General features: G+C 39.2%; 1 protein-coding gene across 1 annotated transcript; it reads left to right on the forward strand.

Annotated features, from left to right (window-relative positions):
* The first annotated feature begins 24,605 nt into the window (after positions 1-24,605).
* SEPTIN7 (septin 7) lies at positions 24,606-96,716 on the forward strand. Its single transcript, XM_049893284.1, has 13 exons — positions 24,606-24,728; positions 26,246-26,348; positions 42,040-42,146; positions 56,552-56,652; positions 57,797-57,931; positions 67,349-67,466; positions 71,354-71,446; positions 72,474-72,570; positions 74,305-74,356; positions 81,107-81,232; positions 90,812-90,947; positions 94,414-94,553; positions 95,803-96,716. The coding sequence occupies exons 1-13, from the start codon at positions 24,621-24,623 to the stop codon at positions 95,840-95,842; spliced, it is 1,356 nt and encodes a 451-aa protein (XP_049749241.1). The 5' UTR covers positions 24,606-24,620; the 3' UTR covers positions 95,843-96,716.
* The last annotated feature ends 47,463 nt before the right edge of the window (positions 96,717-144,179 follow it).

Below are 144,179 nucleotides of genomic sequence, written 5' to 3' on the forward strand. Positions count from 1 at the left end.
TTCCCGCATCATCAGAGATCTTGAGAGCTAAGTTTTGGGTGTGGACCTGAGGAAAAGAGGCCAACAGGGCAGCTTGGCTTGCTGTTAGTGTGGAAGGCCTTATTCATACCTGGTGCAGTCAAGTACTCTAAAAGTAGGGATTACACACAGGGGTTTGATTCAAAGAGTTAATGATAAGAGAACCATATGGTATAAAGATTAAGCATATGGGCTTTGGTTTCAAATAGACATGGGTTCAAATTCTAGCTTTGCGGTTTAGTAGGTGCATCAGTCAGGATAGGGTAGGTAAGTGCTTCTCAAGCTGGCGGAGGACCTTTTCTTCTTTTTTTATTTAATTCCGATCTGCAATGGACTGATACTATTATAAAATACAATAAAAATATGAAAGTCCTGCAAAAATAAATGAAGATGAAATAAAAAAGATTTATTAAAATACAAGCCCCAATTTTTATCAAGAGAAGATGGAATACATGGAGTCACTGTACCAAAAATAATTGGTCGATGTTTAGCCATTTCAGAAGGTAGCATATGATCAAGAACCAGTGGTATTGAAGGAAGAAGTCCAAGGTGTACTGAAGGCATTGGTGAAAAACAAGTCTCCAGGAATTGATGGAATACCAATTGAGATGTTTCAACAAATGGATGCAGCATTGGAGGTGATCACTTGTCTAAGCCAAGAAATTTGGAAGACAGCTACCTGGCCAACTGACTGGAAGACATCCGTATTTGTGTCCATTCCAAAGAAAGGTGATCCAACAGAATGTGGAAATTATTGAACAATATCATTACTACCATAACCATACACAAGTAAAATTTTGCTGAAGATCATTCAGCAGCAGTTGCAGCAGTACATTGACAGGAATCTGCCAGAAATTCAGGCTGGATTCAGAAGAAGATGTGGAACAAGGGACATCGTTGCTGATGGATCGTGTCAGGTGGGTCTTGGCTGAAAGCAGAGAATGCCAGAAAAGTATTTACCTGTGTTCTGTTGACTGTACAAACCCATTCAACTGTGTGGATCATAACAAATTATGGATAACATTGTGAAGAATGGGAATTCCAGAACACTTAATTGTGCTCGTGAGGAACCTGTACATAGACCAAGAGACAATCTTTAGAATAGAACAAGGGAATACTGTGTGGTTTAAAGACAGGAAACGTGTGTGTCACGGTTGTATCCTTTCATCATACTTACTTAATCTTTATGCTGAGCACATCATCTGAGAAACTGGACAATATGAAGAACATGGCATCAGGATTGAAGGAACTCTTAACAACCTGCAATAAGCAGATGACCAAACCTTGATAGCTGAAAGTGAAGAAGGCTTGAAGCACTTATTCATGAAGATCAAAGAATGATTGCACCTCAGTGTAAAGAAAGCAAAAGTCCTCACAACTGGACCAATAAGCAACATGATGATAAACGGAGAAAAGACTGATGATGTTGTGAAGGATTTCATTTTACTTCCATCCACAATCAACATTCCTGGAAGCAACAGTCAAGAAATCTAATGACATATTGCGTTGGACAAATCTGCTGTAAAAGACCTTTTCAAACTATTGAAAAAGCAGAATGTCACTTTGAAGACTAAGGTGCGCCTGGCCCAAGCCGTGGTATTTTCCATCACCTCATATGCATGTGGAAGCTGGGCAGTTAATAGGGCAGACCGAAGAAGAATTGACTCCTTTGAATTATGGTGTTGGCAAAGAATATCGAATATGCCATGCACTGCCAGAGGAATGAACAAATCTGTCTTGGAAGAAGTACAACCAGAATGCTCCTTGGAAGTGAGGATGGCGAGACTTCATCTTCCATACTTTGGACATGTAATCAGGAGGAATCAGTACCTGGAGGAGGACTTGGTAAAGTAGAGGGTCACCCAAAGAAAGGAAGACCCTGAATGAGATGGATTGACACAGTAGCTGCAACAATGGGCTCAAGCTAAGGATTGGGAGGGTGGTGCAAGGCCCGGCAGTGTTTCATTCTGTGGTACATAAGGTCAATGTGAGTCAGAATCGACTCGATGTTACCAAATAACAACAATTTTTTGTTATTGTGTGTAGTATACATAAAATTACTCTGTGTCTTTGTTTCTGCTCTAACAGAAGTACCACAAGTGAGTTGCTTTAGCAAACAGAAATTTATTTTCTCACAGTTTAGGAGGCTAGAAGTCCCAAATTTAGGGCACCAGCTCTAGAGAAAGGTTTTCTCTGTCAGCCCTGGGGAAAGGTGTTTGTCTCTTCATCTTGTTTCCTGCCTCAGTGGAGATCTCCGTGTGGCTTGGCATCAGTCTTCCCCCATCTCTGCTTCTCCAGTTTGCTTAATCTTTTTTACATCTCAGAAAAAATTAACTCAAGGTGCACCTTACAGTAATCCTGTCTCATTAACATAACAAAGACAACCCATTCCCAAGTGGAATTATAACCACAGGCATAGAAGCTAGAATTTACAACACATTTTGGAGGGACCCGATTGAATCCATAACATTCCGCCCTGTGGGCACATGCAAAATGCATTTACCCCATCACATTATCTCAAAAGTCGTAAATCAACTCCAAGTCCAAAATCTCATCTTCTAAGTAATATAAATCAAATATGGGTAAGACTTCAGATGTATTCCCTGCTGGGGCATAATTCCTCTTTCTCTGTGGACCTGTGGAATCTAGATTACAAGTTACCTGTTTCCAAAGTACGATGGTGGAACAGGAACAAGGTAGACATTTCCATTACAAAGGGGAGAAAGTGGAGGGAAAGAAGGGATAACAGATACCAAACAAGTCCAAAACCCAGCAGAACAGTTATATTAGCTCTCATGGCTTGAAAATAATCCTCTCTTCTCTGAGACCACCTGAGCAATGGCCTTGTCCTCCAAACTCTGGGTCTTGGCTACATCCTCCGAGTTATGGGTAGAAGCTCCTTGGCCCTGGGCTTCAACTCCAACTTCCAGGCCCACAGGGATGGCAGCTCTGCTCCCTCAGCTTTAGGCTGCCTGGTTCTCCTAGTCCATATGAATGGTGACCCCACCCCATCAGCCCCATTCTTCTGTCCCTTGGACATGACAGCCATATCCCCTTTGCTTTGTGTGGCAACCCCATCCCCCTGACACCTTAATGGCAGCCCCACACTCCTAACAGAGTTGGTGAAGATCCAGCTCTTTGAAACCTAGGAGGCAGTGGCCCCACCCTTTGATAGCTAGGAGACTGTGGTCCCAGCCTTTGAAACCCCAGAGGCCATGGCTGCAGGCAGCTCTGCTTCCCATGCATCTTCCAGCAGTTCTGATCTCTGAGCTGCTCTAGGGATGGTCCTTTTCTTTTCTTGGAGGAGAACAGATATAGCTCCTTTGGCCTGTATTCCAAGAGGCAGACAACATTCTTTCCATTCCTTCTTTCTTTGACTCCTTCAGTCTGTCTAAGCTGATGGGTTTTCTGGTGTGGTGGTTGCTAGATCCATCAGTTACAGACTTAATTTCTTTAACAAAAGATTGTGTCACCACATCCTTGGTGAACATTCTAGGACACAGTGGAATTTTTCCACATATTTTAAGTTCTGTTTTCATTTTGCACAGTTCTTTTTTAAGTCTACCACTTTCCTCTCACATTTTACTGTAAGTGGCAAGAAGAAAAAATGTGGCCCCTTTAAGATCTTGCTTAGAAATCTCATCAGCTAAATATCCAAGTTTATCACTTACATGTTCTGCCTTCCACCAAACATTTGAACATAATTCAGACAAGTTCTTTGCCACTGAGTAAAGACATGCCCCTTCCTTCCTCCGTTGTCCAGTCACGTTTATCATTTTCTTTTAAAGCCTCACCAGAAGCACGTTTAATGTCCACGTTTCTAGCAACATTCAGTTGTGGTGCCATGTGTATTCCCTATGACCTTAGAGGCTTTCTGTATAGCTGTTGTCACTTCCTTCTGAGCCCTCACCAGAACTGCCTGTCATGTCCATAATTTTACAGTCTCTTCAAGGCAATATAAGATTTTACTATTAGGCAGCTTAAAATTCTTCCAGCCCCTACCCATTCATTACCCAATTCCAAAACCACTTCTACATTTTAGATAATCTGTTAGAGCAGCACCCTACTCTTCCAGCACCAAATTCTGTCCATAACACTCTGCTATAAACATTTCCATTTTTGTGCTCTGAGTTTCTATCCTTCTCACATAAACTGATAAGCAATTCACAAAGTGGCTCACTAGTCCACGATCACACTTTGAATAGTAACTAACAGTAACTGAGAGCCCTAAAGATTTTGTTGAGGATGGCTAAAGATGAGATATTGTCATGCTACAGTTAATGGATTTTATACTTTAAGTAAGTGTGCTTATTAAACTTTGCTTTCAAGGTACTTCAAAGGCAGAGAATTATTAAGCATCCCCTGGGGTTGGAGGTGTATAGCCTGAAGCTTCTCCTTCTTACATTGTTTTGATTTTTTTTTCTTTTAAATCTTAGGCATCAATGCAACATTTACATTTTATTCTATATTTGTTTGCTATAATCTCTTCCCTACCAATCTGTAAGTAAGAAGTGACCCCCCTGAAAAGGTAGCATGTTAATTCTGTTAATTTTGTTTACCTCTGGGACCACAACTGAATACTTTTTGTTAACTTCACTTGAGAAATGTGGTTCTAGGTCAGGATTTCTCAACCTTAGCACTCTTGGCATTTGGGGTTTTATTCTTCTTTATTGTAGGGAGCTGTCCTGTGCATTGTAGGATGTCTAGCAACACCTGTAGCCTCTGACCACCAGATGCTGGAGCCCTCCTCCTCCATTCTGACAATCAAAAATGTCTGCAGACACTGCTTAATACCCCTGGAGGGTAAAACTACCACCGACTGAGAACCACTGCACTAGATGATGGAGCACCATTGAAGGATTGTAGGAGATGGGAAAAAAAAAGCCGTCCCTAACCATCTTATTAGCCCATACATAGTTCTCCCTTCTGGGACTCTTATACCACTTAGTACTTCCCAAACTTAGAATCAGAATTACCTAAGTAACTTTATTTATTTTGGTGAGTTACCATTAATTCATGTACTTCTGCAAAACATTGGTAATTACTGGACATGCAACATTATGCTAAGCAAGTATTTTTCAAAATACAATTGTTGGCTCATATGCATCAGGATCAACTAGGGCCTCTTGTTAAAAATGCAGATTACCGTTTTCCACCACAGATTCATAATCAATAGGAGAGGAACCCAGGAATCTGCATTTCCAAATGTTGCCCAAATTGTTAGTTAAATTTATTGACATACAGCTTTCATACAATAAAATGTACAGATATTAAGTATTTCAATGAATATGAACACCCATGTGACGTTTATTCTAGTCAAGATACATAACATTTCCATCACCCCAGAAAGTTTCTTTTGTCCTTTTGCAGTCAGCCCCTACTGCTCATGGTACCCACTGATCTAATTTTAATAGTCATAGATTAGTTTTATTTTTTGAATAGCTTTATTGAGATAAAATTCTTACACCATACAAATTGTCAACTTGTTTATTGATTTAGCATCCAACAAGTGTCATACACTGAGAAGTAGTAGCAATCAAGAAAACGATCACCTATGCCTTCATAGATCTTAACGTATCGTGTGTTTTCATTTCTGAAAGTACTTTTTAGTTTATATATTTTCGAATAGGTAATATCATCACTTGGTTGAAAATTCAAAAGGTTAAAAAGAGATACATAGTAAAATCTCCCTTTCTATTCCTGTCTCCCATGTCACTCAGTTTCCTTCTGCATGGGCAGGTTAACAGTTTCTTGTGTACTCTTCCAAAGTGTTTTTGTACATACATGCAAAATCATATAGCACCTACACCCGCATCATAGCTTAAGACACATTCCTCCTCACCTTGTTTTTTTCTACTCATCGGTGTATCTTAAATTGTTCCATATCAGTACATAAGGAATATGCTTCTTCTTTTGTGCAGCTGCATAATTCTAGTGTAGGAATAGATTATGATTTGTTTAACTTGTCCCTTTTTGATAGATATTTATTTTCAGTATTTTGTTTTTACAAACCATAACATGATGAGTAACTTGGACATTGATCATTTCACATGTGTTAGTTTCTCAGTGCTTATGAGCTCCTTGAAGGAAGATAGCATATCAGTTACGGTGGTAGTATTGATGGTAAGTTATTACCAGTTTAGAGCTTAAACACTCAAGTTCATGCATTTAACAAATAATGGCTTGTGCCTGCTATATTCTGGACACTGGGAAAAAAATGGGTTAAATACTATGACAGTAGAAATAGGCATGGTGATTCAGAGCTTAGGTTCTGGAGTCACCTGGATTCCAGCCCCAACTCTAAAACCTAACTGAACCTTGGGCATTGGAGTATTAAATGAGGTAATACATGGCAGGTACTTAGTATGACGCCTAGCACATAATAAGCACTTAGATGTTAGCTTAAAAAAACAAAACAGACTATACTGCAGTTGTCTGCTTCTCTGCCTCCACTGTAAGTTTCTTAAGGTGAAGGACTGTGTTTTGTTCACTTTTGTATCTTCAGACCTAGCATGTATTTGGTAAATACATTTTGTGATATGATTTAAAGATATATAGAGTATATGTTGGGAGCACAGAGTGGGCTACCTTTCCAAGCTAAAGAAAGCAAATTTTGAAATGTGAGTGGGATAATTAGGCAGAGAAAAAAGAGGAAGGGTTTTATTATAGGCTGAGTAATCAAGTTAGTGTAAGGTTATGAGGGTAAGTAGAGACCTTGTATTTTGTACTGAAGAGTTTTGTTTTTTATCGTGCTAGTTCTGGGGAAATGTAAAGATTTCAAAGAGGAGAAGAGTGGTAATTGTGAGAATCATGATGATAATTCTGACTGCTGTCTGGAGGGATGATAGAGCACCAAGGTGGAGTCAGAGAATTGAGGAAGCTTAATGCAGCAGTCCTTGGACTAAAAGACAAGGACAGACTGGGGCAGTGGCAGAGGATATGAAGTGAAGGAAATGGTTATGAGATATTAGGGAAGATGTGAGTGGTGAGTAGAGATTCCAGAATATCTGAGCCTTTTGGCTTGAGTACTCTTTCTTGAATAGAAAATTTTGAAGACATGAACTTGAGAGGCCTAGAGGGTATCTAAATGGGCATGTCTAGTAGAGTTTCGATACTAGGAGAGATGTCTTATTTTTAGGTGCCGTTGAGCCGGTTCCGATTCATAGAGATCCTGGGTCCCACAGAACGAAACACTGCATGGTCCTGGGCCATGCTCACAGTCGTCCTTATGCTTGAGCCCATTGTTGCAGCCACTGTATCAGTCCATCTCGTTGAGCATCTTCGTCTTTTCTGCTGACCCTGTACTTTACCAAGGATGATGTCCTTCTTCAGGGACTGATCCCTCTTGACAACATCTAGGATGGAAAATTTAGACATATTTAAGATTATTGTAAATTTATTCATTCGTGCTTTGAAAATTTACTTTAGCAAATGAATCTGCCATATTGAGCAAAAGCTCTAGTATAGTTTGGTCAGTAAACTTGTTTGTATTGTTTTTTTAAGACCAAGTATTTGTGGGTTTTGGTGAGCAGAGTTGAAGGAAATGGAGTGAAGTGATTTGAGTGTTCAGCACCTTCACCTTGTGAGACTTACTTGTCCTTCAAAGCTAGATAGACTGAGGTCACCAGTTTCTTGAGTAGTACTAAAATATTTACTTACTTAAAGCTTCTACGGGTACATTTTAAAGCACTAGCTGTTTCAAAGGCAGGGTGATGCTAGTGTTTCTTTGCGTAAATGACATTTTGTATCCTTATATATTCAAATTGTTCATTCATGTAGTAGTTGGAGTTCCTTCTTTTTGAGGGAGACTTGGTATATATTGTCAATCAGTTTTAAAGAATATTATAAATACTTTCAGTAAGATCATCGTTTATGTAAGAGGGGCAAAATCCTCGTAATAATTTTAGTGCTTTCTGTTTATACTGTTATATAAGCAAAACAAAACAGATTACCACCTCATTTGTTAACAGCATTCTGGGGCATTAGGTGATGTATACAAGGAAAAAGTTTTCACCAACTAACACATCTTCAAACATCAACATTTTAAATCATTTTTTAATAAAAAAAATTTCATAGATAACCAGGAGGGAAAGAAACTACTTCAGTCACTCTAGGTTAATTTGTGTTCTTTCTTAATTACATATATTTTTTCATGGTTGTAATTAGTGGTACATTAGTGGTTAATGGTTCTTAAATCTGGTCAGGCATGGAAACACTTGCCACCCTTAACACTTATGACACATAGGCTTGTTAATTAACCAGATTCAAGGTGGGGCCCAGAATGTGCAGCCAGGATTGATAACCTCTGATATGTATTTTATATTTTGAGGTAATATATCTGAAAGTACTTTGTAAACTCTAATTTTTTTTACAAAACCAAATCAAACCAGTTGCCATTGGGTTGATTCTGACTTGTGTCAGTCCTGTATGTGTCAGAGTGAAATTGCACTTCATAGGGTTTTTAATGGTTGTGATCTTTCAGGGGTGGATTGCCAGGCCTTTCTTCTGAGGTGCCTCTTGGTGTATTAGAACAGCCAACCTTTTTTGTATCTTTTATTTGAATCTGTGTTGAAAGTTTTGGGGTAGGACTTGGAGGTTTCATTGCTTTTTAATTGAAGGATAGGTATTCTAAGCATAGTTGATGTCTAGTGGACTCCGTTTGAACAAATTAGAATCCTAGCCGGGATGTACAAAGGGGACCTTCTTTCCAATCATGGCATTTCTTGGTCATATTATTGCTTCCAGTCTCTTCCTATTTCTTCTAATAAAAATTTGTAAGGTTATTGTACCTTAATTTAAGACCACTTTTATAGACTGACCTGTTGCAGAAATTTAAATATCTTTCCATTATTTGCAGTATGAGTTCCTAGTGTTATTGTTAAAAAATACTGTTTTCTGGGCCCTACCAACAAGACTCTATGGTTCAGTGGTTGAGAGATCGGCTGGTAACCAAAAGGTCGGCCATTGGAATCCACCAGCCACTCCTTGAAACCTTATGGGGAAGTTCTGCTCTGTCTAGAGGGTCACTGTGAGTCAAAATTGAACTCGACGGCAGTGGGTTTATCTGTAAGGTATAAGTCCAGAGGCCTTAATAATAGCTGTCATCCATTGTACAATCACTATAATTACTGGTATTTTTCGTACTTATTATGTGGGAGGTGCCAGACCCTTTATATTATTTCATTTAAACTGTACAATGATCTCATAAGGAAAAATGTTATCCCCATCTAAGGACTCAAGATAAAGTGACTTACCTCTCTGGTTGCCAAAGATTTCATTCTTCTTGCATAAACAGTGCCCATGGAAGTAACCGTCAAGAAATCAAACGATGTATTGGGCAAATCTGCTTCAAAAGACCTCTTTAAAATTTTAAAAAGCAAAGATATCACTTTGGTGGCTAGTTGTACCTGACCTAAGTCATGACATTTCCAATTGGTTAAGCTCTTGGCTGCTAACCCAAAGGTTGGTGGTTTGAACCCACCTAGTCGCTCCGCAGGTGAAAGACCTAGCAATCTGCTTCTGTAAAGATTACAGCCAAGAAATCCCTATGGGGCAGTTCTATTCTGGAGTTTGCTGTGAGTCGAAAATCGACTTGACGACGGCACCTACAACAAGAACATACATGTACAAAAACTGGACAATGAAAAAGGAAGACCAGAGAAAAATTGATGAACTCGAGTTGTGGTATTGGTGAAGAATATATCTTTGACTGCCAGAAGAATGAAAAAATCTGTCTTGGAGAAAGTACAGCCAGAATACTCCTTAGAAGTGAGGATGGTGAGAACTTTGTCTTGCGTACTTTGGACATGTCATTAGGAGGGACCAGTTGCTGGAGAAGGACATCATGCTTGATGAAGTGGAAGGTCAGCAAAGAAGAGGAAGACCCTAAATGAAATGGATTGACTCAATGACTGCAGCACTGGACTCAAACGTGGCAACTATTGTGAGGAGTGCATAGGACTGGGCAGCGTTTTGTTCTGTTGTGCATAAGGAGATGACTCAATGACACATAACAATAACAACAACTTAACTAGAAAATAGGTCAAAGTGACGGCAGGTATTGAAGTTGAGATCTGTAGCTATACTTACAACCAAAAACCAAACTCGTTGCTGTTGAGTCGATTCCGACTCAATGGCGACCCTACAGGACACTGTAGAGCTTCCCCATAGGGTTTCCAAGGAGCGGCTCGTGGATTCGAACTGCCATCCTTTTGGTTAGCAGCCATAGCTCTTAACCACTGTGCCACCAGGGCTACAGTAGTAACTCATTAAAATGGAATATAGTTAATCCTTTTTAAATTTTGAGTAGGTTCTTGATACTTTTTATTCAGGTATTTTCCTAAGATCTCAGGATTGAAAGATGTATTAAGTCATTTGGTATAACCATGCAAATACTGCTCTAATGGCCCCTGCAGAATGCATACTTGGCAGCTGGCTATCTAGTCTTGCACTGTCCAGCACAAGGTTATGTGGCTAACTTAACACTTGAAATATGGCTAGTCTGAATTGAAATGTGGTATAAGGGTAAAATACATGGAGGGTTTAAAAGACTTAGTCTGAAAAAAAAAAAAAGGAATTTAATAATATTTTAGCTATATTGGTTTAAATAAAAGATATATTACAACTCATTTTACCTTTTTTAAAAAATGATGCTACTAGAAAATTTAAAATTATGTATGTGGCTTGCATTATATTTCTAATGGACAGAACTGGTTTTGCCTGTGTTGAAAACTCACTACCTTGTGAGGAGCAGATTTCATCTTTGAATAGCTCTCACTTTTATTTTTTTCTATTTTTGTATTAATTGGCCTATCTTTGATGTTTATATTCAGAGGTTTTTGTTTTACCCTTTGAGACCAAAAAGGATCACTGTCGAATGAATTAGAATTGACTCGATGGCACGCAACAGTAGTCCCTCTTATCTACTAATTATTATTTAAAAGTTAGACTCTGATATTGCCCTGAGTCTTTTATCATTAATCATTTCCATTCCCTTTAAATGATGTTTATGTGCAGGGGGTTGTGTCTGGCCAACCATATTTGTTGCTCTCCTCTGAACTTTCTTTGTTTTGCACTTAACCTGCCGATACCAGGAACTGAATATCTTGCCCTCTTAAAATTACAGATCAGAACAGGTTTATCTCCTGCCTTGTTCTACATGGTATAAACCAGTTGCCATTGAGTCAGTTCCAATCCCATGTGTGTCACAATAGAACTAATGGCTAATTTTTTGGAAGTCGATTGCCATGCCTTTCTTTTGAGGCACCTTTGGGTGGACTTGAACCTCAAGCCTTTTGATTAGCAGCTGAGCCATTAACCATTTGCATCACCATTTATATTAATCTGTTGTAGCCTAAAGTTAAATGGTCTTTTTGGGCAATTTTATTTTCTTAATTGACTGATAGATTATACTGTCAACAACAATGTCTAAGCCTTTTTCTCATGTGCTGTTAATTCCTTTCTTTGTCTTACTCAATACTTTTTTAATTAGAGGAACTACTCGATTGAGTAGATAATATGTGTTCATTCTTGATTCTGCAATCCCATTTTTTTATAGTGTGACTTTAACAGAAACTTTGTCTTTCAAATTCCAGTTTGAGGGTGAGGGATAAGGACTTGTTTTGGATTCACATATCCATGTATCCTACATATTTCCATATTAAATTTCATTTGAATTCTGAGTGTGCCATATAAAATACGTGTTACCTTTCTGAGGTTTTGCCATCTGCAGGTTTGACAAGTATACATTCTGTGTCTTCATCAAATTGTTATCTGGGCTTAATTGAGGATGGATCCCGGTGGTGTATAATTCTGCTGCTATACATACTATTTTTTTTTTATACATACTGCTTACCAGTTATTAATCCATCTTTTCTTATTAGTATTCCAGCCAGTATTTCTTGATTTGTTCATACTCTCATCATGACTGAGATCTTATTTCATTTTTTTTTTTTTTCCTGTTGCTCAGCCTAGATAGTATCAACTGACCTATTCTTCAGATTCACTGATTCTTCTACCAACTCAAATCTGCAGTTGAGCTTGTCAAGTCAGTTTTTTCATTTTAGTTATTATACTTTTCAGCTCCAGATTTCTATTTTATTCTTTTTTGTGTATATAATATCTGTCTATTGATATTCTCCATTTGGTTTACATTGTTCTCATACTTTAGTTCCTGGACAAAGCAGATTTAAAGTGCTATTCTAATGCCTGGGCTTTCTCAAGGATAATTTCTATAGATCTTCCTTGTAGCCTCCCCCCTCTAAAAAAACAATCTGAGCCATAATTTCTTGTTTGTTTGCATACCCCCTAATTTTTTGTTGAAAACTGGACATTTTGAATAGTATAATATGGCAGCTCAGGAAATCAAATTATACCCTTTCCCCAAGGCTTACAGTTGTTTCTGTTCGTTTTTTGTTCAATGACTTTTTTGAACTAATTCTATAAAGTCTGAATTCTTTAACGTGGCTACTGATGACTCTGTGTACTATCTTACTGTTCAGTTAATGATTAGGTATAAATTTAATTGACTGCCTGGAACCAATCAATCTCCCATTGTTTGCCAGGCTCTGCATGCCTGGTGGGGAAAGCCTTTAACACTCAGCCAGGCAGTTGACAACTCCACCTTAGCCTTCAGTTTTCCTGTTTGTGCAGAGCCTCAGGGTCTACCGGAAGTGAGAGCTTAGGGCTTTCTCATGTCTTTCCTGAGCTTGCACACAGCTCTGAGCATGCTCACAACTCTATGCAAGTATGTGACCTTCTGTTTTCCCCAGGAATATGTTGGAGCTTATTAAAGCCCCTGTGGACATAGGGTCACTATGAATCAGAATCGACTTGATGGCAGTGGATTTGGTTTTGGTATAGACATCTCATTCCCCAGAGTTTCCTTTTAAGCTCTTTGGTTAATCTGTTGTTTACCCCAACCATTTTCCACCACTTCAGGTGGCTGTAATGTTAAACAGTTGCTTCTATTATTTTTATTTATTTTTTTAATGTGGCCGTGGCATGAATGTGGTTTATACTGTATAACACAAAACTTACCATTAGGGAAATACATATACAAGACAATACAAAATTTACCATTATTGACATTTAGTACGTTCACAATGTTTTTCAGCCATTGCCACTATCTAGTTCTCTAATTGTTTTGACATAGTCCTCTGAAGAAAAATGATTTTGCACTGGATGAGCTCCAAATCAGGTCAGATAAAGCTAGCTTTGTAAATGAGGTCTTCCAGGGATAGATCAAATAATGGTAGTTCTTTGGAAATGGACTTTGAAGGAGCTCCAAGCCTGTTCTGCCCTCACTAGTTGCTGCCAGGCTGCTGCTTTTCACCATGATTGTATGCAGTTGGTTTTAAGGCTCAAAGGCTCCTGTGGAGTTGGGTTGTGAGGGTTGAGAATAGGACACATTAAAATGCAACAAAGGTCACTCTTTTTCACCAAGATTCAGCTGATTTTCTTGAATAAGAGCTCCCTAATTTCCTCAAGCCTTTGGTTAATTCCAGAGTTGTGAAAAAGTTGATTTTGACAATCTTTTGTCAGTTTTCTTATTGGATTTAGTAGAAGAAAGGATTTTCTGAGGTCCTTACTCTACCAGTTTCTCTGAAGTCACTCCAGTGTATATTCTTTTAATTATTTTCTAGTGCGTATATTAGAAAACAAAGATACATAATTTAGAGGTGCATAATACTGTATCAACTGTTTAATAATACTTTTCCCATTTAGGATATCATTATTACTTGTCCGTATCTATTTTTCTAAAACTTTTTGGGGAGCTGTTTTTGTCCAGTTGTTTTTTTTACTGTTAGTTACAGTGCTTTGTTGAGTATTCTTATATATAAATCTTATGGATTTCTGTGATTATAATTTTGTGAAAGTGGAATTTGCTATGTATAAGAGAATGAAAACTTAAGCTTTTGGTGCATATGGTCAAATTGGCCTTTAGGGCTGTGGTTTAAGTTTAGATTTCACCAGTAATGTAGTGCCTATATTCCTGTATTGTTACACAGTACTGGTTGGTACCTACTATTCATTTCAATTAACACTCTCCAATAGAACTTTTGACAGTGATAAAAAATATTCTGTATTTGTGTGGTCTAGTATAATAGCTACTGACCACACGTGGCTGCTAAGCACTTGAAATATGACTAGTCCTAATTGAGGTGTCCTGTAATTGTAAAATATGTATTGGATTTCAAAGATTAAGTACCAGAAAACCCCAGAACATCCAGAATGTAAAATACTCATTGATGTGAAATTGAGTCATAATAATTTTTTACACTGAATGAATGTTGAGGTGAGTTACATTGTGGGTAAAACTCATTTGCCTCTGACTCACGGTGACCTCATGAGTGTCAGAATAGAACTGTGTTCCATAGGGTTTTCAGTGGCTGATTTTTTGGCAGTAGATTGCCAGGCCATTCTTCCAAAGCACCTCTGGGTAGACTCGAACCTCCAACCTTTTGATTAGCAACCGAACACATTAATTGTTTATATTACCCTGGAACTCTGTATTGTGGATCCACCACCCAGTTGCTGTTGAGTTGAGTCCAGCTCATGGCAACTCCCTTTGGGTCAGAGTAGAACTGTGCTTCATAGGGTTTTCAGTGCCTGATTTTTTGGAAGTAGATCACCAGGTTTTTCTTCTCAGGTACCTCTGGGTGTACTCAAACCTCCAACATTTTGGTTAGCAGCTGAGTATGTTATAATTACATGGTAAAATGTGTGCATTTTGCACTTAACAGCACATCTCAATTTGGACTATATATATTTCAAGTGCTCAATAGCTACATGTACGCCTTGGCTACCTTGTTGTTGTATGCCCTTGATTCTGTTCCAACACATAGCAACCATGTAGCAACCTTCATGATCTGGCCTTTGCTTAAGTTCCCTTCTAGAAGCCACAGCTTCTAGAACCTGAACATGAGTCATATTGAACTGTTTGCACTTGCCATAAGAAATCATAGTCTCCTCTTGCTTTTGGGCCTTGGTACTTACCACTGCCTCTGAGATCCATATTCCCCAACACCTAACCTCATCTGTCATTAGACTAAGGCCTACTGTCCCTTCGGGACTTAGTTTATATTTCACTGAATGCTTTACGCCATCAGGATAGGATGAAGCACCCTTCCTTTTCTGTTCTTATAGGTATTCTTCTGTGCTTGCTCATATCATGATATTTATCACTGTTGTTGTTTATCACTGTTGTTGTTAGGTGACTTGGAGTGGGTTCTGACACGTAGCAACACTATGTACAACAGAATGAAACACTGCCCAGTCCTGCACTGTCCTCACAATTGTTATTTATCACTGTGTTATTGTAATTACCTTCTAATTTATCTTACAGTTAGATTCTTATCTTCATAAGTAGGGGCCTTGTTTTTATTAGCTTTTACATCCCTAATAGTTAACACACACATAGCTGCCTGGCATATTGTAAAGTTTCAGTGACTGTATGTTGAATGAAATGAATGAATGAAAAATGAAGATCTGAATCCCATGTTCAGAGCAAAGAAAAACAACCTTTAAATTTTAAGTTATCTCGTTCCTATACTTGCTAATGCTATTGTTGTTAGGTACTGTTGAGCCAGTTCCGACTCATAGCAACCCTATGTACAGCAGAACGAAACACTGCCTGGTCCTGCACCGTCTTCACAATCATTGCAATGCTTGAACCCATTGTTGCAGCCACTGTGTCAATCCATCTTGTTGAAGGTCTTCCTCTTTTTTTGCTGACCCTCTGCTTCATTAAGCATGATGTCCTTCTCCAGGGACTGGTATCTCCTGATAACATGTCTAAAGTATGTGAGATGAAGTTGCCCTCCTTGCTTCTGAGGAGCATTCTGGCTGTACGTCTTCCTAGACAGATTTGTTTGTTATTCTGGCAGTCCATGGTATATTCGGTATCCTTCGCCAACATCATAATGTGCTCATAGAGTTAAATATTAGAATCTGTTAAACAGATTAAGCAATAATGGATTAAGGAGACAAAAGTTGGTTCCATCAGTACACAATTGCTCAGTTCAGTAAAAAGGGAGGAGCTGGGAGCATGCAAACTAAGGCATGAGACTTAAAAGGCGGGGGGGAGGGGTCAAAGCAAATATTTGGGATATACCTATGTAATCTTTTAACACTTTACTGTTCTTGTTACATTAAATCTAGAATCTAGATATTTTTATACCAGTTATATTTAAAATTTGTTAAACATTTAAATCATGAAGTTCTTTAATTTTTCCCTTGGGCTATGTAAGAGATAGTAGGAATTTGACTAAGAAGTACCAGACAGCTGTATCTATATGTATGAAATAGGCTCTCGTTAGGACTACTAAGGTGTGGACAAGTGAATTTATGCATCAGTAATATTTTCCTTTGTGGTCTGTAGTTGTTTTCCATATTTAGAATTGCCTAAACTTTAAGAGAAACAAAAATTTTTTTTTTTTGTCAATATACAAAACAATGTATATATTAAATCCAAAGAGGACAACTTGAACTTAGCTATTTAGGAAACATCAAATAAATGTTTATCTTTGAAATTTAAAGTTTTTGAAGGTAAACTTCGGATCTTTATGGCCTTTTTTTTTTTGGTTATAAACACAGAAATAGAATTCTGATCATATTAAGTTAGTTTGGAGTGTACGTGATTATGCCTAACCATTTTAGTTTTCTATTGAAAGTCTAATTTTGTACAGATAGAGGAAATTTGAAGTTTTATAGTACATAGATGCCTTCCAGCATCACCTTTTAATTTTACTCAGATTTTTGTTGTTGTTCCTGAAAATATATTTAGCAGTTTTCCAAATAAGTTGCTGCTTTTCTGTATTGGAAGATTTGTTACAGGAAGTATTAATATCTGAACCTTTAAAAATTACAGTGCGATTTCAGATCCCAAAGTTTTGCTAAGGAATTCTTAAGTGTTCCAGTCACCTATTGAAACCTGTTTGAAACATGTTATGCTTTGATTTTAATTGGTTCCTAGAAATAGCTTAAGTAAGTGCAACACTGAAGTTACTGGATATTGTGCTTACGTTGATTATTCCACAGGAGTGAGACATCAAGCAAGAGTCATAGTTTAATTTTCTTAAAAATGAATTTTGACATAGTAATTAAAAAGAATTTTGTAAATATGTGCTTTCAGAAAAATTATTTGATAACCTGTTTCTTGTTTATGTTACTGATATTTGCCGCCAAGCACTGCTTTCAAGCCCTAAGGGTATTTTGGTAGAAGCCTGGGTGAATACACTTATCTCTCTTCACATGCATGTAAATGTCATAGTCTTATCACCCACATCTAGAAATAATGTTTCCTTATCCAGAGATTATATTTCACACTCATACTGTGAACATTTTGTTAGTCTGGAGAAAAATCAGTGAATGGGTTTTCTTTAGTTGATTTTAGAATATTAGCAAATTCTCTAAATAGTAGTTTGGGGCCAAATACTATTTAGATACATATTTGTGTATAGCGGGATACTTTGATATTAATTCTGGGATAATTTGGTTTTTTTACAATAGCCAAATCATTTTTTGAACAAAGATTCTTCCTCAGAAGAAATTTTCCTGAAAGTGTAATTTAGTCATTCAGCTTTTTGAGTATCTACCGTATATCAGAAAACTCTGGTGGTATAGTGCTTAAGAGCTACAGCTGCTAACCAAAAGGTCAGCAGTTGGAATCCACTAGGTGCTCCTTGGAAACTCCATGGGGCAGTTCTTACTCTGTCCCATAGAGTCGCTATGAGTTGGAATTGACTTGATGGCGCTGGGTTTGGTTTTTTGGTTTTACTATGTATCAGCACTTTCCTGGGAATATAGAGATGGAAAAGACAAGATTTCTTTCCTCTGAGAAGTCAGTTGCATGAGGGGAGACTGGCAAATAAACCATATTTAAAATATTGTAATAGGTACAAAGAATTGTCTATTTTCAACCCAGTCATAGTTCTTCCTTACTGTGTTAACTGAAGCTGTTCTTGTCAAAAGTTAACAGTAACTTTCTCATTTCCAAATTTTGTGGTCATGTCGTGGTGGTTAAGTGCTACAGGTGTTAACTAAGAGGTTGGCAGTTCAGATCCACTGGGTGCTCCTTGGAAACTCTATGGGGGCAGTTCTACTCTGTCCTGCAGGGTCGCTATGAGTCAAAATCGACTCAGCGACAGTGGGTTTGGTTTTTTGGTGTGGTCTCTGTTATTTCATTTGACCTGTCAGTAGCATTCAACACAATTGAATAACTGCTCTGTCCTTAAGATGGCCCGGATTTTCCTCCCATCTTACAAGCTGACCTTTCTCTGTTGTCTTTGTTATCTCTTTCTCTTCTCAGCTTCTTTTTTTTGGAGTGCTCTGGGGCTATCTTGACCCCCTCTTCCTGGGAATCCAGTCCTCTCCCAGTACCATCTATATGCTGATAATTCCTGAATCTGTATCTCCAGCACCAGCTAACCCTGAAACTTCTGGACTCTACTGAGCAATTCTTGAATAGGCACCTCAAATTTAAGTGTTCAAAGCTGTTTTGATTTGGAGATTTCATCTCTTGCTGCCCAATCTTTTTCTGCCCCATTGTTCCCTATATTCCTAAGAAATATCACTAGCCACTCAGTTGTTTAAGCCAAAAGGAGTTATCTTTAGTTCCTGTTTCCCTTACCCATCACATTCAATCCTTTAGCAATGTTGCTGTCAATTCTATCTTCAAAACGTATTCTGAATTCTTCCTATCTCTCATTGCTTCTATACCATCTTGGTTCAGTGTACCCATTCTTTCCGGGACTATTACAGTAGCCTCTTTACTAGTTCCCTTATTCTTTTCCTTCTTCACTTAGCAATGAGAGCTATCTTTAAAATGCAAATCAGGTCAAGTCACTCTCCTGTGTAAAACCCTCCACTGACTCCCCATCATGCCGAAAATAACATCCAAATGTCTTACTTTGAGTCCCACATGATCTGGCCCCTGCCTGCCTCCCTGACCTCGTTTCCTACCACTCATTCTCTTGTCCACTACTTCATTTCATTGTAGTTCACTTACCTTCCGTTTGTTCCTGAAAAGTGCCAGGTTCATCCCCACTTAAGGGTCTGCTTCTTTGCCTGCAATGCCTTACCCCATTCTTAATTCAGTCCTAAAATCCTGCCATGTGTCAGAAACTGTTCCAGGAGCTAAGGATAAAGCAATGACTAAGACACGAATTTTTTTTTTTTTTTTAAGACACGGGTAGACTCTAAGGTGTTTTGTTATGCCTTCTGTCTAGTGGGTTCCTTGAAGATGGAAAAGTTTCTCTGAAACTTTTAAACTCCCTGAGATGACTTCCTCTTTTTTTTTTTTTTTTAGTTTTATATGAAAGTTTACAGTGCAAATTAGTTTCTATTTAAAAATTTATTCACAATTGTTTTGTGACATTGGTTGCAATTCCCACAATGTATCAAAACTCTCCCCCTTTCCCTTTACACCTCAGGTTCCCATATCCATTCGTCCAGATTTCCTGCCCCTTCCTGCCTTCTTGTCTTTGCTTTTATGCAAGTGTTGCCTATTTAGTCTCATACACTTGATTGAACTAAGAGGCAAGTTCTTCACGTGTGTTATTGTTGGTTTCATAGGCCTGTCTAACCTTTGGCTGAAAGGTGGACTTACAGAGTGGCTTCAGTTCTGAGTTAGCAGGGTGTCCCATGGCCACAGTCTTGAGGGTTCCTCCAGTCTGTCAGACCAGTAAGTCTGGTCTTTTTTTTTTTTTTTTTTGTGAATTTGAATATTGTTCTACATTTTTCTCCCACTCTGTGCAGGACTCTTCTGTGTTATGATCCCTGTCAGAGTGGTCAATGGTGGTAGCTGAGCACCATCTATTTCTTCTGGGTTCAGGCTGATGAAGGCTATGGTTCATGTGGTCCATTAGTCCTTAGGACAGAGTGGAACTGCCCTGTAGGGTATCCAAGGAGTGCCTGGTGGATTCGAACTGCTGACCTTTTGGTTAGCAGCTGTAGTTTCTTAACCACTATGCTACCAGGGTTTCCATTAGTCCTTTGGATGGTTGTTTTCCTTGTATCTTTGGTTTTCTTCATTCTCCTTTGCTCCAAAGGTGATGGAACCAATAGATGTATCTTAGATGGCCACTCAAGCTTTGAAGACCCCAGACATTACTCATCAAAGCAGGATGTAGAACGTTTTCTTTTTGAACTACATTGTGCCAGTTGAACTAGCTATCCCCCGAGACTGTGGTCCTCAGCCATTGATCCCAATAACTCGTTGCCTCAAGGTGTTTAGATGTATCTAGGAAGTTTCTGTGCCTTTGTCTTTGTCAAGTTGTGCTGACTTTCCACATATTGTGTGTTGTCTTTCCTTTCACCAAAGCTAACATTTGGCTGTTATCTAATTAGTGATTTCCCCTCCCTGCCCTCCCCTCCCTTGTAAGCATCAGAGATTTTTTTGTATGTGTAAGCCTCTTCTTGGGTTTTTATAATGGTTGTCTCATACACTATTTGTCCTTTTTTTGACTGACTTATTTCACTCAGCATAATGCCCTCCAGATTCATCCATGTTGTGAGACGTTTTGCAGATTCTTCATTGTTCTTTATCATTGCATAGTATTCCATTGTGTGTATGTACCATAATTCGTTTACCCATTCATCTGTTGATGGGCACTTAGGTTCTTTCCATCTTTTTGCTATTGTGAATAATGGTACAATGAACGTGAGTGTGCATATGACTATTTGTGTGGTGGCTCTTATTTTTCTAGTGTATATTCCTAGGAATGGGATTGCTGGATCATATGGTATTTCTATTTCTAGCTTTTTAAGGAGGTACTGTATTGTTTTCCATAGTGGCTGTGCCATTTTACATTCTCATCAGCAGTGCATAAGAGTTCCAGTCTTGCCACAACCTCTCCAACATTTGTTATTTTCTGTTTTTTTTTTTTGATTCATGCCAGTAAAGTTGGAGTGAGATGGTATCTCACTGTAGTTTTGATTTGCATTTCTCTACTGGCTAATGATCGCAAGCATTTCTTCATGTGTCTGTAAGCTGCCTAAAGTCTTCTGTGATGAAATGTCTGTTATATCCTTTGCCCATTTTTTAATTGGATTATTTATTGTCTTTTAATTGAAATGTTGAAGTATTCTATAGATTTTAGAGGTTAGACCCTTATCAGATATGTTGTAGACAAAATTTTTTTCCCAGTCTGTAGATCCTCTTTTTAACCTTTTGATGAAGTCTTTCCATGAGCATGTTTAATTTTTAGGAGCTCCCAGTTATCTAGTTTATCTTCTGGTGTTTGTGCATTGTTAGTTATGGTTTGTATTGAATTTTATGCTGTGTATTAGGGCCCCTAGCATTGTCCCTATTTTTTCTTCCATGATCTTTATCATTTTAGGTTTTACATTTAGGTCTTTGATCCATTTTGAGTGAGCTTTTGTGTATGGTGTGAGGTATGGGTCCTGTTCCGTTTTTTTTTTTTTAGATAGACATCCAGTTTTGCCAGCACCATTTGTTAAAGAGATTGCCTTTTCCCAATTTAATGGACTTTGGCCCTTTGTCAAAGATCAGCTGACCGTAGATGGATGGATTTATATCTGGGTTCTTGATTTCATTCCATTGGTCTGTGTGTCTGTCATTGTACCAGTACCAGGCAGCTTTGACTACTGTGGCTATGTGGTAGGTTCTGAGATCAGGTAGTAAGAGGCCTCCTACTTTCCTCTTTTTCTTCAGTAATGCTTTGCTTATTTGGGGCCTCTTCCCTTTGTGTATAAAGTTGGTGGTTAGTTTTTCCATCTCATTAAAGAATGCCGTTGGTGTTTGGATCAGTATTTCATTATATCTTGCTTTGGATAGAATTGACATTTTCACAATGTTGAGTCTTCCTATCCATGAGCATGGTATGTTTTTCCATTTGTGTAGGTCTCTTTTGGTTTCTTGCGTTAATGTTTTATAGTTTGTATAGGTCTTTTACATCCCTGGTTAGAATTTATTCCTAAGTATTTTATCTTTTTAGGGGCTATTATAATAAATGGTATTATTTTCCTGATTCCCTTTTCGAAGCTCTCTTTGTTGCTGTATGAGAATCCAGCTGATTTTTGTGTGTTGATCTTGTATCCTGCTACTCTGCTGAATCCTTCTATTAGTTCCAGTAGTTTTCTTATGGAATCTTTGAGATTCTCTATGTATAGGATCATGTCATCGGTGAATAGGAATAGTTTTACTCCTTTTTTTCCAATTTGGATTTACTTTCTTTTTCTTGCCTTACTGCTGTAGCTAGGTCTTCCAACACAATGTTAAATAGGAGTATTGATAAAGGACATCTTTGTCTTGTTCCTGTGCCCAAGGGGAATGCATTCAGTCTTTCTCCATTGAGAATGATGTTAGCTGTTGGTTTGGTATAGATGTTTTTTTATTATGTTGAGGAATTTCCCTTCAATTCCTATTTTATTGAGAGTTTTTATCAGGAATGGGCGTTGGACTTTATCAAATGCCTTTTGTGCATTGATTGAGATGATCATATGAATCTCTTCTTTTGTTCTACTTATGTGGTGGGTTATATTGATTGATTTTCTAATGTTGAACCATCCTTGCATAACTGGTATGAATCTCATTTGGTTATGTATGGTGTGTTATTTTTTTGATATGATGCTGAATTCTGTCAGCTAGAATTTTGTTGAGAATTTTTGCATGTATATTCATGAGAGACATTGGTCTGTAATTTTCTTTTTTGTTGTGTATTTGCCTGGCTTTGTTGGCAGGGTTATGCTGGCTTCATAGAATGAATTTGGGAGTATGCCTTCATTTTCTATGCTCTGAAATAGTTTGAGTAGTACTGGTGTGAGCTCTTCTCTGAGTGGTAGAATTCTCCAATGATGCTGTTCGGGCCAGGGCCTTTTTTTTGTTGGGAGTTTTTTTATTATTATTATTATTACCTCTTAAATCTCTTCTCTTGTTATTTGCCCAGATTTTCTATTTCAGTTTGTGTCAGTTTAGGTAGGTAGTACATTTCTAGAAAATTTTCCATTTTCTCTTGGTTCTCAAATTTGTTGGGCTTCCTCTTTTTTTGATGCCACAATTTATGTAATTTATTTATTTCTTAATCTTGATGAAGCCCAACAAATTTGAGAACATTTGTTATAGGTGTGTACATTTTGGTTATAGGTGTGGTGGGAAAAAATGGAGATCGCAAGAAACAAGATGAGTAAAATACATATTAATGGCTTGAAAACAAAATATATGATTCTAAAAGAAAACAGCAAAGTGCTGAGCTGAGAGGTGAGATTGTACTTTTAAATAAATCTCTGGTGTTTGTTTCAGGCAGAGAAAGAAGGAAGTGTAAAACTTGTGAGGTAAAAGCAAGCCTGGTATGGTTGAGGAGTAGCTAGGGAGGTTAGTACAGCTGGAAAAGGAGTGAGCAAAGGGGAAGGAATAGTAGAAGATCAGGCCAGAAGTGACAGGGAAGCCAGATGTTGCAGGACCTTGTAGGCCAGTGATTCTCAGCTTTAGCAGAGCATTGGAATTGCCTGAAGAGCTTTAACAAATACTGATGGACTAGGCCCCATTCCCAGAGATTGATTTAATTAGTGTGGAGTGTAACCAGGACATTGGAATAAAAGCTTCCCAGTGGTTATAAGGTGCAAGTAAGGTTGAGGACCACTGCAGTCCATTGTAAGGACTTTGGCTTTTATCTTTGAGGGATATGGGGAATCATTGTTGTGGGAAAAAATAATTTTAATCATTAAAACACCTTTTTTAAAAAACGATTTTTATTATATTCTAATAACTAACTATAATAACTTTAACTGTAAAACCTTAGCTACCTCAAATTGTTTGAAGTAGGTTGTGATGTAACTTACAGATTTTTGTCGATATAGGATAAACACATACTTTTCAGGCAGTTTGTCCAAGGGTAGTCTACTTTCTTCTGTATGCATTATATAGTTGCCCTTCAGTTTTCATAACCCACATCAACTCTATCTTTCCATCTGTTACTCCTTTCCCTTTCCCCTCTTCATAAGTATGCATTTCTTTGAATTCAGGACTTCGGTTTAATTAACAGAACTTGAAATGCAACATTATGTGAAGATTTTAACTAAAACCTTTGCATGCTGATCTTGTATTTGCACTGTGCCTTTTTAATCCAGTAACTGACAAAGCAGAATTGTATGAAGTTTACATCTTTTCCACCATTTCCTGCAAGACATCAGGTGCAGGGAATAGTAGTTGGCCATTATAAAAAGATAGGTCTTTCGTTCTTTATTTCAGCAGAAGAGCTGCTGAAAAGAAAAATGGATTAAAACTCACTGAGCCTTATATCCTTCAAAAAAGCATTACCTTGACATGTATGGAGCCCTGGTAGTGCAGTGTTTAAGAGCTTGGCTGCCTACCAAAAGGTTGGCAGTTCAAATCCACCAGCCACTCCTTGGAAACCCTATGGGACAGTTCTACTCTGTCTATAGGGTTGCTGTGAGTCGGAAACGACTCAACAGCAGTGGGTTTTTAACATGTATAGAAAAGATTCTGCTCTCAACTTATATGTTTATATAGGGTGTTGTTCCTCAATTTATTTCTAACCTACTTCTAATTTACTGAGTTACATGTAAGTAACATTTATTTTTCCCTTTTTTGCTATGTTCCAATGGATTTGCATCTGAACATGTCATCTACAATTCTTGGAATTTCTCATTTACTGCTCCTCTGTGGATCTATTCTGTTGGAATTTGAAACACTGGAATGGCGACAATGTGTTCTCTACAAAGTAGCTGTGAGTATACTACATAATTTATACAAACTCTTCAGTCTAAATTCTGTTGGATGAAACATGAGCCAAGGAAACCTTAAATTTAATACATACTTTTAGTTCTACATATAGTAGGCTTTCAAATATTTGACTTTAAAATACTATATCCTGATCAGTCTTCTAATTAGCATATTTAAAATTAGCTTTTTCATTTTAATCAATTCACTAACTTATAGCTTCTCAACTTTGGCTTTAAAATTGGTTTATATGAATAAAATAGGGTAAAAGCTTGTGGATGGAATATTTGATACTAGTAAGGAATGCACACTTCTTTTTTTTGTTAAATCCAAATGTATTTTGAATTGATACTTTGATCTCATGTGAGTTTTTCTAAATGAGAATTTAAACATGGCAAAACTTTTAAGAGAAATATATACCTCTTAGGAGTATTTTGCCTTGATATTTGCATGATGGGTTACTTATTACAAGTCGTCCCTGACTTATGATGGGGTTCTCTTCTGACAGCTCTGTTATAAGGCAGTTCTGACACAAGTCGAACAGCTCTTTTTTTTTTTAAGTTTTCATCGTTATTGCCTTTTATTATCAGTGTCATTATACATCCGATCTTTATTTATTTGTCTTGGGGGTTGGCAGGTGAACGATAACATCAGCAAATTACACGCTGCAATGTTGTGTGTGGTACATACTACTAATGATAGTATGTTCACAAAAAAAAAAAAGAGGATCATAAGTGCAGTTCGTCATAACTCGGATACATTGTAAGTCAGGGACTATTTGTATGCCAATTTAGAAGTAGCTTTCCTTGAATTGCTCATGAAATTATTGTTGAGGTCATCAAAAAAGCAAAAACCATACCGAAGACTGAAACATGATTTACTTTAAAACCTGGATAAATCTGATCTCCCTGAAGATGCAAGCGACAAGATCATCTGAAACATTCAAGCAACATAATTGGGACTGCTAAAAACGTTTGGAAGATATTGTTTGCTGATTGATGCTAATTATGAAAGCCTTCAAGAATTTATGTAAAAGAAATTACTTAAACTCAAAATTTTGGTTTCTTCTCATGAATAAAAAGACAGATTTCAAGAAACACCTGTGATAATTAGTGTGAGCAAAAGGGTGATTAAAAAGGGATCTTAATGTAATTTTAAGAGGATTTGAAATTTTTTATGGTGAAAAATCCTTTGTTGTTTTATTTCTCAGTTGGTCAGAATCTTATTGTTACTAATTTCTGTCAGTTGATATTTTTGCTCCGAGGCAGGTTTCTTCACTTTTTATTTTATTCCTTTGAGTTTTTATATTTAAATATTATATTATCAGTCATCTCATGCTCAGCTCATTTTGTCCATTGCTGCAATTAAGTAATACTTTATTGGTAACAGTATAAAAGCAGTTCAATTTGCCATGAATGAAAGTTTACATAATTTTCTAAAATAGATCAATGAAGGGAATTTGAGATGTATGACAGAAGAGTATTGTTGGTGCATGAATAACTTGGCTCTTTTTACTTTTCTCAGCAACAGAAGAACCTTGAAGGCTATGTGGGATTTGCAAATCTTCCAAATCAAGTATACCGAAAATCAGTGAAGAGAGGGTTTGAATTCACACTTATGGTAGTAGGTAAGTTATGGTTTCTCACTGTAATTGAATTTGGTTTTAAGTTTTAAGCTGTTAATCGACTCTGAATAAATTTAAGAAAACAATAGCACAAATAACTCCAGGGACCATGTGTTATATTTTCTCTTACTATGTGAATACAGGAAACCCTGGTGGCGTAGTGGTTAAGTACTACGGCTACTAACCAAGAGGTAGGCAGTTCAAATCTACCAGGTGTTCTTTTGAAACTCTGTGGGGCATCCCACTCTGTCCTGTAGGGTCTCTATGAGTCGGAATTAACTCATTGGCAATTGGTTTGGTTTTGTTCTTTTTTATGTGACTACATTTTAAAATTTAACCTGGCGGCATAATGGGTTTTGTATTTTCTTTTTGCCTATTTTTTATGGCAACACAATTTTGGAAACTAAGTGAAAGTTGAGAAGTAGGAGGGAGAAATAGAACACTGGAGAAGTATAAAAGGCTGTGGTTCATTTCTTAGTTCTTTTTACTTGATAATGTTGCAAAAGGAAAGAACATCTGAAGGCTACTTATACCCAAGGATAACTTTTTTTTTCTTCTAGCTTATACACTAATGGAATCATATGAGCATTTAAAATTGAACATGAACGTATTCAGTGCTATGCTTTGAATTTTAAAAGGAGAGGAGGATAGAGGATCATAATAATGCAAATGATTACCCTGGGAATTCCGTTCATTGAGTATGAGACCTGGAGTGAGTGAAACATGACTCTCCTTGTTCTCTAAGTCAGTCTCCTTTTTTCTTGTGTGTTTTATGCATATTGTTAGATTGCAATATAGACTCTAGGTTGAATCTAAGAATCATTTGCAAATCATAGAAAGCTAAAATCAGCCTTACTTTAGTACTCTTGTCTTAAAGACCACATGCTGTTTCTTATGAGCTAAGTCCTCGTTTTCGAGATCCAAAACTGTAGTAATTTTGGCCCTTAACACAATTCATGGTTTAAGACATATATTGATACAAATTGAGAATCTATATTTTACAGCAGATTTCTTTATGAAACTTTTTCCTGTGTTTGAAAACCTTTATCCAATAACCTTGGCTCGTAAGCAATAGTCATTGAGTGCTTGAGTGACTTTTTGTATTAAAGAGAGAAGATATGTATTCTCATACTTTCTGTCTTATAAGAGCTTATAATTTATATGACAAGGTAGACTGTACACATAAAAAAGATTAGGAAGTATTTACAAGTCACTAGAATGGTATACAATTTAAAAGCCTTAGAAGTTTAAGGGCATTGGAGCATTTGCCCTTGTTTGGAGGTTACTATTATATTATTTTGAGGAGGTGGTGTTAAGTCAGATTTTGAAGAATACATAGAATTGGGATAGATATTGAGGGCAATCCAGTTGGGAAAATAATAGCCAACACCCACATAACTTATGTGTCAGCAGTGTTCTAAGTACTTTGGCTCCTAATCCTTATAATAACCCTATGAGGTTAAGTATTATTGTTACTTCCATTGTAGAGGTAAAAAAACTGAGGCATGGAGAGATTATGTTACTTGCCCATTGTTACTGTATTGTTAGTAGATGGCAGACCCAACCCACATCTACCTCCTGTTAATCTGGTGCTCTTAACCACCATGCAGAAGCTTATCTGGGGGGTACGTGACATAGTGCCAACTTCAGTAGAGTACATTTAATATGCATTAAACTTATATGAATTTAACTAGATGTTCTTGGTTTCCCAGTGAGGGAAAGAGAGCGAAAGGGAAGCAGAACAGGGAGAGGGACAAGCGGAGAGAGAATGAATGAGAGCTAGAGAACTTACAATAGTGCAAGCAGGTTTTTTATGGCATTCCTTTGGAATGAGCATTTGGCCAAGAGTGGGCGTGAAGTGCGAGAGGTGAGTCCGCTGTTCCATCATTCATTTTCAGTTTCCACATATCTTTCATAGTGTGAGCTTCTCACCTTGCTGAATGTTAGTCTACTGACAGTATGGCCTCTAAATATAAGCCAGTTGCTTTTTATGTGCTCAAAGAAAGAGGGATCTGTTTTAGTGCAGCAGGAGAAATCCATAACTGTTTTATGGATGATATAAGGAATTTTCAAGGTTAATTTCCACTGCATGTTGACTTTAGGATCTAAGTTATATCCTTAAGATGTGACTTTGCAGTGGTTAGAAATAGAATGGAAAGATAGGCTAGCATTGATTTTGGAGACCTTGACTGACTGCTACCATGATGAGGAGATTGAAATTCCTGTTTTTAAATTGTATTTTTAAAAATTAATTTAAAAACCAATGTCAGACATGTCAAATAATGAAGACATTCAGTTCTTTATTTTGCAAAGTTCACAACCCATTGGAACTTAACTGTCTTATTAGGTTGAGAGACAGAGAGATAGATTAATTTTAAGGAATTGGCTCACTGATGATGGGAACTGGCAAGTTTGAAATCCAGCAGGCTAGATTTGATGCTGCGGCCTTGAGGCAGAATTTCTTCTTCCCTGGAAACCTCAGTTTTTGCTCTTAAGGACTTCACCTGATTTGATGTGACCCACTCACATTATCGAGGGTGATCGCCTTTACTTAAAGTCAACTGATTGTAGATGTTAACCACATCTACAAAATATTTTCACAGCAAGACCTAGATTAGTGTTTGGTTGAATAAGTGAGTACTATAGCGTAACCGGAAACCCTGGTGGCACAGTGGTTAAGTGCTATGGCTGCTAACCAAAGGGTCGGCAGTTCGAATCCTCCAGGCGCTCCTTGGAAACTCTGTGGGGCAGTTCTACTCTGTCCTATAGGGTCGCTGTGAGTCAGAATCGAGTCGATGGCACTGGGTTTGGTTTTTTTTTTGTTATAGTGTAACCAAGCTGACACACAATACTAACCGTGGCAACTGTCTTTTGTTTGCTGCTTTTTTAGATTAGAGTGTGTTCTGAGAATAAAATGTTAATTCCTTTAATTTTACTCATGATGTTACTAGAATCCTTCAAGGAGGTAGAACTCAGAAGATCATAGTTTTATCTGACCAGAAAAATAGCTTGAAAAACAGGTGGTATTAAAACCTGTTATTTTGAATTTGATCATTTCTGTAATTTTGAGCTTTGCAAAATCTTTGTGGTAGAAGTCTTTTTTTTTAAGCAATACATCAAAATGTATTTGATCAACACTGAATATCTTTAGTAGCAGATTGATATTTCTATTTTTTCTTTAGGAGGGAGTTCAGAGTGTACAGTTTAGCCACTTTTGGGATTCAGAATTTGTCAGGAGGTTTTTTTTGTCTTTTTAAAATTTAATATTATTTTTTGAAGCAATTTAAATAAAATGAGCAGACGGTATAGAGTTCCCATATATCCTCTCTCAGCCCTATTCACAGTTTCCCCTGTTATTAACATCTGGCTTTGTGTGGTACATTTGTTACAATTGATGAATCAATATGGACACATTATTACTAACTGAAGCCCACAGTTCATATTAGGGTTTGCTCTTTGTATTGTACAGTAAGCACTATGGGCTAGGACAGATGCATAAAGGCATTTTCTTTGGGCGGCGGGTGGTATATGATTTATTAGAAACATTATTTATCAACATTGTTGTTAGTTGCCATTGAGCTGGCCCCAACTCATGACAGCCTGTGTATAATAGAGCAAAATTTTGCCCAATCTAGGGTCATCTTCAGGATCATTGGTATGCATGAGTCCATTGTTGCAACTATTGTGTAAGTGACTTTCTAACCAAGGGGGTTCATCTTCCAGCACTATTCTGTTGTGATCCATATTGGATAATATTCTATTGTGATCCATAATGTTTTCATTGACTAATTTTCAGAAGTAGATTACCCAGCCTTTTTTCTTAGTCTTAGTTTGGAAGCGCTGCTAAAATCTGTCCACCGTGGGTGACCCTGCCGGTATTTGAAATACTAGTAGCATAGCTTCCAGCATCATAGTAACACACAAGCTACCACAGCATGACAGACTCACAGATGGGTGGTGGATCTCTCCTTTACTTACCCTCTAGTGTGCCCAGAGCCTCAGGTTGCCTTTCACTGCTTAGAGCCTTCCTTTTTGATACTTAAACAAAACTTTTACTTTCTCTTAATCCCCATAGTCCAAAGTTAGCTCCATGTCCCTCCAAGTTAAAACTCTTATTTTCTTAGCGATTGCCGGGCACAGTTAAGAGATAAATGGAAAGTATCATTTTCTAAGATACGAAAGACTAATAGTATTCATAAGAATACTTGATTTTTAAAAGGAAATATTTATTGAGTGCCAATCAGAATTTCAGGCAATAATGGGAAGACTTTCATGGGAGGAGGGGGAACATGGGGGAGACTCTGAGAGCTCATAAACAGTATCCAACTGCTGATCTCATGTCTTTTTTAATTTAGCAAAAGAACCTGCAGAAACATGATGTACAACTTATATAAGGTTGCCAATCCCTAACCTAAGTCAAGATCATTTCCCATGCACACACATGAAAAAAAACTTTAAGATTTTCCTATGTAGGTTTCTAGTCCTTTTTTTTTTTTGCAGATGCACATTTTCATAAAAATTAAATAATATGCCATGTACAAATTGTAATATTCTATTGAATATCGCAAACATCTTTCCATGTCACTGCATATTCAAACTATGTTTTTTTAAAATAGCCACATAGCATTCTTTTGTATGTGTGTTTATATAACCAATCCTTTATTGAATGTTTAATTTCTACTGGCTACAAAACTTTAAATGTATCCGTAATTCTTTCTCTAATTCTGTGCTAGTGAAATTACAGGTACCCAGTACAGGGTTTTGCCTATATAGATACATGAAATTTCATTCGTAGTATAATATCCATCATATCAGGAAAACTCTAATATAATATTAAAATACTAGAAGTGAATTTGAAATGTTATTGTTATGATATGCTTATTTTTTCTACATATTAGAATAAGTTCTTTAAGGGGGAGGATTTTTTTTCTTAAGCATATGTGTATTGAGAGAGGTGCTTGATAAATACCCACTGGTGTTGAGTCGATACTTCCCTCTTAATGAGAAGGTATATTCCCTGCTACATTATCTGCTGTTTAGGTCTTTTATTGGTGATACATTTTACTAACAAAATTGTAGTAATCAGTTTTTGGAATCATTGATCATGAGAAATTTTTCCAAATAGGCAGTTAGATTTCTCTGGTAACATAAGGATGAAAAAACATAATTATCTACTTGAATTGGTCTATATAAAACAGTACTTTGTTCATTGAGTATAGCAAGAAAGATTATAACATCTTCCTGAAGGTCTCCTAGCATAAGGTTATATGCATAGCAAGTGAAAGCTGCTTGATTTGGGGAATGAGGTAATTAATGAGTGGCTGGTTGGAATGTTTGCTACTACTGACTATACAACAGAATTATTAAGTTACTTCTTAGTGCTGTTGGTCAATTACTGTAATTAGAATAAAGTAAGCCTAGTTTTAAGATAATTGCTGAGCCAGGTCATGGAGAACCTGTTTAACTGGAATTTTAGGATTAGCTAGTACATCAGTATGTATGTTAAAGATACCCTAGTAGATTTAGAGATGAAATATTCTTGTAGCAAATCCAAGATCAGATATATATGGAATGTCTTGGAAATAATTAGAGTCTAATTTAATATAGTCTAGATTATTCTTGATAGATTACATCCTCAGCAGATAACCATATTAAGAAGCAAAACCAAGAATAGTACTCCCTCAGCAACACATCTTTACTTACCTCATGGGTGGTATCTTTTCTTCATTTTACAGCCAGATACAAAGAAGGAGTAAATTTCTACTTGTTTTTTTTCCCCGCACCCATTACTTAATTTATCACCGTTTGGCTCTCCGCTTATTACAGAACTACTAAAAGGCTCCTTGGTTGTTCTTTGGTCACTTTCTCATTAACCTCTTATTTGATGTTGTTGACCACTTTTTCCTTGAAATTCTTCCTCATTTTTTGTGATCCTGCATCCTGCTTTACCTGTGTGTTTTGAAGTCTCTTTTACTAGGATCCTTTTCTACAGGCTATCTTTAAATGTCATAATTCAACATTTTCCCCTACATTGTCTTCTGCTTATTAAAAAAAAAAAAAAAAAACCCATTGCCATCGAGTCAATTCCATAGAACTGCCCCGTAGGATTTCCCGTCTACTTGTAAGAGCTTTTTAATTTGATCTGCCTTTCAGCATTATTTTTGGGAAGCTTGGGAACACTTGGCAAGACATTTTGGGCTTTAGGTCTTGCGTAGGGTATATTCATCTATCTTGAAATAGCTTGCTAGATGACACTGATATGCAGTCTAAGTAAGAACTGGAGTTTGACACTGTCTCATTGCTACCTCAACTAAAATTAACACCTGTACTTTAATAATAGGTAACATTTGAGGCACCTTTTTATGTCAGGTACTATGCTACTAACCACTGTTTAATCTGCCCGTAAGTCCATTTTACAGATGAAGGAACTGAGGCTTAGAGATGTTAAGTATCTTGATCAAGGTCACATAGTTGGATTGTAGTTGAATTAGGATTTGAATTTTGAAAAAACTGATTTCAAAATGTAAGAAAAATGAGAGAAGGAAGGCAAAGAAAAAAGAAAAGCTCCACAATGTGGTCACTGCCTCATTTCAAGCACCAGGCTTTCCTCTTGCCTAAACTACAACCTGGTCAGACATCCTGAAAAAACTTAGGGATCCTGTTTTCAAAATGGGTGTTCTTTCTTTCTCTCACTATTGCTGCAAAATGGTAAAGGTGACCTCTTTGCCTATAAATGTTACAGAAAGTTAAAGTGCTTACTGATATTCTAGTCCATCTTTCAAGGACTTGTTGAAATGTGATCTCCTTTCCAGGCTGGTATGATTTCTCAGTTCTCTGAAATCCTATAGCTCTTGGAAATCTCACTCATGGTCTTGAACAAATTATGTCTTGTATTATGATTATTTGTTTGCATATCTTACCTCTCCTGCCATACTTAAGTCTTTTGAGGGCAAGGACTACATTTTATCTCTGCATTCTTCATTGATTTATTCAGTAGAAATGTAATGATCCCCTACAAAAACCAGATCCTATGCTAGTCTCTGAGAGTCTAGAGATGAAAAGGACGTAACCCATGCAACAGAGCTCCTAGTGACAGAGAAAATTAGGTCTGCCTAAGTTTAATACAGTCTAAGGCAACATTATAAAGCATTCCTGTGTGACAGCAGTCGTGGTTGCTCAGTTAATGAGAACTGACCAGAGCAGGGAATTAAAAAATAATACCAAAACCATTTGTCATGGATTGAATTGTGTCCCCCAAACATATGTATCGACTTGGGTAGGCCATGATTCCCAGTATTGTGTGGTGGTCCTACATTTTGTAATCGTAATTTTATGTTAAAGAGGATTAGGGTGGGATTGTAACACCACCCTTACCCAGGTCACATCCCTGATCCAGTGTAAAGGGAGTTTCCCTGGGGTGTGGCCTGCACCACCTTTTATCTCTCAAGAGATGCAAGGAAAGCTAGCAGAGAGGGGGGACCTCATAAAACGAAGAAAGCAGCGCCTGGAGCAAAGTCTGTGCTTTGGACCCAGATTCCCTGCATGGAGAAGCTCCTAGTCCAGAAGAAGATTGATGATGAGAAGGCCGACAGAGAGAAAGCCTTCCCCTGGAGCTGACGCCCTGAATTTGTACTTTTAGCCTACTTTACTATAAAGAAATAAATTTCTTTTTGTTAAAGCCATCCACTTGTATTTCTGTTATAGCAGCACTAGATGACTAAGACACCATTTTAATGTTAAACATTAGCCAGTCCCTTAATGTGAGAGAATGTAAGTCTTTTCTTTGTAATGGGTGTGTTCAGTGGCATTCCATGTCCTCATTCTTTTATAGAACTATACCTATAATTCATTGCTTGTGATTTCCAATCTCAGGCTCTCTAAAGAAAAGTGGAAGACTTGCTACTTGTGAAATAGTATAGAATTCTTGTTTTTTCTTACAGTTTTCATTCTAATTAAAACTATATTCACCTGTCTGTTAGACTGCTATTACAGGATATCTTTATAATCCCTCAAAAACTAATTATTTCATCCTAAACTTTTTTATCCTCTTGTGTTTTCTGTACTGTTCATCCAGATGCTAGAATAAAGATGATAGATTCTACTTTTTTCTTTTTCAACCATTTTACATCTGAGCCTTACTTCTGCCCTCACTGGTTTGTCTAGTTAGCACCTATTCATGTCTCGATGAAAAGTCATTTCCTCAATAAAGCCTCCCTTGATTCTTCAAGCTAAACTTAGGTGTGTCTTATATATTCTTACTGAATTTTGATAAACGGTATTTTTGTTTCTGAGCAAAATTAAGCTTTTTGAGCGTATAAACATCCTCACTTGTAGCATTTAACATCTACTCAGTAAATAATCAGAATGCTTCTTAGAAATGAGGATGACAAGACTGTGGCTCACTTTGAACATATTGTCAGGAGCAACCAATTGCTGAAAATGGGCGTTATGTTTGGTAAAGTAGATGGTCAGCAAAAACAAGGGAAACCCTCAGTGAGATGGATTGACCAGTAGCCACAGCAGCGGACTCAAACATACCAAGGATCAGGAAGATGGCACGGGACTAGGCAACATTTTGTTCTAGTATGCATAAAGTTGCTATAAGTTGGAGCTAACTTGATGATAACTAACAGTAACAGTAAATAATCATAGAATGAAATTATTTTTCTTTTCCATCAGTGGAAATAGGTCCATCAGAGGATAGCTTTTGGGATAAAGAAGCTCTAAGATGTGGGAAGGAGATTATTCAGCAGAATGAAACCTTGATGTTTCTTGGCAGGCTTTATTCAAATTGGATTATTAAATCAAGTTAATAAATCATTTTAAAAAAATGAAAAAGAAAAAGGTTAAGAAACAATGCATTTTACCTAGCATGAGTATTGCTTTAAGAAACTTTCAAATTTCTACTATACACCTACACATTTATGCAATACTTGCATACAGATAAATAAACCTGTCAGGCTGCTTTATTCTGTCTTCTGTCTTCTAAGTGTAGGATATCTGGCAGTTTGGTATGGAGGTATATCTCCAAAAACCCATTGCCGTCGAGTCAATTCCAACTCATGGCGACCCTATAGGACAGAGTAGAACTGCCCCATAGAGTTTCCAAGGAGCGCCTGCTGGATTCAAACTGCCGACCTTTAGGTTAGCAGCTGTAGAACTTAACCACTACGCCACCGGGGTTTCCATGGAGGTACATATTGCAGTATTAAATATAAGTAGAAATTAACAGTTTAATGTCCATATTCTGGTATAGCCTCACTGCATTCAACATTCATATTATTTATTTTTGAGGCCAATACTCTTTAATGTTATGCTGCCATCCCTCATCCTTTTGCCTCATCCCCCTGTCTCAATTGCTTTTTACCTTTAGTGTTTTTTTTTCTGGAAGAAAACATGAATGGTAAATCCATTTATCCATTATTAATTCATCTAATGTTGAAGTGTTCACTGTGTCAAGGCATAGTTCTAATAAGATCATTTATTTCTCACAAGCCCTGAGATACAGTTTTTACTGTTATCATTTTATAGACAAGAACACTGAGGCATAGAAGTTGTGTTTTGCCCAAGATCACAAAATTAGTTTATTGGTAGAACGAAGATAAGAGATTTCAAAGAAATTTCGAGCTCTAATGGACTGCTCTCAGTTCTGCCCCTAGACTTTCCTAGAGTTACAGAACTACTTTCTTTACAATTAGTAGTATTTTTGGGAAAAAAGGTTTGCAGTGACTTGGATTAAGGTTAGTTACATTGTACTTAACCAAAAGGACGGCAGTTTGAATCCACCAGCCACTCCTTGCAAACTCTATGGAGTAGTTCTTGCCTGTCCTGTCGGGTCGCTGTGAGTTGGTATCGACTCAGTGACAACAGGTTTGGTTTTTCGGAAACATGAAGAGCGTTGGGATATATTTAATTAACCTTTTGGGGCTGCTTCTTAGGAAAAATTTCTACAGAATAAGAATTTCCTCAGACCTTTTCCACACTGTTTCTCAGGTGCTATACTTTGTAAAACGACTAGCCATTCATAATAAAGCAGTCTGTACTTTCAGAGCTCTCCTATCAATGTCATACTCGTCACAATGATTTGAGTTAAGGTGGCTTTGCTTATAGGAATTAAATTAGATTTTATCAGTCATACATCACATGGCACTTTAGTAACTTCTGTAACGTAATAATTGAATCATCAAATCACTGAGCCGTTAAAACACCTCTCGACTGGAATCTCCAACCTTTGGTTAGCAGTCTAGTGTGTGAACCATTTGTACCACCTAGGTGCCTAGTATAATAGGTAATTAATAAATATTTGCTGAATTCATGGATTTCATTTTTTAAATGAGATGTTATAAAATCTAGAGATCATAAAATACTTTGATATTTATTTCATACAAAGCAGTATATGATGTTTCACATTGCTCTCTCAGAGTATTTTATCTTCAAAATTTGGAAGTATTTTCATCCTCCGGATCTCCCATTCTATGCTCAACACATTATACTGAATCCTAAATTGCTTCATGGTATATTCCATCCCTCTCCTTGCCCTGAATGAAACTTGATCCTTTGAGGATACTTTGTCCTACAGCTTATAACTCTTTCAAGGGGGAGCTTTGTTCTCAAGGCAGGGAGATGGTATTGGTTGCCTTCCTTGTTTCTGCTTCAGGTTTTTTGTTAAAACCTCCTGTTCCTTTAAAACCAGACCAAACCTGTTGGCATCAAGTGGATTCTGACTCATAGCGACCCTGTAGGACAGAGCAGAACTGTCCCATAGAGTTTCCAAGGAGTGCCTGGTGGATTTGAACTGCCGACCTTTTAGCTAGCAGCTGTAGCACTTAATCACCATGCCGCCAGGGTTTCCCCTGTTCCTTTGGGGCTCTGCAAATAAGAAAGAAATAGAAATCATGTTAGTTCAGAATAACTTGTTCTGAAAATAAATTGGCAAGGTTCTAAACTACAGGAAAAAATAAGTAAGATCCCTTTTCTTTAATTTGGGTCTTCATTTCATTGAGTTTGAGCCTGAAGGAAGAAGTCTTTTGATCTTCATGTTTCCTTGATTCTAAGAGATGATCTACTATGCAACCTGTAATCAAATTGATTTGGAGGAGGTAAGAGATAGTACAATAAATGAATGTTTTGATTATAACAGACGTTTATTTTCAGAATGTTGATGAGGGCGAAATGTGCATCTCAAAATCGAGAAAACTGAGCAGTAAATTCTAGTATGAAGAATTTTACCTTGCTTAGAGTCAGATTAGAAATAACTACAAATAACTTAGAAATAGCTACAAGCCTTAGACGAGAACACCTGTTATACTTGTGCAGTGTTGAATTGGACTCTGAAGTTATAACTCTAAAGCTGTCTTTTCCTTGGCCAAATGACACACCATGTTATTTGTAGCATTTACTTTGAAAGAAATCCACTGATTAGTATAGCCATGGTTCACATTATAGTCTAAAAAATATAAAATACAGAAATAAGCTGGTGAAGCATGACAATTATTTCCCTTTAAATTGCAGGTTAGCTACTTCTTTCCACATGCTCTGACATTTTTCATCCCCCATAACTGTTGATAAAGTTTCGTGAAATAATAAGCACAGCTTGGTTTTCAGTAAGATAATTTACCTCTTGTTACTACCTTTAGGGATACCAAATGAAAATTAAATCTGAAAGCCTTGGCCCATAATTTCAGTGTGAGTTGTCTAGGAATGGTTAGAAGTTAGTTTATTTAGATGTTTTCTGACACGTCAAAAATTGCCGAAAGCTACATTTTAGTTCAGAGTATACAGGCTGCTATTGCTCACGTAGTCAAGGTCAAGAGTTAAAAAGATATAGAAAATAGTGGGTAAAAAAAAATCTTAAGTGAAAGTATAGTTAAGTATTTTCTGATTTTAATGAGTATATAAAAAAGCAGGAAGCCTTTGTTGTTGTTGGGTGCCATTGAGTAGGTCCCAACTCATAGCGACGCTGTGTACAGTAGAATGAAACACTTCCCTGTCCTGCACCATCCTCACAATCGTTATTATGCTTGAGCTCATCATTGCAGCCACTGTGTCAGTCCAACTTGTTGAGGGTCTTCCTCTTCTTTGGTGACTCTCTACTTCACCAAGCCATCTCGCTTTTAAGGAACACTCTGGCTGTACTTTTTCCAAGATAGATTTGTTCATTCTTCTGACAGCCCATGGTACTTTCACTATTCTTCACCAGCACCATAATTCAAAGCCTTTAGAACTTCAATAACAAAATGAGATACATGCAGTTTAGAGTTATGGGAGCAACCTTGACCTTTTTTTCCTGAAAAGGAAAATTGATGAAAGCAAAGCAAAAGCACAAATCAAATAGTTCGGTCATTAAATAGAAAACTAATAAGCCTGAGTTCTCCAGAATCAGATATATACTATACTTAATATGCGGTCACTATGAGTCAGAATCAACTTGGTAGCAGTGGGTTTGGATTTTTTGGTTTTATAGTTATATCTGTCGATTGTAAAATAACTTTTTTGAATTTCTCTGAATTGAATTAAAGGGAGGAAAGCAAGTCTATAAAATAGAGATATACAAATAATGTTGTATTTTTATTTTCTTATAATAGAGAATGAAAGAAATTAGAAGTTATTAAAATCAGCTATGACAGTATAATTCCTACATACGATATTTACACCCACCTCATTTTTAAACTTAGCTGAGGAAACTGACCAAATTCCTTTCCAAGATAATCATGGTAGTAAAGATGAAAGTAGGAGGTTTGTGTTAAGTGCTACTGAGTTGGCTCCAACTCATAGCGACCCCATGAACAACAGTAGGAAACACTGCCCAGTTCTGCACCACCCTCAAAATTTTTGCTATGTTTAAGCCCATTGTTGCACCCATTATGTTGGTCCATCTCATTGAGGGTCTTCCTCTTTTTCACTGACTCTCTACCAAGCATGATATCCTTCTCCAGGTATTGATCTCTCCTGATAACGTGTCCAGAGTAAGTGGGATGAAGCCTCGCCATCCTCGCTTCTAAGGAGCATTCTGACTGTACCTCTTCCAAGACAGATTTGTTCATTGTTTTGGAAGTCCATGGTATATTACTCGGTATTCTTCACCAACACCATGATTCAGAGGCATCAGTTCTTCTTTGGTCTTTCTCGTTCATTGTCCAGCTTTCTCACGCGTATAAAGCGACTGAAAATACCGTGGCTTCAGTCAGGTACACCTCAGTCCTCAAAGTGACATCTTTAAAGAGGTCTTTTGCAGCACCTTTGCCCAGTGCAATACACTGTTTGATTTCCTGACTGCCGCCTACATGGACAGTGATTGAGGATCCAAGTTAAATGAAATCCTTGACAACTTCTGTATTTTCTCTGTTTACCATGGTGTTGCTTATTGGTTCAGTCGTGAGAATTTTTATTTTCTTTATACTGAGGTGTAATCTGTACTGAAGGCTGTAGTCTTTCATCTTCATCAGTAAGTGCTTCAAGTAGGAAGTAAGTAACCTAAAATATAAATTCTAATAATTCCGAGAGTTTAAAGTTGGTATTTATGAAACAGTTTTAAAATTTTGAGGGTATGTGTGTTCATGTAAAAAGTAGCAATTTGTGAGAATTTGTTTTACCAGCATCGTATTTTGGCTAAGTAGGAAGGGGGTAAATAAAACCGGCTTGATTTGGACTGATTGGCAGAAGCATAGGGAGGGTAACGAATGCCCAGGGCAATCTCTTTAAAGTTGGTGTCCCGCCACCACCACCACCGCTTCTGTTAAATCAATGGAAATTTTTTCTGAATTAAAAAGACCTAAGTACCTACTCTGTGAAAGACTGTACTGGATGCTATTTTTCATTTCTTTCAGTCCTCACAATTCAGGAACTACAGCTAGTGTTCTCTCCATTTTGCAGATAAGGGAACTGAAGCAAAGAGGTCACATAATGTGCTAAAGGTTGCACATCCATTAAGTGCCAAAGCTAGGATTTTTGAATCTAAGTTATGACCACCTGTCTCTTCTGAGGCAAAAGGCTGCCTTGAAGAAAGATGTAAACTGAATAAGGGGAAGTTTGGCTGCTTATGCATTTACTATACACTAAAAATAAAAGCACATCCCTTTATTCTCTGGGAGAGGGAAATATGGAGCATATTATTCTTACACTTTTCCTTTCACGTTTTTATTCCCAGCTACTAGACCAGATATATGCTATACTTTTTTGTCAGAATCCTCAGAGTATATATGCTATATTGTATACTGTGGAGCTGTGGTGGCACAGTAGTTAAGTGTTCGGCTGCTAACCAAAAGGTCAGCAGTTCAAATCCAGTGGCTGTTCGTTGGAAACTCAGTGGGGTAGTTCTGCCCTGTCCTGTAGGTTTGCTATAAGTTGGAATCGACTCAGTGGCAATGGGTTTTGGGTTTGGTATGTATACTGTGGAAACCCTGGTGATGTAGTGGTTAAGTGCTACGGCTGCTAACCAGAAGGTCAGCAGTTCAAATCCACGAGGCCCTCCTTGGAAACTCTATGGGGGCAGTTCTACTCTGTCCCATAGAGTCGCTATGAGCCGGAATCGACTCGAAGGCAGCGGGTTGGGTTTGGTTTTTTTGTATGTATACTATAGTATATGTATTACACTGTACTGTCACAATCCTCAGCGGTCAGCATTTGGGAATCCTGTTTCTTCTTCATTGTTAGCCTGTATTCTTTCACTGAGTTTTTCTGTCTCTTTTCTTTCTGAAGCAAATCCCACATCCCACTCATCACTAAAATATAATTTTCTTTTTCCTTTCCAGCCGTCCGTATAATTTTTTTTATTCCCTTCATAATTGAAATTTAGTCTATGAAAAGGATCTCATACATAATCATACAATTCTGCATTCTTATACATGTATCTTACACTTTTTTCAGAATAACTTGATACAGGCTTTTGGGGAGTAATCTGGTAGTGTTTATCAAAATTGAAAATGTGTATATTTTTTGAACCCAAAGTACCATTCCTGGGATTTATGTGACATGTAGAAGTAACAATATACAAAGCTAAATACAAGGTAACAGTACACAAATATCAATCTACATATAGTGTTTATTGTAGGATTGTTTATAGGAGCAAAAAAATTCAGAGCAACCTGCATGTGTATTAATATTAATTATGTCTGTAATGTGGAGTATTAACCCTTTCAAGTAAGCATTATTAGCATATTATTAGCATGCTGGAAAGTATTTCATGTGGTTCAGAGTTTTATAGTGGGTGCAGTGTGATTTATTTTTCTCCTTTGTACCAGCAGATTTCTGCTTTTCATACTTGCATGATTTCTTGCTTTGGTTATTCATTATTGTCTAATTAAGATACACATTTTTTTTTAACCTTTGATTTTGCTGAAGCAGCAATATACAACACAACTAAGATGTTTTCTTAATAACTAGCTTTGAACTGTAGAAAAACATTATAGTTAAAATTGGAGATTATTGTATTAGATATATTACTTTTAAACGCCACAGATTATAGAATTATAAAACTGAAAGGAATCCTCAGAAACACGATTCCACCCCTCTTATTTGATAGATAAAATGAGAGCAAAGAACTTATTCTAGTAGAGGGTCTTTATTTTTTCTAATGCAACATCCTTTTCGCACCAAGAAGTACTTAAATAAAGCAAGTTTGAGTATAGCATTGGTTGAGTGTTTAAAATGAGTAAAGAAGCTGGGTTTAACAGCTGTTTTCCCCTCTTTCTTACAGGTGAATCTGGATTGGGAAAGTCAACGTTAATCAACTCGTTATTCCTCACAGATTTGTATTCTCCAGAGTACCCTGGTCCTTCCCATAGGATAAAAAAGACTGTACAGGTATGTATATTAGTATTGTTAATTGATGATGAAGGTAGAGTAATGTTAACACACATGAAACACATAACATTTATAATGGTTGCCTACAGGTGAGTTTCAAATTTGGCTTTAGCTGCTGTAAAGGGGTAAACATGACTATTCAAGAAGTAAAAGCAGACTTTTCTTAGGAGAAGGGCAGCTAATAAGAAAAATGTGTATTGATCAGAACCATCTAGATTTGTCCTCAGAACTCTCCTAGAAACAACACTGATTTAGTAAGTAATACCTCTACAGTCGCACCGTCCAATATGGTAGCCGTTAGGCATATGTGACTATTTAAGTTTGTCAATTAAAATTAAATAAAGTTAAAAAGTCAGGTTCTCAGTTGCACCAGACACATTTCAAGTGCTCAGTAGCTACAAGTGACTAATGACTACCATTTTGGGTAGCACAGCTATAGAGGATTGCAGAAAGAGTTGGAGGAAACATAATTCACATTAAAGCTATTCTTATTTAAATACAGTGTCCTGTATTAATCAGTGAAATAACACCACGTGATAGAATCGGCTCTCAAGCTGTTTTCGGTCGTGCTTCTTAATTTTTAATGTGCAGTTGTTTCAGAGTGAGGGCAAATTTACATTACATTAAAGGGCAAGTACAAGTTGTCTGTAAGTTAGACATTCGTAACTCAGGGACTGCCTGTACGCTTTTGTGTCTAGCTTGTTTCATTGAAGATTCCGTCTGTGATATTCATACTGGATATTGTTGTTCTTTTTCGTTGCTATAAAATATTTCATTTTATGAATGTATCACAGTTTATCCTTTCTATAGATGAGCACTTGGATTTTCAATTTTTGACTAATGTGAATGTTCTTGTACATGTCTTTGGTGGACATAGGCACTCATTTCTGTTGGATATATGTAAAATCAGGAGTAGGTTTACTGAGGTGTAGGGTATACGTAATTTTAGTAGATATTGCTAACTACTTTTCTCAAGTGGTTGTACCATTGTATACTTCTACCAGCAACTAAGAGAGTTCTAGTTGCTGTCCATTCTCGCCAACTCTTGGTGTTATTTTTTAATTTTAACCATTCTTATTGATGTGTAGTCATTTTGATTTTGTGGTTTGATTTGCATTTCCCAGATAAGGAATTCTTAAATTTAATGAGCACTTATCAAGATAGCACAGTGGTTAAGACTCAGCTGCTAACCAAAAGGTCTGCAGTTCAAATCAACAGCTGCTCTTGGAAGCCCTGCGGGGCAGTTCTGCTCTGTCCTGTAGGGTCACTATGAGTCAGAATCAGCTTGATGGCATCGGGTTTGGTTTTGGCAACGGGTCATCAAGATAACCTTGTTTCTGACCCTGATCTTGAATAGACATGTCACTCTGAATTTTCCTTTCCAAGGTTTTCAGTTTACCTAGCGAGGTTGGCAAAACCCTATGGTATTTTTCATTAAATAACCTGTGTTTTGTATTTATCTAGCAGGTATTCAACTTTTCAGTCACTTACAGATCCCAGATGTCTTTTCTTTATATGAGGAAAGATAAGACTTTGTCCTGCAAGGGCTTTAGCAAAAATGAAAAGATCTTATCTCTACCATGTCCTGTAAACAATGAGAATCTCCCCACAGCCTTTCACTAATGAGAGGAAATAATTCACCTTCTTTCAAGAAGGCTTAAATGTCTTCCTTTGCCTTTGACTGCTAAGTGTTGATTAATCACAATTAACTACCTAACTTTGGTTTTTAGTAATTAACTTGTCTGACTTTCAACTGACTTGTAAACCTGCTTCTTAATATATGAGAGACCATTGCTTTTCTCCGTAAGATATATTTTGATACTTATTCAGAATACTATAATGTGTAAAAAAAAAAAAACCCCACATATAAACAGGTTTTCTAACAGTGTATTTCTGAAACATTTCTACTTTCACTTACTTTACTCTTGTGGATTAAACCTCCATGCATGTATGTAAAAACTTGATTTTAAAATATCCAGTCAATATTGCCCCAAGGATAGTAGATTCTTCAAATGTACTAACTACTGTATAAGATTTAGGAGCCCTGGTGGCACAGTGGTTAAGCACTCCGCTGCCAACCGAAAGATTGAAGGTTCAAGCCCACCAGCTGCTTCTGTAAAGATTTACAGCCTTGGAAACTGTATGGGGCAGTTCTATTCTGTCCTATAGGGTCACTATGAGTCCTATAGGGTTACTTGATGGCAATGGGTTAAATGGGTATAAGATTTATGCTTTTTATCTCTCCTAAAGCAACTTTTTTTCGTCTTAAGGAATCTCTCATATAAACTTTAATCATGTATTGATTCTATGAATTATTCTTTGAACTGACAAATTCTCACTATTTGTGATTATACTGCAACTTTGTCATTCCTTTGAATTTTAGACCTTCATCTTTGTTAAATCCTTATCTTTGCTGTATCATTCTTTTCTTTGTTTTTTAAATCAACATAAAGGAACCAAACCCATCGCCATCGAGTCCATTCTGACTCATAGCGACCCTGTAGTACGGAGTCGAATTGCCCTATAGGGTTTCCAAGGAGCAGCTGGTGGATTTGAACTGTCAGACTTTTGGTTAGCAGACGAGCTCTTAACTGCTGCGCCACCAGGGCTCCTTAATCAGCATAAAACCGAAAAAAACCAAACCTGTTCCTGTGGGTTGATTCCGACTCATAGAATTTATCAGCATAAGCAACACGGATTTATTATCTTACAATTCTGTAGGTCAGAAGTCAAACATGTCCAGGCTAAAATCAAGATGTTGGCAGGGCTGCGTACCTTGTAAAATGAGATCCCTGTTTTCTTACTGGCTGTCAGCTGAGGGCCATTCTTCCAGAGAACATACTTCGGATTCTATGGGGAAAATATTAAATGATGCAGGAAGCATCAAAAGAAGATGGAAGGAATACACAGAGTCATTATACCAAAAAGAATTAGTCGACGTTCAACCATTTCAAGAAGGAGCATATGATCAGGAACTGATGGTACTAAAGGAAAAAGTCCAAGGTGCTCTGAAGGCATTGGCGAAAAACAGGGCTCCAGGAATTGACGGAATATCAATTGAGATATTTCAACAGATGGATGCAGCGCTGGAGGTGCTAACTCGTCTATGCCAAGAAATATGGAAGACAGCTTCCTGGCCAACTGACTGGAAGAGATCCACATTTATACCTATCCCCAAGAAAGGTGATCCAACAGAATGTGGAAATTATAGAACAATATCATTAATATCACATGCAAACAAAATTTCGCTGAAGATCATTCAAAAATGACTGGAGCAGTGTATTGACAGGGAACTGACAGAAATTCAGGCTGGTTTCAGAAGACAGTATGGAACCAGGGGTATCACTGCTGATATCTGATGGATCCTGGCTGAAAGTAGAGAATACCAGAAGGATGTTTCCCTGTGTTTTATTGACTCCGCAAAGGCATTCGACTGTGTGGATCATAACAGTTATGAATAACATTGCGAAGAATGGGAATTCCAGAAGACTTAATTATGCTCATGAGGAACCTTTACATAGAACAAGAGGCAGTTGTTCGGGTAGAACAAGGGGATACTGAGTGGTTTACAGGCAGGAAAGGTGTGTATCAGGGTTGTATCCTTTCACCATACCTATTCAATCTGTATGCTGAGCAAATAATCCAAGAAGCTGGACTACATGAAGAAGAACAGGGCATCAGGATTGGAGGAAGACTCATTAACAACCTGTATTATACAGATGACAAAACCTTGCTTGCGGAAAGTGAAGAGGACTTGAAACACTTAACTAGTGAAGATCAGAGACCGTAGCCTTCACTATGGATTACGCCTCAACATAAAGAAAACAAAAATCCTCACAATGGGACCAGTGTGCGACATCATGATAAATGGAGAAAAAATTGAAGTTGTCGAGGATTTCATTTTACTTGGATCCACAATCAGCAGCCATGGAAGCAGCAGTCAAGAAATCAAAAGACGCATTGCATTGGGTAAATCTGCTGCAAAGGACCGCTTTAAAGTGTTGTAAAGCAAAGATGTCACCTTGAAGACTAAGGTGTGCCTAACTCAAGCCATGGTATTTTCAATTGCATTATATGCATGTGAAAGCTGAACAGTGAATAAGGAAGACCAAAGAAGAGTTGACACCTTTGAATTGTGGTGTTGGAGAAGAATATTGAATATACCATGGACTGTGAAAAGATCGAACAAATCTGTCTTGGAAGAAGTACAAACAGAATGCTCCTTAGAAGCAAGGATGGAGAGACTGCACCTTACATACTTTGGACATGTTGTCAGGAGGGATCAGTCCCTAGAGAAGGATATCATGCTTGGCAAAGTACAGGGTCAGCGGAAAAGAGAAAGATCCTCAACAAGGTAGATTGACACAGTGGCCACAACAGTGAGCTCAAGCATAACAACAATTGTAAGGATGGCGCAGGATCGGGCAGTGTTTCGTTCTGTTGTGCGTAGGGTCGCTATGAGTCGGAACCAACCCGATAGCACCTAACAACAACAACAACAGGTTTACTGAGGTTTGCCTTATACTAGCATGTAGTCTGTTCTGGAGAACATTCCATGTGGTCTTGAGAAGAATGTATCTTCTGTTGTTGGGTGGAATGTTCTGCTAGTTGTTCTATTATTGAAAGTAGGGTATTGAAGTTTCCAGCTATTATTGTTGAATTGACTCTTGTTCCCTTCGTTTCTGTTAGTTTTTGCTTTATGTAATTTGGTGCTCTGTTACAGGGTGCATAGATATTTATAATTGCTATTATCCTGATGAATTGACCCTTATATCATTATAAAATATCTCTGGTAACTTCTTTTTCTAAAGTATGTTTTTAAAAGTATATTTTATCCAGCTTTCCTGTGACTTCTGTTTGCATGGTATATCTTTTTCTACCTACTTATATCTTTGACTCAAAAGTGTATCTCCTGTTGACAACATATAGTTGGATCATGTTTTTTTATCCAGTCTGATAATCTTGGCCTCTTGATTAGATTGTTTAATCCATTGACATTTAATGTCATTATTGATGCGGTTGGATTTATGTCTACCCTCTTACTTTTTGTTTTCTATATCTCTCATGCCTTTGGTTCCTCTATTCCTGTTCCTCTTTTACTCTTTTCTTGGGCATTTAGTAAATATTTTCTAGCATGGCATTTTAATTTTATTGTTATTTCATTACATTTTTTGAGTTTTTTTATTTTTTTAAGTGGTTGATTTAGAGTTTACCATATGCCAAATTTGTTTTGATGGTCTCAAAACTATCTTGTCTTCGTTTTTAAAAAATGTGAGTTACTTAAAACATGTCTACAGATTATTTGACATTCCTCCCATTGAGAGAGTGAGCCTAATCCCCTCTTTTTTCATGTATAATTTTATTTATTTTGTTGTTGTTAGAATTTACACAGCAAAACATACACCAATTCAAGTTTCCGCATGTACCATTTAGTGACATTGATTACATTCTTCACATTGTGCAACCATTCTCACCCTCCTTTTCTCAGTTCCCCCCGCCATTAACATAAATTCACTGCCCCCAAGGTTCCTGGCGGATCTTTAGAGTTGCTGTTTTCAGTTTGATCCCATATAGATAGTTCTTAAAATACATACACCCCTTCCAGAATCAGCTTTAGATTTAAATCTAACTTAAATCTATTAGTATATAGAAATGTTACTCCTATATAGTTCTGTTCCTTTTTTGTGGTTTTGTTGTTTTATTTACGGACAGTGCCTGGGTTACAAACGTCCAACTTAAGGAACAACTCGTATTAAGAACAGTCTGCCATAATGCCTGTTACACTAAAAATTTAAGTCAAGTACATACAGTGGTTTTGTAGTAATGAACCTGGGCACTACTTTGTGATGCTCATAAAAACATTGCACGGTTTGGAAGTGCTTCTTAAGTATTTTATATGTATAGAAAGATAAAATATATGTCTCAGTATATTTTTTTTATATACTGATACAACTATTCGACTAACTGATGGTAAATAAGAACCATATTTGCCTGTTCTGACTTACCTATAAATTCAACTTATATACAGACTAAGGAACAGATCTCATTAGTAACCTGGGGGCTGCCTGTGTTACATTTTTTAATGTTGCAAACCCAACAGTATTACGATTTGTCTTTATTTCGTTACTCTATCACAGCTTTGCTCCCACCCGCCTCCTTTGTGCTGTTATTGCAAATATAGTAACATATATTACGTTTCCACATGTTAAAGACCCCAAAACACATTATGTACATGTTTTATACAATTGCTCTTCACATCATTTAAGAGAAAAGCATATGTATCGATAGTATGTATTATAACTCCATAGTTAATGTTTACTAGTGCTATTTGCTTGTTCATGTCAATTTGGGTAAACTTGTTTTTAGCCTGAGGAACTTCCTTTAGTATTCCTAGCAAGGCAAGTAAGTCTGTTAGCAATGGATTCTTTCAGTTTTGAAGTCTTTATTTTGCCTTCATTTTTTAACAATAGCTTGATGGCTTTTTTTCTTCTTTGAGTACTTTGAATATGGTGTCTTACTGCCCTCTGTACTCCATTGTTTCAGCCGACAAGTTAGCTGTTGATCTTATTGAGTCTCTTTTGTGAAGCTTTCTTTCTGCTTTCAAGATTTTCTCCATGTTTTTGACTTTCAGCATTTTACTATGATATGGTTCTCTTTGTGTTTATTCTATTTGGAGCTTGTTGATCTTCCTGGATATATAAGTTGTTGCTTTTCTATAAAGTTGGGAAGTTTTCAGTCATTATTTCTTCAAATTTTTTTGTTCTCCTGTCTCTTTTCTTTTTGTACTCCTATTACACATATGTTGGATACTTAATGGTATCCCATATTTCTCTGAGGTTGTGTACTTTTTTCTTCATACTTCCCCCCTCTCTTCTTCAGTTTGCATAATCTGTATTGCTCTATCTTCAAGTTTGCTAATTCTTTCTTCCGCCAGTTCAGGTTTACTGTTGAGTCCCTCTAGTGGATTTTTTAATATCAGTTACTGTATTTTTCTACTCCAGAATTTCCATTTTGTTCTTTTTTGAAATTTCTGCTTCTTTACTGATTTTTTCTATTTGATGCGACGTTTTCCTTTTCCTTTCATTCAGTGAATATATTTACAGTGATTACTTTGAAATCTTTGTCATTAAATCCGACATCTGGTCACTCTCACAGGCAGTTTCAGTTGCCTGCTTTTTTCTGGTGTGTGGGTCATACATTCCTGTTCTTTGCTTGCCTCATTTTTTGTTTGAAGGTGGGCATTTTATATAATGTAGCAGCTACGGATACTCGTTCTCCCCCCGCCCCCCAGCCCCGGGCTTATTATGTTCTTATTGGTTTAGTGGCTGACAGTATTATTTTAGTGAAGTCTGTCTCCAAACCCCTCCTCCCCCAGTGCCAAGTCTCTGAAGTTGCTACTCAGAGAAGTGCAGCTTTGGATATGTCTAGTCACCCTAGGATGACAGTGGTACTGGCATGATACTCTTCTACTCTAGTAAAACCTAACCACACTTAGCTGTTAATCTCCACTAATTGCCAGCCCATAGTTAGAGAATAAAGTATAGTCAACGTTTATAGCTGGCTCACTCCTCCCCAAGCCCAGTAGTATAGTAAATGATCTGCTCTAGGAAGTTCATAAATTTTCTTAGTGCAGGAGAGTAGTCATCAGTATTACATCTCAGCCTGGCTGTGTTAGGCCAGTAGAAACATATAATCCTAAGTTTTAAAAGGCAGATATTTATCATTTTCCTGACCCTGTAGGCTTTCTAGAATATTTTCACCTGTCCAAAAAAATTATCTCCTGTGATGTGGTAGAATGGGGAGTGAAATGTAAAGACCATGATCTCATAATCTTTTCTCTGGGCATCATGTATTTACAAAGCACTTGTTTCTTAAAGGAGGCATTTCTTCACGTTCACAATTTAGAGAGAAGGAGAAACTGTCTACGCTAAACAGATGATTCTGAGGCTTCTATATGTCAGTGGTTCTAATCTGAATGAAGTTTTCAGTATGAGATAGAAGCTCTCTAAGATAAACTGAGCTGCATCTTGGACCTCAGGACCCTGTGCTGTGCAACACTAGGTGTGACCCAGCACCAGTCCTGGAGTGTTTTATGCCAGACGTTCAAATGTTACTGCGTCACACTCACCTGGAAACATTGCTGCACTGATTCCTGAGCCCCCTCGTCAGAATTTGCTGTTCGGTAGGTTTGGGGCAGGGCCCAAAGAATTTGCGTTTCTAATAAATTATCAGGTTATGCTGCTACTGTTTAGTGTACTATACTTTGAGAACCATTGCTTTGTAATGTTCCTGGCTTGCTGCAAACTGGTTTCATCCTGGCTCTGGGGGGAGAAAGTAAGAGAGGGGACTGTTTTTCCTTGGTTCTTTTTCTCAGTTCTTTCTGAATATTTCAAATTGAATTAAATGGTACCTCTTTGCTTCCATTTTCATTCATTGTTACATATTTTCTACTAATCAACTAATTAAAATGAAGTAATAGAAAAAAATAGGACGTTTTAGCTCAATTTCATGTTCCAGTCTCAAATATAGATACCTGGATTGACAAAATTTCTATAAGAAAAACATACACAAAGTTGTATGTATGATAAAATTTGATGATTTTGTTGAACATTTAAAATCATATTTTATTTATCATTGAAAGATTGCCAGCTGTTCTTTCTTAAGACTATCTTTGAGATTAAGTCCATTTGTATTTTTCTTAAGAGAATTCTTTTGCAAGATGATGACAATGATAGATTTTTTTTTTTTTTTTAATTATTAGTTGGCAACCTTTTGTAGGTTCCCTTTAGAAATTTTTTTCTTCTCTGAAATCCTTTTGTTGTTAGTTGGCGTCGAGTCAGTTGTGACTCACGGTGACCTCATGCGTGCAGAGTAGAACTGCTCCATAGGGTTTCCAAGGCTGTGACCTTTCAGAAGCAGATCGCCGGGCCTGTCTGCCGAGATGCCTCTGGGTGGGTTCTAACCGCCGACCTTTTGGCTAGCAGTTGAGTGCTTAACTGTTTGTGGCACCCAGGACTCTAAGCCTGTAAATCACTAATATATTTTAAGTGGGTACAAAAAATTGGTAGGTAGGAAAATGTGAAAGCAATGAATCCTGACCCTAAAATAACTCCTTGAAACATTTCTCTGGCACTCCGCATAGGAACCTCTTCTGTAGATGTAGGTCCATTTTTGCTATTTTTGAACCAGTCTTTCACACAGCAGACATTTGAATGCTTGTCTTGTGCCAAGTCACAGTTATCAAGGATCTCAGAATCAAGTGGAAAACATAGACAAAGTATTATAATTTAGTGAGAAAGATGCTGCTGTAAGGTGCTTTGGATGCAACCTTGGCAAGGTAGATTTTAATGAAGTAATAGGGATAAAAGGCCAGAGAGCAGTGCGGTGAGAAGTGAGGCAGTGAAGGTGAGTGTGACTATGAAGGAAGGGATGGAAAGGAGTGCCTAAAGGTGAGTGTGGGAGGCTGAGAAAGTATTTTGGTTTTTGTTTCCAAAAGAGACCTAAGAATGTTTATATCCTGTAGAGAGTCCAGTCCCTAAGAAAAGAGAGGGTTGAAGATTTAGGGGAAATAGACCCTGGTGGCACAGTGGTTAAGTGCCTACGGCTGCTAACCAAAAGGTCAGCAGTTCGAATCCTCCAGGTGCTCCTTGGAAACTCTATGGGGCAGTTCTACTCTACCCTATAGGGTCTACATATGAGTCAGAATCGACTCGACAGCAGTGGGTTTGGTTTGGTTTTTTGGTAGACTAACTAGTTGTCAAGATGACCTTAAGATAAAACGTGATCAGATCCCCAACATAGATTGAGGAATAGGCCTTAGGAAGAAAGAGATAACTTATTCCACTGAACAAGAGAGACGCCTCAGTGCTGATTCAAATTGGGGATGCTCTCTGAAAAAAAGGTGTGGTACTTTGCTGAGCATGGTGCCAATGATAATAGGTAGAGAACTTGGAAAGAGTAGTAAAGGTTTAAAATAGCGATACTGGGAAATGGGAGAGGCATGAGATTACAGAGAACATAAAAGGATTATCAGGCAGCAGGGAAATGCCTGCTGAGATTAAAAGTCATAAATTTTATAGTGTGGCTAAACCAAACCAAACCCACTGATGTCAAGTTGATTCCGACTCATAACTCATGGCAGCCCTATAATAGGACAGAGTAGAACTGCCCCGTAGGGTTTCCAAGGCTATAAATCTTTACGGATGCAGACTGCCACATCTTTCTCTCATGGAGTAGTTGGTGAGCTCCGACCGCCAACCTTTTGGTTAGCAATTAAGTGTTTTAACCACTGAGCCACCAAGGCTCCTCCTGGTGTAGATAGATGGCTTAATTCATAATGAGATCTGAGCTGGAAAGGGAAAGAAATAAAAGTTTTGGGGGAGGGAGTTGCTAATAAAAAAATGAAGGGGGCAAGGGTCTTGAAGTCTCAAAGTAAGGAGATGGGGAATGAAGTTCAGAGAGTAGAAGACGGAATTGGAATCTTGGGATCAACTTTCTTCTCAGTAAACTACTTCTGTATCTTGATGAGAAGCAAGTAGCCTTTAGGTATAATTGTTGTACTATTGGTCGTTGCCTCTTTTGGGTTTTTTGTGGAACATGATGAAGCAGTTAAGATGATGTTTATCTTTTGAGCTATTAAATCGTTGAAATAGATAGTTCCTGTGTTTGAGTTAAGCAGAACATCGCAGGCTGTTCAAGTCTCTTCAGAGCTTTGCTTATAATGCCCACCTCCTGAGGAAGCATAGGTAGGGGTGAGTTCTTAACAGGAGATTGTAATCCTCTCCTCAAAATTTTAAATATTTAAGTAACACTGAAAGGCAGCAGCGATTTATATTGAGTTAATTACAAACACTGAGGTAACTAAATTTATTTACCTCACTAAATGACTCTTTAACATTAGTTAGAAAAGTTTAGTGTATTTAGCTCTCTTCAGGTTATGAAGCTTATAATAAAACCCGTTCATTAAAAGTTGGAGTTTTTTTTTTTTTTAGATTGAGAAACTGAACTAAAACTAAAAACCAAACCTTTTGCTGTTGAATTGATTCCGACTCTTAGCGACCCTATAGGACAGAGTAGAACTACCCATAGGGTTTCCAAGGACTGGCTCGTGGATTTGAACTGCTGACCTTTTGGTTAGCAGCCAAGCTCTTAACTACTGTGCCACAAGGGCTCTGAGAAACTAAACAGTAGTAGAAAAATGAGTGCCTTGGATTTCTGGAATTTGGGAAGCCAAAAGAGTCCTCAGTAAATTAATAGTATAAAAATTTAATGAGCTTTAGTTTTATTTATTTTCCAGGGAAAAACAGTTAAAAATCCCCTTGATTTATTTTTTCAGTACTAAATTATGCATTTAAACTTAGAGAGCTCTGAGTGATGCCATAAAGTATGCTGATGTGACCTGCTAAAGTAAAGTGCATGGGAAAATAGCCATTTGGAATAGATTTGTTAAGAAAAGTTTGAAATTCCTGAACTTGGGCTAATTTGTTTTCCATGGATCCCGTGAGGATACTTGCAAAACCAGATGACAGGATACAGTTGGATCTTGTGAATGACACTAGTTTACAATTATGTTTTCTAGATTTCTTCCATATGTTGCTGACTTCTTTGTATTTGACCATGTATGGATACACAGAATTCCATAGGCCAGTGAGGAAAAGAAGGTTTATAAACAGACTCTCTAAGGGTATAAAATGCAGATCTTCATTTTTCTTACCAAGTCAATAAGCAATTAGGTTGTTGAACTGGGCTTTAATTTAAGCAATAAAAATCAGCAGATGATTCATGTACAACAGTTAGATTTTTGCATCAGTTTCTAATATGCAGTGGTATGTCATTTTAAAGAACTATTAGGTAAAGGGGATAGCATGGTTACTTTGGATGTTTCTGCTTCAGTGATGGTTACAATAAATGAGTGATCGTTTTTCATGAAGGTGATAGGAATGAATTCAAGATATATTGAGATGTTAGATATGACCTGTCGTTTGACTAGAGACCAAAAAAAAAAAAAAAAAAAATCCCACTGCCATTGGGTCAATTCCGACTCCTAGCAACCCTGTAGGGAGAGTAGAACTGTCCCATAGGGTTTCCAAGGCCATAAATCTTTAGGGAAGCAGACTGTCACATCTTTATGCCCCGGAGCAGCTGGTGGGTTTGAACTGCGGATCTTTCAGTCAGCAGCCAAGTGCTTAACCGCTGTGCCACCAGATAAATAAACTGTAAACTTCCTAAGCCAGAGAGATAGTATCACTTAAAAATGTTGTAGTTTTGATGCTCTAACACTGATGAGTCTGATTGTTTCCTTTGAGGCATTTTGCCACCTCATATTAAGGTGGAAACCCTGGTGGTGTAGTGGTTAAATGCTACGGGTGCTAACCAAAAGGTTGGCAGTTTGAATCCACCAGGCGCTCCTTAGAAACTCTGGGGCAGTTCTACTGTGTCCTATAGGGTCGCTATGAGTCAGAATCAACTTGACGGCAGTGAGTTTATTATTAAGGTAACCTGGTACCAGAGAAGCAGTGGTAGCAAAGTTTCTTTCTTGATAATACAATTCTCCTAACAAAAAACTTTTGAATGCTGTAGACCTGCACTGTTCAATTCAGTAGCCACTAGCCACATTTGGTTATTTAAGTTAATTTAAATTAATTTAAACAAAAAATTCAGACCTTCAGTCTCACTAGCCACATTTCAAGGACTTTGTGGGTAAGTGGGTACCATATTGGACAGTGCAGATAGACCATTTCTATCATTGCAGAAACTTTACTGAACATTGCTACTGTAGACTTTCTTGTTCGACAATCATTAGCCCCAACTCAGTACGCACTTCATGCATCAGCTAGCATCTGTAAGAAAATGCCAAAGAAAAATAGAAAGACATCACCATTTCTGAGTCTCTAAAGGTGAACCAAACATTTTCTTCACAGAAATTAGTCACTTTTCCTTTCCAAACCCCTTTTAATCAACGTAAATGGTTGAAATTGCTTTTCACACGACTTTTACATTTCACATGCTTTTCACATTTTCATCTTAAATCCGGTAGTACTTAATTTGTGCCATCTTATGGCACTTTGAGGTCCCTGAGTGGTGCAGGCAGTTTGTAATCCACTGCTAACCTAAAGGTTGGTAGTTGACCCCACCCAATGGCTTTACAGAAGAAAGATCTGGCCAACTGCTTCCACTAAAGTACAGCCAAGAAAAACCTATGGAGCATTTTTGCTCTAACACATGGGGTTGCTGTGAGTCGAAATTGACTCAATGGCAGTGGATTTAGTTTTTTATTTGGATGGCACTTAGTCATAGTTTGGGTATAATTTTTGTGTTTTGTATTAGTTATCCTGTCAGCATACCCAGAGCCACTACCCTTAATAAGTGCTTAATATACCTGTGCATCCAGTGAAAACCTGTCTTTTTCTGGGAGAACTACTCTTTTTCCTATTTTAGTCAGTGTTTCTTTTGCCTTGTTGTTGTTGAGTGCTGTTAAGTTGATTCTGACTCATAGTGACCCAGTAGCGCAGAGGAGAACTGCATTTAGCAGAAACATATGCTCAGGATGAATAATCAGTATACACGATATAGAGCTTGGGGTTACAGATAATCTTAGATTGTACCAGGAACTGTTGTTGTTCTTGTTGTTTAAGTCCAGTGCCCTCTCTCAAATAACTTTTTCTTTTTAATTCTAAATAGAAGTAAAGATCTTAAACAATCTTAATAGAAGTTCACCATATCAGAAAACATTTTTTTCACTGTCTGGACCTTTGCTGATTGCACTGGCCAGAGTATACAGTATCACATTTGAGAAGAGACTTGGATCTTAGCCTTAACATAAACACAAGTGTTAATAATTATAGTCACGTTGAGAAAGATTTGGGAATCGTAATAAGTTCACTTGAGTAATTGATTTGGACCGAACTAGATGGAGTTAGTCCAGGAAAACGTTTAAAATAAATGTAAGATGTGCCTGTCTGATTAACCACATTTGGTTCTGTGAATTATGGAATCATTCAAACATATTGTTTATTTATATTATTAGCTATGCATTTAGGGCTTATAAGTATTTTATGGCTTTAGTGGTTATTACTATTTTATCAGTTCCTCTTTCTTTCCCTACACCAAGTATGAGCCATAAACCCTACATGAGTTTGCCAAGAGCTTGGCAAACTATTTACTACATACGTGCTTTTCTTTAAAGTATGCAGGACTCCTCTACATACGTGCTTTTCTTTAAAGTATGCAGGACTCCTTATGTCCACAGTATATTGATTTTAAAGGAAATGTCGGGGTGGATAGATTTAGTTTGGAAAAACTTCCCAGTTGGTTTTGATAAACACTTACATCCCTACTTCTTCTCCCTTGTTGGATACCACTAATGTAATATACAATATTAATATCTGTACCAATGACTCTTACAGGTGGAACAATCCAAAGTTTTAATCAAAGAAGGTGGAGTTCAGTTACTGCTCACGATAGTTGATACCCCAGGATTTGGAGATGCAGTGGATAATAGTAATTGGTAAGAAAGGGGTTTGTACTCGGTGCTTTTCATTGGCATTTGGGGAGTGGGAAAGGTGGTTAAACTTTTCTACCTGATACTATAAAACTTTTCGTCTTAGCAAACGTGACTGAACTTATAATAATAGGACCCAGGGTCATTGTCAAGTTACTTGACATTGTTGTTTAATGTCTGTGATTCCATTTCTTTTTCTATAAAATGAAAATAATACTTACATAGAATTATTTTAAAGAATTAAATTCTAAAACAACATCTAGTTAGGTATAAGAACTCTCTCTATATAAAAAAATTTAAAAGTTTTCATTCTCTACTAGAGTTTTATTCATTTGTATGAATTATTTTCTAGCTTATCCTAACTTAAACTTCATTTTTAGACCTTCAGATTTTTTTAATAAGTGAAGAAAAACCCCATGAAATTTTGGTCATAAGTAGTAAATCTTAGTACCTTATAAGAAATATTATTTTTCTTTGATTTCCAATTGTTTTTGAAATAATTTTCTGTCAGTTCTTATAATATCTAAGTAAACTTATCGTGAGGTTTTTATATTATTTAAAGTAATCTTTTCATTAGAAATTTAAAACTCCTTAGGTATAATGTTTTCATATTGTACAAAGTATCTGAGCTTTGATACACTCATCAATGCATATAATATGCCAATAATAAATTGGCAGTATTTTGACAATTTTATTTTATTTGGAAAATTAGAAATAATGAATCAAGATTTATTTAGCTTAATTTATGCCTGTTTCTTGAACCAGTATGTACAAGTAGTAACTAGGGAAGGTTATCTTCCACCTGTTAAATTGATTTTGCCCATTTAAAAATACTGATTACAAAAAAGGTCCCTGGGCGGCACAGACGGTTTGTGCTTGGCTGGTAACCCAAAAGTTGGTGATTCAGACCTACCCAGCAGCACCGTTTCTTACCCTAATTCACCCCTGCCTGGCAATCTGTTTCCTTAAAGATTATGGCCAGGAAAACCCTATGGAGCGGTTCTACTCTGCAGTACATGGGATCTCCTAAGTCACAAATCAACAATAAAAATGCCGATTACAACTGTTGCCCTTTAAATAGAGTCCCAAGTTGTACATTAATATACAGAATTTCAACTTAATTGTTTTTTTGTCTTTCTGCATCCTATAGCTGGCAGCCTGTTATCGATTACATTGATAGTAAATTTGAAGACTACTTAAACGCAGAATCTCGAGTGAACAGACGTCAGATGCCTGACAACAGAGTGCAGTGTTGTTTATACTTCATTGCTCCTTCAGGACATGGGTCAGTACCTTGACGCTTCTGATACCTTTTACTTTACTATTAACATTGTATGCCTATTTTAGCAATCCTTATCTCTAAAACTGTACCAAAGCATACCAAATGTAAAATCCCAAGCTCCATGTAAAAATGACTTGTAGAAAAGCTTATTAAGTTCTAGGGAAGCCAGCAATGATTTTATTTTCTTGGTTCTACATACCTAAGGAAGAAAGGAAGAGTGTTTCTATTATGGTTTGAAGTTTGAATGTGGCTAATGTAGCTTTTTTTGACCACTCTTTGCCACTAATTGAACCACCAAATAAGGAAAAGCAGCCATAACAATTAGCTTAGACATATTCTAAGAAACCCAGAGATGTTATTTGCTATAGGTATGACAGAGGGGTACAAAAAATCTTAAGTAGAAATATTCTCAGGTGCTGTTTCTTTCTTTGATAAATTTGTTTGGCTTCTATTGTACCTAAGCTATCGCAGTCACATTGTTTGAGTATTGTGTCATCAGCTTTGCTACTTATTAGGAGTTAGGATCTAAGTATCCAAACATCCTTCTGATTTGATTGTTCTGTTAGTAGGCTCAGGCTGTACTCCATTTTTTGTTCTTTGTACTCCTCTCTCATTTTGAGTAGACATGTCATTGTTAGCTGCACATGTTTCTAATTAATCTTCAAACTTTTTCTTTGGCTAAATGACTCAGCATAATTCAACTATCTGATGATTGCACCTCTGCTATCTCTCCAAACAAAACTGGACTGTCATACAGCATCAAAGTGACATTGATTAAATAGCATTAAATAATCTAATACCCGCATTACAGCAGTGTGAACCAGTTCTTTGTAAGAGTACCTGTCTCTTCTGTTTTCTGTGTCTCCCTCCACTTGTTTTCTAGATAGGCTGGAGCCCATTATCATTATCTTTCTTGGTTTAATAGGGAGCCTCAGTTGTATAATTTGCCATTTGTGCACTATCAGCTGGGAGTAGTGAAAATTTTTCATTTTTCTAATAGTCTTTCTCCTACAGTGTTCTCAGAAGTTTACATATTTAAATCACTAAACTGGCTCATCTATTTAAAGGCTCAAAAAAAGTAACCTGAAAAATATAACACACTGTATAGCCTTTTATGAGCACTCTTGTAGTTTTTTCCTGAATTTATTTATTTTTATAATTCTAGCATAACTTGCTGGGGATTTTTCCTGGAAGGCAGCAAAGAAGAAAATCTTAATTTGTAGCTAAGTCAATAGAAATTTGTCAGCTTATAACCAATTTTATTATTAGATCTGTGGACTCTTTCCAAGTTTTAATAATTCTCATGAAATCACATTCCTGCCATCCTCTGGGGAAAATGCATTTTTTTAAATTGCATGGGAAAGAAGTTTTTTTTTTTTCCCCCCAGAAAAAAATTTTATATGATTCAAATGATGTGTAGTGGCTTTGGGCCATTTCTTATTTGTCAAAAGGGATAGACATTCAGAATTTTATTTTCTATATTTAAAAATGTACTTTTGAAGAGCTTTTCATTATTGAATTATGTTTGTAATTTTTCTGTGATGTAATTATTTTTCACTGATAGAGTGCATGCTGAATCATTCAGTGTTGGTAATTTTTTGTTATGTATGATGGATTTTTATATTATTTGGTAGACGTATGTGCCTGTGTGCTGTGGAGGTAGGATAGATGGAACAAGGCAGGGAAAAAATCATTTTATCTTGGCAATTTTACTGAGTGAAACTTGAAAACATGGTGTACCACATAACGGCACCCTGCACTGGGCTGCACGTAACTATTGTTTGAGTCTGCTTGTTCTTAGTGCTGCGTTCTCTGCGTCGCCTTCTGGTTCCCTTGACAGGTAAATGCTTACCAACCTGTCAGAGTCGGATGTGCTTACACTGTTTCGCACCTGAAAATAAGTTATTCACTTGAATATCACCTAATCTTGAAAACTGCACCTTCCCAATAACACACAGGAAATCATAAATATACTTATAAGCCTTATCTTGCAGTTCAGAAGACTGAGAGGCAAAAAATGTAAGTGATATGTATATGTGGGAAACCCTGGTGGCACAGTACTTGAGTGCTGTGGCTGCTAACCAGTTCAAATCCGCCGGGCGCTCCATGGAAACTCTGTGGGGCAGTTCTGCTCTGTCCTATAGGGTCGCTATGAGTCAGAATCGACTTGACAGCAGTGGGTTTATGTACCTGTGGTGATAGAGTACATCAAGGATGCATGCTTACACTCTGTTGCACCTGAAAATAACTTATTCACGTAAATATTACCTAACCCCAAAAAGTACACCTTCCCAAAATACAAAGGAAACAGAAAATATACTTATAAGCCTTATCTTGCTGTAGAGACAAAAGTTTTACACAGTTACTCCTCCAGGATGCAGCACTTCATACAATAACCTCTCAACCCAGAAATATAGTGCTGATGAACGTCCTTCTATTTTACGCAGTTATGCAAGGCCCTGTCCCAATGCCAGCATATACTATAAATAGTTAAAAAAAAAAAAAAAGTCTCTCCAGAAACCCCAGAGGCACAAAATGTAAATAGTACCTGTATGTAGTAGTAGGGGTGAAAGGGTTAACTATATTTAGAAATTGAACAAAATTTTGGCCATTGGTAGGTGCTACTGTATATTAAGTGAAAGAATATGCACCAAATTTTATGTTGAGAGTTACAAATCCGCTGCTCGCTACAAACTGAAATTTTAGGTGCTATGATAAATGAATTAGGTCCTTTCTATCTTGTCAGGGTAGCCCCCGGATTCCCTTTTTAGAGGGATCCCTTTTAGGAGTAATTATAAATCAGTCCGTCATTATATTTGCAGTGCCCCCGACCCAGCCCTGCCAAATGATCATCACTGAATGCAGGACTGACTTATGATATCAGCTCTTGTTGCCTTTTTCCCCTTGTGTAGTGGTGGGTAAGTTTGAGTTGGAATCGACTCGACAGCAACGGGTTAAGCACTGGGCTGCTAACCAAAAGGTCAGCAGTTTGAATCCACCAGCCGTTCCTTGGAAACCCTATGGAGCAGTTCTACTCTGTCCTGTAGGGTTGCTGTGAGTCGGAATTGACTTGACAGCAACAGTTTTTTAACAGCTTTTTTTTTAAAAAACAGTTTTTTAACCTTTTTAACTTTTTTTTTCTTTTTTTAACCAATTTGGAATGTGAATTTTAAGATGATGTTTTTACCTTTTAGATACCGATTGCAACTTAAATCAGGGAGTACCATGCAGTGTGTTACTTAATATGGTCCTTCCAGCCACATGGAATCTTGTGGCTCCCTTAAAATGACTGGGTGGGACTATGCAAATAAAGTACTTGTGGCCCACCAAGAGGCTTGCACAGCCTGCTAATACTGTAGATAAGGTGCACGGAACCCTTGTGGGAATGGGACCATACAAATAAGATGTATGGAACCCTAACGAGGGGATTGGTCAGTTTTGCCACTCTGTTAGGCTTAAAGGGAGCCAATCCCAAAAGTGGGGAAGGGGGACCTTACTACTATCAAGAAGAAAAGCTGGGAGCAGAGCACATCCTTTGGACTCAGGGGTTCCTGTGCTGCATAACCTCCTAGACCCAGGAGACAGAGCTGTAACACTGGAGAAAAGCATGAGAGGGTGAGAAGTGGCAGCAAGCAAGCTTGGCAAAGAAACGGTAGCAGCAGAAACCAGGAGACTGGTGTAAGATGACGCATTGGGCTTTCTGCCCACAGAGTGAGGCAGTTACGGTGGGCATGCTGACCCATGGGGTGAGAGAGCTGAACACCTTTGGGCAGGGGGTTTGCTGGCTGAGTGGGGTGCCTCTAAGAACTTATTGGCAGAGCTAAAAAGGTATAACACTCAACCTGAGCGGGAGCTAAGAATGTAGGGCCCAGGCCAAGAGTGTAGGGCCCAGACAGAGACCACAGGGCCCAGCAGCAGCAGGTCGAGAAGAAGCCGTCCTGATTGAAGAACTGTATCCTGAGTTGTACTGTTACTCCCAAGTTAATCCTGATCTTGAATTGTAGCCTGTTACTTCCCTAATAAACCCCGCAACTGTGAGCATGGTCTGTGAGTTCTGTGTAGCCATTGCAAGGAATTATTGAACCCAGCAGAGAAGTAGAGTGTGCTGTGGGAGAGAGGCTGGTGTCAGGATTGGTAAAAAGGTTGAAGGGTAGAGATGCGTTTAACCTCCACCTAATAGAAATGATTAGTTTTGGGCTGATGGCTAATCTGGATTCTCTTCCCCCTTTTGAAGTTAGAGGACCTGTGATGCCACGCCATTTTTTTTTTTTTTATTAACATTTATTCAGCTTCAAGTGAACGTTTATAAATCAAGTCAAACTGTCACATATAAGTTTATATACACCTTACTCCGTACTCCCACTTGCTCTCCCCCTAATGAGTCAGGCCTTCCAGTCTCTCCTTTCGTGACAATTTTGCCAGCTTCCAACTCTCTCTATCCTCCCATCCCCCCTCCAGACAGGAGATGCCAACGCAATCTCAAGTGTCCACCTGATACAAATAGCTCACTCTTCTTCAGCATCTCTCTCCTACCCACTGTCCAGTCCCTTTCATGTCTGATGAGTTGTCTTCAGGAATGGTTCCTGTCCAGTGCCAACAGAAGGTTTGGGGACCATGACCGCCGGGATTCCTCTAGTCTCAGTCAGACCATTAAGTATGGTCTTTTTGTGAGAATTTGGGGTCTGCATCCCACTGATCTCCTGCTCCCTCAGGGGTTCTCTGTTGTGCTCCCTGTCAGGGCAGTCATTGTTTGTGGCCGGGCACCAACTAGTTCTTCTGGTCTCAGGATGATGTAGGTCCCTGGTTCATGTGGCCCTTTCTGTCTCTTGGGCTCTTAGTTATCATGTGACCTTGGTGTTCTTCATTCTCCTTTGCTCCAGGTGGGTTGAGACCAATTGATGCATCTTAGATGGCCGCTTGTTAGCATTTAAGACCCCAGACGCCACATTTCAAAGTGGGATGCAGAATGTTTTCATAATAGAATTATTTTGCCAATTGACTTAGAAGTCCCCTTAAACCATGGCCCCCAAACCCCCGCCCTTGCTCCGCTGACCTTTGAAGCATTCATTTTATCCCGGAAACTTCTTTGCTTTTGGTCCAGTCCATTTGAGCTGACCTTCCATGTATTGAGTATTGTCCTTCCCTTCACCTAAAGCAGTTCTTATCTACTAACTAATCAGTAAAAAACCCTCTCCCTTCCTCCCCCCCTCGTAACCACAAAAGTATGTGTTCTTTTCAGTTTATACTATTACTCAAGATCTTGTAATAGTGGTCTTATACAATATTTGTCCTTTTGCCTCTGACTAATTTCGCTTAGCCTAACGCCTTCCAGGTTCCTCCATGTTATGAAATGTTTCACAGATTCGTCGTTGTTCTTTATCGATGCGTAGTATTCCATTGTGTGAATATACCACAATTTATTTAACCATTCATCCGTTGATGGACACCTTGGTTGCTTCCAGCTTTTTGCTATTGTGAACAGAGCTGCAGTAAACATGGGTGTGCATATATCTGTTTGTGTGAAGGCTCTTATTTCTCTAGGGTATATTCCGAGGAGTGGGATTTCTGGGTTGTATGGTAGTTCTATTTCTAACTGTTTAAGATAACGCCAGATAGATTTCCAGAGTGGTTGTACCATTTTATATTCCCACCAGCAGTGCCACACCATTTTTAGAGTGAGTTTTATGTAGAAGGTTTTCTGTCTTAGAAATGTATACACACACACATTTTCATTTGTTCCATAGTAATCTTATTTTGCTGTTTTGCTATAGGCTTTGAGGTTAAATAGTCTTTTCCCTCTAAAGTCAGCGTAACTTCTAGAAATAGAATTTCCATCATTTAAAAGCAACAGTTAAAAAACTAAATTTGTGATGAAAAGATAAACTGAAATAAAATTAAATGAACAGAGGAAGATTTTTAATCAGAGTGTAATCTACATGTGATTTAAATGTTTTCCATTCATATTTTGAAAGTTTCTGAAATTTGTATATTAATTTGAAAGACCGTAAAAAAAACAAATCCATTGCTGTCGAGTCGATTCCAACTCATAGAGACCCTATTGGACAGAGGAGAACTGCCCCGTAGAGTTTCAAAGGAGCACCTGGTGGATTCAAACTGCCGACCTTTATGGTTAGCAGACGTAGCTCTTAAACCACTGCGCCACCAGGGTTTCCCTTAAAAGGGCAGGAGGGTTTTTTGTTTTGTTGTTATTTATTCTGTTGTTGAGAATATACATAACAAAACATACACCAATTCAGCAATTTTTATGTGTACAATTCAGTGATATTGATTACATTCTTAGAATTGTGCAGCCATTCTCACCCTCCTTTTCTGAGTTATTCCTCCCCCATTAACACAAACTCACTGAAAAGCAGGAGGGTTTTATCCGGGTATTTTCTAAACTTTTTTGAAGTTTTTTTCTAAAATTTAATTTTTTTTAATGATTTGATTTATTTTCTTTTTAAGAAGTTGATGTCCCCAGTTTACTTGTCATGGCTATTTTAAGTGTTTTTCTTCTTTAAAGTTGGAATATAAATAATAGCAAGTATTGTTTTCTTTTTAAGTATAAAATCTTACCTTGTTAACTTGGCTTTTGACTTTAATATTTTGTATTAAATACTCTTAAGATGTATTGAAATTTTGGATTAACTGAACTCTTTGCTTTTCTGTCCTTGGTTTAAGCAGGCTTTTGCTTTTGTATGAACTTACGAAAATAGCAAGGTATTGGTAGTTTAAATTTTGATCATGAGCATAATCCGGAGACTTTAAGCTATAAATTTTTCTAAGATTGAATAGGTCGTGGCTTTTATATTGTTATATTTACTGATGAAAAGAAGCGAAACAAAATTATTTTCAAAGATTGTTAGATTCTTTCATTTAGCCCAAGTGAAGTAAAGGCAGTGTTTATAAATAATACGGTGTAATTCCAAATGTATTTGCTTTCCCATCGTGTTCCCCAGTCTCTGAATCCCAGCAACTTCCAGGGTTTCAAGATAAGGAGAATTAGAGTAGGAAGCAACAATCTGTTCTATCTTAATTCTCCATCTGTTCCTTCTGCCTCCTCACCCGCATCTTTCTACCAGCCAGCTTCACTACCACAATGAGATACAGCATTATTCATTAATGAAAAGGAATACCTCATCAGCATCTCAGGGCCCCAGCCCTCTTCCCCAACTTTAAAAATACACGTGTATATGTGTGTTTGTATGTGTGTCAACAGCACCTAAAAACAAGAGCTTTTTCTTTAAGATACGAGTCAATAAAATTTATATCAAAATATTGCATAACTTAGAGCTATTTTTCCTCATAGTTTTATAAAAAGGTGAGTGATGCCACTTTAGAATGATATTCCTATGCAGAATATTCCCTTTATCTTCGTTTAGTCTTGTGGAACATTATATTCCACAGTATATTTTAGATGTGAGAAATTTCTTTGGTTTTTACTTAGAGTCACTAAAGAACACAGGGATAAACACAGCAGTTTACTTTTTTTTGTCAAATATGTGGGCACCTTCTCAAGTGTTACGCACTGTGCTAGGTGCTAGGGATACAGATGAATGAGACACAGTCCTTTACTCTGTAGAATCTTCTAGTGAAAAGATGGGAAAAACAAATGCACAAGTAGGCAATTACTGTACAGCACACTAAGTACTTTGAACTCTTACAGAAGGATGCCTAGTCCCATAGGAAATGAGAGTTGTAAGCAAGATCCTATGGGATGAATAAGAACTAGGCAGACCAAGTAAGAGGGGGTGGGGTGGAAGGTTTTCCCAGCAGAAGCAGTAGCCTATGTACAGAGGTCAAAGTATGGTGCTTTCAAGGAATTGTGAGAAGTTTATAAAAGCTGGAACATTGAAAGCAGGAGGTGGCAAAGGAAAGGCCAGGAATGCTAAGACATGAGGCCAGCTGGAGAGACTGTCCTAACAGGCCTTGTAGGCTATGTAAGCTCAGGAATCTGTTCTTTAGTAAGGTTTTCAATCAGGGAATGACTCAAACCAGCTTTGAGTTTTGTTTTGTTTTTAAGACTTCTGTGGTTACAATGTGGGTGGTTTGGAGGAAAACCAGATAGACTCTTGTAGTTACCCATATAAAAGGTCCTGGTGGCCTGAACTAAGGTAATGGCAATGGGAATAAATATATAAATATATTTCTTTGTTCAGTGAATCTTGGTGAATTTTTGGAAGTGAAAATTAGAGGAGGAGGAATCGTAGGTTTCAGGCTTGAATAATTGGGCTCCATTGAGTAACAGTGCCATTCACTGAGATAGAAAGCATGGGCTGGGGGGACTTGGGAGTTCAGGTGAGCTTTTGGTTATCAAGATTTTAAGGTGCTTATGAAGTGCTGAAGTTGCATATCTACTGGGTAGTTTGACACAGGTCTGGAACTCTAGAGAAATCTGGGCTAGAGATGAAGATTTGGAAGTCATTGGCCTATAGGGTATAATTGAACTCTTGGTAGTAGATGATGTCTTACAGAATGTAGAGTAAGAAGAGAAGAGGACCTAGTAAAGAATTCTGAGGAACATAGCTCTTAAGGGACTAGCATACAAAGAGGATCCTGAAAAGTACCTAATGGGGAACAGCAAACCCTGGTGGTATAGTGGTTAAGAGCTCGGCCGCTAACCAAAAGGTCAACAGTTCTAGTCCAGCAGGCGCTCCTTGGAAGCCCTATGGGACAGTTCTGCTCTGACCTATAGGGTTGTTATGAGTCGGAATCAATGACAACAGATCGGGTTTTATTTTATTTTACGTCAGATGCTGCGAATTAGGACCATTTAGAAAGTAATGAATGGCAAGCAACATAGTATTTATGAGTTAGTAGCTGGTAATATATTAGCAGCAAGTATGTATTTGGTGACCTTCTTGAAAGTATAATATCAAAATGGAGTCAGCAGCTAGACTGTAAAGAAATAATAATGAAGATTATCTTTTAGCATCTTCTCTGAGAAGGATAGTTGATAGCAAGAATTGAATGTAGGGTTGAAACAGGGCTGCCATTTCTTTTCATTTAAAAATAAACAATTTTTAAATCACAAATTTTGAGTAATAAATATGTAGTCTGTTATTCTAGGAAATTCTATTAGGAGCCTTTCTGGTTTTTCTAATTCCTCCTTAGGACTAAAATCCTATGACCAGGGGTTCAAAGGCAGGAGTCAAAGCCTTCTTAACCTACTCCAGTGCTTGTTGAAGTCCGGTTGTACCTAACTGTTGCTGGCCCAATACATCTTCAGAGACAGTGTTTCTGATAAGTAAGTAAAGTTGTTAGTTGGCATCAAGTTGGCTCCGACTGATGGTGACATTATGTGTAACAGAATGAAACATTGTTAAGTAGTTCTACTATATTTAATTTAGTATTGGGAATGTGAAAAATATACTCCTCCAAACTGACCAATTTTGTCATAATAAATATTGTATATTTCAGACTTAAACCATTGGATATTGAGTTTATGAAGCGCTTACATGAAAAAGTGAATATCATCCCACTTATTGCCAAAGCAGACACACTCACACCAGAGGAGTGCCAACAGTTTAAAAAACAGGTGAGCAGAATGAGTTTGAACTCAGGGATTTTTATACCATTTGTATAATTTGCAGTTTTTTATCATTTTCCGCACAATGTATTGCAATCTATTTTTCTTGCTCCTTTGCTATATTGTTGTTTATGCTGTATTAAAAGTAACCTTTACTGAAAATAATCTCGTGCCTTTGTTTTCTCTTCAGAGCTCTTATCCACTGTCATAGTACCCTTATCCTTTGGTAATTTTTTAAAATACTGGTACAATATAAATAAGACTAGATGTTTCTGTGTAGCCCACACCACCATGCCCCTTTTCTTCAGAATTACTTTCTTAGAATTATTTCTTATTCTTTATTTTGTGATGGTACTTTCCTAATAAGACAGTCTTATTCCTTTTATAACAGACATATTTATTTCACTATGCCTTGCCACCATTGTTTGTCATTTTTATTTTTACAATTTTTTGGGAATAAAGTGATACCTAATAGTTTCTTTAAGGAGCCCTTATGGTGTAATAGTTAAGCACTTGGCTGCTAACTGAAAGGTTGGCAGTTCAGACCCACCAGCTGAACCTGGTGAACTGTTCCTGTAAAGATTTCAGCCTTGGGAACCCTTTGGGGCAGTCCTGCTCTGTCCTGTAGGGTCATTATGAGTTGGAATCAACTGAACAGCACACAGAAACAGCAACAACAGTTTAACTTTTATTTTCTAGAAAGGCTAAACACTTTTTAAAGTAGGGGTTTATTTTTATTTATTTTGTGAATACCCTGTTCAAATCATTTGTCTTTTTGGACAGTAGTGCAGGTAGTCCCCGACTTACGACGGGTTCTGTTGTGACAACTGTGTCATAAGTTGGCTCTGATGTAAGTCAGATACCTCTTTTTTTTTTTTAAGTTTTCATTATTGCCTTTTATTATCAGGATCTTTATAAATCCAGTCTTTATTTGTCTTTGCGGGTTGGAAAGATTGCATATAAACTTACAGGTATATTTTAATACATAAAAAAATACCCAAATCATAAAAGTTTACCCCGACAATGAAGAAGAGTTGGACAACGTTGGCATTTTGTCATGTGTGGTAAGGTCAGTTGTGGAAGGTTCTGGATCATCTGGGTTATCCCTGGGAATGGGGATGTTGGTTCTAGTCAAAAAATTAGTGAGAGCTGTCTATATGATCCTTTTCTTTTTTCTTCATATATTTCGCGGTAACATCTCACTGCTTCGCTAATCTGCCTATGGACTTTAGCAAAGCGATCAGCGTTTGGGTCTGTTTTCAAGCAACTGAAGCCCCTGATTAGATTTAGAAAACTAAATTTATGCAGCAGTGTTTTGAACACTAAATCATAAAATGAACATCTGAAAATGATAACATCAGCAGATTACATGCTGCAGCATTGTATATATTACCAACAATAAGATGAACAACAAAAAAACACTAAAAACTGTTTGTCATAACTAGAATATGTTGTAAATCAGGGACCATCTGTACTGGGTATTGCCTTTATGTATTTATATGGGTTCTTTTCACTCTGGCTGTTCAAATCTCGTTTCCACAAGTATTTTTTTCTCTTTTGCTTCTTACATTTTAATTTTGTTTTCGTTGTATGAAAGTTCATTATATGAACATAATTGAACTTACCTATCTTAAAATTTGTTTCCTTTTGTCTACCAGTTATATTGCTGCATTTCCATAGCTGGATTAATGTTGTTTGCTTCATTTTAATGTGTTGAGATTTTAAGTATTTAATCCATTTAGGGAAACCCTGGTGGCGTAGTGGTAAGTGCTACAGATGCTAACCAAGAGGTCGGCAGTTTGAAGCCTCCAGGCACTCCTTAGAAACTACCGGGCGGTTCTGCTCTGTCCTACAGGTTCACTTCTATCTGGATTTATTTAAATCAGTACAGTTAATAATGTTAAAATTATTTTTCTTATTCGACGGCAGCAGGGTTTATGCTAGAATAACTAACATATATTGAGCTTCGTGGCTCAGTGGTTAAGCTCTTGACTGCTAACCGAAAGGTCAGTGGTTCAAACCCATCATTTGCTCTGTGGGGAAAAGATGTGGCAGTCTGCTTCCACGAAGATTTACAGCCTTGAAAACCCTATGGGGCAGTTTTATTCTGTCCTGTAGGATCACTGTAAGTTGAAACCGACTTGATGGCAATGGGTTTGGTTTGATTTGTGCCAGGCATTTAAAGCCTAAGAATGACCTATAAGGCAGATTATTATCTCTGTTTTACAGACAAAGAAACTGAGACACAGGAAGATTGAATACCTTGCCTGGGGTCACATGGGTAGTGATTAGCAGAGCCAAAGTTTGAATCATAGGCAGTATAGAGCCAAAACCACTCTCTTGTCTACTTCAGTTACTTCCTCTGAAGTAAATTATTCCAACTTGTTCTGAATAATCCTTTGTGCCTGGAATTGTACTAAGGGCTTGGAGACCAAAAACATGAATAAGCAATCATCTCTACTTTCAAATTACTTGCATTCTAGTGGTTGTACAGTTTTCTATTTATTGTGCGTAGAGTACTGGTTCCTAACCAGGAGCGCCTATTGGAATCACATACAAAGCTTTTTCAAAATAAGTTACAGTACTGTATCCCTACCAGCTGGTTCTGTAGATTAAGATGGGGCTTTTTTTTTTTTTTTTTTTTTAATATTTGTTGCTTCGAAGATACTCACTCATTTCATTTTGCTGTAGAACCTCTAAGAATTACTGCTCTTGGAGCTAGCTACTGCTCTTTCTTTTTCTCTTCTAGTTGCTTATTGGCCTCTGACATTTATTCTCATGTTTTTTCTATGTAAATTGTATAGATAACATACCCCAGTTCTAAAATATCTGTGGCTGTGTTTTTCCCAGTAGGCAGTCTTTACTTCTGTTTACAGTATGGCAGTACAGTTACCATGTAACACATTTTGTTTGTTTCCTTGCTTCTGAGGATGCTGCTGTGAAAGTAGAGTCATGATATTAGTATGGTTAGGGAGCTAGTTCTACAAGGTCAGATAGGGTAGGTAGTTAAAATATTTGGATATCTGTATTCTGTTTAGAATTTGGAGTGATTTTGGACAATATCTTTTCATTTGAACGAAATCATTTCTGATGTTATTAATAAGGTGACTTTCTTTGGTATTCTGCAGCCTCTCTATTAACTCTTTAGCTTCTTAATTTCCAGGGCATGCTTTCTCCCAGTACTCTTGCCCAATATTTGTGGGCTCACTGATTTCTATGTATACATATGAGAATATTTTCTGATGAGTGGGCCATTGTTGCTCTTATTCTTTCTTATTCAACCGTACCAAATTCTAGTAAAATTTGTAAGTGAGCTTTACTCTGTTGACTCAGCTGAATTTCCATCTAGAGTAAGAACCTCGGTCATTGTAAAAAAATGACCAAGGTCATTATAAACAAACAATCCCTTTGCTTTCAAGTTGATTCTGATTCATAGCAACCCTGTAGGACAGAGTAGAGCTGCCCCATAGGGTTTCCAAGAAGCAGCTGGTGGATTCGAACTGCCATCCTTTCCGTTAACAGCCAAGCTCTTAACCATTGCTCCACCAGGGCCCAAAGTAAAAATCAACCAGGAAAATCCCTTCTGGGGTCCTAATGTCATTTTTATTACTTTTTTGATATTATAACATTATACTGAACACTTCCCAAGTAATTGGATTTTGAAAATAATATTTATATATCAACTTTATGGTTTAAAAAAAAAAAAAGCAAAACGCCAGCATAGTGCTTTGACATTAGATACAGTTTTGTATCTTTGGAAAGTATTAAAGTATCTAGTGCTACAGACCCATAGTAGGGACTCAAGAAGAGTGTGATAAAAGTAAGACTAAGGCAGCAGGTTTTTAAGGTACTAATTATGAGTGGTGCTCATTTGCTAACTTCCTCTTCCATTTTAGATAATGAAAGAAATCCAAGAACATAAAATTAAAATATATGAATTTCCAGAAACAGATGATGAAGAAGAAAATAAGCTTGTTAAAAAGATAAAGGTAGGCTCATACCCATACATGTAATAACATGTTCTGGGGCATTAAAAGCATACTGTCATATCCACAGGAAAGACCAAATGTATCAGCGTTTTTAAGTAGTTAGTTGGCTTATAAAATGTATGGGGAAATTATTTAGTGTTTGGTTCAACTTTGTCAAGTTAACTTTATTGATTATTATATGAATGCTAAAAGGGAGATGAATAACACAATTCCTCTCTTCAAATGACTTTTAATTAACTGGTTTCACGTTATGCAGTTTCCCTCCTTGAAAATCAAGAGATGCGAAAGGAAAGGACTTGTTTTTACGTACTGTTCTGTTTAACCTTTGTTTTAGGAGCCACACAAAAGCATATTTTCTTTTGTCCTTTTTTAAAAAAGAAAGCAAAAATCTATACCAACATAATTTAGTATTACAGTTTATAATTTGTAGTGCTTTCCTAGGTACCATCAACCTAAAACTTTGTATTGATCAATGGCGTTATTTAGGCTAATAATTTAATTATCTTGGAATAATAGAATACATCTGAGCAATGAAGCATTTCTGAGGTTTTTTACAATAACTACTTATATATTTCTGGGAGCCACAAGAATTTTGAAAGGATTAGAGTTAGTATGAATGAATACATATTTAATCCCCTGGTTATGAAGTTCCAAAAGTTAGAGCGTGGCAAGTATAATATTCTGTGTTTCCAGTACTGTTAGGGCTGGCTTGTAATCAGACAGGCAGACTTGTCACAAGCTTAATTTTCTTCCTCTAAATGCCAGTGTATTTTTTTTACCCTTTTTAATTACTTTCTAAGCTTCCTTTTGGAGTCATTTTTAGCAAATTTTACCCGTTGTTTACCTTGGAAGTAATAACAATGTAGTGGTAGTAGACCAAACAGTGATTCAGTGGCCTGTAAAAGCTAATGCAGAAACTGTAAAGGTAAATTTTTTTTTGCTAATTTGTTGAATGATGTAACTTCTTTATTCTTGGATTTGTGAGGACTGTAGGTATATATTTGAACAAGAATACTTTGTTTTATAGGACCGTTTACCTCTTGCTGTGGTAGGTAGTAATACTATCATTGAAGTTAATGGCAAAAGGGTCAGAGGAAGACAGTATCCTTGGGGTGTTGCTGAAGGTAAGCTTTTCTTCAGTGAATGACTTTCTATAAGATCTCTGAAAATGTGATTAAAATTTTATATTTGTAGTAAATAGTACTGTGTGTATATTGCATTGATATAGTCTAGATTTCAAGGATAGTTGTCATTTCAGTTTCATTTTTATAAGTACATGCTTGTTTCTCAGACCTTGTCTATTAAGTCAAATATGTGTCAAATCCTAAAATTGTACTACGTTAAAAGTCCGTTGTCATCCTCCTCTCCCCCATTATTAAGTCATTAAGTCTATTCCTGCTTTTTTTTTGAGGCCATACTTATAATACAGGGATTGTATCCTGGGATGCAAGGATTACTTCGAGGGAATCTAATGAACCTTCTGAAATTGAAAATAATTTTGGAGAGAAGGCCTACTAGTAGCTTTTAGCCAACTTTCAGATGAATATGAGATCCTCAAGAATGATGAAGAACAATCTTTGAAGGCTCAGTCAAAACATTCAAAATCTCCTTTTCTCAGGATGCAAGTCCCTTTTTTTGGCATCACATCTTTAGAGTAAAAACATTTTATTATTAAGAGCTCCTCATTACTTATTTTGTAAGGAGTTCTAATCACTAGTAAAATACTTAGTTATATCATCAAACCCCTAAAGTCCTCTAGGCAATAGGAGTGTGTTCCTAAATTTGTGTTTATTATATTGGTTTAACCTAGTATCTAATCTTCTATATTATAGTAACTTGAAAGCAAGATTGATTTATGATTGTTTTACCTACTTATTGATATTACTTTCAACAATTCTGTATTGTTTAGGATATTATTCCAAGTTACTGACCTTCTCAATGACTTTCCCCACCCGTACGCTATACTTGTCTCTAGTTCTCTCTCATAGTCAGGCAACCTTCGATTGCAGGGCTTTAGAACTTCTACGCACTTTGGAAATATGCCCTGGAGAAACTGCGTTGTAATTCTAGTTTTTGGTAAAGCCCTCCCTCCCCCCAGGAGTGTTCCTATTTGTGATACATTTTTTAAAAATAAAGAATCTTACTTTTCATTTTGGTTACCTAAGGAAGTTTTCCTGAGGTGATTCCCCTCACTTCCACCACTAAAATTTTAAAATGTAGTTTTTTTTTTAATAGTATATTCTTTGCTCTTAATTTTTTTTTTTTCCTCTAAATGCCAATATATTTTTACCCTTTTTAATTTTTTCAATGTGGGGCAGCTTCCTTTTAGAGTCATTTTTGGCAAATAGTTTTGCCCGTTGTTTACCTCAGTGGTAATACCAAACAAAAAAAAACCAAACCCAGTGCCGTCAAGTCGATTCTGACTCATAGCAACTCTATAGGACAGAGTAGAACTGCCCCATAGAGTTTCCAAGGACTGCCTGGCAGAGACGAACTGCCAGCCCTTTGGTTAGCAGCCATAGCACTTAACCACTATACCACCAGGGTTTCCTGGTGGTAATAATGTAGTAGTAATTAAGAGTGCCCTCCCCTGTCAAAATTTCAAGTGTTTCCTTCTGGAGAGCTCGTTTGTTAGGTTTACACATTTTAATCACTGAGGATTAGACTGCAATAAAGAAACGTTACAGTACACTTGTCTGGTATGTCTTTAAATTGAGTACTCTGTTTCAGTGTTAAACTGTAATGAAAATGAAACTGTTTTGCATATTCTCTTGTTGCAACCTCCAATTTCCTGTGAAATTTTCTTTCAAGACTGGGTTTAGTAAAAATAATGTATATGATCTATTTTTTTCTTATAGTTGAAAATGGTGAACATTGTGATTTTACAATTCTAAGAAATATGTTGATAAGGTAAGTATGCACAGTGATGAAAATAGCGTAATTTTTTCCCTGAATAAAGTTAGAGTTGGAGTGATTTACTTTTCATCTTCTATAAATTTTTTGTTACTGTTAGTTGCTCCTGAGTTGACTCTGACTCATGGCAGCCTTATGTATAACAGAACAAAATGTTGCCTAGTCCTGCACCATCTTCATGATCGTTGGTATGTTTGAGTCCATTTTTGTGACTGTTGTGTCAGTCCATCTCATTGTATCCATTGTTGAGACTATTGTATCAATCCGTGTGTTCATTCTATATATTTAGTTAAATCGGCATCTTTATTTAGCACTGAAGTAAGCAGGCATGAAGACAACTTAAATTTGCTCTCCAAGGTTTTAAAGTAGTCCGTGAAAATACAAAATAAGCTGTGTGGCCAGGGGTATGTAGGAAAATGAGTTTCTTTACTTTATCATTATACTATACCAAAATGAGTATGGAAAGTGGAAAAAGAAGGTTGTTATTCTTGCTTAATGTGAAAAGCTTGAAAAACTGCAGAAGGGAAGGCTTGTTTTTGAACCAAAAGCTAGATTGCATGTTAAAAGGTGCACACAGCCTGGCAGCTGGTGAGTGAAGCATTTTCCTGTATTGGAACGCAGTGAACAAAATGAACCTCAGTATTTTCATGTTAAGAAACAGCCTTCTTTTCTCTACCTCACACCCGTCTCGCACTTCTCCCCTCTCTCATCTTGTTTCTCCAGGCACCTACCATATATACAACTAATGGCCATCTTAACTTGAGGTCTGTTCATTTCAGGTGAGGGGAAGAATTTAAGAGAGTCAAACTGCTGTCTCACTAAATATACTACGGATGAGAGTGAATTTGAATTGTGAGGTCGAGGAGATTGGCATGTAATTGGTCTTTATTCAGAAGAGCTCACAACAAAGTGTTTTTATATTGAGTGATGATAGGGTTGATTCAGCAGTTGGAGTTGCCAGGCCTCACACAGTAGGAGAACAGAAAAGTATATACGAGGGGGGTCATCTTGGTTTTGCGAATGTAACGCTTCATAGGTTCTATTACAAACTGTTACCTTACTCTGCCATTCTTAAGGTGTGACCTCAAGAGGACTAATAATGTCATTTCTTATGACGATGTATGTGTGGGGAACGCTTAATAAATATTAAACAGTTACCATTGTCTTCTTCTGATTTTATTATTTTCCTCAATTTTAAATCTCTTTTGGTACTTGCCCAGTGTTTGACACATAGTACTCTATAATAACTTTCTTGTATATTTTTAAAATACATAATCAGTAATTGCTTACCAAAACACTGTAGAAGGGAAGGCTAGTTACTGAACAAGAAGCTAGACTTTGAATGTTTGAAGGTGCACAGCCTGGCCAAGTTGGTAAGTGGAGCACACTAGTATAAAACATTACAGAGCAAACTGACCATGCCAGCAGGGAGCTTAGTATAGCAAAGCAGCAAGACCCTCATGCATGTATGAAAATAATAAAAAAAAACCTAAAGGTGTTGTCTCAGTTATCTAGTGCTGATATAACAGGAATACCACACGTGACTGGCTTTAAGAAACAAACATTTTCTCACAGTTTAGGAGCCTAAAAGTCCAGATTCAGGGCGCCAGCTCTAGGGGAAAGCTTTCTCTCACTGTTGGCTCTGGAGGAAGTTCCTTCTCTCTTTTGAGCTTCTGCTCCTGGGTGGTCTTCATGTGGCTTGGTGTCTCTCTTCCCTTATCTCTGCTTCTCTCGTTCTTCTACTTGTTTAATTTCTTTTATATCTCAAGAGATTGATTAAGATAAGACACACCTTACAGTAATCCTATCATTAACATAACAAAGACAACCCATTCCCAAATGGGGTTATAACCACAGGCATAGAAGTTAGGATTTGCAGCACATATTTTCGTGGGACACAATTCAATCCATAATATTTTACCTTTGGCCTCCTGAAATTCATGTATTTGACATGCAAAACACATTCACCCCATCACATCATCCCAAAAGTCTTAAATCAACTCCAAGTCCAAAACCTCATTTTCTGAATCATCTTAATTATAGGTGAGACTTTAGGCATATTTCATCCTGGGGCAAAATTCTTCATCTATAAAACTGTGAAATCTAGAATACAAGTTGTGTACTTCCAAAGTACAGTGGTAGAACAGGCACAAGGTAGACATTTCCATTACAAATGGGAGAAAATGGAAGAAGAGTTGGGATAACAGGCACCAAGCAAGTACAAAACTCAGCAGAACAATTTACATTAGCTCTCATGACTTGAAAATAATTCTTCTTTGAATCCCTCTGGGCAACGTCCTAGCCCTCCGCAGTCATCTGGGTGTTGGCCATGCCCCCTGGATTCTGGCTTCAGGTCTGCCTTCCAGGCCCCCTGGGACAGCTACTTTTTGAGCAGCCCTATTCTCCTAGTCCATCTGAGTGATGACCACACCCCCTCGGCCCAGCAGGGCCTGTTCTTCTGCCCTTTGGGCATGGCAACCCTGCTCCTTCAGCTTTGGGCAGTGGCCCCATCCCCTGGCACACCTTAACGGCAACTCACAGTATAGAACCGGGTTGCTGAAGATCCAACTATGACACCTAGGATGCTATGGCCCCAGTCTTTGATACCTATGAGACCATGGCCCCACCCTTTGAAAACAAGAAGGCCCTGCTACTACTCCTTCCAGCAGCTTTGCCGATCTCCAAGCTGCTTCATGGATGGTTCTTTTCCTTTTTTGGAGGACAGCAGATGTAGTTCCTTTGGCCAGTTTCCTGCCTGTAGAGTTCCAGGAGGCAGACAATGTTCTGTCTCTGTCCCCTTTAGCCTGTCTAAGCTGATGGATTTTCTGCTGTGGTCGTTAGTTAGATCCATCAGTAACAGGCTTAATCTCTTTAACAGAAGTTTGTGTAGCCACGTCCTTGGTGAAAATTCTGGGACACGTATCCTTAGCTTGTACATAAGAATTTTCCAAATCTTTAAGTTTTGTTTTCATTTTACTCAGTTCATTTTTAAGTCCATCCCTTTCCTCTTAATTTTACCATAAGCAACAAGGAGAAACCACGTGCCCCTTTAAGATCTGGCTTAGAAATCTTGTCAGCCAAATATCCAAGCTCATTCCCTACAAGTTCTACCTCCACCAAATATTTGAACATAATTCAAGCAAGTTCTTTGCCACTGCATGAAAAAGATCGCACTTCCTCCATTGTCCAGTCACGTTTGTCATTTTCTTGTCAAGTCTCACCAGAGGTACATTTAACATGCACAGTTCTAGCAACGTTCTGTTTTTGGTGCTGTGTGTATTCTCTAAGACAATAAGAGACTTTCTCTATAGGTCTCCACACTTCCTTCTGAGCCCTCACAAGAATTAACTTTGATATCCATAATTCTACCAGCAGTCACTTCAAGGTAATCTAGGCTTTTTCTATTCCAAACCTGTTGCTGTCGAGTCGATTCTGACTCATAGCAACCCTGTAGGACAGAGTGGAACTGCCCCATACAGTTTGCAAGGAGCATCTGGTAGATTTGAACTGCTGACCTTTTGGTTAGCAGCCGTAGCTCTTTACCACCACACCACCAGAGTTTTCCTTTTACTATTAGGCACCTTAAAACTTTTCCAGCCTCTACCCATTACCCAATTACAAAACTGCTTCTACATTTTAGGTGTCTGTTAGAGTAGCATCCCACTCTTCTAGTACCAAATTTTGTTATCTAGTACTGCTATAGCAGAAATACTGCATGTGAGTGGCTTTAAGAAACATTTATTTTCTACAGTTTAGGAGGCTAGAAGTCCAAATTCAGGGTGCCAGCTCTAGGGCAAAGCTTTCTCTGTCAGCTCTCGAGGAAGTTCCTAGTCTCTTTTGAGAGACTAGGCAGTCTTCTGCTCCTAGGCAGTCTTCATGTGGCTTGGCATAGCTCATCCCTATCTCTGCTTCTTTCATGCTTGTTCAGTCTCTTATATCTCAGAAGAGATTGACTCAAGACACACCCTACACTAATCCTGTCTCATTAAAGACAACCCATTGCCAAATGGGTTTATAACCACAGGCATAGAAGTTAGTATTTACAGCACATATTTTGGGGGGACACAATTCAGTTCCTAACAGGTATGTAATACATAACCAGATACGTGCCGATGTGATACAGGTAACTACACTAAAGGAATTCACAGTAGGGGGGTTATTATAGAGTTGGCCAAATAGGGAAAAATTCATGGAAATAGTTGTTGTAATTTGAATTAGGATAAATGCAATCCTTGAATGATGTTCATTTGTGAGATTGGAATTGAGTCATTTCTGTTAATGACTAAGATGAGAACATTGGATTCAGCTCCCTGAGGTGTAAGCATGTTTGGGTAATTTTACTTTATGAAAATGCATTTATTTGTTAAATTAACTGTAGCACATTTGTTTCTCTATTTTTTTTCCTAAAGCATAAATGTTCATTTATCCTAGATGGTGTTACTTTTTTGCTTATCATAATTTTTCATTTAAAATTTTTATATTTAAAGAAGCAAACTATCTTTAAAAAGAAAAATATTATACTTTTGAGATGAAAAGCATAGAGACAAATTATTGTTTATCCTTTTAAATTTGGAGAAGAAATGAGAAAATATGTATTTACTATAACTTATCTTTAAGGAACAAGCACCTAAGGTATATTTAATAAATAGTTGGAGGAAGGCGGGATCAGTATAAAGGTGCCAGATAAACCTCAAGTATTCAGCCTTTTTTGCAGGTGAAAGTTAGGGACAGTGGTTGCTTCTAAGAAAGCCTCAAGGTCAAAGAAGTATCATGTAGCCGATTAAGGGAACTGGCTGCTAATAGGCAAATCTGGGAAAATGGTGGAAAGGGATAAAAACTTGATAGAAGTACTTCCAGGGTGTAGGCATGGGAGCTGCAGAAATCAAACAGGGAAGGAAAAGAAGAGTGTTACGACCCGAGCAGTGGGAAATGGAAAGAAGTATAAATTCTTGAAATTGTAGAGAAATCTATTACTAATTATCACATTTTTTAAGGGTAAAGGAGTAGGTTGAATCTTAAAAGGATAAAGTAAGGTATATTTAAATGAAAATATAGATTTTGTATCCTCAAAAAATCAGAACTAGGAATCATAAAGATTATTTTAGTGAAAGAGAAAATCTTCCATTATCGAAAATGTTAAGATGTCAACAAAAGTAGCTTAATACTTAATGAGTACGTTTGCCTTATTGTTACTCAACACATCTTGTATTTCTGCTACTAAGCACTCTTTCCCAGGTCGTTTAATGACTTTTTAATGATACAGTAATGTCATATGATACAATAATGGAAATTTCAAAAATATTGCTTTATATGGGCATGGGTTTTTGTTTTTTACTTAGAGAAACTATTAACTGCAATTTATTACAAAAAATCAACAGTGTTTGTCATATCTCAGCCTGTTTTTAGTTACCAACTTTTTTTTTAAAGGCCTATTATTTTTTCTCTGTAGTAAGAGTACAAAATATAATGATATGTTCCTTATGACAAGGAGCTTACAATATAATTGAGGAGATAATATGTCACCTATATATGTGTGTGTGTGTATATATATATATATACTGGTACAAAAAAGAATGAGTGACAGCCAAGGAGAAGATCGTCATGGATTGGGAGGGCTTGGCTTCAAGGCAGGGAAGAGGACTCCCAAAGTTAGGCTCTTAAAATTGGAGAGGCAGTAACAAATTAGCAAGAGCCATTCAGTCTCAACCAAGGGGATGTGCTTGGCATAGGGATCTGCCCAACATGACTGAAGGGAGAATGGGAGAGCTTTAGATGTAACTGTTCGGCACTCAGAAGACTGTTGTGGCCATAAGAGTGTGAGTTCCTCAACAGATAAGTATAAAGGGAGATAAGCCTTGAAGAACACAGACTTAAGACCAGGGAGAATAAGCCATCAGAACTGCATGGAATCGCCAGATGATAGGAGATGAATTCGAGTAACACAGTATTACACTCTGTTCACAAAGGGACAGAGGACTTCAAGAAGCTGGATTGTGAAGTAATGGTAAATGTTTTCAGGAGATCTGGAAGAATGAAAAGAGAATACACCTTTATATTTGTCTGCTGGAAGGGAGTTTTGTTAAAATGGTGGAAGTGAAAGATGAAAGATGGCAGCTGCATGAAGTTAAAATTGGAATGGATGATGAGAAATGAGAGAATTGAATGATATAAACTACTGTTTTTTTTATAGTATATCATTAAGGAATAATGAAGTCATATTCTTGATAGTTTATCTCATGTGTATCTGATATAAATGCTAACTGTGAGCAAAAATTTAACCAAAATACCACATTCGCTGGACAGTCTGAATAAAAAGAAATTTACTCTTAATTAAAATTTCCCAGTTTGCCTCTAACTTGATCTATGATCTAAAGTGTTGCTAAGTGTTTCCTTTGTAAAAAATCAGACATTACTATTGCTAAAAGAACAGCAATTTCTTATAGATTATATTAGCTTCAGTAGTACCTCTGTCCCTTCTTGAATAAAATCAGATATATACTATTAAAAATACTGTTCTGTGGAAAGGTCATTCTTTAGTAACCTCATTGTGGGATTTTTGGCTCTTGAAATCTCATTTGAAGCCTAAATTTCCATTGGTTTAAAGTTAGCGCATTTTATCTTGCTCTGCTTTGAGTGGAAATGAAAACAGATAAGTACCATCTTCCTTAGGAGTTTTCTTCTGTTGTTATAAGCCAGAAAATTTTGTTCTTTTAATAGAAATAAATTCATGGTATTTATTTATAACAGAACACACATGCAGGACTTGAAAGATGTCACTAATAATGTACACTATGAGAACTACAGAAGCAGAAAACTGGCAGCTGTGACTTACAATGGAGTTGATAACAACAAGAATAAAGGGCAGCTTACAAAGTAAGTATTTTTTCCTCCAGAAAAGGTATTATTATGTGGTAAATAATTTTGTTAAATTCCATTTTTATCAGATTCCTCCTGGCTACTCAGAAAACTTGGCTAATGTTGCTTGTGTACAACAGCAGAAATTTTTATTGTTGAGCTTTGTTTTGGTAGTTTTATATTTTACTGTTTGTTTGAAGAAGTTGTTTTATGGTCCTGTTCCAAAGTGAAAGAACCACACATTCTCTTCTAGTCATTTGCCATCATCTTTGTAATCTGTACACCACACATTTAATAGATCCTGAATTAGAAGTAAAACAGCTCCTTCAGCATCGCAACTCGAAGGAGTTTTTTTAAAGGACAGGAATGAAGTTAATACTGAGATCTCTTAACTAGTTTATCTAGTTAAGATACTTTTTTTCCTGTAATTTCATTCTCTTTAAGGAGCTAAACTTAGAGCTGTTTTTCTATGTCCTTTTTTTTTTTTTTTTTAAATAAACCATTTTGATAACAGAGTTTTTACTAAAAAATTATATAGGAATAAGGGACAGGACCAAACAAGGGAAGTATTTTGTTGAGTGTAGTCCTTGTCTATTCCTATTGTATATTTCCAGGGAGTAAGCTGGAGTTTAGGTTTCTTCTGTTGGTTTTTAGAGTGGTGTCACTACCAAGGGGTAGCTCTGCCCTACCAAGCTTGTATCTCAAGCTGTGAAGGCTTCACAATCGGGCATGGAAAAGAGATGAGTCAGAAAGCTGTGTGAATTAGATGGTAGGGTTCTTGGTAACCGTGTGTATGTGCCCTATTTTTTCTTTATTTGTGATTGTTGAAGATCCTAAGTATTAGGCAAACCACTTTAACAATGCACATCGGTAGCTAGGTGTTACCTGCTATTAGAGATAGAATCCTCAAGGATCATCTATATAAATACTGAAAAAGACAAGCTCTCAAAGGAGCAGGCTGTATTTAATAAGTTTTAAAGATACTGGTCAACATTTCTTATAATGCACTATAAAAATGCCCCCTTTTTCTTGTTTAGTTATGTCTTCCCAATGGCCCTAAATTCCAGGAGAAAGCACACAAATCATTATACTCACTGCCAAAGTTGCAAACAATTCTTTTTTAAAACTGACCTTAAATTTAGCTTTCTGTTTAATTTCCTAATGATATCTGGATATAGACCCTAACCTCCTCACCCTTTGAATTTCTTCTTAGTCAATTATAATGCTTTTTTGAGGGACTTTATTGATGCAGTCTTAGGTTTTCTGTTTTCAAGGATCACTTGGGGGTGCTTGTCACAAAGCCAGGTTCGTTGGCAAGAGATTCTGATACAGTAGATACGGGATGGGCCTGGAGGCTTGTATTTTTAATTTGCACCCTAGGTGGTTCTGATAGAGGTGATCAGTAGTGCATACATTGCAAAATACTGACTTAGAGGAGTTTTCTACAGCTCTTTTGGAAAGTAATATGGTTAACATGTCAGCCATTTTAAAAATATTTAAAACAAAAAAGATCCTATTTGAGATAAGGTTCAGTGCATGAGAAACAGGCCAGACTTTACCGTTTCTTTTTAACAATATATTGAACAGCTTTAATATTTAGCTCAAAAACAAGAACCCACTACAGTAAATATTGTTCATGACAATCCTAATCCATTTGAAATGCATATTAATTTTTTAACTGTTTAAAAGAAAAATATACACAATTAAAGTTACTGATAATTTTATAGTATGTTAACGGCAAATACATTAACATTGCATAGTTTTCATTAAATGCATTTAATGTTTGATTCTTTAAAAACATTTGTTCATGTCCTAGACACAGAGAATTTTCTTTGTTTGCATATTTCAAATACAAGGTTTTTAAGTAGTGCTATTAGAATATTGGAGTTCTACTCTGTCCTATAGGGTTGCTGTGAGTCGGAATCGACTAGATGGCACTGGGTTTGGTTTTTTTATTAGAATATTACTGCTATTGAATGGCAAGGTAACTCAGAGAAAAATAGTAAGTCTCACACTATTGTTAAAAATTCTTCTGTGTATACAAAATGTTACTGTTTGGATTACTTGAATTAAACTATAACCAAGGTAAAAACAGAAAAAGTAGAATTCTATTGGAAATGTATCTCTTAATGAGATGAATCATGGTCAAACCTTGCCTATGCAGATAATAAAAAAGGAAAGTTTCTACTTCTAAAAAGCAGGTTGACCCAGTAGCTGTCGTTTTGTTAATAGAAAGTAGAAAAGTAAACATTTTTGAAGATTACACCAATTAGGAAATGGCTATAATTGGAATATTTGATACGGTTTAATAAATTAGATTTTTACTACTTGTTGAATAATACACACCAAATCTGAGATAAGTCACTTGGAATTTTTGTTCATTGGCTTTATTTAATGTGTCTTGAAAATATTAACAATCTCAGATAATATTCCAACTGAATTAAAAAAAAATCAGTGTCAACAACTTATGGTGCTTTAGCTGATAAAGCGTACTTTTCTTTACAGCTAAGGACACATACATGAATAACTGAAAAGAATAAATATATGACGAAAATCAGTGTGGGTTTAGACTTTCTTACTGATGTTCTCTTTATGTTACTGTCTTTGGACTCGCCTCCAGAGCAGTGCATCCTTTGATAAAGGTGGAGGGGTAACAAAAATTGCCAGTACTCTCAGCTAACAGACATATGAGGAAATGCTCACAGTCATTAGCCAAATCAAATGCAAATCAAAACTACAATGAGATACTGTCTCACCCCAGCAAGGCTGGCACTAATCCAGAAAACACAAAATAATAAGTGTTGAAGAAGTTGTGGAGAGACTGGAACACTTATGCACTGCTGGCAGGAATGTAAAATGGCATAACCACTTTGGAAAGTGATTTGGTGCTTCCTTAAAAAGCTAGAAGTGGAAGTATCATACGATCCAGCAATCCCACTCCTTGGAATATATCCTAGAGAAATAAAAGCCATCACACGAACAGACATATGCACACCCATGTTCATCGCAACGTTGTTCACAATAGCAAAAAGATGGAAACTGCCTAGGTGGCCATCAACAGACGAATGGATAAGCAAGTTATTGTACATACACACAATGGAATATTACACAACGATAAAGAACAATGATGAATCCTCAAAACATCTCACAACATGGATGAATCTGGAGGACATTATGCTGAGTGAAATTAGTCGCAAAACGACAAATACTGTATGAGACCACTATTATAAGAACTCAAGAAAAGGTTTAAAACCAGAAGAAAGCATTCTTTGATGGTTACGAGGGTGGGGAGTGGGGGAAGGGGAATTCGCTAACTAGATAGTCGACAAGGATCATCTTCAGTGAAGGAAAGAACAGTACACGATACAGGAGAAGTCAGCACAACCAGACCAAAACAAAAGCTAAGAAGTTCCCTGAACACATCCAAATACTTTGAGGGATAGGGTACCTGGGGTTGGGGCCTGGGGACCATAGTTTCAGGGGATATCTAGGTCAGTTGGCATAACTAGAGTTTTATTAAAATTTTCTGCATCCCACTTTTGTGAGTGGTGTCTGGGGTCCTAAAAGCTTGCAGGCAGTCATCCAAAATGTATCAATTTATCCCAACCCGCCTGGAGCAATGGAGAATGAAGAACACCAAAGAAGTAAGGAGAATATTAGCCCAAGAGACTAAAGGTCCACGTAAACCAGAGACTCCACCAGCCTGAGACCAGAAAAACTAGATGGCGCCCGGCTACCCCTAACAACTGCCCTGACAGGGAATAAAACAGAGTCCTGGACAGAGCAGGAGAAAAGTGTGGAACAAAACTCAAATTCAGTAAAAAGACTAGACTTAATGGTCTGACAGAGACTGAAGGAACCGCCGAAACTATGGCCCCTGGACGCTCTGTTAACCCAGAACTAAAACCATTCTCAAAGCCCACTGTTAAGACAAAGATGAGACAGGACTATGAAACTAAAAATAATACACATGAGGAGTGTGCTTCTTAATTCAAGCAGATATACCAAACCAAATGGGCGGTTTCTATCCGGAGGCAGGATGAGAAGGCAGGAACTAGTTGGATGGACACAGGGAACTGGGGTGGAAAGGGGCAGTGTGCTGTGATGTTGTGGGGATTACAACTAACGTCACAAAACAGTATGTGTATAAATTTTTGTATGAGAAATTGAGCTGTAAACTTTCACTTAAAGCACAATAAAAAAAAAATTACCAATTCTCCAACCACATTACTGTATGTTTGAACTCAGAGCATCTCAAACGTGTCCCCAAATACCAGGCTTGTAAACATCTAACGCCACACCTCGCCCTTAACAAAAACCCATTTAACGCTGGAGATAAAGATACTCCACAGGTTTATGCTATGATGCTTTCAAGTAATCATTGAAGGAGACTTCTCTTTTGTCACCTGCAAGTTTTCATATCTAGGGAAAGTGTCACTTAGGTAAGGGGGGATGAGAGGGAGGGATAAGTCTGTCTTTTTTTTAAGTAAGAGAATGGCTATCTGTAACTTTGATGTTTTAAGGCATACCACTTTAGGCCAGAGTTTGTATGGAAGTTGATTATCTGGAAATTGATTCTTTTGGAACTACCCGTGCGCAGGTCACTCTTTAAATGCTTCGTATATATGTAGACCCCAGTTTGAAGACCACTAAACTATAGACAGTCTTTGGTGATTTATCATTTTTTTAATTACTGCTTATGATCTCCAAGGAAGCCCTGGTGGCATAGTGGTTAAGAGCTACAGCTGCTAACCAAAAGGTTGGCAATTCGAATCCATCAAGTGCTCCTTGGAAACCCTATGGGGCAGTTCTTCTCTGTCCTGTAGGGTTGCTATGAGTCGAGATCAACTCAATGGCAATGGGTTTGGGTTTTTTACGGCCCTTTTAAATTAGTATACGTATTTCAGAAGCAGTGGATTTTTTTTTTGTCTTTAATGGTCTCTAACTAGGCTATCTGCAAACCATTTGGGAAAGAATCTTATTGATAATAAGATAATTTATTCACCTACCAATGGCTAATAGAGCTGTTTTTTCATTATGTGATGTTTTATATATATATATATATACACACACACCCACACAGAGACACAGACACCTATTCAGAATTTATAGTTAAATTAGCCCTTGTGTGGCAGTGTACACTTTGGCTTTAGAATATAAGCTAAAAATTTTTAGTGTTAAACATTGAATAGTAAAAGCAGATTAATTTATCTTTTATAAGATAGTTTTGGGTAGACTATAGAGTCTACTGAACCATGGATTAAAAATAAAAACATTTGGTTTGCATGTCTAAAAATGAACCTTTCATGAAATGTTACTGGTTCTAGAATATATTTTGGAAACACTTGAAACAAGATTTTGTTTATGTGGTTTAAATCTGAAAAATAGGCAAGCTTATGTCATTGTCAGATGCTAATTTGTCTCAAGGCCAGAGTGTGGAGAAGTGGGTACTGTTCTCAGCAGCTATTCAGGTATCACCTGTGTTTGGCTAAGTATCAGTTCATCTGTTTTAAGTATTTCTTAAATCCTCAGGGAGCGTGTGTCTTGCCGACTCCTGTATGGAGTGTGGAGGGTGGTCGGGAGCAACATAAAGGGAGGCCATGTCCTAGATCAAAGAAGATTCAATAAGAGGCTTTAAAGGGAAGGGGAGAAGAGGTGGTTGTATCTAGATTGTTGATCTCTTAAAGAAAGTACTGAGGCAGATAGGACTATCCTTTTTTTTGTTAAATCTGCTTCTTACAGTTTTATCTGCTTCCTCTTCCATGGGTCTTACCTGTACCCTTTACAGAAAAGTCACATTTTATTGGTGACTCTTTTCTGAACTGTTATTGGTCTTTGGGTGTCAATTGATATTCTGTCATACCAATTATGACCATGTCTTGCTCTGAGTTTGGGACAGATCCTTTCAATTACCTCTTGCCCATGTGCTAGTTAATTTATTTTCCTGTTAACTGTAGTCTTCTCCATTCTGTATTCTTGGGAGAACTTTCTTTATGGGTAACTTAAGTTGCTATAAAGGAGCCCTGATGGTACAGTGGTTAAAGTGCTTGGCTGCTAACAGAAAGATTAACAGTTTGAACTCCACAGCAGAAAGATGTGGCAGTCTGCTTCCGCAAAGAGCACAGCCTTGGAAACCCTATGGTGCAGCTCTCCTCTGTCTTGTAGGGCTGCTATGAGTTGGAACTAACTCAAGGTAATGGAGTCTAAATGATTAGAAACGCAGGTTTTCAAAGGCTGATCCTCAGAACTCCTTTGATAAATGACTGACTTCTCACTAAAGAGAAATAAGGCTAATTTTGTAAAATTTCAAAAGATAAAAAAAATTAAATTTATTCAGTTATGATTTTTTACTCTTTGTTCAAAAGCCCTTTCATAAAAATATAGTGATAGTAGCTGGGGTTTGTTTTATGTTTGGTTTTAATGCTGTCACTTGGCAAAATAAAGCACTGGCAACTCTGTTTTCTCCCATACTTTTAGGAAATTTTTATCGGTCTTTGAAATTTGTTTAAATGAAATTACTTTGAAAAATTTTTTATGGAAATTGCTATATGTCTGTATACATGGTGACTTACCAAACCACTGGAGCAAAAGTATGTAAAAATACTTGTTTAATTTGTTCTTCAGGAAAGACCACACAATTTCAATAAAATACGGTTGTCTTCAATTTTTTTTTTTTTTTTTTTTCCATTACACTGCAAATGTGGGTCATGTAATATGGCCACAGTAGAACCTTACTAGGTCACATGAAATGGTGAGTCATGTGATAGCTTGGATGGTGTCTAAGTTATATCTTTGGGGATTTATTCCAATTATGTTACAGGCTTTTTTTCTTTTATTAGGCCTTTTAATTTCTTTGGCTGGATTGCTCTTAATTTCCCAGACACATTTATAAGCTTTTAGGATCTAAGTGTGCAGTGAAGAGTTTTACTGTTAAAAAGCAGGCAGACATGATATAAATTAAATGGTTTTTCCAGGCATCTAATAAAAAAGCTTTACTTGGAAGAAAAATAACACTAAATGTGATGACAAGTAAAAAATGGTCATTTTACCTGTGTTTTCTACATTGCATGCACAATTTTACTCTGTAGTTTTTTAACTTTCCCCTTAATAAAGGCAACTAGAAGTATTCTGCTAATTCAAAATTGAGAGATCTAAAAAGTCATGTTAATTGGTGAGAGGCTTCAAAAATGCATGTTAGATATGTGTGAACATTTTCTTTTAATACTTTGAATGTCAGTTGATTTGTTCAGGAGTCAAGTAATTTTTACAAGACCGTTGCCACCAGGGCAGTAGTATTTTCTTGATAATCTAAGATGATCAAATACACACATTCAACTATTCAAGACTATTAATTCAAAAGCAGTTAGATTACTTCTTTTTTACAGGCCTAAAAGTTTGAGGGGAGGGAAAATCGAAAATCCAGCAAAAGCTTTGGACGCTCTCACTGGAAAAATGTACACACAGAGCATACATTTGAGAGTAGTCTCAGGCATTCCCAGACTCTCTGCCTGAGGCCCCTATATTAAAAGCACCTGACATAAATATGAGGAATATATTATTAAGGATGATTTCATCAGCTTCTAACCAAATAATGACATTTACACTTGAAAATTTGCTGTTTCAATTGACTTCACTTTTTGAATTCAAGTTCTTACTCTAAGCTAACATGTCTGGTTTTGTGTTTCAAGTTTAGATCTTCTGATTAATTGCTATATTGGTCAAACATGCAGATTTGTCTGTAGAAGTAAGTTTTCTTTTGGTGAGGAAACATTCTTGAGTTAAGTAACATTTTATTTCAATTTACACTAATTACAAAAACAGATTATCTTGATCACACTAGTATATCACATCTTTGTCCTTATTTGCTAAGAAAAATTTCTCATAACATATTGATAGCCAGTTTCCGCCTCTTCACTTTTGCTGGATAGTTTTCAGCTAAACTGTCTTTTCGTCCTCCTTGATAGGGAAGAAGGCGGCTGTGATTGCCGGGTACAGGTCGACTAATAAGGAAAGAAGCCACCACAATCAGAATATGTCAAATAGAGTTAAAGTTACTAGCCTTTGAAGTTATGGGTAAAATCCAAGGCCTGGTTTTTGTTTTTAAGCCATGAGTTAATTTTTTCCTTATTTTAAAATTGCTTTATTGAGATTAAAATTTACTCACTTAAGGTATATAATTCAATGGTCACAGCCCGTTTTTGTAGAAGCAAAATAAACATGCTTTATCAATAAATCCAGAGAAGGGCTTGCTTCTTTTAAAATACTCCCAGTGTGTGGAATAGTTTTCAAAGACTCTCAAAGCCACAGAGCTCATTTTTCTTTTTACTCGGGGACTATAGTAGGGTACTTATACTTTGACATTCATTTGTGTCTACAAGTATACTAGCCTTAAAATAGAGTTCAACTGTAAATACTTCTTGACATGAAAATTTTGAACACATTGTGTCAGGATTTGAGCCTGTGGACCTTTACTGTCAATGGAGTGAACTATTTTTTATTTAACTCTGCTTCTGTTTATTTTCTGATATTTTAAAAATGAATAGCTATCAAAACATTTATTTGCTTCTGATTATCTTTAATGTGATGGTGTTGTTTTTTAATCACTTAACATCTTTATAACTTAAGACAATGAAATAAAGTGGAATGAATTTGCAAGGCATTTAAGTTAGCATACCAAACCTAAGTCAAACTCATTGCCATTGAGTTGATTCCACTCATAGCAGCCCTATAGGGCAGAGTAGAACTGCCCCATAGTATTTTTAAGGCTGTAATCTTCACAGGAGCAGACTGCCGTATCTTTTGCCCTTGGAACGGTGAGTGGGTTCGAGCCGCTGATCTTTCAGTTAGCAGCCAAGCACTTTTAATCACTGCGCCACCAGCGCTCCTTAAAGTTATCATAAGGGGCCTGAAAATATTCTTTATATGTAAGTGAAAAATGCTCTAGATATTGACTGGTAGTTCCAGCATATCAATTTCTAAAATAAGTTTGAATTATTATTAAATTGTGGTATAAATAGTTGTCTTAGAAGAAGAGATTGTAGTACTTGGAATTTTAGAAGAACTAAAAATATTCTGTATGTATTAACTTCATGAACTAAATTGTTTTTTCCTCCAAATTAAATATTATTTAAACAAAGTATGAAATTAAGTAATTTTCTTCTAATTTTTCATTTCAACTGTATTTTGGGAATGTTTCCTTTCAGTTTTCCTTTTACTGTTTCTTTTGTATGTCATTTTAACATGCCTTGGGTTTATAGAAACATCCTACTAACAGTTGCCTTTGTTATTTACGTCTTTTTTTCATAGCTATGTATTCCCTAGCTATCCAAGTTCAGGTACGAAACCTCATGGAAGTTCTAGATTATAAGTATATTTAGAAATTTTAAAGTTTCAAAAATTTTAGCCCATTTATACATAAACTTAAAATCTGTATTCTGTGTCATTTAAGAGGGTGTCAGAGCTGGTAATATTTTGAAACTTGCTTTGAAAAAAGAGAATTTATGAGTGGGATGTAGCGTATTACTCTGAAAATCTGAAACAGATTTTCAGATTTTTCATTTTCAGACGTTTAATGATTGCCTTTACTAAACATGACAGGAGCCCTCTGGCACAAATGGAAGAAGAAAGAAGGGAGCATGTAGCCAAGATGAAGAAGATGGAGATGGAGATGGAGCAGGTGTTTGAAATGAAGGTCAAAGAAAAAGTTCAAAAATTGAAGGACTCTGAAGCAGAGGTAATCAGTCTAACATTTCTCTCTCTTGGATTTCCCTGCCGTATTAGACACAGCGTTCCTTTTTTAAATAATAAATATTATCTTGAATAAAATTCATAGATAATACTACCTTTTATACATTATTTTAAAGAAATGTAGTACTCTAATGTAGTAGAATGGCGAAATAAAAGCAAGGGCTATGTTTTTAATACAATAGTATATACTTCAATATGTAAGTGCTTGGGCATAAGATACTAGATAGGAAGATGTAAGAAAGTAGTCAGAATACTTATAATAATATGAGTCATAGTTATAATGAGCAAGTTTGAGTTACGAGAAGTAAAATTAAAGCCATTCCATATACAAGGTATAAGAAAACTAAAAAGCAGAGTTTTGGATGTATATGAAAATAAAAACTAGTCTTAGAATAAATGATAATAAACCCAGACTTATTTATATATAGTGCCAAAATAATTCCCAGTGTTACATTAGGCAGCGTAGTCATAAAGCATCCTAGCAAACATATCTACTGTCTTGAAACCCCTCTGCAGATAGTTCCTTCAACAGGTGATGAGAAAGTTTTTTCTACATAGGTTTGTTTTCACTGTTCTAGAAATTATTTTTAAATATGTGGTATGACAATATATGAAATATTCTTAAAACAACCTTGAAGGATAAAATCCAGTGAAATCCCTATGTTTTATGTGGTTTTACTAAAGAAATAATAATTTGTATCTAAATATATTAAAAGGAGTCAGATCTATTCTGTTAAATCCAGACAGTTGACCTCATTTGTTCTGTAATTACTGCATAATACACTGAAACTAAATGTGTGACTAAGAGTACTCTAATCCATTGACTAGACAGAATGCATGGAGTAACGTATTCAGTAATTTTGAGGAAATGTTTTTATTCTGTGTCAAATTTCTCCTAAATTACTGAGCCTTTCTTGTAATTTTTTGTAAAAACTTCTCACTGTTGTTATATTTGTCATGGGTCTAATCCAACAGGCATATGGAATTTACTCTTTTTTATTTTTCAGACTTTTATTGTATCTATCCATTTGAGTCTCTATCCCTTGACTAATAACTAATCTAGAAAATTCATGTCAGAAGATAATGGTTAAAAACAACGACCAATCAAGAGTCAGCTGCATTCGGTATCTCCACATTTAGATTCCATTGAAAATCTAGAAGTACTTTAACTTATTTTGCTGTAAACATATGTTAGGGTCTGCTCCTAAAGAGTAAATATTATAAACAATAATTGTGAAACTGTAGCCAAAGAACCTTTCAAAGTGTAATGATTACTGAGAATGGTGAAAACAGAGTTTTGAGTAAGTAACTCATTGAAGGATGGACTCAGCGTTCAAAGAACCTATGAAATGATCTGGGCCAAGATCCCCCTAATACTCTAAGCTTTATCTTACTAAACATGCCCATTCCAGGTTCCTCTTGCTTAGTAGAACCCTGTCCCTTACCAACATGCTAGGTGTGATGTTTGGAAAGCATTACAGTATTTTAAAAAAAAAAGGCAACCCCCGTTGCCACTGAGTTGATTCCAACTTATAGCAACACTATGGGACAGAGTAGAACTGCCCCTTAGGATTTCCAAGGAGCAGCTGGTGTATTCATACTGGCAGCCTTTTGGTTAGCAGCCGAGTTCTTAACTACTGTGCCACCAGAGCCCCTCACAATATGTAAAGTATTTATGTAGGTTAAGAAACCCATTTAACCTTGCTTAATACAATTTTTTTCTGAAATTCATTTCTGTGGATTTATTTGCTTGGGCCACAGATAGTATCAGGGAGCACGGTGTACCGTGGAGTACCAGCTTGGGAAATGCTTTAATAGCAAACAAGAGCACCAGTAACATAGCTGATAATGTGCTGTAAGTGCTTACGGTGTGTCAGCATGGCACTCAGCATCTCTCATGGATTATGTCAGTTAGTTCACACCATAGCCCTGTGAGGTGGAGCTCCCTTTTATAGATGAGAGGAAGGATAAAATAACTTGGTCAGTGCTGTATAGCTGCTGAGAGCCAGCATTGAACCCCCGTTAGTCTAAGGTTTTAAGTTTGGTCTTACTCACTAGACGAGGCCCACAGTCCTTCATCCACAATTTCAAAATCTAAAAATCTCTGAAAACTGTAAAACCTGACATGAACTAATAGTCTTTGTCTCCCTTAATGTGAATATTTACATATTACTGAAAAGTAATAATGTTTTGATCACAGGTGCTGCCCCAGACAGCCTGGGAGGTGTTTTGTAAACTGTAATACATACTACACCTTTCTGAATAGCATTGCCTTTCTAAAATCTGAAAAATTCTGAACTTCAAAACACATCTGACTCCAAGGGTTTCTTGGTGTGAGGAATTGTGACCTGTACTTTTATTTGTATGTAATTAACAGAAAAATTATGTGTATGTGCATGATTTTAGAGAAGACAGCACCTGTGAGCCGACCCTGGGTGCCCATTGTATCCCTCTCTCTCCTTCCTGGCAGTAACCACTGTTGTGAGTGGTGTGCTTATGGCTCCCTTGGATTTTTTTTTTTAATGTTCCTCTTTATTGATAGTTTCTTAGTAACCTGTTTGCTGCTATCAGAAAGATGGCACCTCAGTTTTTCTGCAGAAAGATTGATTCGTGTCTAAGTGAAATTATTTACGTAATGATCCACTAGACCTAACCCCTTTGGTTCTGCAGTTCCTCTGCAGGAGCGTTGCCCACCTCTCAGCTAGCATCCTTTCCAGCATTGTTTCTCACTGTAGGAAGGACCACCTGCATTAGGACCACTGGGTTTGTTGAAAATATAGATTACTAGATTTAAAACCCAGAAATTCTGATTCAGGATGTGTGGGATGAGGCTCAGTAGTCTATTTTTTTAACAGCCCTCCCAGGTGATTTGTATGAAGACTCAACCTTTGAGAACGACTGCTTTACAAGAATCAGCGGACGTAGTGATCTCAGAGCTCTTATGTTCTTAATTACCTGCTTGTTTCCCACCCTGTCTCAGCTTTCTGAACATGGAATTAGGAGACATAGGTTCAAGTCCTGGTTTTGACACTTAACTTGCTAGTTATCTTGGGCAAGTCACTTAAACTCTGCAACTGTTTCCTCATCCGTACAGTGGGAACAGTGAAGTCTTCCCTGCCCCTCCTCCAACATGCTTGTGAGTAAAAAAAAAAAGGAGAGATAATATATCTCCATTTTAAAGTGCTACACAACTCAAGTTTGTTACACTTTTTTTTTTTCTGTTTCCCAAGATTATTCTCTTGGGTCACTGGCTTTTTGGGAGGCAGGTAATATGTAGAAGGAATCCTAGACGGTGCTTTCCAGGTGATATTCTTAATTTATAACACTAGGACTTAAAGTTTATGCTTTTTAACATTAGGATACCTATCCTGCCTGGATGAAACACACTTCTGTTCCTGTTTTTTTTTTAAGGTTTTATTTTATGTATTATGCTATTTCCTTTCGTGATTTAGCTCCAGCGACGTCATGAGCAAATGAAAAAGAATTTGGAAGCACAGCACAAAGAATTAGAAGAAAAACGTCGTCAGTTTGAGGATGAGAAAGCAAACTGGGAAGCTCAACAGCGTATATTAGAACAACAGAACTCTTCGAGGTAACTAATACCAGATTCCTAAGAAATTCATTCGTTAATTTTTTAAAGAATTGTTTTCCTATTTACTGTTAAAAAAAAAAACACATTTACAATAACAATTTTAAAAACCATCAATCACCCATTATCATACATCCCAAACAATTATTTTTATGGATGAATCTTTTCATGTGGATGGATGCAATTTGTGTACTTTAACTATTTTTTCACTATAAACATTTTTCATGACTAGTTACTAACTTCTTAATTATAATTTAGCTTCATAGCATTGTCTCAGTTGACTTAACCATAATTGATTTATTGTTCTCTACCTCCAATTGTTAGACATAATGGTTGTTTTCAGTTTGGGGCAAACATAGAGAACACTACTACAAGATCTTTTATACATTTGGGGTGTGTTTTAATTGTGTTATTTCCTTAGGATACCTTTAAAATAAAATTTTATATATCTAATTTCTACTGTAGCTTTGCCAGTTACTCCCTCTTAATTTATACAAAACTCAATATTTGTGTTTTGGATTTTTTTCTTCCTTATTCAAAAAAAAAAAAATCAAACCCCTTGCCGTCGAGTCAGTTTTGACTCATTCCAAAACCAAACCCACTGCCGTCGAGTCAATTCCGACTCATAGGGACCCTATAGGACAGAGTAGAACTGCCCCATAGAGTTTCCAAGGAGCGCCTGGCAGATTTGAACTGCCAGCCTCTTGGTTAGCAGCTATAGCACTTAACCAGGGTTTCCTTGGACTCTTTAGTCCCATTTAAAACTGAAAAGTTACATCACTCTAAGAATTCTGTAGTTTACCTTTATTGCTAAACCTTTTCAAGATTAAGCAGTTGTTCTATAATACTACTATTAACTTTTTCCCCAAAGAAGAGGAAAATATATTTGTAAAAGCAAATGTGTTTCAGGATACAGGCGACAGTAGGAGAAACAGGTACCCTATTTGGTGTCAGTTGATCTATTTCAGTTTGCACTGTTGTTCCACGTGAGAAGAATTGTCCTTGTATATTAAAAATGAGATTTTGCTATATTTTTTACTGCTTATCCTGAAGTTTTGGCAAGTATTTTATTGTCTAAGAAAATACTTACTATAGACAAGTATTATCCTCGTCAGTCACTTCTAAATCTTGTAATTTTTAAAATGAAAAAATATGGTGTTTTAAACTCCAGCACAGTTGGGTTAGCTATTCATATGTTATCTGTAATATTTTATAACATGGTCACTCGTCTTGTTTTTCTTTAATCATTTAGAACTTTGGAAAAGAACAAGAAGAAAGGGAAGATCTTTTAAACCCTCTATTGACCACCAGTTACGTATTAGTTGCCAATATGCCAGCTTGGACATCAGTGTTTGTTGGATCCGTTTGACCAATTTGCACCAGTTTTATCCATAATGATGGATTTAACAGCATGACAAAAATTATTATTTTTTTGTTGTTGTTCTTGATGGAGATTAAGATGCCTTGAATTGTCTAGGGTTATTGTGTACTTAGTGACAGCTCTAAGTACCTTTCCTACTTTTTTTTTTTTTTATTAAACAGATGTTTCAATTTAATGCAAGAGAACATTTCACTGTTGTACAATCATGTTCTGGTGGTTTGATTGTTTACAGGATATTCCAGAATAAAAGGACTCCGGGAGGTTCTCACTGAGGAGAAATTGCCATAATATGATGCAAACTATGCTTCTCTCTGATAATTATAATACAGAAGTCCCATTCAGTGCAACGTATACAATAATGTAATTTAGTCTAACACAGTTGACCCTATTTTTGACACTTCCATTGTTTAAAAATACACATGGAAAAAAAAACCTATATGCTTACAATGCACCTAGAGCTTTTTTATAACAACCATTTTTTGTTTGTTTGTTTTGGATTCTTTAAATATATATTATTCTCATTTAGTACCCTCTTTAGCCAGAATCTCATTACTGCTTCATTTTTGTAATAACGTTTAATTTAGATATTTTCCATATATTGGCCCTGCTAAAATAGGATATAGCATCTTTCATATGGTAGGAACCGACAAGGAAACTTCCTTTAACTCCCTTTTTACACTCTATGGTAAGTAGCAGGGGGGGAAATGCATTTATAGATCCTTTCTAGGCAAAATTGTGAAGCTAACGACCAACCTGTTTCTACCTATGTGCAGTCTCTTTATTTTACTAGAAATGGGAATCATGGCCTCTTAAAGAGAAAAAAAGTCACCGTTCTGCATTTAGCTGTATCCATATATTGCATTTCTGTATTTTTTGTTTGTATTGTAAAAATTCACATAATAAACAATGTTGTGATGTAATAGACTGTGAGGTCTTAAATATTCTACAGTTGATACACAAGTAGTGTAATATGCTTGGGAAGACACTTTTCAACTAGAATTTGCCTCCCCCACTTTACCATTTCTGTTGCCTCCCTCACATTATCACTCCTGTCTTTTGTGTGTTTTCATTTAGAATATGAACTCGTTTTCTAGTTTAAGAGATTAGTATCTCTCAGCTCATTAATACCTCTCACTAATATGTCTAATTCCTTGAGAAAATTCCCGACCCATTTAAATGAGGTATATTCTAAGATCCCTGGAAACGGAAATTTTTAAATGGGAAGAGGATAGTCTAATTTCTTTTCACTAGGCTCAAGTGATGGAGTTTTTAACATAATAATGCAGCTCAGTTTTATCACCTTAAAAAGTTTCACAGCGTTTCTTTACTTTTTTTTAAGTTAGTGAGGGAATCAGAGGGACGTAATGAGAATTCCAGTTAGCCAATATTTTTGTTTACTTAACAGCATGAAGGATTTAAATTGATATAAAAATGTATTAGGAAGATTATTCACATTATAGAATCTTGACTTCACTTAGGAATTTACCCTAGGGCACTATTTTTTTTTTCCTTATATTTATTTTTATTGAGGCAGAACTCAAAGTGCACCAATGAATTTTTACCCATGTTTATACTCCGCCCAGACAGAACATTCCTAACATCCCAGAAGGATGTTCTGTGCCCTCTCCCAGTCAACACACCCTTCCCGAAAGATAACCACTCTACTGGCGACTCTCACTACAGATTAGTTTTGTCTGTTCTTGAACTGCATACAAATGGCATCATACGGTATATACTCTCTTGAATTAAGGCTTTTTTAAGTAGATCTATGGGGCTTTAAAAACATGGTTTAGAAGTCATCACTAGTTAAAAATTGTCTTGGAAAAGTTTTGTTGGGTGTAAATTGCCTTCTGCCTTTGGAGAATAGCATGGTACTAATGTTTTTTAAGATGGATTGCAGTGGAACTATGTATTTACTAAGGTAGAACTGTACTGTAAATGCCCCATGCAAAGTAGAACTAAGTTTTTTACCTTACACCTACCCAGAAGTATGACAGTTATTCCAGTACCAGGATCAGGTGCTCAGGAATAACAGGAAGTAATTATACAGGTTTTTGTGTTAAGAGAGATTGGGTTAAGACCACTAGCCAAAAAGGTTTAGTTTCAGATTGTTAAGAACAGCCTACTGAATTTGGAGGATGCAGAGCAAAAAAGCTCATAGACTGCCTAACTGGTGAAGCTCTTTTTTTTTTTTTTAATTTTAGTGTATATAAATAATACTGTATTTTTGGTGAAAGCGTACACAGCCAAACAGTTTCCCACTCAACAACTTCTACACAGATTGTTCAGTGACATTGGTTACATTTTTTTTCCTATCGTTGCATAGGGTTTATTTTTACAAAAGTAATCTACCGTGGCTGACATGATCAGCACTCCATCCATATTTCCTGGGATCTCGGTATCTTTTTTTTTTAATTTTGTTGTTGAGAATATATACAGCAAAACATACACCAATTCAACCATTTCTGCATGTGCAGTTCAGCAACATCGATTATATTCTTCCAGTTGTGCAGCCATTCTCACCCTCTTAGTTGTCACTCCTCCTATAACATAAACTCATTACACCCTAAGGTTTCTGTGTAATCTTTCGAGTTGCTATTGTTACTTTGGTCCTATATAGATAGTTCTTAAAAGAGCATCATGCTCAAGGCAGACATGTTTTACTAGTTAAAGTATTGTTTGGTTTTAAGAAGACTTCAAGGGGATATTTTTGGTTTAAGGTGTAAAGATTATCTCATGGCAATAGTTTTAAGGTTTCATCCAGTCCCATGGCTGCAGAAAGTCTGGAGTCCATGAGAATCTGAAATCCTGGTCTGCATTTTGCCCTTTTTGATCAGGATCCCTCTATAGACTCTTTGATCAAAATATTCAGAGATGGTAGCCAGGCACCATCCAGTTTTTCTGGTCTCATGTCAAAGGGGAGGTAGTTATTCATGGAGGCAATGAACCCCATGTTCCACATCCTCCTTCTATTCCTGACTCCTCTCTCTGTTGCTCCAGGTGAATAGAGACCAATCACTGTGCCTTGGATGGCCACTTGCAAGCTTTTAAGACCCCAGCCCCTACGCAGTGAACAAGCAGGTAGAAAAGAAGCACTAAACATGTTATTAGGTCAGTTAACTGGGATGTCTCATGAAACCGTGACCCTAAACCTCCAAACCAGAGGCCAAATCCCATGAGGTTTTTGATTGGACATAAGTGCCTCAGCACTCTTTTTGTGGTTGGTGTTGTAAATTTGTCTGTCACACAGCTTTTTGCCAGTTCAACCTTTTACAGGTGTACAGGTTACTGACAGCATGTGCAATAATCAGCTACAAAACCCTACCCTTAATGCCTTTTTTCCATCATTGTTAACCACTGCTTCCCTTCACTCCCACCCCTGGTAACCACTAATAAATTTTGGTCTCTATACATTTGCCGTTTCTTGTCTTTTTATATGAGTGAGTTCATACAATATTTGCCCTTTTGTGAGTGACTTATTTCACTCAGCATAGTGTCTTCAAGCTCCATCCATATTGTAGCATGTATCAAGACTTTGTTTCTTCTATAGCTAGAGTTGTATTCCATTGTATGAACCACAGTTTGTTGATCCATTCGTTATCTGTTGATGGGCATTTAGGTTGTTTCCACCTTTTGGCTTTTGTGAAGAGTGCTGCAGTGAATATTGGTAGGCAAGTCTCTGAGTCTCTGCTTCTCAAGTCTTTTGGTGGGTATATAGGAGTGGAATTGCTGGATCATACAGTTGTTCTATTTTTAGTTTTTTTAGGAACTGCCACACTGTTTTCCACAACAGCTGTACCATTTCACATTCCCACCAGCAATGGTTAAGGGTTCCAGTTTCTCCTACATCCCTGCCAACATTTGTTATTTTCTGGGTTTTTTTTTTTTTTAATCTTAGCCATCCTACCAAAAAACCTGTTGCTGTCGATTCCAACTCATGGTGACCCTGTAGGACAGAATAGAACTGCCCTGTAGGGTTTCCAAGGAGTGGCTGGTGAATTCAAACTGCCGACCTTTTGGTTAGCAGCTGAGCTCCTAACCACTGCACCACAGCGCCTCAGTCCTAGTGGGAGTGAAATGGTATCTCATTGTGGTTTTGATTTTCATCTCTCTGATGGTTAATAACATTGAGCATCTTTTCATGTTGGTCATTAGAATGTCGTCTTTGATGGAATGTTTATTCAAGTGCTTTGTCCATTTTATGACTGGATTGTCTTTTTGTTGTTGTGAAGGTTTTATATATATATTTTGATTATTAGATTCTTGTCAAATGTATGGTTTCCAAAGATACTCTCTCAGTTGGTAGCTTGTCTTCACTTTTTTGCTAAAGTCTTTTGATGACCAAAAGTTTTTAATTTTTCTGAGGTCCCTTTTGTTTCTTTTGTCCTTTGCTGTTTGCGCTTTTGTTAGTATATTAAATAATCCATTGTTAAAAACTGGGCCCAACAGCATTGTTCCTGCATTTTCTTCTAAGAATTTTATGGTTTTAGTTTGCACATTTAGGTCCTTTATCCATTTTGAATTTGTGTTTTCTGTAACTGGTGATGTTCCTAATTAAAACAACTGCCTCTGGAAATTTGCTCTCATACTGAACCATTTCAAAATTCTGTACATTGTGATAAGTTTATAGGTCACTTTTATTCTGCCGCTGGAATGACTTTCACAAGTTTTTGTCCACGTGTGCTCCAGGCTGTACATAAATCTAATACAGGACCTATAAACTATAGTCTCTTTAGTCTTTGACTCTAGGCCTTTTAAGCCTATTGAGGGCTACTTTGGCTGTGGATTTTTGACAATTGCTGTATGATAATTCATAAAGTGTGTGACATTCAGGAACACTAAAGAAAGGCCAGCATCTAAAAAGCAAACGGGTCTCAATGCCCTGTCTCCATTGTAAGGAGCATCACATAAGTGAAGCAACTCATGAACCACAATCTTTCTGCTAACTAAATAGGGTTGACCAAGTAAGCACTAGTCACATGTAGTGGAATTTTACTGCCACCTAGTGGAATGGGGTCTGATTCCTTACCAGATTTACAATTAATGAATAATGAAGAATTAGACATGTGGCATATTTCCGTGTGCCCTAGATTGTAACCTTGAAAACAGGAGATACACACTCATGGTGTCATTATCCTCTCTGTGTCCTGGTCCACTGCACTTTTTATTCCTATTGCCCTCTTGGAGAAACTCTGATCCAGGGGTGTGGAAGTCAGGGTATAGTGAAAAAAAAATCAAACCCATTGCTATCAGGTCAATTCCAACTTATAGCAACCCTATAGAACAGAGTAGAACTGTCCCGTTCCAAGGAGCAGGATTCAAACTGCCAACCTTTTGGTTAGCAGCCTGAGCTCTTAATCACTGCACCACCAGGGCTCCCAGGTTATAGTAGGTGAGAAAAGAGCATAAAAGCCACGAATGCAGCAAGAGCAAAGTGTTGACGTAGAATAGCCATCTAGGCCGTTGTCTTCAAGCCTGACCCTATTTACATATTAGAATATTTTTAGTATGTATCCCTACTTATATGTTAATGTATGCACGTACTATTATTACACTAATGTGAACATGAAGCAAATTTATTGAGCATGTACTGTATCGGAGACAGTATGCTAAATAGTTACGGTCATTATTTAATCCTTAATAGGTAACAGTGCCATTGTTTTACAGATATGGAAACTGAGCTTTGGAAATGTTTAGTAACTTATCCAATATACAGGTGGTAATTGGCAGAGCTGAAGTTTGAACCCAAGTCTTGATGACGCCAGAGCCTGTGTTCTTCAGTCTTGTGCTGTACTGCCACCTGGTGTACTTCAGAAATGTGAGCTGTTTCATAGAGTTAGCACAGAGCAGATGCTCACTGATTAGAGGGGTCAGCTGGTTGCCAGGCAGCCTGGAGGCTTAGAAAACACAGGACTTGAAGTCCTTATCTAGGTTCAAATCCCAGCTGTGTGTGAATTGGACATGTTACTTCTCTGATGGTCTGTTTTCTCAGCTACACCATAGGGCCGGTATCTCCTTTGCTGGTTTGGGATGAGGATTACATTGGCTGCAGTTGTGAAGCGTCCTGTCCTCGGTGGATCATCCTTGAATGTTAATGGAAGTGATGGTTTGCTGGAGCTGTGCACAGACTAGAGAGTGTTGTTTTTCCCCAGTGTTAGGTGGTGGCTCATTTTCAGTTAAATGTGCATGGTGCCGTAATAGGTCTCTAGACCTGCGGCTTTTGTATACACGGATAGCATAGTCTTTTGGAGTTACTAAACGAGGTATGTTTCGATAATGTGGCACCCCGTGGAAATAAGATAATTTTGATCAAGAGAAGATTTTTAAAGGTGCTGACAGTGGAAGTGATAAAATGTCATTTTTTTGCAAGTAGCTCTGAAATGGTCTGTTCAGAGTATCTCATCTCAGATGAAGACATTGCTGCTTTTCAAGCAAACTTGGTTCCCATGATTTGGGATTAATCCATAGAATGTTCAAAGTTCAGTGTCAGCTGTTTTCAGTAGAAAATAGAGGCTGACAGTTTCCTGTGTTCTTTAGAAGTCTTTCAAAGCTTTACAGGGAAGAATGAAGACTATTCTTGGCCTGAACATTTGCCCCATGGGGTGCGAGCCTAGCCAAACAGCCTTGTACTAGCACAGGAGTGTCAAGTGAAAGGAGACCTTGTTCTGTGCCGGCCTCTCAGGGGGTAGACCAAACCCCATTGGCCACACAGGACCACCACTATTTTCGGTGCAATATTTGTGGACCTGCTGAAATCTGATGCCACTCAGGCAGTGGGCTGGGGATGGGGGATGGGTGGCTGACACCACTGAAAGCAGAGGTCTGTGAAGACATGGCGGAAGAAGGAGTGGGGGGAAGGGGGAAGGGCAGACACTGCCAATAAACGTCTGTCCTCCTGTTCTCTCCCTCTTCTATGTGAGGTCTGTGAAGACATGGCGGAAGAAGGAGTGGGGGGGAAGGGGGAAGGGCGGACACTGCCAATAAACGTCTGTCCTCCTGTTCTCTCCCTCTTCTATGTGAGGTCTGTGAAGACATGGCGGAAGATGGAGTGAGGGGGGAAGGGGGAAGGGCGGACACTGCCAATAAACGTCTGTCCTCCTGTTCTCTCCCTCTTCTATGTGAGGTCTGTGAAGACATGGCGGAAGAAGGAGTGAGGGGGAAGGGCGGACACTGCCAATAAACGTCTGTCCTCCTGTTCTCTCCCTCTTCTAGGTGGACCCCTCGTAGCTCCCTGACTTCTTTGTGTGTTAAAAGGAGCAGCGTTGCACCCTGGATATTTAAACAAGGAAACACAGCCGACCGGGCTGGTTCACACCCAGATATGGGGTACCAAACTAACTTGCTCTGGCAAGGGCTTATAACTTTTTCTTTCCTCCTCATTTAATTCTGTTGTCTTGGAATTTCACTGCTCTCTTTCATATTTAAATACATGCTCCATTCCACAGCAGGCACAGTAAAGTTCCCTGTGTCTTCTATAAGCTGGTAATTTAAGCAACTTGGCAAATGATGGGTGTCCTGGCGTGGACCCTGGTGTTAAAGTGAGCTTTCTGCCTGCATTTTAGCAATCGGGATAGATTTCGTCTCATGGGGAGTGGGGGAGCTATCAATTTTTTCCCCCATAGGGATAAATCTCATGTGATTATATAAATCCTACAGCTTAGTGTTGTTTAAAAAAAAAAAAAATGTGTAATCAACATTTCAGGAACACAGCTCTTTGTCACTCAGATACCAAAATGAAATCCTCCTTAGACCTTCAGGTTGCTGGGCATCGGTGCCATGACTCACACTGGCATTCTCTGTCCTCAGCCTCCACCCCACTGGTGCCTAATTGGACCCCATCTGTCATAGTCAGGTGCTTGGATGATGGAGTAGAGGCGACTGATAGCTGTTCACCTGTGGTCTCATTTGAGTGGGGTTGGGCCTGATTATAGCACAGGTTCTGAAGAGATCAGCTTTCTCTCCAACTTGTACTGTTAGGACTGACATCCTACCAAATGTGAACATATTAGGTAATACTCAAACTGGGAAGAATATGTAATTTCTTTGCCTTAATCTAAGAAGGTAAGGCAGCAAAGATGGCCTCTATGGAGTTGGACAGTTGAGAGTGGGCGTAGGCTGTTTGTTGTTGTTAGGTGCCATCGAGTCGGTTCTGACTCATAGCGACCCTATGCACAACAGAACGAAACACTGCCTGGTCCTTAGCAATCCTTACAGTCGTCGTTTGCTTGAGCTCATTGTTGCAGCTACTGTCAGTCCACCTCGTTGAGGGTCTTCCTCTTTTCCCCTGACCCTGTATTCTGCCAAACATGATGTCCTTCTCCAGGGACTGATCCCTCCTGACAACATGTCAAAGTATGTAAGACGCAGTCTCACCATCCTTGCTTCTAAGGAGCGTTCTGGTTGTACTTCTTCTAAGATGGATTTGTTTGTTCTTTTGGCAGTCCATGGTATATTCAATATTCTTCAACACCACAATTCAAAGGTGTCAATTCTTCTTCGATCTTCCTTATTCATTGTCCAGCTTTCACATGCATATGATGTGATTGAAAATACCATGGCTTGGGTCAGGCGCATCTTAGTCTTCAAGGTGACTACTTTGCTTTTCAACACTTTAAAGAGGTCCTTTGCAGCAGATTTACCCAATGCAATGCATCTTTTGATTTCTCGACTGCCGCTTCCATGGATGTTGATTGTGGATCCAAGTAAAATAAAATCCTTGACAACTTCAATCTTTTCTCTGTTTATCATGATGTTGCTCATTGGTCCATTTGTGAGGATTTTTGTTTTCTTCATGTTGAGGTGCAATCCATACTGAAGGCTGTGGTCTTTGATCTTCATTAGTAAGTACTTCAAGCCCTCTTCACTTTCAGCAAGTAAGGCTGTGTCATCTGCATAACACAGGTTAATGAATCTTCCTCCAATCCTGACGCCCCGTTATTCTTAATATAGTCCAGCTTCTCGGATGCTTTTGCTCAGCATACAGATTGAATAGGTATGGTGAAAGAATACAACCCTGACGCACACCTTTCCTGACTTAAAACCAATCAGTATCCCCTTGTTCTGTCTGAACAACTGCCTCTTGATATATGTAAAGGTTCCTCAGGAGCACAATTAAGTGTTCTGGAATTCCCGCTCTTCGCAATGTTATCCATAATTTGTTATGATCCACACAGTCAAATGCCTTTGCATAGTCAATAAAACACAGGTAAACATCCTTCTGGTACTCTCTGCTCTCAGCCAGGATCCATCTGACATCAGCAATGATATCCCTGGTTCCACGTCCCCTTCTGAAACCGGCCTAAATTTCTGGCAGTTGCCTGTCGATATACTGCTGCAGCCATTTTTGAATGATCTTCAGCAAAATTGTGCTTGTGTGTGATATTAATGATATTGTTCTATAATTTCCACATTCGGTTGAATCACCTTTCTTGGGAATAGGCATAAATATGGATCTCTTCCAGTCAATTGGCCAGGAAGCTGTCTTCCATATTGGCATAGATGAGTGAGCACCTCCAGCGCTGCATCTGTTTGTTGAAACATCTCAATTAATATTCCATCAATTCCTGGAGCCTTGTTTTTTGCCAATGCCTTCAGAGCAGCTTGGAATTCTTCCTTCAGTACCATCGGTTCCTGATCATATGCCACCTCTTGAAATGGTTGAACATCGACAAATTCTTTTTGGTATAATGACTCTGTGTATCCTTCCATGTTCTTTTGATGCTTCCTGCATCATTTAATATTTTCCCCATAGAATCCTTCACTATTGCAACTCCAGGCTTGAATTTTTAAGATACTTTTGAGATGCTCCTATAATCATGTAGCCTGTTATTTACTCTCCTAGGCAAATTCCCCAGTGGTTCCTCATTTCCTCAGTTCAAAATCCAACTCTGGCTTGGCTAAGCTCTGACCACACTTCCCTTCACCCTACAAGGCAGCCACTGGAGCTCTTTCAAGCTCAAGTGACTCTTTGGTGTCCTCTGCTTCAGTATTAATGTTTCCTTTGCGTGGAGTAAATCCTGGTGCCTGCCCTACCCTGCCTGGTCTACCAGGCCACACACCGGCCCTACTGAAGGAGCAGCCCTAGGAATGCCACTCTGTCAGCCCCTGGCCACAGCAGCTGGCCAGGAAACTGCTGTGGCCTGGTGCAAAAAGACCCTCTGTGGATAATCCTTAAGCCACTTGAAAAAATGACTTTGGTCCTGCCGGGAACAGTGGCTGCTTTTTTGGGAGAAGAATCTGTAAAGGGAGCTGAGCTCTTGCTGTGGCACTTTGGATTAACCACTGTGTACAGTCTAGGGTGATCTGAAGCTTCTTCAGACCCATAGGCCCTCTCTTCCTGCCATCACTCACCTCAGTCTGCTGCACCTGCATGTCTCTCACCTCTTCTCTAGGAAATCAGCCGCTGTTCTTCTTCCCTGGGGTACTTGTATTAGGATTCTTGGTTGCAGGTGAAAGACATCTAACTTGAACTAATTTAAACCCAAAAAATGAGAGTGGGGTAATCTTACTGGCTCTCATAAAGCAGAGGCAAACCACCCTATGGTAGGATGACAGGCTCCAGGATTGTCTCAGCATCTCAGTCTGAAGGAAACTAGGTGTCCCCACAGGCCAGCCCTCTGCCTTTAGGGTTTGAAAATTTCCAAGGAAGAGCTGTAATGGGCCTAGTATTGTGGGGGGCACAGATGTGCAGTCTGAGAGAACCACTGTGAGCTGGGCAGCACCCCTCCCCAAACTTGTCACCCAGGAGTGTCAGCTCTGCAGCCAACCTGGGGGTTTGAATCAACTGGACTGATCCACATGCCAGCACCAGCTTGTAGCATATCAGATGGGCCAGCCTGGGGCTTTGCCTCCGTTCCTCCTCCCCGATACCTGGGCAGCCCTGGAACCTCAGGCCTGATGAGACTCCACCTGTCTCCCTTCCTCCTTGTGACCCATCCTGGGTGTGGGTTTTCTCTGGGCCCTACTCCAGGAATGGATTCAAAGCCGACATCCCAGGACTCCCCAGGGCTTGCTTCCTGCTGGAACTTCCAACAGACTGTCAAGGGTTCCCTCATTTATCTGTGGATTTTTAATTAACTTTTTTTAACTTTTAATTTTGGCAGAATTTCAGAATTTCCTAAAAACTGCCGAAGTGCTTTTTTTTTCTAAGTCATTTGTGAATCATTTGCAGCCATGATGCCTGTTACATACTTAGGTGTGTATTTCCTAGAAACGAGGAAATTCTTATGTAATAACAGGACAATGATCGAAATTTACTGAGCTTTTAATAAAACAGACCTTTGCTAGTTAAATACATGTTTATTCATGTTTGTGTACATTGCATTTTGCATTGTGACTCGAAATCCCAAATTCAGGCTTTTTTCTCTCAAATTTAAAGGGGACCACCTGATTGTCCCTGTGCCTGTACCCTTCGGTCGCAAATAAGCCCTGTGCATTGAGTTGGATGGAGTCAATGGCGGGGTTGACTCCAGGGTCTAGTGTCCAGGCTCCTAGTTCACTTCTCTCTCCACCATGAGGGTCAGTCTCTTTCTTTCCCAATCATTCATTCAAGCATTCATTCCATCAGACCTCTGAGCACTGAGTCCCATGCACAAGACACCTGGGCACACGGGTGCATGCCCTTGCCCTGCACAGGACACCCAGGCGTACTATGTTCCTGTCCTCCAGGAGCCCTCTGCCCCTGAGAGAAACGGGCACGAAGCACCCTGAGAGGGACGCTCTTAGCTCAGGGCCTCAGTCTGCAGAACATTTGTTCTCGCCTGAGGGCCCAGTAAAGGCCCAAATCTGCCGGCTGCCCCCCACTTCTGCTGTCCTGGGCGGCCCTGGGACCCAGCTCGGTCGGCACAGAGGCCTCTGCTTGGCCCCTCAGGAGAACGGGACCACTAGCACCTCTGGTGTGGGTTCTGAGGATTAAATAAAATATAAGGCAGCGTGCACGGGACCGGCCACAGCAGGTTCCTGCGGCGCCCCCTGCTGGCCGCCCCCCCCCCCCGCGCCCCGCAATTCGTCTTTGGTGGCGAACAGCATGACCCTTCCAGAGCGCCGGGGGTGGTGGTGGGGAGGGCTTCGTGGGGGATTCGGGTGCTGCAGCTGCCCTTGATTTCCATGTCATTCGACTATTTCGTTTCGAAAATCCTTCAGGACCTTCTATTATTTTTATTTTTTATTAGAAGGTGAGTTTTTAAAATGCTACAAAATGATTCTTTACCAACCATTCGACCCCCCTGGGGTAACTAGTGTTAAGAGCTTGGTGGCTATACTTCCTAAGGGAAGAGTTTATTTTTAATTTTTAATGCATTCCAAGAGCAAGTATATGTCCAGTGACTACATACAAAGCACAGCGTTAAAGTAGTAGCACACAATTTCCACAATAATCTGTAAGGAAGCTACTATTTTTCTCCTTTTTTTCAGAGGCAGTTGAGTGGCTTAACCCAAGTCATATAAAAGGACGGTGTAGGATTGGAGCTGATGGCAAACCCCTGCGTCGTATGGGCGGTAGCCCTCTAAGCAAGCAGCAGGCTCAGGAGCCTGGAGGGGTTGAAGTGCCTCATACCCCCTCCCTTGTTCCCGGGAGACCCATTAGGTCATCGACATTTCAATTTTTCTCCCTATGCTTTCCTGTGGGTCTTTGACCTTATCCTCGGCCAGGTCTGGGTCTTAGTATGCCTGCCCCAGTCTTCCCCAGACAGTGAGTAACAGTGACTGTTCTAGGACCTGCTTCAGCTGGTTCCCAGCCCAGGTCAGCACGACCAGAAGGCTTCCCAGGCAAACTCTGGTGGCTTACCAGAGGCCTCCTCTCTCCCTCAGGTCTGGCTCAGGCCAATGTGGCTGCTTTAGCTCCAGGGACCTTAACCCATCCACCCCCTCCCATCCAACACCTGCCCCCCTGAAAGCTCACTCCCTCCACCACCACTGTCTACACCCCCTCTTGTTCTTACTTCAGAGGTCAGGCCCTCTGGGTCCCCACACTCTGCCTCGCCTCCCTCCTTTGCCAACCCTGTGCTGAATTGTCCAACAAGCACATCAAAGTTCTGCATATGTCTCCAAAAATTTGGGGATGGGAAAAATTGGAGTTCAAGATATATATATATATATATATGTATGTATATTCCCCACACGTCTGTCAGGTGGTCATACTGTGGGGGCTGTGTGTTGCTGTGATACTGGAAGCTATGTCACTGGTATTCAAACAGCAGCAGGGTCACCCATGGAGGACAGGTTTCAGCTGAGCTTTCAAGACTGACTAGGAAGAAGGATCTGGCAGTCTACTTCTGAAAGGATTTAGCCAGTGAAAACCTTATGAATAGCATGAGAACGTTGTTGGATATTGTGCAGGAAGATGAGCCTCCCACGTTGGAAGGCACTCAAAATACAACTGGGCAAGAGCTGCCTCAAAGTAGAGTTGACTTAAATGACGTGGATGGAGTCAAGCTTTTGGGACCTTCATTTGCTGATGTGGCACGACACAAAATGAGAAGAAACACCTGCAAACATCCATTGATAATCTGAACCTGGAATGTATGAAGTATGAATCTAGGAAAATTGGAAGTTGTCAAAAATGAAATGGAAGGTGTAAACATCTCTATCCTAGGCATCAGTGAGCTGAAATGGACTGGTATTGGCCATTTTGAATCAGACAATCATATAGTCTACTATGCTGAGAATGACAACTTGAAGAGGAATGGTGCTGCATTTGTCGTCAAAGAAAACATATCGAGATCTATCCTGAAGTACAACACTGCCAGTGATAGGGTAATATCCATACACCTACAAGGAAGACAGTTAATAATGACTATTATTTAAATTTACACACCAACCACTAAGGCCAAAGATGAAGAAATTGAAGATTTTTACCAACTTCTGCAGTCTGAAATTGATCAAAAGTGCAATTAGGATGCATTGATAATTACTGGTGATTGGAATGCAAAAGTTGGAAACAAAGAAGAAGGATCAGTAGTTGGAAAATATGGCCTTGGTGATAGAAATGATGCGGAGATCGCATGACTGAATTTTGCAAGACCAGTGACTTCTTTTTTTTTTTTTTTAATTAACTTTTATTGAGCTTCAAGTGAACATTTACAAATCAAGTCAGACTGTCACATATAAGTTTATATACACCTTACTCCGTACTCCCACTTGCTCTCCCCCTAATGAGTCAGGCCTTCCAGTCTCTCCTTTCCTAACAATTTTGCCAGCTTCCAACTCTCTCTATCCTCCCAACCCCCCTCCAGACAGGAGATGCCAACACAGTCTCAAGTGTCCACCTGATATAATTAGCTCACTCTTCATCAGCATCTCTTTCCTACCCACTGTCCAGTCCCTTTCATGTCTGATGAGTTGTCTTCGGGAATGGTTCCTGTCCTGTGCCAACAGAAGGTTTGGGGACCATGACCGCCGGGATTCCTCTAGTCTCAGTCAGACCATTAAGTATGGTCTTTTTGTGAGAATTTGGGGTCGCATCCCACTGATCTCCTGCTCCCTCAGGGGTTCTCTGTTGTGCTCCCTGTCAGGGCAGTCATTGATTGTGGCCAGGCACCAACTAGTTCTTCTGGTCTCAGGATGATGTAGAAGACCAGTGACTTCTTTATTGCGAATACCTTTTTCACCAACATAAACAGTGACTATACCCATGGACCTCACCAGATTGGATACACAGGAATCAAACTCACTACATCTGTGGAAAGAGGCAATGGAAAAGCTCAGTATTACCAGTCAGAACAAGACCAGGGGCCGACTGTGAATCAGACCACCAATTACTCATACGCAAGTTCAAGTGGAAAATGAAGAAAATTAGAACAAGTGCACAAAAGCCAAAGTACAACCTTGACTATGTCCCACCTGAATTTAAAGACCATCTCAAGAATACATTTGTCGCGTTGAACACTAATGACCGAAGACCAGATGAGTTGTGGAATGACATCAAGGACATCATACATGAAGAAAGCAAGAGGTCATTAAAAAGACAGGAGAGAAAGAAAAGACCCAAATGGATGTCAGAAAAGACTCTGAAACTTGCTGTTAAACGTCGAGTAGCTAAAGCAAAAGGAAAAAATGATGAAGTTAAAGAGCTGAACAGAAGATTTCAAAGGGTGGCTTGAGAAGACAAAGTATTATGATGACATGTGCAAAGACCTGGAGATAGAAAACCAAAAGCGAAGAACACACTCAGCATTTCTTAAGCTGAAAGAACTGAAGAAAAAAATCCAAGTCCCGAGTTGCAATACTGAAGAATTCTACAGGGAAAATATTAAATGAAGCTGGAAGCATCAAAAGAAGATGAAGGGATACACAGAGTCACTATACCAAAAAGAAATGGTTGATGTTCAACCATTTCAGCAGGTAACATATGATCAGGAACCGATGGTACTGAAGGAAGAAGTCCAAGCTGCACTGAAAGCACTGGCGAAAAACAAGGCTCTGGGAACTGACAGAATACCAATTGAGATGTTTCAACAAACAGATGCAGTGCTGGAAGTGCTCACTCATCTATGCCAGGAAATTTGGAAGACAGCTTCCTGGCCAACTGACTGGAAGAGATCCATATTTATGCCTATTCCCAGGAAAGGTGATCCAACTGAATGCAGAAATTATCAAACAATATCATTAATATCACATGCAATTAAAATTTTACTAAGATCATTCAAAAGCGGCTGCAGCAGTATATCGACAGGGAACTGCCGGAAGTTCAATCTGGATTTAGAAGAGGACATGGAACATTGCTGATGTCAGATGGATCCTGGCTGAAAGCAGAGAATACCAGAAGGATGTTTACCTGTGTTTTATTGACTGTGCTAAGGCATTCTACTGTGTGAATCATAACAAATTATGGGTAACATTTTGGAGCATGGGAATTCCAGAACACTTAATTGTGCTCATAAAGAATGTGTACATGGATCAAGAGGCAGTTGTTTGAACAGAACAAGGGGCTACTGCATGGATTGAAGTCAGGAAAGGTGTGCATCAGGGTTATATCCTTTCACCATACCTATTCAGTCTGTATGCTGAGCAAATAATCCGAGAAGCTGAACTATATGAAGAAGAACAGGGCATAAGGATTGCAGGAAGACTCATTAACTACCTGCGTTATGCAGATGACACAACCTTGCTTGCTGAAAGTCAAGAGGACTTGAAGCACTTACTAATGAAGATTAAAGACCACAGACTTCAGTATAGATTACACCTCACCATAAAAAAACAAATCCTCACAACTGGACCATTAAGCAACATCATGATAAAAGGAGAAAATATTGAGTTTGTCAAGGATTTCATTTTACTTGCATTCACAATAAACACTCATGGAGGCAGCAGTCAAGAAATCAAATGGCATATTGCATTGGGCAAGTCAGCTGCAAAAGTCCTCTTTAAAGTGTGGAGAAGCACAGATGCCACCTTGAGGACTAGAGTGCGCCTGACCCAAGCCATGATGTTTTCAGTCACCTCATATGCATGTGAAGGCTGGACAATGAATAAGGAAGACCGAAGAAGAACTGACGCCTTTGAGCTGTGGTGTCGGAGAAGAATATTGAATATACCATGGACTGCCAAACAAATCTGTCTTGGAGGAGGTACAACCAGAATGCTCCTTAGAAGCAAGGACAGTGGGACTAGTCTCACATATTTTGGACATGTTATCAGTAGGGATCAGTCCCTGGACAAGGACATCATGCTTGGGAAAGTGGAGGGTCAGCGAAAAAGGGGAAGACCCTCTGCAAGATGGATTGACACAGTAGCTGCACAAATGGGCTCAAGCATAGCTACAATTGTGAGGATGGTGCAGCAGGACCAGGCAGTGTTTCATTCTGTTGTGCATAGGGTCCCTATGATTCGGAACCGACTCAAGGGTGCCTAACAACAACTGTCCTGTGAGTCAGGAATCGACATGAGGGCAGCAAGTTTTGTTTCGGACATGGCCTAATAGGTGGTCTGGGTATTGGAATGGGGTGTTGGGAAGGCCTGTTTGTCCCCCACCCCTGTGCCTTGTTTTGCCTGCTTCTTCCTTATTTAAAAGAAGCCTGGATGAGGAAGATGACTGGGGAAGGGGAGTAAGCATGTGCCTGGATGCCCGCTCTTTGAGAGAGCTGGGAACACAACTCCCGATGGACACCAGAGGGCAGCACTATCCTAGCATCAGGCTCTTTCCACAGAGTAACCCTTCCTGGCTTCCGCAGCAGCAGAGGCAGTTCCTTCCTGGGGGATATTAAGTAGTAGGTTTTGAGGGCCGTGAACTTGTTGCAAGCAACAACTGGAAAAACTTGGTTATCTGTAAAGAAGGAAACTATTACCTGCCCACAAATGAGCTATAAGGATTAAATGGGATTCAACGTACATTTTTAAACAACACATAATAAATGCTAAATAAATGGGTGGTTTATTACTATTGCTGTTACTACTATCACACGTAAGTTTATTGCTGTTACTACTATCACACATAAGTTTATAGCAGTTGCATCAACACCAGCCTCAGATTCAACAGCATCACCCATAGATATAGCCTGGAAACAAGAAGGGATATTGTTGGAGCTGGGGAGGGAAAGGACAGCTTAGACAAACGTGCCAAGGGAGTAAAGTGCACCCTGTGTACAGGTGAAAGTTAGGAGGCAATGGCCTTTCTGGGGTGAAGGGGCCCAAGAGGTCAGCAGAAGCCAGTCGCGACAGGATCTTAAAGCTGGAGTAAGACGTTTGTCCTTGGTCCTGAGGAGTCAGCCCCTGGAACTCCATTTTTAGTGATGGCCAGAATGACCTGAGGGCTCCCTGCTTGATGAGCCAGTCCCAAGGCCACGCAGCCACGTGCAACTACAGAGCAAATAGCGCAGTGGGCAGGGCCCGGGCAGAGAAGCGCCCTGGTTGGGTCTTCTCACTTTGCTCAGGGCTCCCGTGGTCACCCCAGGGGTCATTGGCTGCCGGGCCATGGCACCGACTGGGCTCACTCCCCACTTTGCTTATCAGTGGCCCAGCCTCCTCCAGAGGCCTGATCGGGGCTGGGGCATCAGGGGGGTGGGCATGGCCTCAGGCTAATACCTGGACTGTGTGCTTATTTTTAAAGAACTCTTAAAAAAGGAATAGATGATTATTACTGAGGAAGATTTGGAAAATCTCCCAAATCACAAAGAAAATAAAAACAGTAATTCCACTTTTCAGAGGTAATTATGGTCTTTTTATATTTATATATATACACATTTCTTAAACATAGTTTTCTAAAGTACTTTTTTCCACATGGATCGTGGACATTTACTCAAGTCAGAAATATTCCTGCACCTCACTTTAAGGATCACACTGTGATCTGTTATACGGATTAAATGAGTTAAATACGTATGTATCAAGCTTTAAAACAGAGTGACACATGGTAAGCACTCAATGCATCCCAGCTATTATGGTTCTGTGGCAGAATGCTCACCTTCCGTGCAAGAGAACCCAGTTCAATTCCTGACAAAGGCACCTCACACATAGTCACCCTCTGTCAGTGGAAGCTTGTCTGTTGCTATGATGCCGAATAGGTTTCAGCAGAGCTGGGAAGAAAGGATTGATGATCTACGTCTGAAAATCGGCCAATGGAAAACCCTAGGGATCACGGCCTGCCCCACAGCTGACCTTGGGGATAGCACAGGACCAGGCAGCATTTTGTTCCATTGTACATGCAGTTGTCATGAGTCGGGGGCCAACTTGATGGCAGCAAACAGCAATTATTTCATATCTACTCTAGATATATATATATATATATATATATATATATATAGTAGGTATAATTTAATCAGCGCTTTATTTTTGAATGTGTGGGTGTTTTTCACTTTTTCACTAATATAAATAGTGTACACCCTCATGAACAAATTTGTACTCACATCTCTGATGATTTCCTCAGAGTGTATTCCTAGAAGTGGAACGGCTGGATCCCAGAATATGTAACTTTCCTGTTTAGCAATACAAATTCCTCAGTACTTTAACTTAAATTTGATCTAGGCTATTACATTTTTTTTCCTCTCCCCATGAGATTTTGAGCTGCTTTTTCCTCTGAGAGGGAGGGGTACTGTGACTGACAAAAACATGGCTGCCTCGTTTTAGGGCCGGAGCTGCAGGGCGTAGCCACGGAGGCTGACAGGAGAGCTCAGACCAGCTCTATCCCGCCACCCATTACGAGGCCTTGGGTAAGACACCTGGCTTCTTTGTATCTCAATTTCTTGACCTGTAAAATGGTTTTAACAGCACCTACACCTCTTAAAGTTGATGAGAGTTTTAAAGGGGAACAACTATGAATCTCTTCAGCACATGTTGTCTTTAGGTGCCGTCAAGTCGGTTCCAACTCATAGAGACCCCAGGTACAACAGAATGAAACACTGCCCTGTCCTGAGCCATTTTCAGAATTGTTGCTGTTTGAGCCCGTTGTTGCAGCCACTGTGTCAATCCCCCTCGTTGAGGGTCTTCCTCGTTTTTGCCGACCCTCTGCTTTACCAAGCATGATGTCCTTCTCCAGAGACTGATCCCTCCTGATAACATGTCCAAGGTAGGTGAGATGAAATCTCACCATCCTTGCTTCTAAGGAGCATTCTGGCTGTACTTCTTCCAAGACAGACTTGTTAGTTCTTCTGGCAGTCCATGCTATATTCAATATTCTTTGCCAGCACCGTAGTTCAAAGGCATCAATTCTTCTTCAGTCTTCCTTATTCATTGTCCAGCTTTCACATGCATATGAGGCAATTGAAAATACCATGGCTTGAGTTAGGTGCACTTTAGTCCTCAAAGTGACATCTTTGGTTTTTTTTAACACTTTAAAGAAATCTTTTACAGCAGATTTGCCCAACGCAATACGTCATTTGATTTCTTGACTGCTGCTTCCATGGGCGTTGATTGTGGATCCAAGTAAAATGAAATCCTTAACAACTTTAACATTTTCTCTGTTTATCATGATGTTGCTTACTGGTCCATAGTAAGCACATAGTAGGGCTCATGCACCGCAGCACTGTTAGTAGACATAGAAACAATATGCTAGTAGTACCAATAGCAGCTAGGACTGAAAAGCCCAGCTATAATCTTTACAGCCTCCTGTTCCCAGCTCTAGCCAAGTGGAGACAATATTGGGGTGGGGTGGGGTAGAATTAGGTGATGTGCCCCTCCCGCAGCAAGGAACCAGAACAAGAATAGAGGTCTTTATCTTTCTCCTACCTCTTCTGCTGGCCAAGATGGGAGGCAGCCAAAACCTGAAAAGTTTACCGATTGCCGCCATCCATGGGATTTACAGAGACCTGGAGCTCCTGCTGCCAGAGGCTGTCCTCACCCTCTGGAAACAGGCCTGATCCAGCTGGAAGCTGTCCTGAACTGCAGATATGGGCCTAAACCTGCCAGGAGTGGACCTGACCCAGCCGGAAGCAGGGATGAAGTCTAGTTGGCTCAGTTGGGGTATAATTCATTGCATCAAGTTGATTCCAACTCACGATGACCCCAAGGATTTCAGATAAGAGCTGCTCTCCATAGGGTTTTCAGTGGCTGTGATCTTACAAAGGAAACTCAGGTAGTATAGTGGTTAAGTGCTCAGTTGCTAACCAAAAGGCTGTTAGTTCGAATCCACCAGGCACTCCTTGGAAACTCTATGGGGCAGTTCTACTCTGCCGTATAGGGTCGCTATGAGTCAGAATCGACTTGATGGCAGTAGGCTTGGTTTTAGTTTGGATCTTACAAAACAGGCCACCAGGCCTTTCTTCCATAGTGCCAATGAGTGGATTGAACCTCCAACCTTTCAGTTGGTATCAGAGTACAAACCATTTGGGGTACACACACAGAAAAACCAAACCTGTTGCCGTCGCGCCCATTCCCACTCGTAGCAACCCACAGGATGGAGTATCTTTACGGATGACAACTGCCCGCATCTTTCTTCCGAGGAGCTGCTGGTGGGTTCGAACAGCCGACCTTTTAGTTAGCGGTAGAGCACTTAACCATAGGATCACCAGGGCTCCTTATTTGGGGGATAAGGAAGACTAATCTTACTCAGGGGCCTGCCTTTTGCTTGACACAGTGCAGTTAATCAGTAATTTTTTCAATAGTTATTTTTTAAAATAAAAATGTTCATGTTAGTATATAATGAAATTGTTATTTTTAAATGAAATAATGTATATGTTTGAAAATTCTTGGTTTTAATTTCTAATATGTGTAGATATAACCCACATAAACAAAATCTCTTTGGGATTTTCAATAATATTTAAGAGTATAAGCGGTCCTGAAACCAAAAGTTTAATAAGAACCGCTATTCTCATGCATAATCATGGCATTCTCCTCAGCTTATTTAGATCTTCTTTAATGGTTTCAATAAAGTTTTATAATTTTCAGCAATCAAATCCTGTGTGCCTTTGATTAGATTTATTTGTAGGTATTTTAAATTTATTGATGCTATTGCAAATAAATGCTGTATTTACATTTTAAAATTGCGGTAGGTATATAGAAATGCAAATTTTTAAATTTTGATTTTGTACCCAGTGATCTTACGAAATGCTTCTAATAATTTTTTTCTTTCCTTTTTTTAGTAATTTATTTTATTTTTGTTGTTGTTGAGAATATACGCAGCAAAAACATACACCAATTCAAGTTTCTACATGTACAATCCAGTGACATTGATTACATCCTTCCAGTTGTGCAATCATGCTCACCCTCCTTTTCTGAGTTGTTCCTCCCCCAGTAACGTAAACTCACTGCCCCCTAAGTTGCCTATCTTTTCGAGCACTGTTGTCGATTTGATCCCATATATATAAATCTTAAAAGAGCATAATGCTCATAAATACTCTTAATAATGTTAATAACCACTTTCTTGAATTTTTATGTAGGCAATCAGTCTAGGAAACTAGAAATAGAGGGCATTTTTTAAACTGACAAAAGATATTTGCAAAATTTTTTTCTGTGAAAGTAATTTTTAATGGTGAAATGATAAAGTAATTCCCTTTAATATCAGAAACAAGACAAGGGTGTTTCCTATTTCCCATTCCTATTCAACTCTGTAATTGAAAGTCCTAGCCAGAACAGTAACAAAGGAAATAAGAGATAACAGGATTGAGGCATAAGGTAGGGAGTTGTCTTAGTCATCTAGTGCTGCTATAAAATACCACGAATGGGCAGCATTAACAAAGAGAAATTTATTCTCTCACAGCCTAGGAGTCTAGAAGTTTGAATTCAGGGCACGAGATCCAGGGGAAGGCTTTCTTACTCTGTGGACTCTGAAGGAAGGTCCTTGTCATCAGTCTTCCACAGTCAAGGAGTTCCTCATTGCAGAGACCCCAGGTCCAAAGGATGCAGTATTCTCCTGGCTCTTGTTTCTTGGTGGTATGAGGTCCATCTCTCTCTCACCTTGCTTCTCTCTTATATCTCGAAAGAGAATGATTTAAGACACAACCTAATCCTGTAGATTGAGTCCTGCCTCATTAACATAACTGCCTGTAATCCTGCCTCATTAACACCACCGAGGTAGTATTTACAGCACGTGGGAAAATCACATCAGATCACAAAATGGTGGACAACCACACAGTAATGGGAATCATGGCCTAGCCAAGTTGATGCACATTTTTGGGGGATACAGTTTAATCCATGACAGGAATATCTAGTTAAATGGTAAGTGAATGTTCTTCCCACCATTTTGCTGCATTTTTTTTTTTGCAGATAACCATTACTGAGTTAAGACTTTGTGTATCAGTAGATGTATCAATCAGAAAACTAACAGAGGTTTAAATGAATAGAGAATTATTTTTCTTGCTTAGGAAATTTAGAGGTGGACACTTTAGGGCTGGTGCAGAAGCTCACTGATGTCCTCAAAATCCTGTGCATCTTTCTGCTCCTTCTTTCTCCGTATATTGTTCTTTTACCTTCGTGCTTGTTGCTTCATGATCACAATAAAGCTGCATGGTTCCTTCCATCACATACTCATTCAGGAAGAGAGATGAAGGAGTGGTACCAGTTACTTCTGTTCCTTTTTTTAGGAATGTAAAAGCTTTTCATGAAGCTACTAATATCTTTAAGAGAGATTAGGAAAGGGAGTTCTTACCTCTCCTACCTCTATAAAGGACAGCAGCAAGGGAGGAGGGACTTGGCAATGGATGTGGGGTCAGCAAAACAACAGCATCACCACATTTTGTAGAGTCACTTTGTAAAGATTTATGAATACACCCTCTCCTCACTTATCCATGTAGTTAGGTTCCAAAGACCAGGTAATTATGCAAAAACTGGCATTATGTGAAAATAGAGGATTTTATTTGTTTTCAGACCACCCATTTGTCCAATTCTTTTTATTTAGAAAATATGATCATGGAAATAACAGCTCAGATTTACTGATGTGCTCATCGCTGTGATGAGCCCGGGTATGGATTATTCCATAGCTGGGTAAAGCCAGGCTGTGTGACTGGAGGGCCCAAGACTTAAGCACTTTACCTTCCTCCCTTGCTGGGTCAAAGCTTCCCTCCAGGTGTAGCCTCCAGTGCTCCATTCCCACCCCTGCAAGCCCTGTCACGATTCCAAGCCCGCTCTGCCCTGCGGGCCTGATGAGTCACCAGCCTCTGGGCTTCCTGCAAGGACTCTGGGAGCCTTCCTGGGAACCTTGCTGTGCACCCAGTCCCACCGAGGCAGAGGCTTCAGGGCCAGTTCAGCTCATTTTGAGATGTCATTAAACTTGCATGTATTTCTTCCCAACACCTTCTCCGATGCCTCTTTCTTTCCTCCTTGCCCACCACACAGCAATTTTGAGCTGCATAGGAGCCGGGAACCCAGAACAGACACCCGCTGGCTCTGTGCTGCCTGTGCCTGCACCTCCACTGGCAGGAGAGAGTGAAGGGCACCGAGCAGCATGCCTCAGCTTCCTGGAGGCCACCCAGAGACACTTCTCAAGGCAGGCGTGCTCCACAGCTATTGCTGCCGTGCCCACCACCTCCTTATTGTGCAAAATAGTCCGTAGATTTTTCACTATTGTTGTAACTTCAAAATGCTGGACAACGAGATAGTCGATAAGTAAGGAGTAAGTATAATAACCTAAGGAGCATGAGGGCAGTAGTGGTTCATAGGAAACCCTGTGGGGCAGTTCTACTCTGGCCTGTAGGGTCGCCATTAGTCGAAATCAACTCTATGGCACACAACACCAACAACATGAGGCTGAATAGGGTTCAGCAGAGCTTCCAGACTAAGATTAGTGTAATGGATTCAGTTGTGCCCCCGAAAAATATGTGTAACTTGGTTAGGCCATGTGATGTGTGGTTGTCCTCCATTTTGTCATTTTCCAATGTGTTATAAATCATAATCTCTGACTGTGGTTAAAGAGGATTAGGGTGGGATGTAACACCCTTGCTGAGGCCACATCCCTGATCCAATGCAAAGGGAGATTCCCCGGGGTGTGGCCTGCACCACATTTTATCCTACAAGAGATAAAAGGAAAGGGAAGCAAGCAGAGAGTTGGGGACCTCATACCACCAATAAAGCAGTGCCAGGAGCAGAGTCTGTCCTTTGGAACCAGGGTTCCTGGGCAGAGAAGCTCCTAGTTGACGGGAATATTGATGACAAGGACCTTCCCCCCGAGCTCACAGAGAAAGCTTTCCCCTGGAGCTTGAGATAGATAGCTGTGTTAACTGTGCCGGCAGCTGAACAAAACAGGTGTTAAAACATTACCATCTAGAAGCTGGGTAAACAGGAACCCACTCTGTCAATATGAGATAAGATTGAAACAACCTTTGAATTACTATCTCCTTCTTAGTGTTTTTCTAGTCCCCTCCTCCTTTACAGGCTCCACATGTGCAGAAAAACAAAGTGTGACCACTGTTTAACCTTCCTTAGCCCTCCAAAGATGGCAATGTAGTGCCTAAGATCAAGTGCGCTTGTGCTATATCCCATAATAAGTGATGCCAAGGGCTGCCGAGAGGACTCCATCTTGAATATCAGCAGGTTCCATCTTTAGATTCCAGATGCACGGCAACCTAATTAGCATACACTGCCATTCTGAGAAGTGCCCACCCCTTGAAGGAAGCCTACTAAATATTCATTACTCTATTGTCTCCCCCGAATCCATATAAGCTCTAGCCTTGCTTCCCTTTTCGAGTCAGTCCTTTTTAGAGGCTTAGATCCCCACTGACTCCTTTTGCTTGACTCAAGCAAAATAAAGCTTGCTGAAGATAAAGTTTGTCTTTTGCGTGTACTCTTACTCGGAAAAAGACAAGGACCCTTTGTGTCAGATTTGGGATTGGTAACAAGCTGATGCCCTGAATTTGGACTTCTAGCTTACTAAACTATAAGAAAACAAATTTCTCCTTGTTGAAGCTATCCACTTGTAGTATTTCTGTTATAGCAGGACTAGGTGACTAACACAACTAGGAAGAACGGCCTGGTGCTCTACTTCTAACAGCCTTTGAAAACCCTATGGATCAAAATGGTCTGATCACAGGGTCTCCACGAGTCAGGGGCCCATTGGACAACAGCCAACAAAAACAAAAACAGCCTAAGGAGCGTAGACATCAAAGCAGAAGCTACCGTCAGAGTTTTCAGCCCAGGGACTGACATGCCCAAAACAGAATTGCAAGGACTAGATCCAGCAGAGGTGGACTCGGGCAGAGGTGCTAGGAGGCAGGAGCCCAGTGAATAGGTAACTGGAGCTGCCCAGAGGGCACAATTTTGACCAAGGATTTTTGGCTTATGAATATTAAAAGCAATTATTTCCAGGGTATTTATGTGAAGAGGAGAAATGACAAGTTCTAAAGCCCAGTATCTCTTTGTTACTGAGGGCAGTGGTGGTTCTGTGGTAGAATTCTCGCCTCCCATGTGGGAGGCCCTATTTGACTCCAGCTGATGCACCTCACGTGCAGCCACCACTTGTCTGTCCTTAGAGCTTCGTGTTACTTTGATGCTGAACAGGTTTCAATGCAGTGTCCAGATTAAGACAGACTAGGAAAAAAGGCCTGGTGATCTACTTCTGAAAATTGAAAATTAGCCAGTGAAAACTCTATGGGTCACAACAGTCCAACCTGCAACCCATCATGGGGATGGAGCAGGACTGGGCAGCGCTTCCTTCTGTTGTGGATGAGGTCTGCATGAGTCAGGGGCTGACGGCAGCTCACAACTACAGCATCTCTTTGTTATTTTTATTTGAAAACCATTAATAAAAATAGTCCATGCCTCTTTTGATTATGGAGTTTAAGAGTAGGAGCTCGGTTACTGCTAGGTCTGTTGGCAACAATGCCCTGCTTTCACTATGGCACATGGCATGGAAACAAACAGAAGGGGTCCTGACACTACACAGGATATATAGCTCTTGGTTACTTGGCAGTTGGTCATCCTGTTTGTGGGTGATTGTTTTTCTCCCCTTCCATCTCAGCCAATACTCTTAGTTCTGTATAAGGACAAAGTAGAAGAAGGCAAAAAAGATGAAAAATGTTACTAACAAGTACTATCTCCAGCAAGGGTTACATAAGATGAGGAGGTTGAAACCACTGAATACTCTCTATGAATATCAATTATTTATATCATTCAGATCCCCCATTATGACAGAAAATGCTTAGTTAGCTCCAGTCCTTAATCTTGGCAATCTAGAAGGATGGTGTTTCTAAAATATGCACCAGGGATGGCTAATGGCCCTTGTAAAAGAGCCGGGAGTTAGTTTCTTGCAGTATTAATGATTAAAGCTGACTTTTGTTTCTGTCTTGAATTAATACTTTACTCATCATTGCTTCACTGTTTGAACATGGCCAGTCTGCTCATGCTCAGTGCACACAAAAGTGTCTGTTCCAGGAGACCCCCAGGCCATCTTTCCACTGTCAGTGGCTCCCAGGAGGCTCAAAGACCCCTGGGTCCATCCTCTCCCTTCAGATTTCTGGTATTGACCCCTAATTTGGGTGACTGGTGTGGATTTTCTGGGACTAATGGACTTACTCTTTTGCTCTTGGAGCTCTGTGAATTTTGTTAATCTCTACAGCAGGACTGGAGCTGCAAGCCACAGAGTTTTCAATGGCTGTAAGCTCTCAGAAGTAGATCTCCTGGGCTTTCTTCCGTGGTGCTGCTGTGGGTGGACTCAAACTCCCAATCTTAGGGTTAGTAAGTAAGCACAAACCATTTGCACCACCGAGGAAGCTCGACTGTGATACACATGGGGTCACCATGAATTGGGTGCCAACTCAACGGCAGCTAACAACAACAAAAACACAGGAGTTGAGAGGTTTCCTGTATCAAGCCTTACTACCTGGGGTCCTTACAGACTCACCTCCCCACTAACCGTTGGAAGGGGCTCCAACCCAGAATCCATGTATGAGAGAGGAGACATCATCTCTCTCACTGGTGCCTCACAGAAGGCTGTACCCAGCACCTCCCCATTGGAAAGATGTGATGTGTTTTTAATTAACGTACTCTAACCCAGAGATCAGCTGGCATCTCAGGACCTCTTGAGATCTAGGTAAGTTTGATTCAAACCTCTTTCTGTAGGTTGTACAAGTCTAAAGCTTTGGCAAGATTTCTCTGAATTCTGGGACATTTTCATGCTCACCTCTCTTCTAAAATAGTTTCTTTACCAAGATCTTGCTCTCTGCTCTGCATCTTGTGGCTATTCTTTTGTTTCAGCTGCTCCTTTGACCCAAGCATGGGCACAGTGCTTTCTCCTGTTTTCTTAGCCCCTCCAGGGCAAACTTGAAGATAAAGTTGCATGTAGCAGAACTTTGCCTGCAATCTTTTAAAATCCATATTTGCACTGGGAATTCCCACTGACGCCGGCACACCTCATGGCACCCCTGATCTTTCTCTCTTGCTGACTTCTTGCTTTTTCCCTCCCTTCACTCTCCTTTCTTCTTTGCTATTCTCTTCCCTCCCGGGAACAAATAACCAAAATTCACAACAACTTCTCTTTCTTCTTTCTTTCTCTCTCTCTCCTTTTTTTCTTCCTTCCATTTTCCTTCTTTCTTTTTTCACTTGTGATCTTATTTCCACTTTCGTCTTTAGAGTCTAACTTCCTAACTCTAAGATCTTCAGTAGGTGACTTAGGGTTCCTACCCCTGAGCTACTACATCCTACAGGTATGATTCTAGACAGGTCACTTCACTTCTCGGTGCCTCAGATTCCTGTTCTGTAAAAATCAAACAAAAAATCCTCAGAGTAGAACTGCCCCATAGATTTCCAAGGAGAGGCTGGTGAATTCGAACTGCCAACCTTCTGATTAGCAGATGAACTCTTAGCCATTGTGCCACCAGGGCCCCAGCACAGGATCATAGTGGGGTTTAAATGAGTTAATAACACACATAAAGCATTTTACATAGCTCCTGGCGTATACCAAACAACCAAAATACATATCACCCCATCACTTCCACCAGCCATCATAGAAGACTGTTAACCTCAGCTGTTTTCAAAACAAAAGGAAAATAATCATTAAACAGCAGGCATTATGGGGGAGTCTCAAGCTCCATGGGGATGATTTTCCTGAAGCCTGCTCATTATACAACTGCTAAGATAACAACATTTTCATCTTCTTTCAAGGAGAACCTGGGTCATGGAGAAAAATCGATAGTTCTTGGGGAGTCTCTAGGGTCATTAAGATGGTTCCGGGCATTGAAAGTTGGAAAACTTTTCCATTACTTAAATACCTCTGGCATTTTCTTTCATTATTACTTCCTTAGCTCAGGCCTTCATTGTCCTTTTTTTATTGAGATATAATTCACATACCATAAAATCTACCCTTTTAGACTATACAACTCAGTGGTTTCAATATATTCACAAAGTGTTGCAGCCACCACCCCTCTTTGACGTTTGCTTGGATGGTTGCAGTATTCTCATAACTGGCCTTCCCTGGTGGACTGTTGATACTGCGCTTCAGGCTTGAGCAGTCTGTTCTTTCTAAAACACAGAATGGTTACATTCTGAATCATTACATATATCAAGAGATTTACTCCACAGAATTGGCTTATGCATTTGTACGGACTGGAAAGTCTCAAATCTATAGGGCAGGCCAGCAGGCTGAGAACTCTAGGCAAGATTTCTATGTTACAGACTTGAGATACAATTTCTTCTTACTCAGGGAAACCTCATGTTTGCTCTTGAGGCCTTCAACTGACTGGATAAAGAGAGCAAGATCTTGGTAAAGAAACTGGTTTAGAAGAGAGGTGAGCATGAAAATGTCCCAGGATTCAGAGAAATCTTGCCAAGGCTTTAGACTTGAACAACCTACAGAAAGAGGTTTAAGTCACACTTATCTAGATCTCAAGAGGTCCTGAGATTCCAGCTGATTTCTGGGTTATACTACCTTAATTAAAAACATATCACATTTTTCCAACGGGGAGATGCTGGGCACAGCTTTCTGTGAGGCACTGATGAGATAGATGTCTACTTTCTCATATACATACATTCTGTGTTGGCGCCCCTTCCAGTGGGTGGTGGGGAGGTGAGTCTTAATGAAATTGAGATTTTTTTTGTAGTCTATATTCCCGGATTATATTCCCGGAAGTAGAACTTCTGCATCAGGGAATAAGCACATTTTAGGATATTGCCAAGTTGTCCATCAGTGGCATATGAGTAGACCTACTTCTCCATATCCTTGCCAACATCATGCATTAATCAATAAAAAAAAATTTTTTTTAATTTTTATTAATGAAAAGCAAGTTTGAATTTCTTAATTAGTGAAGTTGCACTGATTTCATATTGTGTATTGTATTTCCTATTCCACAAAATGCCTGTTCATCTCTTTATCACTCTTCGGTCGTTCATTTTTTTCTCATTGATTTGTGACAACTTTTTATTTATCTAGGATTTTAGGACTTTGTAATATGTGATTAAGTATTTTTTCTCATGTTCTGGTTAATTTCTTGCCTTTGTTTAGAATGTTCTACTGTTAACAGAGAAGTTAATGATTTTTTTGTGGTCAAATTTATCATTTTTTTCCTTTATGGTTTCTAGCTTTCATGTCATGCTTGAAAGGCAATTCCCACTCAAAGACTAACAAAATATTCATCCATGATTTATTATGATTTAGGACTACAACAGTGATTCCTACGGTCTCTTTCACATTCCCTTTGGAGCTGGCAGCCACAGCCAGCCCTGGCCACCTCTGTCTATTCGTATTTTTCTTTGAACTTTCCAAAAATGATGATTTTTTTTTTTTTTTTAATTATCCTCACTTTGCAGATAAAGAAACAGAATTGGAGAGGTGGCAGTTCTTTAGAGAAATATGCACTCCGTCATACCTCAGCTCTCCATATACCAGACAATTGACTTACCTTCTCTGAGCTCCAGTCCCCCATTTATAAAACAGGGACCATGTATCTGCCTTTGGGGGTTGCTGTGAGGATCCCATGGAGATGTGCATATCTCTGACATAGTGCCTAACACATGGGAATGCCTACATTCATAACAGCTTCAGCTTCTAAGTGACAGGCCTGCCTGTAAGACCCTCTAGGCTAGTTAGACTAGACTATGCCGCGGTCAGAGCTCGTAGGTCAGACCTCACCATAATTTCATCTAACCCCTTCTCTGGTATTATCTAAGTGAGTCAAAGATGGCTTCTGTGTATTAGTCCCAAGTTGTCTACTTCTTCATAGCAATCTAAGGCCTGTTAGCACCACCAACCCCCATCTCAAAAGAAAGCTCACCAGCACCAAAACCAAATTTGTACACATCCAGTTGTTTTCAAAATAGCCCAAATAAGCAGATTTTTAGCACCTAGAGCCTGCCTATTTTACATACCCTGTGAAACCGCACCCAATGTCTGCCAGCTGTGTTGTTGTTGTTAGGTGCTGTCGAGTCAGTTCCGACTCACAGCGACCCTATGCACAACAGAACAAAACACTGCCCAGTCCTGCACTATCCTCACAATCATTGTTATGCTTGAGCCCACTGTTGCAATCACTGTGTCAGTCCATCTGGTTGCGGGTCTTCCTGTTTTTCGCTGACCCTCTACTTTTACCAAGCGTAATGTCCTTCTCCAGGGGACTGATCCCTCCTGCCAGCCATAGATAAGACAAAGTTGTTGCTGTCCTTCGGAGCTCTCTGACCCAGAAACTCCACACCTTGGTGCAGAAAGACATCAAGTGTAAGCCATCCTTCCCCTCCTCCTCCTCTTTCCTGATGTTTCCTTGCCTTCTTACTCTTCTGGTGGCTTCCTGCACCACTTGCCTCTGAAAGACCTCCTGCTGTGGGGAACAACCCCATGCACCTGACTGTCAATGCATCAGCTCCAATAATAGCTTGATGTGCAACTCTGCTATCTCACGGTCGTATCTTTTTCCCTGATCAGCCCAGAGCTCCCTTGGACTCAGTACATGTGTAGACTGCGTCTTCTCCAGGATGCTTGTACAAGCCATTAACGTGCCCCACCTGAATGCAACTGCTATTCTTCTAACCATGATAGCTAATAATACATAGGACACCCTGTGCTGTGCAAGTAACACATCTTCATCAGCATGGTGGTCAGGCAACTTCAGCTTCCAAACACATTTGCTTTGCCACATATGTCTACCAGGAACACAAGGATATCCGGTGAAGCTGTGAGTCTGGCAAAGGAGGGTGGTTCAGTCCCTGGTTGTTAGAAGTGAGTGGCCAGCAGCCTGCCCTTGGACTGTCATGGAGGCAATTCTTTGGAGACCCCACTTGTCAACACCAAACTCTACAAATTTCCATCACTTGAAAGTGATTCAGGAAAAAAGCCCCCAAGGGAGGAACCATATGGAGGTGAGAGCTGTGAATCACAGGATGCGAGGCTCATAAGAGTTGTCCTGGAGGTGCAGGCTCATGGTGGTCAGGCAAGGCCCAGCAACACCTGGAGGAATCCTCGCTGGAGGGATTCTCTCAAAGAATGGCGCTAAACACTGTAGGTGCCTCAAGAGAGCCTTTCACTTCTTAGGTAATTGTAAGATAAACAGTTGCAAAACAACCAAACAACAAATCCATGGCCGTGGAGTCAATTCTGACTCATGGCAACCCCACGTGTTACAGAGTAGAACTGCTCCCATAGGATTTTCTTGGCTGTTAATCTTTACAGAAGCTGATTTATTCTGTAGTGTTGCACCACCCAGGAACCCTAAGCGATTGCAAGGGTCCCTTTAACCTAGGAGCTGTTTGGAGCAAGAGACAGACAGAAGTGGGGGAGGGGAGCAGCTGACAGGGGCCCTCCCATTTGCAATGACTGTCACCTGTTCTCCCGGGACATGACACTTTCAAACTGTCCCTGCACAGGCCAGAACTCATATGTAACCGATCTTTTCTAAGTGAAAAACTCTAAATTGAGAAGACTTGGCAAAGGTGACTGTTGTGTCCACATGAAATTGTAGTCATTAGTTAAGCCCTTCGTCCTTCTGGATAGTCCCTGGGTGGTACCTATGGTTAAGTGTTTAGCTACTAACAGAAAGCTTGGCAGTTAGAACCCACCCAGCGGTGCCTGGGAAGAAGGGCCTAGTGATCTGTTTCCAAAAGGTCACAGCCATGAAAACCCTGTGGAGCAGTTCTGCTCTGCAACACATGGGATCATCATGAGTTGGAATTTACTTGACAGCAACTGGATCTGGGTTTGCCTGCTGGGTGCTTTACAAACATCGTCCACAACCACTCAGCAAGCTGCACAGAAGCTGTGATTGAAATCCAGCTTTGGGCCAAAGCCCTTGTACTTTCCTTGACGGCACAAAGTCTTTTTCAAGTGCAGAAAGTGTTGTGTAGGCCTTTGAGGCCCTGATGTCTTTAAATAGTACCCTCCTCCTTATTATTTAGGTTGAAGTAAATTTGGTCAGTCAGGGAGTTTTTCTTCAGGTGAAAAATTCATCCAGTCAGGCTCACCAGCACTCTAGCTCAGAGACCTGGGCGGGGGGCAGGTTCTACTATGGGGCATTGAATGTAGACAAATTGTAAAGACAATGCTTGGTGACCCAGCCACAATCTTAGGCTTACGAATTTTAAAATCTGTGCGTGGCAGATGATTTCCTAAAGCAATATAAATTCCACTGAAAAACTGAAATGACTAATAATCATTGAAGAAATGGAAATTTGCCAAATAACTCCTTTCCAAAAAGCCATCAAGTCCAGTTTCTTTCACATTTTCAAGTTACAGATAATTTGTATGATGAATAGATTATTTCAGAGCATTGAAAAAGACAGAAAGAGTTCCGGTTCATCTTATGATAGTAACATAACTTATACCAAATCCTGATCAAAAGGGACAGATACCACTGTTCAAACCTTTCCTTTCTTCCTGTCTCAAGTTCAGATGCAATGCCGGAGTTCTGCATCATCTCTGAGCTGCCTGTTGTGTGAGGGGATAAATGTTATTCCTGTTGGGTTTTCTGTTTACCTGCTGCCAAATGCAAGTATAACGGATACAATAGTAAACTGAAGAAAAGCCAGTGGCTTTCTTTCATTGCCTTTACACGTTTGCTCACTTTGACCACAGGGCCTTTGCACGTGTTTTTCTGCTGCCTGAAACAGCCTCTCTTTTCCTCTTCCCATGATTGCCTCCTCCTCAGGCTCCCAGGATCTCCATGTACCATCCCATCATCAGGGAAGCCTGTCCTAGTAGCTTTATGTCAAATCTCCTGTTACAGGTCCTCTGCACACCTCGTCCTTGTCGTTCATAGCAATAGGTACAGTTTCACTGTTACCATATATTAGTAATATCATCTGTCTAATGTTTGCTTGCGGGGATCTTGTCTGTGTCTGGTCACTATTGTACCTCCTGGGTCCAGCACGTTTGTTCGATGGGTAAACAAATATTTATATTCTACTTCACTAGAGTGAAAGTCAAGAAACTGGGGAGCTCTCTTCAACCCTGGTTTTTAAAGACTGTGTGACTCACACTGTACCAAGGTCAAATTCCTGGTTTTGATATTGTACTGTAATTATTTAAGCGTAATCCTTGGGGTGAACTGGGTGAAGGGTACATGGGACCTCTCTGTACTACTATCTCAGCAACTTTGTGTAAATCTATGATTATTTCAAAATAAAAATTTAAAAAACAAATAAATAAAAGTAACAAAAAGTCTGACTTTGGCCTAGCACCTCAATTTCCTGATAGCCAGTTGAAGTGGACTCGACTCTGACTCATGGTGACCCCCTGCAAGTCAGAGTAGACCTGTGCTCAACAGGGTTCTCAAATAGCTTTTTCAGAAGTAGATCGCCAGGCCTTTCTTCCAAGGTGCCTCCGGGTCGACTCGAACCTCCAGCCTTTTGGTTAGCAGCTGAGCATGTCAACCATTTGTATCACCAGGGACTCCAGTTTCCTGATGGGAAGAAAAATATTGGATGTTAGGAGAAGATTTAACAGAGGGGAAATCATATTCTTCCACCAATCAGCTGAATGACCTTGGGCAAGTCACTTCCCCTCTCTCTGCCTCAGTTTCTTATCTGTAAAACATGGGGGTTGGATTGGAAGAGCCCTGAGCTCCTTTTAGCATTGTGACCATGTCATCTGAAAGGGCTCTGAGCCACCTCAGACACCAGCACTTCCCACCGTCTCCTCCATTCCTCCTCCATCCCACTCCCATCCCCTCTATCCTGTGTCATGGGGATGCTTACATTAGGGAGGCTTGGATAGCAAAGCTTCTTTTCTGTTATCTGATTGCCAAGTTTAAATGGATGAGCTGGGGTGAGGTGGAGGTTGCTCCTGAGCCTTCCCCGCTATCCTCAGCCAAGGCAGCCTCACTTGGTGTCTCTGCTTTTCAGTTGAAAAGGCCCTTTGGGCCTGCTCACCATTGAGTTCAGCTGCATTGTTCAGTGCCCAGCTGAGCTTTTCTTAATAACATGGCTCTCTCCTGAGCCCTTCCCCTGCACCTTTCATCAACAGCCCTCAGGTCATGGTGAAGATTAATTACCTCACAAGCTGGAGTATGGAGCTGACTACAGAGTTTCCATGTGGCTGATTAGGAAAGCCAGCTCATGAATGGAAGCCATTCTTCTCAAGATCATCCCTTTGGGACCCACTGGAATAAATCAAATTCTTCATGACTTGTCCAGGGTGGGGACATCTCTCTCCAGTGGGGGTTTTTACCAGGCTGACTCCTTAGTTTGAGGCTTCTAAAACACCGTTTTACTTGTCTCTCAACCCTCCGAGTCTGATGGTTTGGCAACCCTGGTTCTTCTAACTTAGAATGATGTCCTCAGCTCCCTCAGGGTGATAGGGGCAGGTGGAGGAAGAGGATTCAACAGGGTGTCCCCTACTCAATTCAAGGGGGCTGGGGGTGGCAGTTATATATTTTTTAAAGATTTTAAAAATCCATGAAGGTTTCCTCTATAGAAAGGGCTCAAAGGCTAAAAGATGTGGAGAAGCAATGCATTGGGCACATGATTTTTTTCTTTCTTTCTTTTTTTTAAATCAGCTATATTGAGGTATTGGAAACCCTGGTGGTGTATTGGATAAGTGCTACGGCTGCTAACCAGAAGGTCAGCAGTTCAAATTCACCAGGTGCTCCCTGGAAACTCTATGGGGCAGCTCTACTCTGTCCTATAGGGTTGCTATGAGTCGGAATCGACTTGACGGCAATTGGTTTTGGGTTTTTGGGTTATATTGAGGTATAATTTAGATAGAGTAAATTCACATTTTAAGTATATAATGTGTTTTTTTGTGTTAGATTTATTGAGGTGTAGTTTACATACAGTATAATTCATCCTTTTTAGTATACAATGCCAACCGAATGGTTGGTTTGACTCCACCCAGAGGCACCTCAGAAGAAAGGCCTGGCAATCTACTTTCAAAAAAATCAGCCATTGAAAACTCTATGGAGCACAGTTCCACTCTGACATGCATGGGGTCTTGGTGAGTCAGGGTTGACTCAATGGCTTCCAGAATAAGACAGATGGAAAGTCCTTTCGATCTACTTTGAAAAAAGCCCTCCTGGAGAACACTGTCCCAGGCCTGCCAGGTATTGCCACCCGACTGGCACAGTAATTATGACTTTAAAAGGCTATTCCATCATTTCATCAAGCCAGCTGCTTCAGGATGAGGGCTATACATTCTCTAAACCAGTGCCCAATATACGGTGCTGTTTCTCCCATAGCCAGGATTTACCAGTCCAGGAATCAAGGGGCAGAAATGGGAGTGGCACCACTATTACCACTAGTGAGCCACTTGCAAAATTTTTGCTTCCTCTCCCTGTGACCCTATGCTCTGCTGGTCTACAGGTCTTAGTTGTAAAGGGAGAAATGCTCTCACCTGGAGACACAACACTGATTCCATTGAACTGGATGATGGGGAACGTGGTAGGACCAGTGAACTCCATGAGCATGGGCCCATTACCATGCTTCATTTGCTGTGAAGTGAGTCCCTTGATCTGAGGCGATGTGTTGTGAGATACCATGATGGTGAATAAGACATTCTGGTAGCTTTGGCAAAAGCACTGCATGCAGGGAAGGCAAATCCATATCCAGAGTAAACGTCTATCCCAGTCCGAATAAAATGTTGCCCGTTCCATGTAATCAGTGTAATCAACCTGCTACCGGGTTGCTGGCTGATCACCCCAAGGAGTAGTGCCATATCAGGAACTCATTGTTGGTCTCTGCTACTGGCAGATTGTGCGCTCAGCAGTGGCTGCAACCAAGTCAGCTTTGGGGAGTAAAAGTCCATGTTGCTGAGCCCGTGCATAACCTCTATTTCTACACCATGGACACTTTGTTCATGAGTCCATTGAGCAACGACAGGAGTGGCTGGGGAAAGAGGCTGACTAATAGCCATAGAATGCATCATCCTATGCACTTGATTGTTAAAATCCTCTTCTGCTAAGGTCACCCTCTGGTGAGCATTCATCTTAGATATAAATATCTTCACTTCTTTGGCTGATTCAGAGAGGTCTATCCACCTATCTCTTCCCCATACCTCCTTGTCATGAATTTTTCAATCATGTTCCTTCCATGTTCCCGATCATCCAGCCAAACCATTGGCCACAGCCCGTGAATCAGTATACAATTGCTTATTTGGCCATTTCTCCTTCCAGGAAATATGAGCACTGCTTGACGTTCTGCCCACTGTAAGGATTTCCCTTACCACTGTCCTTAAGGGATGTCCCAGACAGGGGCAGCAGTGCTGCTGCTGCCATTTTCGAGTGGTGCCTGCCTATCGCACAGAACCATCTATAAACCAGGCACAAGCTTTCTCTTCTTCAGACAACTGATCATAAGGAATTGCTCATGAAGCCATAGGTGCAGACTGGGAGAGAGAAGGTTATGTGACAGGAGTGGAACCATGGGCATTTGGGACACTTCTGCAAACAATTTACTTGTGCCTTTAGGTCCTGCTCAAGCCTGATCTGGTATATACCACTTCCATTTAATGATGAGTGCTGCTGTGCGTGTCCAACTTTATGACTCTGTGGGTCAGACAACACCCAGTTCATGGTGGGCTGCTCAGGCTGCACAGTAACTGGCTGATCTGTGGTTGAGCGTTCAGTCTCTACTAAGGCCCAATAACAAGCCAAAAGCTGTTTCTCAAAAGAAAAGTAATTATCCACAGAGGCTGGCAGGGTTTTGCTCCAAAATCCTAAGGATCTGCACTGTGATTCACCAACAGGGGCCTGGCAAAGACTCCAAACAGTATCTCTATCTGCCACTGACACTTCAAGTGCCATTGGATCAGCTGAATCATATGGCCCAAGTGAAACAGCAGCTTGCACAGCAGCCTGGACCTTTGAAGAGCTATCTCTTGTTCTGAGCCCCGCTCAAAACTAGCAGCTTTTTGAGCCACTTGATAAATGGGCCAGAGTAGCAAACCCGAATAAGGGATATGGTACCTCCAAAATCCAAAGAGGCCCACCAGGTGTTGTGCCTCCTTTTTACTTGTAGGAGGGGTCAATGCAACAACTTATCTTTCACTTTAGAAGGAACATCTCAACATTCCCCACAGCACTGGACTCCTAGAAATTTCACTGAGGTGGGAGGCACCTGAATCTTTGTTGGATTAATTTCCCATCCTCTAGCATGCAAATGTCTTACCATTAAGTCTAGAGTCCTTGATGCTTCTTCCTTACTAGGTCCAATAAGCATAATGTCATTAACGTAATGGACCAGAGTGACGTCTTGTGGAAGGAAAAGGTGATCAAGTTCCCTGCAGACTAAATTATAACATAGGGCTAAAGAGTTGAAACACCCTTGAGGTAGGACAGTGAAGGTGTATTGCTGGCCTTGCCAGCTAAAGACAAACTGCTTCTAGTGATCCTTCAAAGCTGGAATCAAGAAAAAGGCATTGGCCACAGCAATAGCTGCATACCAGGAGATGTGTTAACTTGCTCAAGCAATGAAACCACATCTGAGACTGCACTGCAGTTGAAGTCACTACCTGGTTAAGTTTACTATAATCCACTGTCACTCTCCAAGATTCATCTGCTTTTTGCACAGGCAAAATAAACGAGTTGAAAGGGGATATGGTGGGAATCACCACCCCTGCATCCTTCAAGACCTTGAAGGTGGCGGTAATCTTTGCAATCCCTCCAGGAATGTGGATTTGTTTTCGGTTTACTAATTTCCTAGGTAGGGGCAGTTCTAATGGCTTCCATTTGGCCTTTCCTGCCATAACAGCCCTTAATCCACATGTCGGGGACCCCATGTGGGGGTTTTATTAGTTGCTGAGTATGTCTATTCCAATTATGCATTCTGGAACTGGAGAAATCAGGAAGGGTTCAGGGACCTACTGGACCCACTGTGACACAGACCTGAGCTAAGATTCCATTGATAACCTGACCTTCATATGTCCCTACTCTGGTCGATGGGCCACAGCAACTTTTGAGTCTCCTGGAACTAGTGTCAGTTCAGAACCAGTGTCCAATAATCCCCCAAAGTCTGATAATTTCCTTTTCCCCAGTAAATACAGTCACTATCATAAAAGGCCATAGATCCTTTTGGGGAAGGCTGGGAGAAAGATTAACAGTATAAGTTTTTGGCAGTGCAGTGGGGTCCTTCTTCAAGGAGACCTGGCCTCCCCTCCATTCAGAGGGTTATGGGTCTGTAACCTGGCTCAAGTCTGAGGGGCTGTGACCCTCCATTCTGGTGATTCAAGTTAGATTGTTGTTCTCTTGATCTAGAGTTCTTCTTGTACAGCACAAGTAAATGTTTAGTAAGTTTTCTGTCTATTTCACACTTAGGGACACCATGACTAGGTAGCCAGTGCCATAAGTCCACGTGAGTTAGACTATTCTGATTACTGGTTTGACTCTGCTGTCCCTTACGGTAACCATGCTCACTTTGTCTTTGGTGGTCAAGTGCCACCACTTGGCCCCTACCACCCTGGCGTCCAATAAGCCCCATTGTAGTTAGGTGTCTTAATTTAGTTACCGCAGTTCCCACAGTAAAATCTGATCTAAATAAAACAGCAATCATAGCAGTCTTCAAGGATGCTGGGGCTCCCTTCACAACCTATTCTTCACAGTTGTGGTGAAAAATATGTCCTCCGGGAACTCTCTGGGTGGGTCTGTGGGTCCAATCTGATAAATCCACTCTAACATCCCAATTTCCCTAAGCCTTTGGACACTTCCTTCTACGGTATACCAAGGCAGTTCTGGAATTGAAAATTGATTTAGTGTAGGCCACCTCTTAATCTGTGCTTCAGTCAGCCAACCAAATAAACTGTTGGGTCCTTTTCTAACCTCTTGAGCTAAAACACTGAATAATGAATCTGTGCTGAACAGGCCATATCAATAAACTCAGACTGATCCAACTTTATGGTCTTTACGCAATTATTCCATACCCTTCATAGCCATTCCCACACATATTCCCCAGGTTTCTGTTTGTACATATTAGAAAAATCAAGCATTTCTTTTGGAGCATAACATACCTCCTCATGGGTCACACTTTGTACTTCACCTCTTGGGGCTCCCTGGGGCTTAAGTCTAACAATAAGTCTAGAGGCAAAAACAGGTGGTACGGTGGGTCCTGGGGACATACAACAAAGCCTTACAAGGCATCTGCCCAGGTGATGTCCCAGGTAATGTATCAGACAAAGACTCTTCAGACACAGCTGGGTTAACTTCATCAGATGGGGTTGGAGGGGATAATATTTTTACTGGGGAGAGTGTTTTGGCAGACAAAACTGGAGTAACCTCTTCAAATCAGAGTGAGAGGGTTGGTTCTGTTAGCGGGAGTGATCCAGCAGAATTTAGGGGCTAAATATCCCCAGCTTTCTGACTATCTGTCCATATGTCTCCATCCCAAGTTTCAAGGCCCCATTTCTTCCCAATCAATGCCCTCACTTTAACTTCAGACACCATTCCAGGTTGGCAATTTAATTGGCATAATTCAGCTACTCTTAGAATAAGACTGTGGGTTTGATGTTCCGCAATATCAGTTTTGTTACTACTGAAACTGTCCTTTGTTTCAGGGCACAAATTGCAACTTTCGAGTCTTTTATGCTGTGTTTGACCTGTGACTCTGAAGCCCTGAGCTCATTCTTTTCTTTCATCACTTTGTTTACAGAAAGCAGAACCAACCAACCAGCCTCCCTATACGTCTCAATTCAATGGAGACTTTGAAAGTTATCAAATACACAATCACCCAGGCATTGTTCCTCACAAATATTTGATCCAATGGTGGGATATTTTACATGTTTCTACTGCCACCTCACACCATGGATTAGCAGTGCCCTCTTCACTACTAGAACTAGAATCATTAGAGCCTTTAAGTCTAGCCAGACTTGAGAGCCAATTCAGAAAACTCCTCCTTAAGATTTTGTTCCTTTAGAACCACTCTCAGTACAAAATGTCTTAGTCTGAGCTCTCTAAAAAAGAGCTCTCTAGAGGAGCAAAATCAGTGAAACATATATAGATATAGATAGAGAAGTTTACTTCAAGGAAATGCCTCATGTATTTGTGAAGGAATGGCTCACGCAGTTGTAGGGGCTGTCAAGTTCCGAATCTGTGGGTCAGATAACAGGCTGATGACCTCCGCTGGCCCATGTGATTGCAGAGGCTGATGAACTCAAAACCTGAAGGTCAGGCCACAGGCAGGAGTCCCCTCCTGGCTTATGTCCCAGGAACTGGGGTCAGACGCTGAGAAGATTGCAGCATCAGAAAGAGAGTGAGCTTTGCCAGAACATCCGTTTATATCATGGATGTAGGCCACACTTCCAAGGAAACTCCTTTTTCAACTGATTGGCTACTCATATCAGATCACAAAATGGGAGATGATGCATAGTGTCTGCCAAACCACTGAGAATTATAGCCTAGCCGACTTGACACATACCATTAACCATCACACCAATGATCATGAAGATGGCTCAGAATTGAGCAATGCTTCATTCTGTTATACATAAGATGACCCCAGGTTGGAGTCATCTTGATAGCAACTAACAACAAGTAAATATGAATAAAAAAAAAAACCTCAAGAAAATATTCAATAATTTATATTTTTCTAAGGAGATACGAATTCCCGCATACTTGGAACATGGTCACATTTGTAGCTGGAAAAATTATTCATAGTTTATTTGATGGAATTTAATGCCTCAATATGTCATGTGTTTTGAAGAGCTTAGTATTAAATTCATATCTAACATTCACTGAGTCTTAATACGCACCGGACATGTGCTAAGTGAGTCATATACATTATTTATATTGTCCTTGCAGTGACTTCATGAGGTAGGTACTACTTACTGCTACCCTATTATACAAAAGAGGAAATGGGGCCTTTGGTAAGGTCGGAAACTCCTTCCAGCTCTGATGACTTTCAGGTGCTCTGTCACCTAAACCAGTTTGAAATTATCTTTGAAATTGCCCTAAATAGTCACAACAGTCATAAAAGCTTCTCTCATTCGACCTTTTCCTTTGGGGTCTGATCCTATGACAACCAGAGATGGCTCCTGAAGCCACAGTGAAATCTTCTGAATTTTCCCTCTGACTCTAAAAACACTTGTGTTATGGACTGAATTCTGTCCTCCAATAGCGTATGTTGAAGTCCTAACCCCTAGTATTTGTGAGCATGGCCTTGTTTGGAAATAGGGTCTTTGAAGATGTTATCAGCTAATAGGAGTCACACTGGAGAAGAGTAGATCCTAATTCAATCAGAGTAGTGTCCTTATAAAAGAGGAGAAGAGACAGAGAGAGACACACACACAGAGGGAAGACAGCACTGTGACAACTGAGCTATGCTGCAGCTGCAAGTCAAGGAATGCCTGGGGCTACCAGGAGCTGAGAGAGACAAGAACGGACCTTCATCTAGAGTCTTCTGAAAGGGCGCGGTCCTGCTGATACCTTGATTTCAGACTACTAGCATCCGGACTGTGATAGAATAAATTTCTCTTCTTATAAACCACACGATTTACATTATTTTGTTATGGCAGCTGTAGGAAACTAATACGACCTCTCCTTTTTTTTTTTTCTTCCTCCTTTTAAAGGGATGAGGATAACGAATCTGGAAAAGCTGATACTATATCACATTAAATAGGACCACAGGTGGCGCAAGCATTTTACTCTCAGCTACTAACTAAATAGTTTGTGGCGCATACCCACCCAGGGGCTTCATGGAAGGAAGCCCTGTGATCCCCTTCCATAGAACCAAAAAAAAAAAAAAGTCATTGCTGTCAAGTCGATTCTGACTCATAACGACCTTAGAGGTTACAGCCAAGAAAACCCCTTCAAACACAGTTCTGCTCCATAACATGTGGGATCACCATGAGTCAGAATAGACTCATCAGCGATGGCTTATCATATTAAATACGATGCTGCTGGTTTGCCTGGGGGAGCTTCACAAACACTTTTTCCTGTAATGCTCCTTAGATAGATCTCCATTAGTTCCAGGCCCCACTTTAGTCTGCTCTCCCCATTTCTTCGCTTGTCTGAGAGGAGCACTCTGGGATTGCGGTAATCTGGCACATAATGCTGTCTTTAGTTGTCATTGAGTCAGCTCCAGCTCATGGCGACCTTGTGCATGATAGAATGAAACGTTGCCTGGTCCTGTGCTGTCTTCATGATCGGTGGTATGTTTGGGTCCACTGGCGCATAGTAGATGCTTAATGAATGTTAATACTCAGCAAATGAATGAATACATTAAAGGAACAATGCGATGAATCAACATCACTTTCCCCAAGACTCTCAGAGGGAATCTAGCGGAATCTGCAGCATTTTACAAACCCCTTTGCTTTGGGTACTTAGGTGTTTGCCTGGAAATAGAATCCCTGATTTTCTGGTTGATTTAAACTAGGAGATAAGCCTGGTTTTGTAAACATTTACCCTTAGTGCTATGACCTCAGCAAGGCTTTTGGAGGGTGGGGGAAAGAAAGAGGAAATGTCTGTGTTTTGCTAACTGAGCTTGACCTCCACAGTCTGTTTCCAACTCCCACTGCGCCTTGCACTGTTGTGTGAAGGCAGACATGCTTCTTAAACTTTCAGTCTTTTATTATGGGCCTGGCATATCATCATCCCCTAGGGACAGTGACATCAGGGCAGGCATGTGGCTATCCTTAACCTTTAGCAAGCGCCAGGGACAGAGGAGGGGCTCAAAGAGTGAACAGATGGGTAGGGGGACCTCCCGGATGAACCTTAGGCTTGCCTGGTCTGGCCACCCTGTCCTTTTGGTCCCAACCATCCCTTTCTGCACCACAGAGGGGCTGCTCTTGCCCATATCGCCCATCTGCCCCCTTGCATGACTTCACTTTTGCCACGTTCATACCTGGTAGCCAGGCCACGTGCCTGCTGTTCCCATTTCAGTGACTGGCAACAAGCCACTTGAGCCTGGAAAACCTCTCCTGTCTCCTGGCTGTTGGCTAGAGGACACAGAGAGAGGTGGCCTGACCCAGCTGAGATGCTGCTCTTACTCTCGCACGAGTGCACTTATTGCCAAAGGATCTGAAGGGCTTTGTGCGATGTGGTGTCAGAGGGGAACGCGCCCTGAATTCCAATGCGCAGCTTTCCTGGAAAGCCATATGCTTTCTCTTCTATGCCGCTGCCTCTCACTTCTTTCCCAGCACCATACGGAACTGCTCCGGGTGCAGTGTACTGGCCTGGGGGCCTTTTCAGAACCCAGAACCAGAGCGCGCAGGCAATTACTCTCCATATGGTTTCATTTTTTAAATAATGTTTACTGTTAAAACAATTATCCCAAAATTAATACATCTTGATGGTAGAAAAGGAGCCCGGTTTCACAGTGGTTAAGTGTTCAGCTGCTAACCAAAATGTCGGCAGTTCGAATCCACCAGCTGCTCCTTGGAAACCCTATGGGGCAGTTCTACTCTTTCTTAGAGGGTTGCTATGAGTTGGAATCAACTTGAGGGCAATGGATATGATAGAAAATTTAGATATACAGGGAGCAAAAGTAAAATCATCTGTCATCCCACTGCCTTGAGATAACAGCTATTAGCATTTTGCTATGGAGACTTCTAATCCTTTTTTTTTTTTTTTTTTTGTCATCCTGCTGCTTTATTGATTATTTGGAGAAAAAAACTCTAACTAGAATTAGACCAACTTGAGGATTTGCTTAACTATAGATTCATTCTTATACATTTCCCCAAATTTAAAAAAAAAATTCTATTTTGGAAATTATTACTATTTCTTTAAGGTACTTAGAAAAAAAATTTGATTAGGGCTTCAGGCCAGGGCACCTGGGTTTTCTTCTTTGCACAACAGTCTCTGTAAGTTAATGTAGAAGAAAAAGGTAAATTAGCCTCCCTTTCAGAGCAAACCCCATGGGCCATGGATGGCTTTTATTTTCCTTCCCATTCCAAGAGGAAATGGGGAACTGGTGGGGTGGGGCGGGGGCGGTGTTGCGAAGAGACAGGCTGATGCAAAGGGAAAACGTGTTTAGGGCAATAAAGGAGCCATCTGCAAATGCCACCCAGGCTGGTTGTGGGGAGAGGGCTGAGGGCTAGGGAGGTGGGACCTAAAAATAGGGCAGGTGTGTAAGAACAAGGGGCTGCAGGAACAAATATTCCAGTATATCTAGGGTTCTTGTGTCCTGAGTCACTGTGGGTGGAATCTGGGGAGAAGCTATAAACTACCCAGCGTGTGGACAGGGCAAGTGGTGTGGCTGGTCTTCGTAAATGGTGAATGCTTCACAAAGGAGATGATGTTGTCTCACTCTTCCTCTGGAGTGGTGGCCAAGAGCTGCAGAGCCTCTTTTTAACAGCAGAGATTCTGGAATAAAATATTAGACTAACCCCAAAATCTAGAACACCTGAAAAAAAAAGGCAGCTGTCTTGGTTGTGAAGCCTTTGAGGAAACTTACTGGTACTTATTATAATATTCTTAATTATAATTAATTAATGCAGTGTGCAATAGTTTTCCAAAGCCCCTGGAGAAAACATGAAACAAAGTAACAGGGGGCTGCTCAGGGCATCAGAGGGTGTAAGACAATCAGGGAGCTCCAGCCCAGGGCAGGGCCACAATCACCTTCCCCGCACTTCCGGTTTATACAAGTGCCGGGAGCCAAGAGAAGCACATAACTAATGTTTTTAGAGAATAATCATTTTTGAAAAACTTGTATTACTTTTTTTTCATCTTCTTTTAAGAACTTTGCATTCAGCCGTACACGTTTTCACAAGGCCCCTTTGATTTTTCTTTCTAGCCAGGGCTCTGCTAATGACCTCTGAATTGATTTGCAAATAGGAGAACTCTAAAGTGTTCATATGTGTGGTGCAAACTGACCTAAAGGTTGGTAGTTCGAACCCACCCAGCGGTGCTTCAAAAGAAAGACCTTGTGATCTGCGTCTGTTAAGATTACAGCCAAGAAAACCCTCTGGAGCAGCTCTGCTCTGTAACACATGGGGTTGCCATGAGTCGGAATCAACTTGACAACATGTTTGGATTTTGGTTTGAAGGTGTTTGTGATGGGCCTATTCCATGGGCTCCCCTCTCACTAGGCACTTGAGGGCATAGTCACCCAGCCCATGGCTTTGTAGAGTTATGAGTGGATGGTGTTTTCTCTTTTTTTTTTTTCACCTTGGTTCCGGGACACAGCTTTGAAAATATCTTTTTTTTTTATTGTACTTTAGGTGCAAGTTTACAGCTCAAGTTAATTTCTCATCCAAAAATTTATACACCTATTGTTATGTGACACTAGTTGCAATCCCTGTAATGTGACAGCACACTCTCCCTTTCCACCCCCGGTTTCCCGTGTCCATCCAAGCAGTTCCTGTCCCTTTCTGCCTTCTCATCCTGACTGTGGACAGGAGTTGCCCATTTAGTCTCGTGTATCTGCTTGAACTAAGAAGCACACTCTTCACAAGTATTATTTTATGTTTTATAGTCCAGTCTAACCTTTGTCTGAAGAGTTCACTTAGGGAATGGGTTTAGTTCTGGGTTAACAGAGAGTCTGGGGACCATGTCTTCTGGGGTTCCTTTAGTCTCAGGCAGACCATTAAGTCTGGTCTTTTTATGTGAATTTGAGTTCTGCACCACACTTTTCTCCTGCTCTGTCAGGGACTTTCTGTTGTATTCCCTGCCAGGGCGGTCCTTGGTGGTAGCCAAGCACCAGCTAGTTCTTCTGGTCTCAGGTTGATGAAGCCTCTGGTTTATGCAGGCTGATGGAGTCTCTGGCTTCTGTGGCCCTTTTGTGGTGTTTTCTCTTTTGATATCAGTTAAAAATAAAAACTAGCTAGAAAAAAAAAAAAAAGATCTTTCTCACTCTCAATTTTTAAGGTGACAATGGGGTAACACTGGGTTTTTTTATTGACTATCCAGAAAGCTTTCTCCACAAAACCTATACATTTTCATCTTTGGGTTCAGTTTTCCTGAGGGCAAAGCCAGTGCCTAATTAGGTCTTATTTTTGTGTCTTTGATTATCTTTAACACCTTCAAAAATTGTTTGCCAAATCCATAGAGAAAACATTGATTCCTTGCTGTTCTGCTGACCTTCTGTTTGGAAGAAGGTATTTTTCTTATTTTCTTTTCATTGGTATCAAAGGGAGATTGAAACAGTGAGCGCTGTCACCTCTTCTGCCCTTTGCTAATCTAGATAGACTGAGTTAAGGCAGGAGGCACTTGAGCAGCCTGCAAGACGGTGCCTGAGTTTCCTAGGACTGTCATAACAAAACATCACAAAATGGATGGCTTTAAGGAACAGAAATTTATTACCTTACAGTTCCGAGGGCTTGAAGTCCCAATTTATGGCATGGGCAGGACCATGTTCCCTCTGTCCACTCTAGGGGAAGATCCTTCCTGGTCTTTTTACACTTTCTGTTAGCCCCAGGCATTCCTTGACAGTTCCTTGGCTTTTACAGGCCTCTTCACATGACATCTGTCTCTGCCCTGTGTGACTGTCCTTTGTAAGACGCCACTCAGAAGGGATTAGGACCCACCCCACTCAAGTATGACCTTGTCAAATGATAACATGAAAAACAAAACAAAATCCTGCATCCAAACAAGGTCACATTCACAGGTACAAGGGTTTGGACTTCAACGTATCTTTTTCAGGGATGTAATTCAATACATAACAGATGTTGTCTTAGTCAACTAGTGTGCTATAACAGAAATACCACAAGTGGATGACTTAAACAAACAGAAATTTATCTTCTCGCTGTTTAGAAGGCTAGAAGTCCAAATTCAGAGTGCCAGCTCTAGGGGAAAGCTTTCTCTCTCTGTCAGCTCTGTCTCTTCAACTTCTGCTACCCGGTTCATCGGAGATCTCCATGTGTCTTGGCATCTATCTTACCCCATCTCTGCTGCCTAGCTTGCTCGTTTAATCTCTTTTATGTCTCAAAAAAGATTGATTTAAGATACACCCTACACTAATCCTGCCTCACTAACATAACAGAAACTATTTCCAAATGGGATTATAACCACAGGCACAGTGGTTAGGATTGACAGCACAAATTTTTGCTGGTTACCCACCTATGAGGCTCTTATGAGCCTGTGGTTTCCCAAACTCCCCAGAGCTAAGAAGACCATGCTGACAGAACGACAATCAGCAATGCCGAGGACTCTGCTCAGGACACTGACATTATTGCCTTAGTCAAGGTTACTTTGATTGCAGAGAAAGCGACCTCATACTAGTGTAAGCCAAAACGGACATTTATTTGAAAGCCATCTCAGAGAAAGTTGGGGTAGACAGGACCCTTGACCTTTCCTCTCTCATTTCTCCATTCTTCTTGTTCTCTCTCTACAGATGAACTTCCGCTGCACAAGATCAAACCTTGCCACATTGTGGCCTCTGGGTTTACATAACTGCTCATGCTAACCAGCCCAGTCTGAGACCAGTGTGTCAGTCCCAATTCCAAGCTCCAAGAAGAGAGAATCTTATTGTCTTGTTTTAGATCAACTGTGGCTGGGCAGTCATGCTCATGTAATAGAAAGCAGGTTTCCAGGGTTTCACTGGGGGCTGAGATTATATCCCTAAAATTACCTATTATGGTTATACATCCACATTTGCGCACTTGTGTATAACAGCTCCCTATT

The sequence above is a fragment of the Elephas maximus genome, chromosome 8 (genome assembly GCF_024166365.1).
Source record: "Elephas maximus indicus isolate mEleMax1 chromosome 8, mEleMax1 primary haplotype, whole genome shotgun sequence".
Lineage (NCBI taxonomy): Eukaryota > Metazoa > Chordata > Mammalia > Proboscidea > Elephantidae > Elephas > Elephas maximus.

Bases quoted from the DNA above. Each gene is read 5' to 3' on its own strand.
- SEPTIN7 (XM_049893284.1), top strand. From the start codon at position 24,621: ATGTCATCTACAATTCTTGGAATTTCTCATTTACTGCTCCTCTGTGGA. The intron at 42,147-56,551 runs GTATGTATATTA...TGACTCTTACAG, and splicing joins GGATAAAAAAGACTGTACAG to GTGGAACAATCCAAAGTTTT. The intron at 71,447-72,473 runs GTAGGCTCATAC...TTTGTTTTATAG, and splicing joins AGCTTGTTAAAAAGATAAAG to GACCGTTTACCTCTTGCTGT.